The sequence below is a fragment of the Mya arenaria genome, chromosome 12 (genome assembly GCF_026914265.1).
Source record: "Mya arenaria isolate MELC-2E11 chromosome 12, ASM2691426v1".
Classification (NCBI taxonomy): domain Eukaryota; kingdom Metazoa; phylum Mollusca; class Bivalvia; order Myida; family Myidae; genus Mya; species Mya arenaria.
This window is the reverse complement of record NC_069133.1, coordinates 21,474,404-21,618,582: the sequence shown is the minus strand read 5'-3', so window position 1 is coordinate 21,618,582 and position 144,179 is coordinate 21,474,404. Positions and strand designations below refer to the sequence as shown.

Sequence of the window (144,179 nt, the reverse complement as noted above, 5' to 3'; positions counted from 1 at the left end):
AGTGAGTGAGTGAGTGAGTGAGGAGTGAGTGAGTGAGTGAGTGAGTGAGTGAGTGAGTGAGTGAGTGAGTGAGTGAGTGAGTGAGTGAGTGAGTGAGTGAGTGAGTGAGTGAGTGAGTGAGTGAGTGAGTGAGTGAGTGAGTGAGTGAGTGAGTGAGTGAGTGAGTGAGTGAGTGAGTGAGTGAGTGAGTGAGTGAGTGAGTGAGTGAGTGAGTGAGTGAGTGAGTGAGTGAGTGAGTGAGAGTGAGTGAGAGTGAGTGAGTGAGTGAGTGAGTGAGTGAGTGTGAGTGAGTGAGTGAGTGAGTGAGTGAGTGAGTGAGTGAGTGAGTGAGTGAGTGAGTGAGTGAGTGAGTGAGTGAGTGAGTGAGTGAGTGAGTGAGTGAGTGAGTGAGTGAGTGAGTGAGTGAGTGAGTGAGTGAGTGAGTGAGTGAGTGAGTGAGTGAGTGAGTGAGTGAGTGAGTGAGTGAGTGAGTGAGTGAGTGAGTGAGTGAGTGAGTGAGTGATAGTGAGTGAGTGAGTGAGTGAGTGAGTGAGTGAGTGAGTGAGTGAGTGAGTGAGTGAGTGAGTGAGTGAGTGAGTGAGTGAGTGAGTGAGTGAGTGAGTGAGTGAGTGAGTGAGTGAGTGAGTGAATTGATGAATGCATAAATTGATGTATGCATGAATTGATGTATGCATGAATTGATGTATGCATGAATTAATGTATGAATGAACAAATAATATATTCAAACAATATTATATAAATTGTAGCACCTGCTTTGATGAATGCTGATAAAATACAATCATATCTAAGATTAGAGACCGATTGCTAATTAAAAACAGATTATTGAAATCGAAATTAATTTCAAGTTTTCTAATTGGATGTTATTATTTTTAAGAAGCCAGATTTGTTTTTATCTTATATTTATCTTTATATTTTATTTTTACCAACGCTCTATCGATTGAGGTCACTCAATACTGAAGGTGGTGGTGGTGTTAGTAGTTTATACTCCGGGTCCCGGCGTGAGCACATTTAAGGGTCCCAGAGTGACAGTTCAACCATCGCACAACACTCCTGGGCAGAACCAGTACTTGGTGCCTTCACCTCTGCAAGGAACTGACAACTTCTGTACATGCCAGGGGCAGTGGTACAGTGCGAATGGTCGTAGAAAGGATTTCATAACAAATCACAACAGTAGTGACCTGGTCCGCCCGGGAATCGAACCCGGGTTGTCCGATTCAGAGTTTTACACTCTACCGATTGAGCTAACAGGGCGGACATACTCGTCGTCTCCGTGGCCTTGTGGTTAAGGCGTCCGCCTACAGAGCGGGAGGTCGAAGGTACGAGTCTCACAAGGGCCTTGTTCTGACATGGCCGATTGCCGACCCAGCAGCTAGTTAAATCGAGGGGTACCGATTGCCTTCCTGCCAGGCGCCTGGCATTTGGGATAAGGAATCGGGGTAAAGATGTTCACGAATGTAGGTGTCTCATAAGCCCAACGGGCTGGCCCTTAACTGAGAGGGGTGACACTATAATAAACAAACACTTTACTTTTACTTTACTTTACTTTACTCATTACTGTGTGGGTGTGTAAGCTTATTTATATTCGCACTCGAGCCTTGCCCATTCGGCGAGTGCTCCATTAAGATTGTTAGTCATTTTAGGTTTTTGGAGCATTGTGCAAAGACAGAATGTAACCCTGAATGTTAGAGCTACACTGGTTCTTTAACGTGCACCAGTGTATAGCACTGTCACACGGGACCCCCATTTTACGTCCCTTCCGGAAGACGATTAGTTTTTGTTAGTGATGCGACGGGGGATCGAACCTGTGACCCCTGGATTGATAGTCAAGTGTGTTATCTCAAGACCACGGATCCGCCACACTCACTAGAGCAGATAGTCGGAGGTCATTTGTTTATTTGAGTTTATCAAGGTCTGCCCGCGCCCATTGGCTGCATTATGGCTTGACCCCGCCGTGACGCCATCACGAGTTAAATTGTGTTTAAAGTGATATGAGATAGAATGACAGCAATTCGCAGTCAAATCCAGACTTTGGAAGACTTGAAGAAACAGAGTGAGATACAAAAGATCCAGGTGTGTTACCCTAGCTCTTTGCGAAGAGACCTCTTGGTTCTTTAACGTGCTCGTTGTAAAGCACCGATACACGGGATAAAACTTTCCTGGGTTGAACCAGTACTGAGTACACCACTTTGGTGGTGTTAGTAGTTTATACTCCGGGTCCCGGCGTGAGCACATTGAAGGGTCCCAGAGTGACAGTTCAACCACCGCACACCTATCCTGGGCAGAACCAGTACTGGGTGCCTTCACCTCTGCAAGGAACTGACAACTTCTGTACATGCCAGGGGCAGTGGTACAGTGCGAATGGCCGTAGAAAGGATTTCATAACCAATCACAACAGAAGTGACCTGGTCCGCCCGGGAATCGAACCCGGGTTGTCCGATTCAGAGTCCTACGCTCTACCGATTGAGCTAACCGGACGGACCGAGTACACCACTTTTCCAAGCACTACCCTTTAAATGCCAAGCGCCTTAACAATGGCGGATAACAAAGGGCAACTGATAAGCCACGCCTTATTTGGACGCTGATTGGTCAGTCTGGTATTGGCCGGCTAATTCGACTGACAGCCCGCGTTATGTCAATTAGTGACATGATCATTTGCTTATAAAAACACATGGCCAGTGGGTCATAAAACTATACGAAATACAACATAAACACACACATTTTAAATTTTATTAATTAATTCGACAGACTGTGGAAATTTTAATGACCGAATTATAAATCAATTGAAGTAATGACATATAAATAAATCTATAAAAAGGCAGCTTCCTTATCTCACTAATTCTTGTATTTAAACTACCTAATTTAAACAATTGTGACAACTGTTTTGAAGAATGATGATAAAATCCTTTCCGAGATCATATCTAAAATAAGAGGCTTCTGTTTTAAAAGAAAAGCGACTGATTATTTATTTAAATCAAGAACAAAAATATTAATTTCAAGTTAGCATGTTATTAAAAGTTCTAAATTTAAGCTTATTGATCATCTCATAAACTGCATATTGAAACCGGCCGATATGGCCGAAATAGAATAGATAGAGCCCAACGTTATTGTACTATTTGTAACTCTAATTTAGAGGATGAATATCATTTAATCATAACATGTCCTGTATATAATGACTTCAGAAAAAAAATGATAAAAATATATTACATTAGAAACTCAGGAATGTACAAGTTTATCGAAACTATTGTTATCAAAAAACGTAAGCATACTAAGTAGCTTAAGTAAATTAATAAATCAAGCATTTATGTTAAGAAATTCCTTACTAAATAACATCGTTTAGATCTTTCAAGTATTATGTCATTTGTAAATAGCCTCCCATAATACTTCATTAGTTAATATAATATATATATATCAGTTTGCATTTGAAATGAATCTTTTTTCCATTTATTGAAACTTTTTTTTTCTTTAATTTAACTTACTTATACTATTGTCTTTTATTTGTATATAGGCCTTGAATCGTTGTGACCCTATTGAATATTGTTATGTGTGTTTATATTTTTTATTTTTTGGCAAGAAACCGTTAAATTACATGTTTACGACAAAAACATGTCTGGTCGTCCGTCCATCCTTAAGACCGCCCGCCCGTCCGACCGCGCGCCCGCCCGCCCGTCATTCCGTCCGTGCGTCCGTCCAATTTAAGAAGCAGCAAACCAGATTTTTTTATTCCTAAATGTATTTAAAACGGCTCTAATTGTAAGCTTACTTTTCTCATAATTTGTTACCCATTACTTTATTTTCATTGATAGCGGTTGACCCTAACCCGCCCATATTGGTATGAGGGAGTTGCAATAAAGATGCCCTATCTTTCAAGTTGCATTCTTACATGTTTGACAAGTTTAACTTATTTAAGTCAGAATCAGAATCAGCTAAATTTGGCATCAATGTCTTCATTTCTGTCATTAAGATATCTCACAATAATGATCTCAACTATTTGGCAATCTGCCGAAAATTCTATTTTTCTTAAAGCATTAGTATTATAGTAACGCTTTAAGAAAAAAGAAGAAAATTTATTTAAGGAAATATAACACACAATCTAACTAAATCATTATTATTATTATTATCATGATTATTTATTTTTTATTATTAGTATTATTATTATTATTATATATTCATCCTGAACATGCGAGTGTACGGGCTCCGTACATACATATATATATTTTTGCAAAAATGCTATGCATAAAATATGTTTTTCTTCAAAAGTACGTAAAAGAAATTTAAAAAATGACATTTTTTTATATTCATTGATAACTCCGTATATCCACGGGTGTGGGAATGGATAACCGGAAGTCCGTACACGTGGTGTTCCGTATACGTATTCGTGTACGGGTCCCGTACACGTTGGGTGTACTGGGTCGAACACGCCCGTATATTAAAGATGTATGGGGTTGGGTTTAAAAGACTGGCCGGACCGGACCAAATCCGGATGAACGAAAATCTCCGAACTGTTACGGAATTCGTTCGTTTTTTTCTAATTTTGTGTTGGAGTGGCCGGACCGGACAAAATAAACATAATCATTGCTATGTTTTATAGATATTATATTTATTAAAGTTTTATTATGTCTGTCTGTGAGCCTGTACGTGCATCTGTCTGTGAGCCTGTACGTGCATCTGTATGTGCGGCTGTACGTGCGTCTGTAGGAATGTCTGTCTGTATGTATGTCTGTGTGGCTGTGCGACTGTCTGTGCGTCTATATGCATGAACGTCTGTTTCTTTGTGCGTCTGTATGTATGTATGTATGTATGTATGTCTGTATGACTGTGTGTCTGAATGAACGGCTGTATGTGCGTCTGTATGTGTGTATGTATGTATGTGTGTGTGTGTGTGTGTGTGCGTGCGTGCGTGCGTGCGTGCGTGCGTGCGTGCGTGCGTGCGTGCGTGCGTGCGTGCGTGCGTGCGTGCGTGCGTGCGTGCGTGCGTGCGTGCGTGCGTGCGTGCGTGCGTGCGTGCGTGCGTGCGTGCGTGCGTGCGTGCGTGCGTGCGTGCGTGCGTGCGTGCGTGCGTGCGTGCGTGCGTGCGTGCGTGCGTGCGTGCGTGCGTGCGTGCGTGCGTATGTATGTATGTATGTATGTGACTATATTGTTCACACGGAATCATTATTATTATTATTATTATTATTATTATTATTATTATTATTATTATTATTATTATTATTATTATCATTTTAACCTGACATAATAAAATATCTATGAAACATAGCAATGCGTATTTTAATTTGGTCGGGAAATTAGGTAAACTTCCGAACGATTTCCGTAACAGTTCGGAGATTTCAGTTGGTCCGCATTTGGTTCGGTCCGGCCACTCTTTTATACCTACCCATGTACGGGACCGTTCTTTCCCGTAAATTCAACCATTTTCCGCAGTGTTAGTACAAAGTGCGGTACACATGTTGTGAATTATCATTCATGAAGTATGATAAGCCGTCTCATGCCACGCTTGCTTTCAGGTGTTCTAATTTTATTTGTGTTATGTTAGGCTCTTTTTCATTGGCTATAGGCAATCGCCAAGGTTTACCGACTGCAAGATAATCTATTAATAGAATACAGTGAAACGCCTCTGATTGGCTGAAATTGTCTCTGTTTGCTCTCCGAATCTTGGCGATTGATCCAGAGTATAGTCACATATCATCAACATTCTGGTGGTCGAGAAAGGTTAACATGATGGGTTCTAAACTTATCATGTATGGCTTATAGAAAGCACATACTGTCAGTGAGGTCAAATTTAATTTTGAAACGAAGCTGATCTCTGCATCTTTTAAGGATTTCAGAAAGTTGTTTTTTTGGACACTTAAAAGTTGCAAATATAATTTCGAAATTTGGATCCAAGGCTCTGTCCCCTCCACCCTATAAATAACAAACTAAGCACAACATTTACTTTTTATTATTATTGAAAGCAACTGTTTGCTTTTTTCATATTTTAAATATTGAAGAGAAAGAATGACACATAAAAAACCTCAATCAAATCTTACAAACCCTACCTACCGATTGGTTTGAAAAATATTAAAACAATTGTATTAATACTTGTGGTACATCTTCTTTGGGAATAAGAGTGCATCTTTTTTAATATGTAGTTTAAACATTTCTACGTTTTATACAGGAATTCTTTAACGCTATTCGCCAATGGAAAATAACGTTCTTATATCAATATTCTTAAATCAAGCCTTATAAAAAATGCCTGTTTTAACCCTAACCAAATCTTTGTTTTGCCTTATAGTTCTTAACACAAATAAATTATTATAACAGTACAACAATTTAAATAAAATATTAAATGAGTCGCTTTGCTTTACAAATCTTTAATTTTAAATTACAATACCTGTTTCTCAAGTTATAAATGGTATGATGTCATTGCCAGTAAGTGTTACTGACCATCAAATGTTTGATCAAACAAACGCACTGAACGACCCCTGCTGAGAAAAGTTATTAATAGGTCAGATCTAAGTTGATTACATAAGAAACACCCGCTGCTGACAGTTTATAGTATATTAATTAAGCATCATCAAAGGAACTCCAGATAATGGGAGCAGAAATTAAATCACAACGGGTGGCTGCTAATAGCAACTAAAATGACTCAACAAAGGGCTACACTATAAGCACAGATCAAGAGAGGAAATGTTTCACTTTTCATTAATCTTTACCTATATATATATTAATATAATTGAAATGAACTAAGTCGATCATTTTCATGTACTAAATCGTTAAAAGGTTTTAGTATGTACGGAAATAAATGTAGAGAAATAAATTACTTGACATGACACAGCCGTACACAGCCATTTATTTTGTACAAGTACATACTGAGCCAATAGTTCAGAACTTCAGAATCTTTACTGCTCTAGAAGTTTAATGGAAACACTTGTGATCTGCAGTATTTCTTAACAATCAAAGTCACTGTTATCTTAACATTCCAATGACAGGATGATGAGGATTTAAAATCAGTGTTTCAATGTCTAATATGTTGTTTAAATAGTTCAGCGTATACTTTGTTGCAACCCCTTTAAAGGGACTGTCTCTCAGATAATAAAATAGCGGAAACAATAAAATTGTCGAATAATGACATACACTTGGCATCGATGTGTACAATGCATTGAAACTTACTAATTGAAGTACCACATAGTTTACAATTTATTTAAGTTTAGCAGTTATATTGTATTTTACCATTAAAAAAAAGATTACTGGGTATGTCTACCAGGTAGAATTCATTCCTTATGTGTGATTGGCTAGTCGGTGTTATCACGTGATACTACCGACATAGCTTTATAATTTAATTAAGTCTCCCATAGTCATGCTAGCTCAGTAAGGAAGACGCCGAATTTCAATTTTGGCGACGCGGGTTCGAACCCAGTCTCGGACACAATATTTTTTTTACATTTTGGTACTTTTTTACAATTATGACATCAAAGCGTAACAAATTCTATTAGATTAATGTCCTGAGATTCGTTACAGAAAAAAACTTTTTGGTGCAAATCTGTGACACAGAATTTGCTTAATGAAACCCCCTCTGTCCCCCTCTACTTAAACACTGTTTACACTCCGTACCTCTTATACCATCCAAAATGTTACCTCTGTGTACCCTCCGTTGATACGTATGTACGGTACTAGTCAATAGTTTGCTCGACATTAGAATGTTTGTCGTTAGATGCGAACTGGGGATTGCAAATTTCTTTATATAAAGCATTAAATGTAAATTTTTGGCAATATCTGTCTCTAAATATATAAAGCTATTGTTTTTGTTGAGCAGGTGTTATTCGCCTATTGTTTGTTTTATTTTCGGCAATTTTAATTCGAACCTGCGCTAGACGGACCCACTTAAATTGCAAATCAGCGCCTAGGATTCAACACTGTTGTCTTCTAGCCGGCGTTAATAAATCTCCATTGACATGCAGAATAGATCCCTGCCTGGAATTCAGTTACATATACTTTTTAATGAGTTTTAAATAACCATGATTGTTTCGAATGAACCTGAAAATGCCTAGCTGAACATGAGCCAAAAGAGCGTTAAGCGAAGAATGTTCAACATTACACTTTTTGCTAAAGTTCCCTCAGTCGAATTTTCGGGTTCTATTTTCGCCTACTCAGGACAAAAGCTCCAACTATCGAAATAGCACACATTGTAGGGCTCGTGGCCTAGTTCATCCCTGCACTTTTCGTTATGGTCCCCTTACTCGAATTTTCGGGTCAGTGCGTCCCCAAAATGGCTTTTACAGCAGCAAATTTCGATTTTCGAGCTCTATTTTCGCCTACTCAGGACAAAAGCTCCAACTATCGAAATAGCACACATTGTAGGGCTCGTGGCCTAGTTCATCCCTGCACTTTTCGTTATGGTCCCCTTACTCGAATTTTCGGGTCAGTGCGTCCCCAAAATGGCTTTTACAGCAGCAAATTTCGATTTTCGAGCTCTATTTTCGCCTACTCAGGACAAAAGCTCCAACTATCGAAATAGCACACATTGTAGGGCTCGTGGCCTAGTTCATCCCTGCACTTTTCGTTATGGTCCCCTTACTCGAATTTTCGGGTCAGTGCGTCCCCAAAATGGCTTTTACAGCAGCAAATTTCGATTTTCGAGCTCTATTTTCGCCTACTCAGGACAAAAGCTCCAACTATCGAAATAGCACACATTGTAGGGCTCGTGGCCTAGTTCATCCCTGCACTTTTCGTTATGGTCCCCTTACTCGAATTTTCGGGTCAGTGCGTCCCCAAAATGGCTTTTACAGCAGCAAATTTCGATTTTCGAGCTCTATTTTCGCCTACTCAGGACAAAAGCTCCAACTATCGAAATAGCACACATTGTAGGGCTCGTGGCCTAGTTCATCCCTGCACTTTTCGTTATGGTCCCCTTACTCGAATTTTCGGGTCAGTGCGTCCCCAAAATGGCTTTTACAGCAGCAAATTTCGATTTTCGAGCTCTATTTTCGCCTACTCAGGACAAAAGCTCCAACTATCGAAATAGCACACATTGTAGGGCTCGTGGCCTAGTTCATCCCTGCACTTTTCGTTATGGTCCCCTTACTCGAATTTTCGGGTCAGTGCGTCCCCAAAATGGCTTTTACAGCAGCAAATTTCGATTTTCGAGCTCTATTTTCGCCTACTCAGGACAAAAGCTCCAACTATCGAAATAGCACACATTGTAGGGCTCGTGGCCTAGTTCATCCCTGCACTTTTCGTTATGGTCCCCTTACTCGAATTTTCGGGTCAGTGCGTCCCCAAAATGGCTTTTACAGCAGCAAATTTCGATTTTCGAGCTCTATTTTCGCCTACTCAGGACAAAAGCTCCAACTATCGAAATAGCACACATTGTAGGGCTCGTGGCCTAGTTCATCCCTGCACTTTTCGTTATGGTCCCCTTACTCGAATTTTCGGGTCAGTGCGTCCCCAAAATGGCTTTTACAGCAGCAAATTTCGATTTTCGAGCTCTATTTTCGCCTACTCAGGACAAAAGCTCCAACTATCGAAATAGCACACATTGTAGGGCTCGTGGCCTAGTTCATCCCTGCACTTTTCGTTATGGTCCCCTTACTCGAATTTTCGGGTCAGTGCGTCCCCAAAATGGCTTTTACAGCAGCAAATTTCGATTTTCGAGCTCTATTTTCGCCTACTCAGGACAAAAGCTCCAACTATCGAAATAGCACACATTGTAGGGCTCGTGGCCTAGTTCATCCCTGCACTTTTCGTTATGGTCCCCTTACTCGAATTTTCGGGTCAGTGCGTCCCCAAAATGGCTTTTACAGCAGCAAATTTCGATTTTCGAGCTCTATTTTCGCCTACTCAGGACAAAAGCTCCAACTATCGAAATAGCACACATTGTAGGGCTCGTGGCCTAGTTCATCCCTGCACTTTTCGTTATGGTCCCCTTACTCGAATTTTCGGGTCAGTGCGTCCCCAAAATGGCTTTTACAGCAGCAAATTTCGATTTTCGAGCTCTATTTTCGCCTACTCAGGACAAAAGCTCCAACTATCGAAATAGCACACATTGTAGGGCTCGTGGCCTAGTTCATCCCTGCACTTTTCGTCCGCATGGAATTTGAACGTTTATCATACCTATTCGTAATGGTAGTCAAATCTTAGGCATTGTAGTTTCCTTACTATAAATAAAGATTACGTTTAGTTGGTATCGTCCCGTTGGTCCTAGCTGGTTTGTAAGATGAGAAATTGTTCTTTCGCAAGAAAATAACTGTGTTGGTGGACCGCTTATCAAAAAGACCCGAAGTAATCAAAATATACCAAACATTAAGCTAAAACAGTAAAATCTCATTTTTTCTTACCACAATTTATATTCCTATAAACAGCTGGAAAGCATACAATGATTAACTAAAGTAGTATATAGTTCATATAAATCATTATATTCATATTTATAAAATGTAGCAGCTTGCTGCCAGCAGCATAGCAGCTAGCTGCCAGCAGCATATCAACTTGCTGCTGGCAGCTTGCTGCTATGCTGCTGTGCTGCTAACTTCACGTACATAATTTAAGGTATGCTAGAAAAAATATCAATCATGTGTGTCCGGTCTGGATAGAAACATCCAACACTCGGGACACGCTGCGTAGACGGTAACTCGACAAGCCTCGTTATCTGGCAGCGCAGGTGCCCTCGGGTAAGATTTTTGCTATCCGGACCGGAAACACATGACATATATTATTAATCCTACATGTATATATGTCGGGTGCCTAGCAGGAAGGCGTTTTGAGCCCTTTCATTAAACACTGCTCGATCAGCAACCGGCAACAAGCTTAATGTGGGTCACGAAGAGTTAAACCACATGTTGTGTAGGCAGACGCTCTTACCACAAGTGCACGGATGTGCATATTTTAACTCTATTTTAAAGGGGACATAACTCTTGTATTTTGGGGTAGATTTATCTGTTAATCAATCTCTACCTGGACATTGACATGATTCTTCAATCAATACATACATTCTCGTCTTCATAATACATGATCCTACTATGTTTCATGTAAACGGGGCAAGACATTCGGAATATTATTAAGGCGATTTATCTCAAGGTCAAGATTGATCTCCCGACGATGATGGGGTTATATTTTATAAAGATGTCGTCTCATATGCACCGTTGAGCAACCGATGCCAAAATGAATACCTGTATATATCAGGTATGTATACCTATATATATAACAGGTATATGTACACTTTCGTAAGAGTTACTGTAAACAAGACATAAACAAACAACGGTGGTAAATCCGACCAACAAATAGGCCCTGATTTTTCGAAAATACTTAAGCCTAAAAGGCTTTTAAAAAAGTGGCTTATTTGATTTAGCAAAATTTCTAACTTTATCCTTATTTTGATAAATAAAAATTAGTTTTTAATGATTATCAGACAGATGACTTTAATAAACAGTCATAAAAAAACAAAAAAGTAAAATTTTCATAAATCGTAGAAAAACAACAACAAAAAAGTGAGCTTAGCTTAATCCTGTTATAACAGACTTTAAGAAGTTTCGAAAAGTTGCCCCCATGTCTCTGGTTCATCCATTAATCGTCACGTTATATATTGAAGCCTGGTGACAACATTTCATTGAAAGGGTAGTGCTTGCTGTTTACTACTGTAACACATCTGGCTCTCTTTTAGTATCTGTCAGGATGGCATCTAATTGACCGATGTGGAACAAGGAAAAACATGAGATCTCATTTCGATACGTTTCAATTTTTATCTCCAACATTTCAAGTTCAAACAAACCGTACAAACTTCAAGCAACTGTGGTTTCTTTATAACAATGCATCTGGGTTTTAATCACTACTTTATGGAAATAGTTGTTGGAATTGAAATTATTTTTAGGTAAAACCCTACTTCCATCAACGAAACCTATCATTTTTAACATTTATTTAGGCACAAAACAAATATTTAAACAAAAGCATTTCGGAAATAAAAAAAATGTATCGCGTAGAAATACAATTCAATGAAACTTGAGCATGTGACATTTTTGTGCATTCAAAAACAATTTCAACAGATGTAAATTAACAATGATGGACTTATTCAATTGTGCATTAGTAAAAGCAACGCAAGTATGTGTTAAGTATTTTTCGTAGTGTATATCTAGTCACTGTCGCTCTCAGACTCTGGATCTTACGGTATTTTTTTCGGGGTGAATTCATGCTCAGTGCAGCCGAAGGATGTTTTGTTGTTGAGACAGCGAATTAGTTTCATATCTATTAAAGTTGTATGTCAGGTTCCCGTGTGTGTACGAAGACCCCAGAGGAAATGTCGAGGATGTGCTCGAAGATGCTTTTGAGAGGGATGGACTGCAGACTTTGAAAGTTTTTAAAAAGAAAAATGAATTGTTAAACTGATGAATATACTGGAAAATGGTCAAATTCAAAATACTTGTGCATACATGTACGCAGTTAGAGTTTGTAGGAAGAAATGATCTTTCAACTCTATTACTAGCACATGTGGCCAATGATATTAAATATTCAACCGATACCTACCAAGCGGGTTAATTGTAACAGTATGTTCCATGAAATAGTTCATATATAACTTGGTAAGCTTGCTCTTTTTTAAAAGTTATAATCAATCGCAAACAATGTTTGTTTTATTAAAATTATTGCATATTTTGATTTTGACAATTCGATTCGGTCAATTTGTATATTACTGCACTACAGACGACAACAAACATGTACTTGTGATATACATTTTTTTTTCAAAGTCAAGGGGGGCAAATTTTATAAAAGATGGAAAAAATAGTCCCGAGTTGTCTGTACATAGTGGAATGAGCAAGGGTAATCCTTTCACTCGAGCCAGAGTGAAATTATCAAGTTATCAATTACTAATATTTTTCACTCTTTCACCGGTATGCATGATATGAATGCATATCAGATTGTTTACAATGTATTTTCATTTTAAAATAAACGTATAATTTCACAGTTCTCAAAATTACGTTGTTATCTTAACCACTTTTGGACACTCGCAGACACTCTTAGTTATAATGTGTTTTAACTTGTTGTATAAGCTGCGTTTGACGGATTCCAATTCTTTGGTTTTTTTTACATTTGTTTTGTTTACAATGGAGATGGCTACCTTTCAGAATATCGCCATAAATAGCGCTTTAATCTAACGTACACATCTGCTTCGAAACTAACACTTGCATGAAAAATACAGTTGAATAAAAATACGTTAAAAAGAAAACACATCGGTATACCTTTAAACGTTTATTTAATTAATTCAGATAAAAACGTGCAACATACAGAAACAAATACAATGTGTCGCAATCAATTGAATCTCGTTATGTCTATAATTTCATGCATGTGTCTGCCGACAAAATGAATATGTGCAAGCTAAATATTTGATTTGATACACAAGAATCAGTGCTTAGATCCAAAACGTATTCCATGAATTGAAAAGTTAATAAAACCGTTATGGTTTAAAATTTAAATGAGTACACATGAATAAAGTCACTATCACCACCAACTGCTAGTTCGCTCGTTTCTCTACAAAATGCTACGGCCTTTGGTTTGAAGCTGAGATTGTCTACGAGTTTCGATATACGTCCATCAAGTCGTACCGTGTAAAGCGCCTTCCCCTCTGTGCTGCAAACAACCAGTGTTTTCTGATCTACCATACATAGACCACGTGGTGCATTCAGAATGTCCGATTCCGCAATCATTGTAACTTGACCATCAACGTCCAGTTTATACACACAATTGTTGTCAAGGCAGGTAAATATGGTTGAACTGTCTTCGCAGTTTACGGTAGAGTACCAGGTTTTATGTTTTTGCATTTTTCCTTTAAATCCATCAGTAATGTCTTTCTCACTTGACAACTTGTTCGTGGTATAATCTAAATCCAGAACTCTTCTAGGATTGTCAAGGTATGTTCTCACTTTTCCGTTTATATATTCAATTGCCCTACATTCTCCCCCAATTTGAATTTCTTCTTTGAAGCTCAATTCACAGTCCGAAAACTTTGTTATTGCGCTTTTGAATGGAATGGTAACACAAATGTTTCCATTTGGTGTAACGGTGACCTGGAAGGGACTGCTGCTTGTCTTAGCTGACTTCAGTAAACAATCCGAAGTGGAATGATATGATGATATATTCAAAAGCTTTACTCTATCATTTCCAAAATCGCAGGCAAAAAGTTTGTTTTCACTTATAAAACGAATAGACGTACATCGAACTGCTCTCTTTTCGTCTGCCATTCGCATATCGATCTTTTTTCGCAAACATGGAGAACACGTCAAAAAACCAAACTCCGTGGCGACATCAAACGGCAATGTGTCATGTGGAACAAACTCATAGCTTGTGTTTAGGGTATTTTCCTGCAACTGTTGAGAATTATCTTTTATGATTTTCAAAGATGATTCTGAGCGTTTCATAAGAAGATGCAAGCCTCGGAAATTTTTGTTTCGGACTTTCTTTTCGATGTCTAATCGCCAAGTAGATATTTGATCTAGGGTCGCGTCACATACTTCCTTGGTTTTTATCAGTCGATCTTTGTCACCTTGTTTTATTTTGTCAATTGTAGCGATAAATTCCTCCAATGCCTTTCGGTAAACTTCGTCTATTCTCCATACTGGCAACAATTTCACTACGAATTGATTTGTATGATGCTTGATTTTTCCCTCTAACTGCTTACTGAAAAGTTTCCATTCTGCACTCATTTCGAAATCATCACCTTCCAATAAACTTACTCGTTGAGCACCAAAGCAAGATTTATGAAAGAAGTTTATGCAACTTTCACAACAAAGTTCTTGGTGTCGCTCACAAAAATGCGTGAGTAATTTATGTTTATGTAAAGAGCAATACTCCGAATGAGTACTAGAACGACTCTTGACATGTTCATCATCTGATCCCGTTGTCTCGATCTGCTCATTCTTCAAAAGGGTGTGACCTCTATAATATCGAGGAATGCAGTGCGCGTTGAAGCATGTCAAGCAGAGATATTCTTCACAATCGGTACATAATCCCTCCGCGCTGATTTCTTTCCCGTCCTCGCTACATGGTTGGCACCAGCGATTCTTGCCAGCTTTATAACCAACATTGTCACTTATTTCAGATCCAGTCTCGATGTTTTCTGTCATACTGCAGGTATTCCGTGTTTTACAAAAATCTAGTTTCGATTTCCAAATGAAGATAAAGGGGCATAACTTTAATTATTAATCACCAAAAAGAAAGGTAGCATTCAACAGTTGAATGTATGGAGAGGAAATAATCTACTGTTTAAACTTGTATTGTCGACCCTTGAGTACGTTTATTTATTGTTATTTTGTGTATGTTCAATTGATAAAAACGCTGTTGGAGTGTGCATTTGATTACGAATAAGGATGGTTTCAGGAATTGACGTTGAAGGAGCGGTAGGGGGGGGGGGGGGTAACGTAGAGGCGCCACGCCTCGTCGTACGCCTTTCCATCAGAACCAAAATAGTTGACAAGTTGTTTGCATTGGGGTCTGAGGCTACTCCCTCAAGAAATAATATCAATTTCTAGTTTGATTTATGATTTATTTTATTACCCCTCCCCCTCCGATATTAACATTCAAGACAATCTGGGACGTTTAATTTTTATACTACTGGATACAATTAATTTCAAATCGATGCTTAATTTACAGAAATGCCAGCAGTCGGTTGATTTTTAACACACTGACCGCAAAACGGTAGGCATGAAATGGGATGAATGTAAGACAATGACAGTAGCTATTCATCATTTGATAATTACGCGACACAGTTTTCGGACATACGTTTTTGTGCATCATGTGGGGATCGAACCCACGACTCCTCGTTCTGCAGGCGAACACTCTGATGCGTCGCTATAAAAGCTAGCTCCATAGTGCGACAGTATAAGCGCCACTATATATTCAATACCCGGTTACATTGATATATGAGAACTTTTATGGTTGTGCTGTTTGTTTTAAAACTTATCGAGCATCTGACTTTACTTATCTATTAATTTATTAAAAATCTGTTGTTTTTCTAGGTTAACAACAAGTGATCTCTGGTCAACGATAACATAGCTTCCTATGACTTTGAAAGCCTAAAATGTGATGTTACCGTACGTGTAGCATACCGGCCCACAGTTGTTATACGTTTTTTTTCTAAATCCACTTTTGCATTTTTAGTTCAATGCAGTTGTTGTCGCACTCGCTTCTCGTCAAGGCATCACGGGCTCGATTCGCTTGAGCGTTCATAAATTTGGTTGGTGGTCACCAAGCGGAACTAGTGGTTTTTCTTAGGGCACTCCGCCCCCCCCCCCCCCCCTCCCCCACGACACAAGACCACACTTGTAGTACCAATGAGAGTGTCGCATAAGGTATTTTATTTTCTTCAAGACGTTAACAATTAATTAAGTTTTAACAAACTAACCTGTCTGGATGAGCAGATTTTGTCTGGGACAACCATATTTAGGGTAATGCTCCCCAATATAAAATCGAATAAAAAATGCGACGCCAGATAACATTGCGACCAAGAGGCGAAAATACTTTCGGACACACACTATTTTTATGACAAACGCACAATTATGCATTTAATAAACACAACAATACTCTAAACGATAGCCAATTTTTGTTATTAAAACCATAAATTATCACGGAATTTTTATTATATAAAATGTTATATTGTATGTTTCAAAGGGTTCTAAAGGGTTTGCTTTTATAATGAATAAAGTTAATCATTGGCAAATTGCTATCGATTTTGATACTCTGAATGAACAATAAACTGTTATTTTGATGGTGGATCCGTGGTCCAGTGGTAAGACACGCGAGTGTCAACCCACGATCCACAGGTTTTATCCTAAGCCTCACCACTTCAATACAACCGTTCCAGGAGGGATGTAACACGGGGTTCACGTATGACAGTGATATACACTGGCGCATGTGAAAGAACCAGAGTAGCTCTAACCAGAGTTATATTCTGCCTGTGTTCTAAGCCGATCAACCTAACACGATGCTCCCGCTTCGGCCGACGCCCCTGTGTAGGCCAGTGGCATACATAAATGTACATTCCCGGTCTACATTATTTGATCAAGATAGTTATTTAAAAGTTTTCATTATTTTAAATACCTTGAGCTGGCGGGTGGAACCTTTCATTTGATAAATATGTAGGATCTGCCAGGAATTTTGGTACGTTTATTTTTTGTATTTCTTTGTATGTTTCAATAATGGAACGCTGTTTGTGCATTTTATTGTGAAAATAAAAATGTGTCAATGTCCGTACCTCAAAGGTCAAGGTCACACTTAGTGTTTATTCACAATGGAGTGCTGCATACAAGGACATAGGGTATAGGTTGTCGTGTCCGGGCTGTAACTTTCTCTTGTATGGACAGATTTTAAAATAACTTGCTACATGTGTTCCACATACGAAGACGACGTGTCGCGTGCAAGACCCATGTCCCTACCTCTAAGGTGAAAGATACACTTAGTGTTTATTCACAAGGGAATTCTGAATATAAGGACATAACAGTGTAGGTTGTCAAGTATGGGTGGTATTTTTTATGTTCAGAGGCAATTTAAAATAACTTGCCATATGTATTTGACACGTAAAGGCAAGATCAACTTTCCATGTACTGACCTTGTTCGTAGGTCAATGTCACATTCGGGGGCATTCGTCACATACTGTGACAGCTCTTGTTTAAATTGTATTTTCATTTAAAAAAAGAGTATAATCTCAGTTCTCAAAATTACGTTCATATCTTAATAATTTTTGGACACTTTCACAGACACTCTTAGTTCTAACATTTTTTAGTTGTTGTATAAGCTGAGTTTGACCGATTCAAATTCTTTGATTTTTATGACATTTTTGTCTATTTTTTTACAATGGAGATGGCTGCATTTCAGAATATCGCCGTAAGTAGCAATTTAATCGTACGTATACACAACTGCTTCGAAACTAACATTTGCATCAAAAATAGAGTTGAATGAATATACGTTGAAAAGAAAACACATTGGTATGTAACCTACGTTTATTTAGTTAATGAATGAATATGTGCAAGCTCAATGTTTGATTTGATACACAAGAATCAGTGCTTAGATCCAAAACGTATTCCATGAATTGAAAAGTTAATAAAACCGTTATGGTTTAAAATTTAAATGAGTACACATGGATAAAGTCACTATGACCACCAACTGCTAGTTCGCTCGTTTCTCTACAAAATGCTATTGCCTTTGGTTTAAAGCTGAGATTGTCTACGAGTTTCGATATACTCCCATCAAGCCGTACTCTGTAAAGCGCTTTCCCCTCTGTGCTGCAAACAACCAGGGTTCTCTTATCCACCATACACAGACCACGAGGTGCATTCAAAATGTCCGATTCCGCAATAATTGTAACCTTTCCATCAACGTTTACTTTATACACACAATTGTTGTCATGACAAGTAAAAATGGTTGACTCGTCTTCGCTGTTTACAGCTGAGTACCATGTGTTAAGTATTCGCGTTTTGCCTTTAGAAACGTAAGAAATATCTGTGCTCCTTATAATTTTATTTGTAGTACAATCCATATCCAAAACCTTCCCAGGAACACCATGGTAAGTCTTTACTTTTCCGTTGACATATTCAATTGCTTTACAGTCTTTTCCGACATCGATTTCTTCCAAGAGTTTTAATTCGCGGTCTGAAAACTTTGCTAAGATTCCTCTAGTGGGAAATGTAACAAAAATGTTTCCATTTGGTGAAAGTGTAGTTTGAAACGGATAGCCGTTGGTTTGAACTGACTTTAGTAATCTGTCCGATGTAGAATCACATGAGGATAAATCTAAAATCTTCAATGAATTATTCCTCAAATCGTTAGCAACAAGCTTTTCGCCAGGTACAAAATGTAGGGACGTGCATATGACAGCTTGGAGTTCACCTTTATTTCGTACAGTGATCTGTTTGCATAAGTACGGTGACATTGTTAGAAAGCCAATCTGTGTGGCGACTTCAAACGGCATTGCGTTATTGGAAACAAACTCATAGCCAGTGTTGAGGCTATTTTCCAACAACTGTTGAGAATTTTCTTTCATGATTTTCAAAGATGATTCTGTGCGTTTCATAAGAAGACGCAAGCCTCGGACATTTTTGTTTTGTGATTTTTTCTCGATGTCTAAGCGCCAAGAAGATATTTGATCTAGGGTCGCATCACACACTGCCTTGGTATTAATCAGCCGGTCTTTGTCACTTTGTTCTATTTTGTCAATTGCAGCGACAAATGCCTTCAATGCCGTTTGGTGAACCTCGTCCTTCCTCTCTACACTGGCAACAGTTTCACTACGAATTGATTTGTATGATGCTTGAACTTTTTCTAACTGCTTGTTAAAAAGTCCCCATTCTTCACTCATTTCTAAATCATCACCTTCCAATAAACTTACTCGTTGAGCATCGAAGCAAGATTTATGAAGGACGTTTATACAACTTTCACAACAAAGTTCTTGATGTCCCTCACAAAAATGCGTCAGTAATTTGTGTTTATGTAAAGAGCAATATTCCGAATGAGTACTAGAGCGACTCTGGACATGGTCAACATCTGACCCCGTTGTCTTTATCTGCTCATTCTTCAAAATAGTGTGACCTCTGTAACATCGAGGAATGCAGTGCGCGTTGAAGCATGTCAAGCAGAGATATTCTTCACAATCGGTACATAATCCCTCCGCGCTGATTTCTTTCCCGTCCTCGCTACATGGTTGGCACCAGCGATTCTTGCCAGCTTTATAACCAACACTGTCAATTATTTCAGAGCCATTCTCGATGTTTTCTGCCATACTTCGTTAAGCTCACTGTATTTCGTAAGCTCACTGTATTCCGTGTTTTCCGAAAATCTACTTTCGATTTCCAAATAAGAACAAGGGGGATAACTTGAACTATTAATTTCTAAAAAGAAAGGTAGCATTCAACAGTTACTTATATGGATAGTGTGGACATACGGAAGAAAACAATATACTTTATAAATCTGTATTGTTTGTTGAATGACGTTCGTGAACGTTCATTTATTTTATTTTATGTTAAACAGATAAAACCCTGTTATCGTGAAAAATAGAAATGTGTGAATGTGCGATAATATGTAAACGCGGCTACTTTAATGGTTGTTTACAGATGTTATAAACTCTACAACAGGGGAGGATTTAGGAATTGATGAAAAGGGGGTGGGGGAGGTGGTAACTTAGGGACGCAACCCTGACGTGCGCCCCTCCCTCAGAAAAAAATGTTTATGGCATAAAATGTTTGAACAGGGATTTGGGGCTACTCCCTTATGGAAATTTTAACAATTCCTAGTCCCAAATGGTCCATTTCGAGCGTATTTTATTACTTTTGTCTCCAATATTAACATAAAAAGTAATCTTGGACGTTTTTTTCTTCAATTGATGCTGATTTGACAGGAATGCCAGGAGTCGGTTGATTTAAATACACTGACCAAAAAACGGTGGTCATGAAATGGGATGAATGTAACACAATGACAGTAGCTATTCATCATTTGCTATGTACGCGACACAGTTTTAGACATACGAACATACTTCTAACTTTGATTGAGACGGGAGATTTACACAGTAGTACAAAAGTTTAACTTTCAATCGACTAACGCTGAACTGTTGGTGATCACTTCCTTTTAAGATTAATCAAATAGGGAAAACAATAACTAATTGGTAAGCTTAGAAATATATAAAAAAACAAATATGATGATGATGATGATGGTGGCTGTGGTGGTGGTGGTGATGGTGATGATGATGATGATGATGATGGTGGTGGTGGTGGTGGTGGTGGTGGTGATGATGATGATGATGATGATGATGATGATGGTGGTGGTGGTGGTGGTGGTGGTGGTGATGATGATGATGATGATGGTGGTGGTGGTGGTGGTGGTGGTGGTGATGATGATGATGATGATGATGATGATGATGATGATGATGATGATGATGATGAATTTTATTCCGTAGCATCAATTACAAATAAAAAGCGATTGGAATGTACTTTTTGATATGTATATACAGACTCGAAATGAACCTGAACTGTTAAACACATCTTGTTGCATCAGTGTAATGATCGTGAACATTATGTACGTAAATGTGTTCGAAAAACAGCACAGCAATGTGAGTTCATTAAAAGGGTTGATCAAACATTGGAACGGCAATGTATAGAGAATATTGCGAAACAAATTTATATCTATATACGGTATGCTTTAAAATTGACAAATTACACAAATATGCGCATTTGATGGGGATCGAACCCACGACTCCTCGTTCTGCAGCCGAACACTCTGGTGCGTCGCTATAAAAGCTAGCTCCATAGTGCGACAGTATAAGCGCCGCTATATATTCATTACCCAGTTAAATTTATATACGAGCACTTTTTTATGATTGTGCTGTCTGTTGTAGAACGTATCACAAAAAGAAAAAAGAGCATCTGACTTTTTCATTATCGATTAGTTCATTGAAATTTCGAACCAAGTCCGTAAAATTAGGTAGAGCATAACAGCCCACACTTATATGTTTTTGTTTTATTGTCTTGTTCCAACTTTGCATTTTCCATTAAGTGCAGTGGTTTGCGCATTCGCTTCTCGCATCACGGGCTCGATTCCAAGCTTGAGCGTACATGATTTTGGTTGGTGGTCACCAAGCCGAACAAGTGGGTTTTCTTCTCCCCACAACACACTTTCGCACACCATCGTGTCAATGAGAGTGACAAAGCTCATTGATACATAACTTTCTTCAAAAATATAAACAATAAATACAATGTAAACTAACTTATCTGTCTGGACGAGCAGTTTTACTGGTCAATGCTGTTTAATATTACAGGAACTTCACCGATTTAAATTCGCAAATACAGCGACGCCATATAACATTGTGGCCCCAAGGCGAAAAAAACCTTCGGAAACACTATTTTTAATGGCAGACGCACAAATACGCATTTAAAAAACACAACAATGCCTGATTAAATTAAAGCATAGCTAAATCGCCATATTCACAAGTCTGCTTATACAACATATAAACGGGGATAAAAAAGTTCTAGTTTTGAAATGACTATAAAATGTTTAATTTTGTATTCACAGCCATGACATTTCTGAAACATTATTTACAACTGATCATTGTAAATATTTTGAAGTGTTTTGCATTGTTGTCATTTATACTGCCTTAAAAAGTTTCTACGTTATTTTGGTCGATCCTCGTATTAATGTAGGATATAATTGTAATTTCATTAATGTTAATATTGCATTGGTTGTTTCCCAATATAGGATGCGGTTGAAGCTTTTCATTACGCAAGTTCTTTCCGACTCTACTTGAAATACTATTAAATGACTGATTTTTGATTTTATTTAAGACGAAATTCGTATCAACAAGTATGAATATTGTGTGGATTCATACAAGCTTAATTTTATTAGGTAAGATTTTATTAAATCGATTAGATGTTACAAATAATCGCATGTTTGGCAAACAAATAGAATACAATGAACAGTATTTTACATTCAGGTTTTAAAGCAAACGAGCTAGTTTTACAGCGTAATATAGGTTGCCTTAAAGGGACTGTGTCACAGAGTTGTTTTTCTGTAACGAATTTCAGGACAATTATCTTTTAGAATGTGTTACGCTTTGATATCATAATTGATAAAAAAAGTAACAAAATGTTTTTTTTGGGGTGTCAAACCGGGTTCGAACCCGCGTCGCCAAAATTGTAGTGAAGCGTCTTACTCACTGCGCTACAAAGGCTTATTTAAATAGGATGACATAATTAAGCTATACACCTACCTCGGTAATATCACGTGATAACACCGACTAGCCAATCACGCAAAAGGAATGAATTCTACCTGGTAGACATACCCAGTAATCTTTTTCAATGGAAAAATACGAAATAACTGCTAAACTTAAATAAATTGTAAACTATGTGATAGTTAATTGGGTAAGTTTCAACGCATTGTACACATCGATGCAAAGTTTATGTCAGTTTTGGACAATTTTCTTTTTTTGTCGCTATTTTAGCATACGTGAGACAGCCCCTTTATTAAAGTGACACTTTTATTCAAAATCAATACATACACATGCATAACATACATAACTTTTGAGTGATTGACTTTAAAATTCGTACTAAATAATACATATATGGAAAATATTAATTACTGACAACAAGATTGTAACCGTGTATTTAACAGCTGAAAACGCAAAAATATTAAATGATTGGTGAATGCTAAAATATTTACTGTGATCTACTATAGACTCATAACGTAGAAATACCGCATGTTATGCACATTTCTATCAAATTAAACTCGGTATCCATCATAAGAACCATTGTTTTCGACATTTATTAATCCTTTTTTGTATATTAAAACATTAGTATTAATTGTGATAAATCTTATGTGGGAAATGATTGCGTCTTTAAAAATTCAATGTACAAACTCAAAGTTTTCATCGATACTGTGCAACTATCAGACTGTAAGTTTAGGAAAACACGATATGTAATACAGATAACACAAATAATACACTAAAGCACAGCAAAAAACTAACGATTTATATCAAATATGAATTGTTTATACTCAATACTTCATGATCGTATTATTTTCAGGTTTGATGGGAGGGGTTGACGCATTTCGCCTGAAAAGGTCGCTAAATGACTCTTCAGCTACGTCAACTGCTTCCTCAACGGCGTCAACTATGTATGCAGCCACTTCTTCATCTATAACGTCTACGATATCGACAGGTTTCACAGACGTCTCGTCAAGCAGTTCGCCATCACAGACACAAACGGTTAGAGTCGTATCGTCAACTACACCATTAAGTGTGTCATCCTTTTCATCCTATGTGACTAAATCTGCGTTGTCGTCGACGTTTACTGCATCTGCGCCATCAACTGTGCCATTTTTTTTGTTTATTTTATCACCAACTGCGTTGTCAGCGACGAAAAACGGCTGTACAACTACGTCAATTACCTTTTCATCAACATCAACTGTTCAACGAACGACAAATTTAGCAGGGGTATCGTCAATGATTGCCCCATCACAGACACAAACGGTTGGAGTCGTATCGTCAACTACACCATTAAGTATGACAACCGTTCCATCAAGTTTGTCATTCACTGCGTTATCATCGACGTCAACTGCCTCTTCATCGATTTCAACTTACGCTTCAACAAAATCAACCGTGTCTTCATCTTTAACCTCTGCTACATCGATAGGTTCCACAGACGTTTCGTCAATTATTTCCTCATCACAACCACACACAGTCGAAGTCTTATCATCAACTACTCCATCAAGTGTGTCAACCTCTTCTTCCAGTGTGACTAAAACTCCGTTGTCGTCGACGTATACTGCATTATCAACAACAGCAACTGCCTCTTTAACTTCGTCAGCTATACCTACAACGACCGCAGATGTGTCTTTAACCGGGGTTTCGTCTGCAATCCCTACGATATCGACAGGTTCCTTAGGCGCGTCGGCAATGATTGCCCCATCACAGACACAAACGGTTGGAGTCGTATCATCAACTACACCATTAAGTGTGTCAACCTTTCCATCAAGTTTGTCATTCACTGCGTTATCATCGACGTCAACTGCCTCTTCATCGGTTTCAACTTACGCTTCAACAAAATCAACCGTGTCTTCATCTTTAACCTCTGCGACATCGATAGGTTCCACAGACGTTTCGTCAATTATTTCCTCATCACAACCACACACAGTCGAAGTCTTATCATCAACTACTCCATCAAGTGTGTCAACCTCTTCTTCCAGTGTGACTAAAACTCCGTTGTCGTCGACGTATACTGCATTATCAACAACAGCAACTGCCTCTTTAACTTCGTCAGCTATACCTACAACGACCGCAGATGTGTCTTTAACCGGGGTTTCGTCTGCAGTCCCTACGATATCGACAGGTTCCTTAGGCGCATCGGCAATGATTGTCCCATCACAGACACAAACGGTTGGAGTCGTATCATCAACTACACCATTAAGTGTGTCAACCTTTCCATCAAGTATGTCATTAACTGCGTTATCACCGACATCAACTGCCTCTTCAACTACGTCAAGTAGCTCTTCAACGACGTCAACTGTGTCTTCAACCGCGTCTTCATCTTTAACGTCAATGATAGCGACAGGTTCAATAAACAATCGTAAGTATGTCATTGGAGAGATCGTTGTTTTTTCTTTCCACGTTTACACATTTGTAACTTTTATATTTTAATTACCCTAAACGCGATTTTTTTTGTTTGTTATTCGGACTATCAAAGAAAGAGAAGGGAAAAGGTTTCTGATATATTAAAATCAATGAGAAACAAATCATTTTTCTATAATTATGTTTCGTAAAATTATTGTCAAATCTTTAAATCGTAATTGAAAAAATACCAATATTCAATTCACCTGGAACGATTTGCAGCGTTGTCGAGAATAAAGGAAGGTTACTTTTGTTTTAAAGTTGTTGTTTTTACAAAAATACAAGAATTGGCCAGTGGGTACGTGTAAAGATTTATTACAAAATATCTCTGCTAAAGCCTCATACGTCATTGGTAAGGTAATTGAAATGAAAAAGACCACTACGGATTGAGGAGGAATTGGCGGCGTTCACACCGGCGCAGGCCTCTCCTGACATTGTCAAAGTGGTTTTTTATACCATAAAGATAAAAATATGAAAGGCATATTCCAGAATGCACCATAGTCAATATTTGCTTGTCCCTTTTCCCAGTGTGTGTATACCACGTGATAAATTACGTCATATATGCTTCATCAGAGGGCAACATTTTGCTTGAATTCAAGACTTAAATCAAAGATAACTGTTCTTTTACAACACCATTTTAAATGAAACAAAGGGCAGTCTATGCCGCGTAAAGAGCCCCGTTATCGTTTTATTTCCGGAGTTTGATAAGGTGATTAGTTTCATCAAACACTTCGACAAACTTTTTTCAAAAATATTGTTTTGACAGTGCTCCGCCATAAGACCGTATTGTGAAAAGGTTTGTCAAAGTGTTTTAAAAAACCAAACCCTCAATAAAACTCTGGTAAAGACCGAAGGCAGGGCTCCGTAAGCGGCGTAGACTGTGCTATGTTTCATTTAAAATGGTGAAAAAAGGAAAGTTATCTTGATGTTCCGACTTGTGACGGTAAGTTGTTAACTTGATGAGATTTGGTAAACTGTGTATGTTATGATGGAACTTTAGTTAAAACGCCAAAAGGTTATTGACTGAAAACACCTCCTTACCATATTAAAACAATATTTTCTGTTGTAATGTGTGGACGCAAGTCTAAAGCTGCGCCCCTAAAGTAACGCCCCCTCTAACGCCCGGTCTAATAACCGTCCCTACGCATTGTTTCAGTAAAATGTCTTTGTCGTAAAACTAACGCTGCTTAAAAAAGATCTCAAGAACACCCGTAAAGTTGCGGGCATAATATATGCGATAAATATCCTTAAGTTACATTTATTGAGACGCAGTTACACCCAAAACGGAGTTGGTGGTATTCAATATTCAACTTAAATATATCTTATGGTCATACATCATTGACTTCATTCACTCTATTGATCAGTTGTTATTACCCAGTAATCCGATTAGCTACATCTTTCTTTGATCCAATTAAGATTAATATTGAATACCAGCCCTGGTAGTTAGGAACTTAAGCCCTACGACCTTTATTGAAACCGAGCATTAAAATCTGTCGCATTGCACAACTTCTATTATTTACCTATCTGGATAGGTTTTTAACAATACTAAATATATAACTGTCATAAATAGGGAGGATATTCAATATGAAACCGATGTATAATAGCTATATAATATTGCGTGTAATTGAAGGAATTATATCTGTTTTTGGCTATTTCTTTACAGATATGTCATCATCAAGTATTTCACCAAATGCGTTGTCATCGACGTCAACAGCCTCTTCAACTATATCAACTACCGCCTCAGAGACATCAACTGTGTCTTCAACCGAGACTTCATCTTTAACCTCCACGATATCGACCGGTTCCGTAGACGTATCTTCAATGATACCCCCATCACAAACACTAGTGGTTGGAGTAACACCATCAACCTCGTCATCGAGTGTGTCAACCTTATCATCAAGTTTATCACCAATTGCGTTGTCATCGACGTCAACTGCCTCTTCAACAACGTCAATACCCTCTTTCACGACGTCAACTGTGTCTTCAACTATGTCAATTACTTCTTCAACGGCGTCTTCATCTCTAACCACTGCGATATCGACAGGTTCCATAAACGTATCTTCAATGATACCCCCATCACAAACACAAGTGGTTAGAGTAACACCACCACCCTCGTCATCGAGTGTGTCAACCTATTTATCAGGTTCATCACCAAATGCGTTCTCATCGACGTCTACTGCCTCTTTAACAACGTCTTCAAATTGTGCACCTGGGTCGGGCGATTGTGTCACGCATACGGGTAACCTCGGGTCAAATGGTAAATATATCATTGCAGTTATAGCTGTTCTTCTTCCTACATTAAACCATTTGTAATAATGATCCTTTCAATGTCCTTTTATTCGAGATTTTTTATGTTTGTTATTCGGACTTTTAAAAAGTGTTGTGCACACGAATAGGAAAAACATAAACATACATGATATATAAATCAAATCATCTACTTTAAGGTTGAACACATTAAAAAATGTTACAAAATGAGAATAATTGCTATATATATATAAAAACGATTTTTTATTAAACCGCTATCTGTTTATATTATAAACAGATATATATTATATTATAAACAGATAGCGGTTTAATAAAAAAATCGTTTTTATATCGATTTTCAGCTTTGATGAGCACAAAGAGCTGAAGATTTTTATTTTTTTTACTTTTAAAGATAGAAACCAACCTGGTAGGCGAGGCCGAGTGACGAACAATACAAAATACGCGTTAAGTCATTGGTAAATAACGTAACAAAATAATATTTTTTTAGTCTCAGAAATAGAGACTTAATGATGGAAGCAGGTTAAGCAAGTTCACGTTAAACAAACTATACAATGTTTTCGTTAACCTTTTATGTGAACGGGTCAGAGGCCTTAGAATTGTGAAAATACATGTCTTCAAATACATTGTGAATTGACCATGGTATATCTTAAATAGAGAAACAAATCAGAGCCTTTATATTAGAACCTGGGTTTGTAGAGTTATTAAAGAATAATACTGCATTTAGACATATCTCTACCAGCTGACTTGTTAAAATTGTTTTAGGTTTGAGCATTTTGAGTATGCTTTTCGGGATTGATTGTCGATGGGGATGGATCATTTGGTAAAAACACACACTGCTAAATGATAAGCGTTTGTTTGAGTGAAATAAAAACAATTGCTGTCTATTTTAGGCGTTAGGCCGCAGCCATACATACTTAAGTGCAGCAAATCGAAATAAAGTATTTTAAGATTTACTTTTTGACAAGATATGTAAAAATGATTAATGCGCCGTGTGGTGTTTTGCGGTTTAAAAAGGTGCAAATTAAAAGACAACTTTCTAAAATACGTCATTAGCTTGGAACGTTGATATGCATTTGAAAGCAAGCCGAAAAATCTTGATGGAAATAGATAATATCGCAGAAAACTGAAATGTTTTGATAAAAAGACCCTGTCCGAATTTACCTACTACAAATGGTCAAAACGGGTATCATTTAATTAACTTTACACTAGCAATACACTTGCGAGATTAAATCAATGTTCATGTATCCTATTACATATAGGCTTATCAGTTACTGCTATGCAACCAGCTCATTGTTTATCAAAAATCGATTAACGTTACCTATTCTGAGGTATTGAAAAGTACTTATTGGCCACAGTTTTGGGCCACTCAAAAGATTATTGGATTCCATTAGTATTGCCTGTGAACTAAAAAAGAGAAATCAGTATAATTAAAGATAAACTCTTACGCCCAAATAAGACTTATCACATTTAAGAATACTGTATTAATATTCCAAAAAGAATGAAAAAATGTCGAAAACATGGTTTTATGAAGAACACCGATTTTAATTTGAAAGACAATGAGCATAAAACATGGTATTTCTACCTTATGAGACTATAGTAGATCACAGTAAATAATTTGGCATTCACCAATCGTTTAATATTTTTGCGCTTTCGGCTATTAAATACACGGTTACAATATTGTTATCAGGGATTAATATTTTCCATTAATGCATTATTCAGTAAGTAGTAAAAGGTTTATCAGTCAAAATTGATGTTTGTTATACATATGTATGCATTGATTTCGAATAAGAGTGTCACTTTTAGTAATCTTTAAGATTATTTCCGCTTCCGGTATTTCTGCTTGGTTTTCAAACACAAGTGCGCAATGATACGCACAATTCATTTTACGTAGAAAACAAAACAACAGGAAACGGATGCGAGCTGATGAGAAACCAATAATGAGTATACACATTTTTACGGGCCGTTATTCGTTCATAATGGACAATAAAGAATGTCAACGTTTCGATTTTAATGATGATAATAGGGATCAGATATAATAATACTTAAGTCTTAACCCGGAAAACTGTATAATATGAAGCGAAAACAATGTTATCAGCAGATGCAAAGTGCATGTACATACCTTCTTAGTTTCTTAGTTGTTTAATTGAAATGTTTGCATTTTAAATATTAAATTATGCATACAATCACGGACCTATTAGACCAAACGAAGAAATATCAGGCTACGAGTAAAAAAATAGTACTATTAAACAAAAAATACAACAAAAATATTTAAAAAATATATAAAGTACAAACCAAGGGCTAGGTAACAGCAGTAAATACGAAGATTGTATCGGATAAATGTAACACAATTTCGCCACCCGAAACAAGTTGGCGGACATCTTCAAAATAATCACACGGACAAGATTTGGGAATGAAATCGCGCTGCTAATGCTAGCTTTAGCTAATAGATATAGGCACAGAAGGCAGTTTCCAATACATGGTTTATAGGTCCGTGATATAATTATTTAAAGAAAATATTTCAATTTCTGACTGATAGTGCGACCTATAACTGGCAATTGCTGATGCATAGCAAAACAGAGAGATTTTTTAATTTTAAGTCTTGTGTCTGTGAATATGGACCGAGCCCCAGGGTCCGTATTCCCTTATATCACGCCTCAAACATAAATGACGCAACGCCATTGGTCCAGGACTGGTTACGCGGTGACCACATATTTTTCCATATTTGGTCACCACATTTATATCGCACCAAAATGGCGTCTATTTTCCGATTCCGATGAAAAAACAAAACATTTAAATATGTAAACAGATTGTCGACGTGATACATACGTTACAGGGTAAGTAGGTGACCTTCGCTCTCACCCAATATGGTTTCCTTTTCCCCGTATATCCCATATTGGGTCACCTACTAGCCCCGTAACTTTTAATGTTTTTATAGCCTGAATTTTAGACTCAAACTAAAAAAAAGCAGGATATAGATATTGTTGTAAAAATGCTATTATAGGAGCGAAAATGGTTGACATTGCTGTATCTGTTAGTACTAATCTGTGCAGTTCTACAATCAGAGACACATCTTTTGTCAAAATTAATTCCATTCCAGACATTTTGGATTATTTAAGAATTCAGTTTTCTGAGTCTCAAACTCAGGTTCAAGACGTTATTGAATACGGGCCCAGGGCTCATGGCTATTGTATCCGTTTGTATAATGTATTACATTACAGTCGAAACCTGTTGGCTCGAACTCACAGGGACCCGCGAAAATACCTCGAGCCTCGGAAAATTCGAGCCAAGCGGGAACGCTCACCTTCAGTTAAAGGAAATCGGTCCTTTAAATCTAGTTTGAGCCAACGTGGAATTCGAGCCAAGCGAGTTCGAGCCAACGGGGTTCGACTGTATATGCAATGACAAATTAAAGAAAATAGGACACTTGGTTGGTACACTTATAATTGACGGAATTTACTTTTGGTAAACGAGTTGAAAACCAATGATTCAAAGCGATACACGTTTTTGCTGCTTCATTCGGCCGAATAAAAAGTTACATGGAAACATGTCAACACCATTGTTTATATTTCAGCGCCAGTGAGCCGCCCGTCTATTGTGCTGGTGGTGTTAGCGGTCCTTCTTCCCCTTGTGCACGCGGCGCTGATCAGAGGGCGCCAAAATGTATTACAGCATAGAACGAAAATATTTTATCTATATTCCAGAGTCAGTAAGCCGCCCGTCCATTGTGCTGGTGGTGTTAGCGGTCCTTCTTCCCCTTGTGCACGCGGCGCTGATCAGAGGCTGACAAAAGGTTACATGGAAAATAATATGTAAACATGGTATTTCTATATTCCAGCGCCTGTAAGCCACCCGCCTATAGTGCTGCCCGTGCTAGCGGTCCTTCTTCCCATTGTGCACGTGGTGCTAATCAGAGGGCACTAAAATGTTATATTGCACATATAATATGTAATTACTATTGTCTGTCTTCCAGCGCCAGTAAGCCGCCAGTCTAACGTGCTAATGGTGTTAGCTGTTCTTCTTCCCCATGTGCACGTGGCGCTGATCAGAGAGTGACAAAAGGTCACTTCGAATATAAAATGGAAAATCATTGTTTATATCCTAGCGTCAGTAAGCCGCCCGTCTACTGTACTGCCAGTGTTGGCGGTGATTCTTCCCCTGATGCACGTGGCGCTGATCAGAGGGCACTTAAATGTAATATGGAAGATAGAACGTACATTTTATTGCCTGTTTTTCAGCACCGGTAAGCCCCCCGTCTAATGTGCTGCCCGTTTTAGCGGTCATTCTTCCCCTTGTGCACGCGACGCTGATCAGAGGGCGCCAAAATGTCATACAGCATAGAACGAAAATATAATATCTATAATACAGCGCCAGTAAGCCGTCAGTCTATTGTGCTGGTGTTGTAAACGGTCCTTCTTCCACTCGTGGACGCGGCGCTGATCAGAGGGCGCCAAAATTTAATACAACATAGAACGAAAATATTTTATCTATATTCCAGCTCCAGTAAGCCGCCAGTCTATGGTTCTGGTGGTGTTAGCAGTCCTTCTTCCCCTTGTGCAAGCGGCGCTGTTCAGGGGCGGCAAAATGATACATGGAACATAGAACGTAAATATCATGTTCTGTATTCCAGCGTTAATAAGCCGCCCGACTAATGTGCTGCTCATGGTAGCGGTCATTCTTCCCCTGGTGCACGTGGCGCTGATCAGAGGGTGACAATAGGTTTCATCGAAAATGGAAAATCATTGTTTATATTCCAGCGTAAGTAAGCCGCCCGTCTATTGTGCTGCCCGGGTGGTGCTGATCAGAGGGCGCCAAAATGTTTTATGGAACATAGAATGTAAATATTATTATCGGTTTTCCAGCGCCGGTAAGACGCCCGTCTAACGTGCTGTTGAGGTTAGCCGTCCTTCTACCCCTTGTGCACGTAGCGCCCATCAGAGGGGGCCAAAAGGATTTCAGACGACATAGAATATAACTATTATTGTCTATATTCCAGCGCAAGTAAGCCGCATCTATTGTGCTGCCCGTGTCAGCAGCCATTCTTTTTCTGGTGCACGTGGCGCTGATCAGAGGGCACTAAAATGTTATATTGAACATAGAACGTAGATATTGGTATCTATATTCCAGCGCCAGTAAACCGCTCGTATAACATGCTGGTGGGATTAGCGGTCCTTCTTCCCTGTTGCACGTGGCGCTGATCAGAGGGCGCCAAAAAGGCTACACAGACCATTACATATAACTATTGTTGTATGTATTCCAGCGCTAGTAAGCCGCCCGTCTAACGTGCTGGTGGTGCAAGCGTCCCCCCGGTGCACGTAGCGATGATGAAAAGGCGCCAAAAAGGTTACACAGATCATAACATGTCAACACAATTGTCTTTATTCCAGCTTCAGTAAGCCGCTGGTATAACGTGCTGGTGGTATAAACAGTCCCTGATGCACGTGGCGCTTATCAGAGGGCGCCAAAAAGGTTACAAGAGACATAAAATGTAAACATGTTTTTCTATATTCCAGCGCCGGTAAGCCGACCGTCTATTGTGCTGTTGGGGTTAGCGATCCTTCTTTCCCTGCTGCACTTGGCGCTTATCGGAGGGCGCCAAATCTGAAGACCAACACCAATCGGATAAAGATCGGCTTTTTTTTAAATGTTGTTTTCCAATGTTTTGCCGGAGATAGCCAACTTACGATATAATTAATACCTGCCTGGCTCGGATCATTATCAATATGACAGGCAATTTCATGGAAAGTTTCTATTAGCATGTAATGTAAAACACCCCAAAAGTCAGTTTTGTGTTTGTTTGTTTCCGGTGATTTTTATTGTAACGAACATAAACATCATGTATTACTTACTTTTTTGTATTGTGTATTACTAGAAACTAGCTCCGACTATTGAAACTGTTTACCAAGTATCTGATCAACCAGTTAAACGATTGTTTAGCAATTCTAAGATGTTTTTTTTCATACAAATGATTAATTGTGTTCAAAAATGAGTAATTTATCAGCAATATTGAAAAAGCACCATGTTATGAATATTTCATCCAGCGGGGAATTATTTATTTTTATCACTCAATAAAATGGCCGTGTTTCACACACAAAAAGAACCGTTTGAACAGAGCAATATTTGTAAATTTACAGAAAAAAAGAAATACATAAAATAATTTGAATTTAGTCGTAAACCTTATATGAGAATTTTTTTTCAATATTCACAATTTCCAAATGTATGTGTGGTTATGGTTAAGTACACTCGTTACAGTGTTACCCTCGGCACCCCAGCGTATCATTATCATATAGGCTATGATACGCTGGGGTGCCTAGGATGTTTTAGTGGATGCTACTAAGAAAGTTTGTCACATGAGTTCGTTCTTAAAATAAACATTCGTCATAAATCTTATCATACTTAATTTTTGATCAGCGGCCACATTCGTTAAGCATGTTATTAAACATTGTCAACTGTAAAGTGAACTGTTTCGATGTTTAACAATGAATATTTGACACACCCTCTATTTTCCCACGAGTTCATTCATATGCCCTAATTATATGGATATTGTTTTTGCTTTTTTTCATATTTTTTCACAGAGTTTCCTTAAATAGACCTTAAAAAGCCATACACAGTTTTTACTAAATTAAATATCTTTACTAAGATGCTTTCTGAATATGGCCCCAGAGACTTCTTTTTTATTCCTGCGAAAATGCATTTGGAAATATTCAGTACTTCTCGTGTTATACGAGAAAAAGCCTCCATTTCCCGGCGGAAAGTAGTCCCTAACGAGTATGCTTTCATTGAGAATTTACGGCTGCTTTAGCCACATGTGTTATGGTATGCTTGTGTTAGGGTATGCTTGTGTTATGGTATGCTTGTGTTAGGGTATGCTTGTGTTATGGTATGCTTGTACTGTTTTAGTTTCACTGGTGTAGACTATTTATTCGACAATATTAAATATATATATATATATATAATGTGTGAACAATATTTCTTATGAAGGATATTGAGTTTGATTGGACAGAAATGAGCATAAAACACGGTATTTCTACCTTATGAGACTATAGTAGACCACAGTAAATCTTTTAGCATTCACCAACCATTTAATATTTGTCCGCTTTCCGCTTTTAAATACACATTAACAATCTTCTTATCAGTAATTAATAATTTCCATAAATGCATTATTTAGTAAGTAGTTAAAGGTTTATAAGTCATTTTTTTTTCAAATTAAACTGAGCATTGCCAACTTTTGAAAAATCCGTTGAAGCGAAAGTGCCTATAGATTTATATAGGGAAAATTTGGTTAAACAGTTCCCACGACTTAGTCTTTCAACCGATCAACTTACTTCCTACATATATGTTAGGATAATTCTTGCCCTTGAAGATGATGGCTTTCTATTAATTGTATGATTTTTACATTTTGGTCCTTTTTAAGGGTTTTGTTGGTCATTAAAAGTTACGTTGAAATAAGAAGCTAAAAATTGTTTTGCTATTTAAAGTTATTATAGACATCCGATCCCTTAGCTTCCAGCGGATTACGATGCAGAATTTTTTCTCTTTCAAATGCACTTTTCGAAAAAACGATTTTTTAAATATCTTTTGGTCCTTTTTGAACATTTATGTAAAATTTCTAGAAAATCGATGCTCATAAATTGTGTATTCAACTGTACGATGATGGTTTTATGGCCCACCCCGCGGCGTATTCACAGCAGGATAGAAATAATCCATCGGCAAGGTTGGGTATGACATGTGCAACGAAGTTTGTCATGTATAGCAATAAAATTATTCCATAACTATTTCGGATTTTTTTTCCTTTTATCGTTATTATATCATTAAAATTATATATGACACTCGATTATTCATTTACATTAGTAGTTAAGAAATGTCATATACTGTGTTTGTGTAAAAAAAGAATGTCATATATTTACCAAAATTATTCCCATTTTTAATCGCAATCACTATTACAGACAGTTAAAGCTGCACTCTCACAGATTTACAATTTTTAACTTTTTTATTTTTTTTGTCTTAGAAAGAGCAAATATTTGCGTAAATATCTGCAAACCAATGATATAAGAATGCTGACAAAAAATCAGATCGTAGATTTTCATATTTCCGTTCGAAAATTAATGTTTCATGGCTTAAACCGTTACTAACGGTTTAAGTAAAATGCAAAAAAAACATTATGTTTTGAACTTAAATATAAAAATCTGCAATCTGATCTTGTGTCAGCAGTCTTATATAACTGGTTTCCATGGATTTTCGCAAAAATTGGCTCGTTCCAAGACAAAAATTAAAAAAAGTTGTCAAAGCGTTCAATCTGTGAGAGTGCAGCTTTAAAACGTAACACTTTCCTCATAAAATAGTATTGTCAATACAACATTAATGACATTTTAACTTGTATCGTTACGGACCGGTACTAAATGATAGCAACTGTAGTTAATATTTCATTTTAGCTGTTCCTTTCCGAAATTTCACACCTGATTTTGTGTTACACTGCTATTAGAAAAAAATACCAAACTGTTAAAATAAAGGTGTGGAAATGGCCCCAATTAAATGTCTTGATAAACGATAGACTTCAACAAAAAGACACGGAATATTATATGTAAAAGAAGTAAGTTTATCAGAGACGATTTGATATTTCAGTACTTTATCAACTAACGTTTCCCCTATAGAACAGCTCTTCCTAATTATGGCCAAATCTAAAATATTCCAAAACTGAAATTTTCTATCGCAACTTATAATAAAAGGACGGGTCACTTTACAACTTATAATAAAAGGACGGGTCAACTTTATGACCCTCATAAATTCTGTATTTCTTATCTGCCTTAATCTTACACTGCGTCCAGTAGATAAATAAGTGCTAAACTAGCGTATCTTAACGCTACTATTGCACTGAGAGGAGAAATCGATAGAGACCGTCGTTACCCTGATAAGCTCCAAAGTTGGCAATGGTATCCTCAATAAGAACCATTGTTTCAGACATTAATTAATCCTTTTTTGAATATCAAAACACTATTGTTTTATTATTTTATTTCATTTTTTTTAAATTAATTAATTTTTTTAAGTCTTATTTTGGAGTAAAAGTGCCTCTTTAAATGGCTAACACCTCAGTCATCTGTAAAAAGTTTGCGTCGGAAATAAAAGCTCAACTGTAGACATAATACATATACCAAAACAAATATATACTTAATTATACGGTCACTTTTGTCAAAGACCATATTCGGCTTTTTAAATGTACTTTGTTTAAAAGTCAATAAGTTTATAAGTACTTAAATACTGTTATATGACGTTACATGTATACTGCAAAAAAAATCCTTTAAGGAGGTAATAAAAATATTGAATTGACAAGTTTGGTAGAAAATTTTACTTAAAGATGCACTCTTACTCCCAAATAAGATTTACCACAAGTAATACTATTGTTTTAATATTCAAAAAATGATGAATGAATGTCGAAAATAATGGTTCTTATGAAGGATAACGAGTTTAATTTGCAAAAATCCATGGAAATAAGTTAAATAAGACTGCTGACATAATATTAGATCGCATATTTTTATATTTCAGTTCAAAAATAGATCTTTTATGCATTTTTCTTAAACCTTTAGTAACGGTTTAGGCGATAAAACATTAATTTTCGAACGGAAATATGAAAATCTGCGATCTGATTTTTTGCCAGCAATCTAATATTATTGGTTTGCAGATATTTACGCCAAAAATGCTCTGTCCAAGACAAAAAAAAATAAAAAAAGGTGTAAAAATGGTAAAGCTATGAGAGTGCAGCTTTAAGTCATTAAATATAACTGCTAAATTAAATTACTACACGGTCTGCTTGCAATGAACTTAATGACCCGATTTCTGACATTATATAACGTCCATATACATCCGAGATGTTTTAGACACAAATGGCCGAGGAGTTCCGAATGTGACAGCTTAAAAGACCCACGTCACCAGTAAGAAGGTAAGTCAACAAGCGCTTTTATTTTTAACGTGACCGACACTATTGGAACGGGTTAAATTCATTGTTGCTTTAAATAATAACACGTAACAATCGGTGCAGAAACTAAAACTATTTATCTCCTTTAAACTAAAATACCTTTTTTCTTAGCGGAAACTAACTATGTTTGTACACCAAATTTATGAAAATAAGCAAGATAATAATCCACCAAATAAATACGTTTGAATGTATTTGATGAAAAATAGTGGGGTTCAAAATAGTCTTTGTTCATAATTTTACAAATGTCAAATTCTTTAACAGCTATATGTGTGTGACGATATCAAATGTAATATACTACTTCTACTACTACTACAACAACAACAACACCCTCTTCAACTACTGCTGCCGCTGCTGCTAGTGTTGCATGCTACTACTACTACTACTGCTGCTGCTGCTGCTGCTACTGCTGATGTTGCTGCTGCTACTGCTACTGCTACTGCTACTGCTACTGCTGCTACTACTACTACTACTACTACTACTACTACTACTACCACCGCCACTTCCCTACTTCTATTTGTAATATAATTATTCCTTCAAAATATGGGGGCATATCTTTTTCAATACTGGGAGCATTCGAGCGGCCATGCTGAACTAATGTATTTTTGCTCTGCTAGGTCATGTATGTTGGTTTATTATATGTTGTCCGTTGATAAATTTGATTAAAATTGCATTTCCTGCTTAAAACGTGAAGTAATATTTTGTACGTTGAATAGCGATTTATGGAGATTTTTTTTTATTTTGTAAGCTTGTTAGACGAAAATTCCACGTTTGTTAAAGCGGAAATTTAACTTTCCGCGACCGTCGTCACGGCATCAGAAATTCGACAGAAAATCATTAAAGTGACACTCTTATTCTAAATAAATAAATACACATGTAAAACAAACATAAATTTTGAGTGATACACCCTCAACCTCTTACTAGATAATGCATTTATGGAAAATATTAATTACTTTTACTTTAACAAGATTATAACCATGTATTTAATAGCTGAAAACGCCAAAATATTAAATGATTGGTGAATGCTAAAAGATTTACTGCGATCTACTATGGTCTCATAAGGTAGAAATACTGTTTTTTCTGCACCTTTCTTTTAAATTAAGATCGGTATCCTTCATAAGCACCATTGTTTACGACATTTATTCATCCTTTTTTGAATATTAAAACAATATTATTAATTGTGGTAAGTCTTATTTGGGAGTAATAGTGCATCTTTTAACATAATGTTTCTCACTCGCTCTGAATTTAACTCATACTGAACTCGCACTCTAGTGAATTACAAAAAATAGAATTGCCCCTTTTAAGGTGTTATTACTTACTTTTTCTTAATATTTATATGTTTACGCATTATATTTTAATTGATTGATTCGATTAAATATTGTAAATGTAAATGTGAACACAAAAAGCCGGCGTCGATTGTGAGGCGAACAAGATATTTTTAGTGCGTTTATGTTTTTTTGTTAAGATCTGAAAATAAGTACATTGTAAATTGTAAATCCAATCCAGATTGTTTATGACTTCTATTCTTGTAAATTTAAATAATAAAAAATGATATACTTATGTACTGTTTCAAGTTGAGATCGACCAACTTTAAAGATTCCATTTTACACCCAAATAAGATTTACCACAATTATTACAATTGTTTTAATATACCAAAAATAATTGGTTAATTCGAAAACAATGATTCTTATAAAGAATAACGAGATTAATTTGAAAGAAATGTGCAGAAAACATGGTATTTCTACCTTATGAGACTATGGTATTAAATTCACAGCAATTTTTGAACACTCAACATCTATTTAATATTTGTGCGTGTTCAGCTATAAAATACACGGTTACAATCTTGTTGTCAGTAATTCATATTTTCCATAAATGCATTATTTAGTAAAGGTGTATCACTCAAAACTTATGTTTGTTATACATGTATATGTATTGATTTTGAATAAGGGTGTCATTTTAAACTTTATATTGGACACATTTAAATAGAAAAGGTCAACTAAGCTTATATTAAAACAAATTCCAGATATAAAGTTGAACACTTATTCACTAAGGAACAAGTAAACAAACAAAATTAAGAATTTGATTTTAGCGATTTTGCGAAATGCCTACAAAAATATTTTACATTTTATATAAGCGAATGATAATAGTTGTTTTGATAAACTATTAAAATCCAGTACTCGAACAATAAATAGTACGATACCTCAGTTGGAGCTGGACAGTTAAAGTGAACAAAAGTGATCGGACATACTGCAATAAAAAATGTAGTTTTTATTTAACATTTATTCCATAGTGTATCATCATTTTAACCATCGTCCGTCAGCCCGGATTTCCCGACCCCCGGACCGCATTCGCCTACTTAAGATACTTATTTATCTTTATGAATACGATGAGTTTTTTTAAAAGCTGATGCAAACCTAGTGAAACTAATTATTGCGGATATAATTGTGTTAGTGATTACGCTGATGTCGCCGTTTATGGCATTGGCGAACGACTTCTGATTTAATCGTTTTATAATTAGAAGGCTTTTAACGAAAAGACCGCCAAAGTTGCAATTTGTCATTAAATGGTTGTATGAAGATGTTTATTTAACGGTTCGCACATGCGCGCTCCCTAGTATAGAGACATTTCGCGCCAACACAAACAAAGTTTTTGTTTGTTTTTGCTTGATTTATTAACTTAGTCTGTAGACGGGCTGCGCCAAGCTGATGCCGGTAATACTGGTCATATCTCTTCGCTCGCTCCTCCATTTTTAATCAATAAGATTGTGGACAATTTGTTCTACAGAACCGATTCAATGGCGGATGAAAATATCAGCGAGAACAGAATTCGGACTCCTATGCGCCGGGTTTGGTGCTATATATTTTTTATATTACGGATGTATCGAATATTCGTTATCTCGGGGTATATCCTGGGGTTCAAAGACTTCGACATAACAGGTCTCGACTGTATATTTCGTAACGTGAACTAATCCCTTATCTTTGTGAATTTTCCTATGCAAACTGTAAGATATGTGGTTTTCGATATATACTACCGTAGAAACCTCATGTTGTTGCATGACTAGAAGATCATTTCAATCCTCAGTACGGTGTCCTAGTTGTTTATACTATTTTTTGTCAAAATAATCGACACTCGCCAAAAACTTTCTTTCGCGAACATAATTAGTTAAACCTGCGGTTTGCGTAATTCGGAATGTAAAATCCAGTTTGATTGTGACATTTATTCACTATGAAACAGCAAATCTTCCTCTCTTGTCAGTGTGTCGTTTAGTCGTTAATAAAATGGAACTTTTATGCACCGGTCAATTGTAATCACGCCCTCAACCGAGGATAGCGGGGAAAATGGGTCGTGTTTTTACCTTCTAGGTGGCCCCGCAGTGCCGAGTGAATGCGATGTTTTGTTTCCGCGCTGAAAAAAGCGGGGAATGGGCCTCACCTTGGATGTCCCTTGGTGCGGGGGCATTTGGCGGCGATTTTACAAGCAGTTTGTCCCCGAAGGACGGGGATTTTACCTGGGATTGGCTGGACCGAAAGCCAATGTCCCCGGCCTGAGTAGGGGGGGGGGGGGGGGGGGGGGTGGGGGGGGGTTACAATTGACTGGTGCATAAGTCGGGAGTTGAAATTGCCATTGTTTTTTTGGTTTGTTATTATTTTTTTTTTGAGTTTAAGCGTGTTTATAATGCTGAGACAAAGATTTTAAGACTAAGATTTTCCCCTCAAAGCTGCACTCTAACAGATTAACCGTTTGACAACATTTTTTAAATATTTGTTTGGTCTTGGAATTAGCCAATGTTTGCGTTAATATCTGAAGCTAAATAGAAAGCAAGGACGAGTCTACAGCGTGCTAACTAATTAAATTTATTGAAGCAATCGGAACATTTCGCCATCTTCGACGAATCTCTGATATGTGCCAGTGCCATTCGGAACTCATCGGCCATTTTATATCGAAAACAACCTCGGATGTATGCCGGTACATCAGTAGAAGTAGTTCGTAAATGTTTTATTTATATTAATAATTAATGGAAGTGTTTAAGCTTGTATTTGTATATCTAAGTTTAAATTGATTATCAGTGGAGTGTATTATTGCAAACTTAAATCAGATTCCAAAGATTAAAATCATTAAGTTAAACTGCTTAATTGAAATTACTACGCGATCTATTTGCAACGTAGTTACAGATTTCTGACATTGTAAACCGTCCAAATACATCCGAGGTTGTTTTCGATAGAAAATGGCCGAGGAGCTCCAAATGATGCCGGTGTATTAGTAAAAGAAGTTCGTAAAATTACTACTAATAATATTAAACAATTAATTAATTGTTGTGTTATTACGTGTTATTACGTGCGATTTTCATTACGAAGTTCATATTAATTGCCAATGAAGTGTATTGCGTAAATCAATAAGATTTCCGAAGAGTGAAGTCTTTAGGCTTTCACTGCTAAATTGAAATTACTACGCGATCTACTCTCTCTCTCTCTCTCTCTCTCTCTCTCTCTCTCTCTCTCTCTCTCTCTCTCTCTCTCTATATATATATATATATATATATATATATAGCCGAGGTCGTGTTCAACGGAAATGAACCTTTTAATCACGAAAAAAACCCTGACAGGATGTGTACCACTCAATCAGGGGCACTGCTAGCCCTTTATTCATGTGGATTCATGATTTTGCTAGGGAGCTACGGGTGCATGTCCCCTCGGAAAAAAATTAAACCATCGTGCAGTCTACTGCATTCTCGGCGAACTGAGGCTCAATACTAGAAATGATGTAGTCACGTACAGATACTGCAACTTTGGCTGACATTTTTATTGTTTTGTTAGAATCAGGTGGAATCCGCCATGTACTCGCGTATAGGCAGCTACGCGCCTGGTTTTATTATGTTCTGATTTATATATCATATATATATAATGTATATTTTTTTTCAAAAAGTGAAGGTGTGCCGGTTCAGGAAAATAAAGTACAAACGACACCATTTTGTATATTATTGTGATTTGCCCTGATGAGCAACAAGTCTATCTGGTTGGCAAATAAAATAGAATTTCCTCATGCAATGTCTTATATTGTTTCTTTTAGTTTAATGCATATGTATTTTCCAGGACTAGAGGGTCCGATACGTCGGCTGTTGGAAGCCAGGCTAGGACAATGTTGTTTCTCGTCTGCTTCGTGTTTGGTAAGAAGTAGAGGATATCTAAAACTTTTCACATACAACTTTAAGGTGTTTTTATTATGCGCGTGTTTTTTTAACAAGTTTAAGCATTTGTTGTTTGTTTTTAAAGCTGCACTCTCACAGATATACCGTTTTTAAACTTTTTTTTTGTCTTGGAAAGAGCAAATTTTTGCGTAAATATCTGCAAACCAATGCTAAAAAATTGCTGATAAAAGATCAGATCGCAGATTTTCATATTTCCGTTTGAAAATTATTGTTTTAAGGCTTAAACCGTTACTACGGTTTAAGAAAAATGCATAAAACATTTTTGAACTTAAATATAAAACTTTGCGATCTAATTAAATTGTCAGCAGTCTTATATAACTTGTTTCCATGCATTTTCACAAAATTGGCTCGTTTCAAGACAAAAAATAAAAAAAAGTTGTTAAAACATTTAATCTGTGAGAGTGCAGCTTCAAAGGGCAAAATGGTGGTTGTTCTCGAACGACCAAGCGTAGATTATTAAAAAAAGCGAACACTTTTCCGCCTTATTCAGTACAATGCAAAATATTACAGAAAAGATGACTTAACTATGCATAAATGAGTTATTCATAAAAATGCTGTTGCAATCAATATGGTTAGCGATTAAGAATACCAGGCATTTCCAGGGGAGGATCCAGGATTTGACGTCATAGGGGGCGTAACTTAGGAGCGTAACCTTTTGACTTGCGTCCCTCCCTAAGAACCTAAATTTATTGCGTTTAAAGGCATGAGAGGGGGAAGGTGATTAGGTTTACTCCTTAAAGATTTTTTTTATCAATTTCAAGTCCGAAAAGGTACATTTTTTGGCGTATTTTATTACTTCTTTTTTTCTATATTGAAATAAAAAGTAAACTTGGACGACCTTAGGGGAGAGGGACGGGAGGGCGGTTATACTTTTATGTATATATAATTATATATTCATAATCTCAATAAAATGGTATTAAAATGGTTGTTTGTGTCAGTGTTAGATCGCGATATATTTAACCGAGTGAGCACCAAAAGCTATATTCATTTCATGCGCACCCGGCACCCCCCCCCCCCCCCCCCCCCCAAATTTTTTTTTTTTAAAAATAAATCAATAAAAAAAATCGTCCAAGTATACTTTTTATTTCAATATGAGCGAAACAAGAAATGAAATACACCCAAAATGCACCATTTCCGACTAGAAATTGTAAAAAAAGTATTGGGGAGCACCCCCTAACCCCCTGCCAAGGCTGTAAACCAAATTTCGGTTCAAGCGGGGGTGGGGGTCAAAACGTTACGCCCCTAAGTTACACCCCTTCTAACATCGAATCTGGGATATGCCCATGAATATTATTGCCATATGCTTAGAGATTGACACATCAACATATTCAAAATGTTTTAATTTTATTTCCGGAAATGTTTACTTTTACTTTGAACACAGGTCAATTTAGCACTTGTAAAGGTTTCACTTGAACGTCGCTTTTAAATAAGACAAGATATATTAACAATTTCTTGTTAGTCATTCAACATTTTCATTCTGTATCTTTTCAGGAATTGCACGTGTTGCATCAAACCCGTTATGGTCAAGCGACTCGTCTTATTCAAGCTACTCGTCACCGTCATTATGGTCAAGCGACTCGTCTTATTCAAGCTACTCGTCACCGTCATTATGGTCAAGCGACTCGTCTTATTCAAGCTACTCGTCACCGTCATTATGGTCAAGCGACTCGTCTTATTCAAGCTACTCGTCACAGACATGGTCAAGCGACTCGTCTTATTCTAGCTACTCGTCACCGTCATTATGGTCAAGCGACTCGTCTTATTCTAGCTACTCGTCACCGTCATTATGGTCAAGCGACTCGTCTTATTCAAGCTACTCGTCACAGACATGGTCAAGCGACTCGTCTTATTCTAGCTACTCGTCACCGTCATTATGGTCAAGCGACTCGTCTTATTCAAGCTACTCGTCACCGTCATATTGGTCAAGCGACTCGTCTTATTCAAGCTACTCGTCTTATTCAAGCTACTCGTCACCGTCATTATGGTCAAGCGACTCGTCTTATTCTAGCTACTCGTCACAGACATGGTCAAGCGACTCGTCTTATTCTAGCTACTCGTCACCGTCATTATGGTCAAGCGACTCGTCTTATTCTAGCTACTCGTCACCGTCATTATGGTCAAGCGACTCGTCTTATTCAAGCTACTCGTCACAGACATGGTCAAGCGACTCGTCTTATTCTAGCTACTCGTCACCGTCATTATGGTCAAGCGACTCGTCTTATTCAAGCTACTCGTCACCGTCATATTGGTCAAGCGACTCGTCTTATTCAAGCTACTCGTCTTATTCAAGCTACTCGTCACCGTCATTATGGTCAAGCGACTCGTCTTATTCTAGCTACTCGTCACAGACATGGTCAAGCGACTCGTCTTATTCTAGCTACTCGTCACCGTCATTTTGGTCAAGCGACTCGTCTTATTCTAGCTACTCGTCACCGTCATTATGGTCAAGCGACTCGTCTTATTCAAGCTACTCGTCACCGTCATTTTGGTCCAGCGACTCTTCTTATTCAAGCTATCTGTCTTATTCCAGCTATTCGTCACCGTCATTATGGTCAAGCGACTCGTCTTATTCAAGCTACTCGACACAAACATGGTCAAGCGACTCGTCTTATTCCAGCTACTCGTCACCGTCATTATGGTCAAGCGACTCGTCTTATTCTAGCTACTCGTCACCGTCATTATGGTCAAGCGACTCGTCTTATTCAAGCTACTCGTCACCGTCATTCTGGTCAAGCGACTCGTCTTATTCAAGCTACTCGTCTTATTCCAGCTATTCGTCACCGTCATTATGGTCAAGCGACTCGTCTTATTCTAGCTACTCGTCACGTACATGGTCAAGCGACTCGTCTTATTCTAGCTACTCGTCACCGTCATTATGGTCAAGCGACTCGTCTTATTCAAGCTACTCGTCACCGTCATTTTGGTCAAGCGACTCGTCTTATTCCAGCTACTCGTCTTATTCCAGCTACTCGTCACCGTCATTATGGTCAAGCGACACGTTTTATTCTAGCTACTCGTCACAGACATGGTCAATCGACTCGTCTTATTCTAGCTACTCGTCACCGTCATTATGGTCAAGCGACTCGTCTTATTCTAGCTACTCGTCACCGTCATTATGGTCAAGCGACTCGTCTTATTCAAGCTACTCGTCACCGTCATTTTGGTCAAGCGACTCGTCTTATTCAAGCTACTCGTCTTATTCCAGCTACTCGTCACCGTCATTATGGTCAAGCGACTCGTCTTATTCAAGCTACTCGTCACCGTCATTATGGTCAAGCGACTCGTCTTATTCTAGCTACTCGTCACCGTCATTATGGTCAAGCGACTCGTCTTATTCAAGCTACTCGTCACCGTCATTATGGTCAAGCGACTCGTCTTATTCAAGCTACTCGTCACCGTCATTATGGTCAAGCGACTCGTCTTATTCTAGCTACTCGTCACAGACATGGTCAAGCGGCTCGTCTTATTCAAGCTACTCGTCACCGTCATTATGGTCAAGCGACTCGTCTTATTCTAGCTACTCGTCACCTTCATTATGGTCAAGCGACTCCTCGTATTCAAGTTACTCGTCACCTGCATTTTCGTCAAGCGACTCCTCTTATTCAAGTTACTCGTACTCGTCACCTGCATTTTCGTTAAGCGACTCGTCTTATTCAAGCTACTCGTCACAGACATGGTCAAGCGACTCGTCTTATTCAAGCTACTCGTCACCGTCATTTTGGTCAAGCGACTCGTCTTATTCTAGCTACTCGTCACCGTCATTATGGTCAAGCGACTCGTCTTATTCAAGCTACTCGTCTTATTCCAGCTATTCGTCACCATCATTATGGTCAAGCGACTCGTCTTATTCAAGCTACTCGACACAAACATGGTCAAGCGACTCGTCTTATTCAAGCTACTCGTCACCGTCATTATGGTCAAGCGACTCGTCTTATTCTAGCTACTCGTCACCGTCATTATGGTCAAGCGACTCGTCTTATTCAAGCTACTCGTCACCGTCATTTTGGTCAAGCGACTCGTCTTATTCAAGCTACTCGTCTTATTCCAGCTACTCGTCACCGTCATTATGGTCAAGCGACTCGTCTTATTCAAGCTACTCGTCACAGACATGGTCAAGCGACTCGTCTTATTCAAGCTACTCGTCACCGTCATTTTGGTCAAGCGACTCGTCTTATTCAAGCTACTCGTCTTATTCTAGCTACTCGTCACCGTCATTATGGTCAAGCGACTCGTCTTATTCTAGCTACTCGTCACCGTCATTTTGGTCAAGCGACTCGTCTTATTCAAGCTACTCGTCACAGACATGGTCAAGCGTATCCTCTTATTCAAGCTACTCGTCACAGATATGGTCAAGCGACTCGTCTTATTCAAGTTACTCGTCACCTGCATTTTCGTCAAGCGACTCCTCTTATTCAAGTTACTCGTCACCTGCATTTTCGTCAACCGACTCCTCGTATTCAAGTTACTCGTCACCTGCATTTTCGTCAACCGACTCCTCGTATTCAAGTTACTCGTCACCTGCATTTTCGTCAAGCGACTCCTCTTATTCAAGTTACTCGTCACCTGCATTTTCGTCAAGCGACTCCTCTTATTCAAGTTACTCGTCACCTGCATTTTCGTCAAGCGACTCCTCGTATTCAAGTTACTCGTCACCTGCATTTTCGTCAAGCGACTCCTCGTATTCAAGTTACTCGTCACCTGCATTTTCGTCAAGCGACTCCTCGTATTCAAGTTACTCGTCACCTGCATTTTCGTCAAGCGACTCCTCGTATTCAAGTTACTCGTCACCTGCATTTTCGTCAAGCGACTCATTGTATTCAAGTTACTCGTCACCTGCATTTTCGTCAAGCGACTCCTCGTATTCAAGTTTTTCGTCACCTGCATTTTCGTCAAGCGACTCCTCGTATTCAAGTTACTCGTCACCTGCATTTTCGTCAAGCGACTCCTCGTATTCAAGTTACTCGTCACCTGCATTTTCGTCAAGCGACTCCTCGTATTCAAGTTTCTCGTCACCTGCATTTTCGTCAAGCGACTCATTGTATTCAAGTTTCTCGTCACCTGCATTTTCGTCAAGCGATTCCTCGTATTCAAGTTACTCGTCACCTTCCTTTTCGTCAAGCGATTCCTCGTATTCAACGTTTTCGTCACCTTCTTTTTCGTCAAGCGACTCCTCTTATTCAACGTTCTCGTCACCAATATATTCGTCAAGCGAAACTTCCTATTCAACATATTCTTCATCAGTGTCATCAACAAGCGATGCATCGTCTTCAAGCCTCTCAACACCTTCGTTTTCCAGTTATTCCGCGTCTTCGGCCTTCTCCTCAATGACCCCTTCTCTATCAGATTCTGCTTCGATAACACCTTCATCGGTATTCACTTCAACCTCATCAGCTGTCGACGGAATCATAGAAGGTTGTGTCGACGGGGCTGGAGTTTGCATTTTGGAGTCGGATGATCTCGGTTCCAAAGGTAAGTAAAATATTCCATTATGTTTTGTACTACACGTTTAAGTGATGAACTGAGTGGTCACCAAGTCGGACAAGTGGGGTTTTTCCGGGTACTCCGGTTTCCCCCTCAACACAAGACCACACTCTCGCGCAACACTGTGCCAACAGAAGTGACTTAGTTTAAGCTATCACAGCTTTCATTACAATCGTTGTAAAATATATAACGTTAAAACTAACGTTCGTTCGCCTAAAGTTTCCGAGTGTGGTCGTCCGCCTAAATGTTCTAAATGTGGTCGTTCACACAGTTCATTATTTTACAATTTCCTTAAAAAACATGATTTCGACTTGCAACAGAAATCTTATAATATATTTTATGTTAACGTTTTAGATACATGCTTTCGTAAAAACCCTGTTGGAAAAATCCGGTTATCATTGCTTGTGCAAGTTATACAAAATGTGAGGTCGTCTGCATCGCCGATTCCATTGCAACATCAAAAATGACAGATATTATACCGCATAGAAAAAATAAATCAAGTGGAGAACAGTAGATATTTTTTCCTTTTATTTAAATTAACGCTATGAAAGAAAATAACAAAGGGTCTGTCAATTAAGTAGTGGTAGTTCACATTTGCGCTGACGTCCTATTTTTTGCTTTCTCACATTAAACCCGATTTCCGGTATTTTTACAGCTGCCGCTCGACTTCCGTCCCTAGTTTTGGTGATGTTGATGGCCTTCCTTCCGATTGCCTACGCGTTCCTTGTACAGATGGGATAGACAAGGGAACAATTTCGCCTTCGCTTTACTTGTCCATAGCGATTAGCATGTACCATGAACTATGACATGTTTTTTTTCGGTCTATATAACGTGTTTTCGCATCCAGTTGAGTTCCCTACAGATTCGATAGCAACGTCGCATTCGCCTAATGTATCTTGATTACTAAATGTACCATGTTCGAGTGTTTCCTTTGTTTTCGTCTCATATTGGAACGGTTACAAGGAGGCGGAGCTTAAGCGTGCAATAACTAGCGTGCGGATAAATTACAATGCTAATTCTTCTATACCGCTCGCTAGTTATTGAACGTTGTCCATGACAATATGGTAAAAGCAGATACAACAACAACTACCCTCATCACACAGGGTACACACTCGTGCTAAAATAGCTCGGGTTGGTGGTAGATTAACATATACAGCCAAAATCCGATATGTCGAAGATGTCGGGACCTAGAGAAATATTTCGAGATAACGAGCAGTCGATATAACCGGATATTAAATGATCTTTCACGTCCTGCATGCGATTCAAATCTTAAAACCCTTTACAAGTTTTACTTCAGATGTGTGTTTTTCAATTGTTTACTTATCAATTGGGAACACAGTTATGTGTATTAATAAAACATGTTGTATACATGAATGCATTCGTAAATGGTCTAGATTAAGTATAAGAAATAATTAATACTTGCTGTTTATCTCAATAACATATTTCTTTAGATAATAGACAATTCAACATTTAAAAAATTGTGTTTTATTTTTAATTTTATATGTGAAACATTAACATGTTAAATCAATGGTGAGGTTATTTTGTTGAAATTGTGTCTTTAAATAGATAAATGACGCATGCAGTGCAGTGCTGATATCTTTTCAAAAAGGTGATGTTTAATGACAACTCCTAAAAGGCACAAATGAATGGGGATGTAACACCGGCCGTTGAGTACCGAATACTTCTTCATGTTTTACCCAAACCATGCGTTTTTTCGAATTTGCTTTGAGGACAAGTACTCCTTAAAGAAAGCCACACACAGTACCGCGTACAAAATAGGGGTGTTTCAGCCTCATGTGTAGTCTGAGTCTGAATGAAGTAACCTCAACATATAACTGAACATACGTCAGCATAATGTGATTAGAATATGGACCATAGGAAATACAGATATATTACTATGGAAACTGTCCGCGGTCCTTACATAGTTGTAAAATACATTAAAACAGACATTAACAGTTTTGAAAGATAGTAAATAGCTTTGACAACTGTCCGCGGTCCTTACATAGATTGAAATTAAACACAATTGATGATGTAAAAAACAGCAAGACCCAAGTTTTTTGTCCTATGAAATGATTTACACTGCTAATGGTTTCTATGCATATTTTAATAGTTATTTAATGTTTGTTGTCTTAAAGGGTTGTGTATCATGTTTGTTGATTGTCTAGCCCTGATTATTATTCCTTAAAACTGGAGCTGGTCTGTAGTTTTCATTGTTTTGTTATGTTAAAAATGTATGATTGTTTATTGTTAATTGTATATACGGTCAAAACTCGCTGTTTCGAAGTCGTTGAGACCTCAGAAAATACTTCGAGGAAACGAATATTCGATATAACTGAATCACAAAAAATGTATAACTTAACCCATCACTTTCGAACAGAAGTTCGACATAACCAGAGCATCGAGATAACAGAGTTCGACATAGCGAGTTTCGACTAGAGTATCATTTTGAAGTGTACTGTAATTGTATTTTGATTCGTGATACCAGAGAAGTGAGGCAAAACTCGAACATGTGGCAAAACACGACATGTCAAACACGTGACGTGGCAAAACATGACATATGGCATATTACGTCATGTGGCAAAATTTGAAAAAAACGACATGTGGCAAATTACGTCATGTGGAAAAAAAAAAAAAAAAAAAGACATGTGGCAAATTACGTCGTGTGGAAAAAATAAAAAAACGACATGTGACTAATTACGTCATGTGGCAAACTTTGAAAAAAACAACATGACATGGGGTAAAACACGATTTGCGGAAAACTCGGTATGAAGAAAAATTTGCAAAACACGAGATGTGGCAAATCACGTAATGTGACAAAATTTGCTAAACACGAAATGTTGCGAAACACTACATGTGGCAATACACTACATGTGGCAATACACGACATGTACGTGTACATGTACGAGAAGCTACATGTGCAAATGCAGTTGTGTTTTAAAAACGGGTGCGATTTGTCGCCTTAAACATGTATAACTGACATTAATTTCTCGTGCTGGTACACATGCCATTCTAAACGTGTACAGTGTGCAAGTACCTGAATGCACGAAAGAAGCCCGCTCTTACACGTGCTATCACAAGTAGAGTTTTGCAACCTCTCTGGTATACACGCAAATGATAAATTCATTTCTTCTTTGTTTCTAATCATCAAAGTGATAAAGTTGTTATAAAGGACTTGCTCACAGATTCATTGTTGGCAAAAGTATTTTTTTTTCAAACATTGTTCAAATTGCGTTGTTTTGCTTACTTTTTTGAAAAGAACACGCTTAAAGCCACTCACAAATTATCATATTAACATAATTTTGTACTTCAAATGCTCAAGAATAAATTTTAATTTTTAATAGCGTTACTAACGCTTTTCGGCACCGAAATGAGCATCTCCTGTCATGTTTAAATTCATAATTAACATTAGAGCTCTCTATGGAACTTCTGATGATGTTCTCTCATTGATACAAGCATTATATATCATGTTGTATATGTGACTATATGAAATGTGATCGAATCGCTTTAAGACTTTGTATTGTGAGTATGAATGTCAACTGTATAAATAGCTAATAAAGTTTCTGTTCTTTGATAATTGTAATTGTCATCTGCTGCTGCTAGTCAGTAGCAACCTACCACTGAAGTTGCATACTCCTAGGTCAAATGTTCTGAACTGTTGAATGGACAAAGTTTTCCTAGACTGTTGATCGTGACCTTTGACCTAAAAAAAGGGGTTTACTGCTGGTCAATGCCAACCTTCCACTGAAGTTTCATAGTCCCAGATCAAACTGTTCAAAACGTGGACCAAGTTTTCCTAGACGTTTGATCGTGAACTTTGACCTCATAAACACCAGTCATCTACTGACCAAGACCAGCCTACCATGGACGTTTCATGGTCCTAGTTAAAACCATTCAGAAGTTAATTTGGGGATATAGTTTTGCTCAGGCTCTTGACCATGACCTTTTGATCTAAAAAATGTTTCACCGACTGGTCAAGGGGAACCTACCACTGAAGTTTCGAGGTCTTCTGACAAACAGTTAGTAAGTTATTGCTGGAGTTTTGAGTGAACTTCCCATCAACACTTGCAAACCTACTGTATATCCCAATTTTTCAAGCAGACATCAGTATTGATGTGAAACGAAAGCATGATGCCGAAAACAGTGAGGGGGAAAACGTTGACGACAGACAAATTGATTCCTCAGTCTTAAATCCATTGCAGGTAACAATTAAATAAAAGGGCACATAACTCATGAACAACATGACTTCAATACATTTGTTATTTTTTTATTTTCCATTTCTACGATGAATTTGATCAACACTATGCACATTAACATATATATACAGAAATAAAGAGCGCTGTAATCGAAAATCCTTTCAGAGAAATTGTTATCAAACTTATCTGAGATATTTATTTACTTTATCAAATAAGTGAGTGTAATTTAGATTAATACAGAAAAAAAGATTATTAATTTATTTAATCAATTTATCAAGAAATGAGCTCTCAGGAAAGTGACTAAAATATAAAGATTCTTTGCCATCATAAAGTGTTGAATAATCAGACAAATTTCATTAATCATAATCATATCGATATGAAAAACCATCATAGAAAATCAAATCCAAAGTACTCGAAAGCATATTTCTATACTAAATTAAGGATGAAAATGTTTATTTCAACAACTTTTATGTTTCATATATCTTAAAAACTAGGCAAACATATTGAATGACAGAAGAAAAAAAGAAAACAAGAGCGCCAACTATCCCAAATTAGCCCATACTCTTTTTGGACAAAAGCTTCTAAAGTTATTGATCAGACAAGACCAATTTTACGTAATTTCTATAGCTCAAGAGCGATAACTGTTGAATGAAAATACCGTCATGGCTGGTTATCAAACTTGTCTGAGATATTATGCCAATACACATTCTGCACAAATTTGATTATGGTTAGACAAAGGCTTCTTAAGTTATTGATCAGACAAGTCCAATTTAAGGAGATTTCTATAATTAAAGGGCAATTACTCTTGAGTGACTTGAGCAATATAAGTGGTTATTGAACTTGTCCAAGATATTATGCCCATACATGTGTACTTATTCTGTCCAAGTGTCTGAAATGCTAGCTTTGTAAGTCAGTTAAAGTTTATTTCATTATGAAAGTAAAATACCAATATAATTGGAGCCACTCAGTTCATACTAATATAAAATTCTTAACCTTACAAACTTTGTCATACGCTCATTGACATGATGGCCGAACAGATTAAAATAACATTAAAGATGCACTCTTACTCCCAAATAAGATCTACAACAATTAATACAATTGTTATCGAAAAAGGTGAATAAATATTGAAAATAATGGTTCTTATGAAAGATTCCTTGCCTTATTTCAAAGAAAGGTGCAGAAATATTTCTACCTTAAGAGACGATAGTTCAACATTGTAAATCTTTTAGCACTCACCAATCATTTAATATTTGCAATTTTTCAGCCTTTAAATAGATGGTTACAATCTTGTTACAAGATAAATGCATTATTTAGTAAGTGGTTGAAGGTTTATCACTCAAAATTTATCTTTATCACACATGTGAATGTTTTGATTTTAAATATGAGGGTCACTTTAACAATAGAGCATCCATCATTCTTAGGACAAGCACAACATCATGTTCAGCTTGCATTTAAGTTCCTGAAGTCAAGAAATCTACCGCCTCCATGTATGCAAGTGGAAACCAGTCCAGATTCTGTTTCACACAGTCATCCAAATAAAGACTTTATAAGAAGCCTTAATTCTTATACTAGTGCTTGGAATCAAAATTGTCAACACATACTGCTATATTAAATCTGAAATTTAAGCAAGCTTGCAGACTTGTGCTTATTTAAACTACTGGTGATTCACAGAATCTTTAACCAGCTTTGACAGAAACATCATCAAAATGAACACAATCGGGGCATACAAATTCATGTCAACAACCATGCCTTTAGGTATTGAACCACGCAGCCTTGCTCCTCAGCGCCTGTCTGGGAGGCCAATATTAGACGTTGTTTGTTCCAGATAGGCAAGAGGGCCTTGTGGGTAGGAGGGAGGGGGCTGGGGGCGGGGGCCCATGCCCATTGAGTGTGACTGCATACCTGGTCCTGGCATTCCACCTGGCCCCTGCCCATGCATGGTGGTCGGATACCCCTGATATGGGCCGGAACCCGGGGCCATTGATCCACCTTGCTGCCCACCCATTCCCGGTAGGTGGTGAGGCTGGCTGGAATTGATAACAATCATAACTTTTTACATGTTCCAAATTTAGTGAGTTTAAATATTGATTTATGGTTTCAAATATATCAAGACACTTGAGCTGAATACAACCACTCAGATAAAAACGCAGTACTGATGACTCTATTATATTGTTTAAAACATACAGGGAATATTCATGCACATGGTCAACCAGCTCATTAACAAGAGCTGTTTGTCAAACATTATGTCCCACTGAGCGCCATGTTGTCATAAATATTTGAACAATTGAATGAAATATGCATAGACTGAAATGACAGCTGATTTGTCATTGACATTGGATGCCTTTGAAGCATTTTTAAGATAATGACCATTCAAAGTGTGAGGAGAGTAGGTATGTAGTTTTTAATCATGTTCAGATGGTGACTGATATTTGCAGATAAACATGTATCCTCTAAGCAGCAGAGAATAAGTAAATATGATGTAATTTTAATGACCAATATCAGGTAATTTAATGACCAATATGAGTTGTGACCTTGACCTTTGACTTTATGACCTCAAAATCCATAGGAATCATCTACTGGTCACCCCAAACCTAAATGTTAAGTTTGAGGGCCATGGGTGCAGGCATTGTCAACTCATCACACAGACAAGCTTTCTGCATTCATGGTCACTGTGACCTTGACTTTTGACCCAATGGCCCCTAAAATTAATACGGGTCATCTACTATTCAGGACAGCATCCATGTAATGTTTGATGACCAAAGGTTCAGGCATTGTTGAGCTATCACTCAGAGAGGCTTTGTCAACCTTTTTCGCGTTTAACCCATAAAATCAATAGGGGTCATCTACTGGTCAGGCCAAACCTTCATGTCAAGTTTGATGACCATAGGTTCAGATATTGTTGAGTTTGCATTCAAGGACACTTTGACCTTGACCTTTGACCCAGTAACCCCTCAATCAAAAGAGGTCATCTACTTGTAAGGCCTAACCTTCATGTCAAGTTTGAGGACCATATATCTAGGAATTGTTGAGTTATCACTCGGACAAGCTTTGGAATACGACCGACCCGAACGATCGACCATGTGCAAAGCAATAAAGCTCCTCTTCTTCGAAGGGGGACATAATAATTTTTTTGAACAGCAGATACCCTACACTAAGAAGCCAGGGTTCATGTTCAGTAATTTCTTGAATCTGAGTTTGAGATTCAAGGGGCCATGATTATGATTAGTCTCTGGTCCAATATCTAGACTCAGACTCAAAATCACTTTTATTAAATTACAAAGAATCATTTTCATACTATTTGAAACATTTTATAATTTTGCTTGTTATAAAATTTCGCTTGTTATAAAATTCAGCAATTTCATCATCAAAAGTCAACTCGAAGGAAAGTCACAATGAAATGAAGGTACATGTATGTAGTTTGGCCAAAACTGCAAAATTTAATCTTAATTTCATTGTAAAATTGTAAAATAGCTGTTAGAAGAGCAATAAATTGCTGAATGTGCTTAATATAACATTTTTTATCATAATTTACCCACCATTATTTCAAAAATAATAATATCTAAGGTACTTTGTCAAATTTTAAAATTCACTTTTGTGGAACTGAGTCGCAAACTTTGACCCAAAATGTTACTAAATATAGACCTTGTAGGATCATGTCTCACCTATAGGGTGGCAGGTGGCCTACAGGCATGGCACCAGTTGCCCCAAGGCCCTGAGGCTGAGGGGGTGGGGTCTGGTGGGAGTTGACACTCTGCATGGCCGACTGGTGCCCTGATCCAGCATGCACAGATGGACTGGTTCCCTCTCGCTCTTTCATAAGGAGTTGACAGCGCTTAAACTTCTCCGCATGACGCTCTAGCAACTGCTCCTTACGAACTAACTCCGCCTTTAGATCTAATATTTCCTGTAAAATAGTGAGAGGTTGTTAGAATGCTACAATGAAGAAGATACACATACATGATAATTGTTTGTTTCAGTGTAAGATCGCAATATATTTCACTGAGTGGGCACCAAAAACTATATTTCACAACTGGTGAGCCAAAAGTGAAACATTTACTTTTCTTTACTTTACTTATTTTGCGATCGTACACTGTAAAAAAACATTTATTTTTATTATTACATGCTTTACAGGATATAAAATGACATTTTATCGTTCTTTTTTTAGAAAAACGAGCCAAATTGCATGTGAAAAGAATGTCATTTCAGAAATGATGTCATGGAAATTGTGACCCAGCCCTGTGTGTGCTGATGTTTGATAAGACTTGACAGCGGGCTTTTAAGTTTCAAAACAGTGAAAAATTGATATTTTCACTATTTGAAACAGTGAAATATCATATCTATTCCAATGAAAACTCACCTGAAAGCATACAACAAAGTGTGCATATCATTTTTTTTATCAATCGGGGCCAAAGTTTGGCCGCATTCCAGATGCTTAAAATATATGTATATACTTTTTGCTCAAAAGTGAAAATAAATTTCCCTAATTTCTGTGTTGGATTTTTGTTTCAGTAATTCTAAAAATTAGACCCCAAACAATTTTTGAATGGAAAAATTGATATTTTCTTAAAGAAACAAATTTAATCACATTCTCTTATTTTATCAAAGCATTTTGTGGTATAAGTGGAATTCCCAATTTGAGTGAAAATGATGCACTTTTCCCTGACAGACAGCCCAAGACCCATTCCTAAAAATGGTGGGAAAAACATGGAACACTTCCATTGAAAAGACTTCATTGAATACTTACATCTTTGACAAGCAGGTCTGGTTTCTGATATGTAATGAGCATTCTCTTCCTCAAGAAAAATGCCTCTGTTTGCCTGGAAAGCTCCAAAAACCTCTGCATGGCATTTTCTATACCTGATACAAATTATATTATGAAATTAGTTAAAGGCCCATAAATTTATCTGAGTTTAGGGCAATGATCTCAAAAATGCTAGGTGTCAAAACAGCAAAGCAAGTCACAAATGCTTACTATGACGTCTTGGTTGACTGTCACTTGTGTATTAAATAATTAATAATTAACGTTTTTAATTGTTACCAACACAAATGGATTTCATGATCAACAACATAAAATTGGAAAAAATCAAAATCAAATTATTTTTTATTTAGGGTTGAAAGCAAAATGTGTGTCAAGGGGTTTTGCAAAGGTGGGTTGGGCTGCCCCAAACACAGGTATTTACTTTTAGGCTTTAGCTGCAGTTTTGATGTGATGAAATATTTAACATAACTGATATTTTTTTAAAAGCAAAACAAGCTAAGAAGTAAACAAATAAAATTAGTTACAATAATTTAAAAAAAAAAAGGGGAAAAAAATGAGTGCCCTATGCAGACAGACCTTTTCAGGGAGTTTAATGTAACACATAATTATTTAAACACAATTTTGAGATGAATTTGTCAACAGTGAGGGTGTCAACATTTGAATGTTCATGTTCAGTAACCTGGTACTTTTAAACACAGCTATCATTTTTATCGACACGGTTAAAGCTTCGAAGTTTCCACAAACAAATGGTCAAAAAGAGTATTAATTTTGAGTATATTCAACCTACTGATTGATAAAAAAATTCCCAGATTCAAAATCTCCAAAACTACCAAAAACACAAATAGTATTATAGGCATGATAATATTATGCTTAATATGTTACCAACTTGTTTTTGTTTCTTCTGAATCCTGCACATTATACTGCTCCTGACTGGTCATCAATGACATGCAGTTCTGAAAAACAGATTACCGGTAGCATGTTTAAAACGCAACATATAAACCGCTTGGTTGTCCAGTTGATGCACTCGATTTTCACCTTCACCACACATGTTGAATTCTTTGCCTGGGCACATGTGACTTTGTTTGTGGTACCCAAGCTCAACAAGTGGGTTTCCTCTGTGCACTCCATTATAATGAAATGAAGTATTTTTTTAACAATTCTTGAATGAAATAATGAACTTTTGGTGTAAATAATTATTATTATTGCATAAAATGTGTGTTTTCGGTCCGTTATCATGGTGTATTAAAATGCAAAAACCCGAGCGCTATCGGTAGAAAACGTGCATTAATCAGTAAATTCACGTGCTGTTATTGACCGGCTTTGGCTTTGGCTGAGCGACCTGGTTTCTGACCAAAAGTGGGTCAACGATGCCAACTTTTGCACAAAAACAAATTTAAGCATTATATAGCTGTATACAAATATCAACAAATTAAATAAACCACATTTAACTTACATATTTTCTTCTGAGTTGTCTTTTCCTGGCAAGCTGATGTGTGTTTACTAGATAGTACTTTCTGCAGTTGTTTTAACTATTTATTGGCTTTAAAAGCACTAAATAAAGTCTAAAACGTTCAACTCCTCCAAACATTAGTTAATTCTGTCGATTTTATTCAGAACAAACAACTTAAATGGACATGATTCCATTACGTTTTATGTAATGAATAAAGAAATTTCAATTTTTTTTTCTCTGATGCTGAAGATGCTGTACATTTTATCAAGAACATGTTAACAAATTTTTCAGGCTTAAATTAGTTGTCAAAACAAATAAAGGTTAAAGTAGGACTATATCGGTAATTAATCGATTACCCAATAGGGCCAAATAAAAAAATAGGTCTGTTTCAGGTTACCCGACCAACCCTATTTTTTCCCGCCGACCCTAACCTATTTTTCCCTGAAAAAAATATGATTTGGGTACGAAAAGCATTTGTTACGAAATGTATGTACATAAAGTTGACAATATTAGAGTTGGATTTCTGAACGTATTTACCGTACTTCACCTTAGAGTACGGACACCTTAAAATAATCAATTTTTCGCTCTCCGAATTCATAGAAAATAACCATTTTTGCATATTATCTACATGTATGTTAAACCTACATTTTTTCTTCATGTCTGCATTTTACCACTTATTAATTTATCCGTAGTTATCAATGGTTATTACGCCTATAAGTGTAACTCCTTCATCAAGTTAATCAAAATCCCATTCAACACCATTTTATACATGCATTGAAATGAATAAACACCTTTTATCAGCTTCAGATCAAACAGTCACATATTGTGACGTCACATAACTCTCAGTTATACCCACGAGGATCTCATGGAGAGCATGGATATTGCTATGCAGGATTAATTTTTCTGAGTGGTGTTTTCGATTGTAACTTAAGTATTGCATTTAACTTTAATTTAAAAGTGTGGTACAAGTTTCAAAGTTTATTGGCGGATCGTTTTACAAACATGTCATGTCTGTGTTTTCTTAATCTCTTAATTGCCCTTGTTGTTTCTTTAATCCTCCATTAAATATATCACACATCCTTTTCAACTGGCAATAAATCGTTTAGGATGGGTAGTAACTTACTAACTTATCACAGTGATGTATACGGTTAGGTAATCTAGCCAGGCATTGTAACGATAAAGATCAATAATTTTTGTCTGTGAGACTTAGAAACTGTAAAAGTTACAATCGATGTCCTTGGGGTGTCCGAAAATTAGGTACCTAGAATAAATTATTTTTGAAAATAATAATGGATGTCCGAATTTTTAGATTGTCCGAACTCTAAGGTGAATTACGGGTAGTTTGTGCTTGTGTGGCAGGTATATTACAATTCTTGAACTATATTTTCTTGTCAGATACAAATGTGGCAGATACTGACTTTCGGATTAATATGTCACACTTTTAAAAGTGTGCAATTTTGGCAATAAAACCTGCATGTTACTTGTTCTTCAAACCTGAACACCCAGGTCCTCTTAACCGCATTGAGGTTTCCTTGGCTAATGGCTTATATGGTAAATTTGCTGTCCCATTCTTCATGTAATTATGTAACAGGGAGGTTAGCATTCTACAGAGAGTGATTGAAAGCAAAAGGGTGCATAAAGAAAAGTAAAACCGTTCCTGGAAAGTCTCAAATAATAGCAGAGTGGTGTACCATAACTTAGTTGAAATCCAACCATCATTGTCAAAGTATTTAACCAGACAAATAAAGAATGTTTCCTTTGAAGCATGGAACATGTTTAAAAACTACTGATAAACCTGAAAATTGATGACTTTTATTTTTTTTACTTTCCGAGTCAACAGTTACTGAAATCAATATATCAAAAAAAAATATAAAAAAAATAAAAAAATATTCCGACCTACCTACCCTATTTTTTTTGGCAGCGTTACCTGAAACGCACCTATTTTTTTATTTGGCCTAGGTATTTTGTGTAAATAATCCCAGTAATCCAGTCAATTAAAAAAAACCCCAACACTTTCCCAACGAATGAACACTGCAAAAAATGGCGTCGAAAGAAAAATGCAACTGCTGAGTTATGTTGTGGCCCTAGTCTAAAATAATAGACTTGTTATACGGAATTCTTCCAATCCCTAACGTCTAAACGGGAATGTGCAAAAAACGGGGGTGTTTTAAAAATATTGAAATTGTTTTAAGTGAAGTATTTTAGTGTTGAAATTGATCATAAAGAGTTATATTCATATTTTAGCATGTAAGTGAAATGTTATTTTACACTAAACAAGCATTTAATGCATTAAAACAAGTTGTTTACCTTCCAATAAAACGAAAGTTGACTGACACAGAAAACAATTATGCGAAGGGAAACAACTCGATACAATCGTAATAACTCGGCCATGGCCGAAATGTTCCGAGCGATTTAAAACTGTGCCCTGAAGCATTGCAGGTGCCCTTCATGTATATATCGTTATGTTTTGACAGAATGAAATGAAGAAAAGCCGTCAAACTCATAATTATAAGTTGGATATTTATTTTTTGTGTACAGAACTAATATAAAATAACATTATCTGGTAATATTTCTTGTTTTTATGATGTTTTATAGACGCTATATGCTTTAACCCGGAATCCTGATCGGAACAACTACCCACTTTTGATACTAAAGAATTTGTACGTAAAGGATCTGCCATATAAAAAATCCGTCAACCTACAATTATTTGGACTAGTTGTGGCCCTAGTCGAGCTTAATGTAAAACTTTTTCAATGACATCACTGATGACGTCACACAAGCACCTGTTATGGAGGTTATTTTGAACTAACTGTTTTTGCATTTTTGTGACATTTAACAGCTTTTTTAAACACAAACGTTTCTCATGGTGTGTATTTTATGCAATAATAGCGACAATACACCTTTTTTCGGTCGTTACCATCTGCAAAAGCCCTTAAAATAGTTTACAACCATAGTGTTACGCACATGGGCAGTAAACCATTTTGCAGGCCTTTGCAGATGGTAACAATCTTAAAAAGGTGTATAAACTCTATATTATAAGGAATGAATTAAATGACATCAATACATTTAACATATTATAAATAAAAACTGTCTAAATGTTGTTTTATATTTTACGAGACTTGCTGAGACAATACAAACAATAACAAGATGAATAATTTTCTTGAAATATTGTTATGCAATGAATTGCGATCGAAACATATCCGAAGAGATTGCGTTCATCGGATGATAACGGCAATTGCTGAAAGGCAGTTCATTTAAGGAATGGAAGTTGATGTGTAAATAAAGAATGTTTAAATCTTAAAGGCATCTATACCTGAACTTGAAGACAATTGGTAAAGTACGCAAACTGTAACAAGTGAATTTAGTATTAAAGAACCAATTTTGAACACTCGGTTAAATATACATAATGTCCGATAAAAAACTATCCGAAAAATACACAGTATATCTAGACATCAATTTACATTAGAAGAGATGCTTTTTTATCTTGAAGACTATCGAAGAAGAAACGGAATATAAAAATAACAAAATTTACCAAAAATGATGATTCTAACTCATCAATTAGATTTATATTTTGTGAAGACATCGTTAAATCCGACGAAGCCGCCATATTTTGGTAGCAGTCAACCATTTCTGATTCAGTCATAAGCCTGGCACAGGCATATATTGTAGTCTGGAGTTCCTTCCCCATACTCTATCGTTATTATACGGAATATATCAGTAAGCAAGGGTAAGGGTACCTGACAAGCAAATGTGTGTTATTGTTTGTGGCTTAAATCTGGAATAGTATCAATTGGGTACATACATCTGTATAATGAGATAAACAACACGCAGATAGTTCATGCTTATGTTATATAAAACAAACGTGTTAATGTTAATTACATTTCGGAAGAGGTATGGAAGTACCAAAATCTATAAAGAAAAACAAATGATTGCAAGCATACATCTGTGAGTAGGAATAAATGTGTTATTGGTCAAAGCATTCATGTACATGTACAATCATGAAGTTACAATCAACTGAATATCTTTCGCCAACACACACAGGGCATGATTGCCAAGAAGGAGCTAGGACTCTCGAGACGCCAAGAAAATCAAACCAGAAGAAGGTGAGGTTTAAGAAGAGGCATTTCTTGAGAGAGATTATCATTTAAGTTGTGTTCTGTGTTCACGGAATAATTTTATTCTGCATCCGATTCATAGAAGCATAAGTTTAGGGGCATTATGGGCACACTCCGACCCGGTGTTATTGCACGCCAAGAGTGTAAGATCAGGTCAGCATTTTCTATGTGATGGACTGACGGCACAGTATTGGAACAAAGACAAATTATAATTGACAAATTATAATTGAGGTGGGAATCAGTGAATACGGCTTTTCAAGGCCGACTTTGAATTTCCTTGAGGCAAGGCATGGTATAGGAGCGGCCGTCGACACCTATGTGAATGTAAAAGGAAAATACATACAGCCTTCATTTTCAGCCAATGAATTGCTAATATGTTATCATTAAGAAAGTAAACTTTTGCGGGTCTTTAGAAGACCGCCCATTCTCACTCTTCCGATACACACTCCTTGCGTCAGATTTAGCGTTGGTAATGTGTCAGCCAATGAGGTTGTATTCTAAGTCAGTTAGATGACCTAAAATAATATCTTACACACTTCGCCCATTCTTAATCATTTAGATTGTCATCTAACTATTGCTCGTAGAATACATCGCTGTGTAAATAATAATTTGTTGCTATAAAAGTGGTTAATAATGCATACTTTATAATAATTATATATGTATGAATAAGATATGTTAATAAAATTATAATTAAAGTAATGTTATACTTGGAGATTGGTTGGGCAAGGGGTGTACAGAGACGAAGGTTATCAAGGGAGATAAACAAGAGACAAAGGAGGGAGAGAAAAATGTGGGTACACAACAATGGGAGTTGGAACAGTTCAGATATTCAAAATCGTTTCGTATCCTTCATGAAAGTCTTTCGTATCCTTCATGAAAGTCTAAACTAAAGTAAATATTCTGCAATTGATCTTGTGGTCTAGGGCAATATTTCCATTAATAACGATTTCAATGAATTTACGACATTGCTAGCCATACATAGTCAACTCAGGAAGTACTTGCTTTTCTAGAAAACAGAATGGACATGGTTTCGCTTGATGTAAGGTCACCTTATAACTTGTAACATGTTAGCCCTGGCGCTCATACTGATGATTCATTTGAAGTATTTCAGCAGCCGTTTAGGGATCTTCCACAAGAAAAAAGAGACTTGTTTTATCTGCAAATCTGATGTAACTAAACACGTTTATAAAAGCAAATATAGTAAGAGATATAAAAAAGGATCATGGCGGAACTCCAGCCTAAAGAGAGACATATGATTTAGAGCCAAAGAGAACTACACGTTGCATCCGTATAGTGAGATTATCACGAAACCATGACATAAAGTTGCCGCGAACACCAGATTCTTATAACTTGACAAGCAGACCATTATGCCAAACTTTATCTAAGGTCAAGGTTTTTAAGATGCAATGTCGTTATTAAAATGTAAATTTATGATATTATGAAAGATAAAACACTACACATGAAAAACAAACTAACCCAAGCCATAAAAAAATTATTGCAGAAATGAAAACAAGATAACAAATATATCTTAATCCATCTCAGTTTTTTCAAAACCCGAACATTGAGTGATACTCGTATTTAAAATCAATACATAAACATGAATAACAAACATAGATTTTGAGTGGTAAACCTTTAACTTTTTACTAAATAATGCTTCAATGGAAAATATTAATTATTGTCAACAAGATTGTAACCCTGTATTTAATAGCTGAAAACGCACAAGTATTAAATGACTAGTGGTCCTGAAAAGTTTTAAGTGGTTAAATTTCGTCTCGTAAGGTACGTAGAAACACTGTTTTCTGCACCTTTCTTTCAAATTATGTTGTGGTACATCTTATTTGGGAGTAAGAGTGAATCTTTAAGATCGTTCTTGTGCGTAACATGCGTAATTTAAAAGGCAGGCAAACTCAGCCCTACACGCAATATATTTTGTATGAAACAAAGGAGAGTTCACCGAACTGATTTCAATATTATTTGAATTTACATGCTATGCACCATCTCTATGTTCATAGTCTGTTCACGCCTCGTATTTGTGTGGACTTGTAATTAAATATGCTTGTTTAACTTTTACAAATTTCTTTCTATGAGTGCTGTTTTTATGCTTAAATGATGGACCACTTTTACGTTCAATATTTATATTAAAAACTACAGAAACAAGCTCAGTAGACAAGTTTAAACACAAACCCCGTTTAATGGCACAGGGTAAACACCAAAGACTTAGAACCAGGCAGCTCTTACCTTTTATTTTAGAAAAAATAAAAGTATAACATATTTATAAAGTACAATATTACCAGAACCACATGAATAAACATCAAACATTCGTTATATAATATAAAAATGTAGATATATACAATAGGTCTGTTGTTATTTTTTATGAAATATCCACGATTGCTATGAAGATAAAATCATGAATCTAAAGCTATCAATCAAGCAACAAATTGTTGACGAGAATGTTGTTCAACCTACACACACGTTTATCATATCATATCGTATTTGATATTGAGGTTGACTGTAAATGCATTCATAAATTTCTGTAAATATGTGAACATTACAATACATGCGTGTATTAAGATCGTTCAAAGCATTCTTATGTTTCCGATGTAAATGGAATTTAATTCTGCTGCGCTTTGAAGGGCATTTGGTAACACAGATGTGAATGTTCATCTACGTAAATCCGGTCAAAATAAAGTAAATACAACATTAACATCAAACACACTAAATACTTTACAAACTGATGCAACGGTAATGGATGGTCTCTTGTCTTAAATGAAACTCACTTGAATCATCACATTTCATAAACATTATCATATACACGTTTTTAAAAGTTCAGAGTTAACACAAGTGAATGTTATTGGTCGACAATACACTTTACACATTACAGAATTTAATAGGGTAAGGGTGTATTTTGTTGATCAGAGGATAAAAAAGAATGTCCTTAATAACAATTAATGTGAATAAAGGGATAAAATACAATTTGATTTACATCTAACGTCTTGCATAAAATCGCATATAATACTATGTATTTGTATTATTGTATGCACAATATACCGCGCTGAATATACATATGTACAATGTATGTTTTCAAAGGTATCTCCAGTTTTACAGTCGACTGACAACACATTAAGGTCTCCGTGTTTCTTCATTGAAGTTGGCGTATACGTCGAACGAACTAATATACTCCGAAACGCATTCATGGCAGAACACAAACTGTTCCTGAAAACACAAAAGAAAGCAAGCTGGTCAATATTAGGCGATAAATACTAGTTCATGCACGCTTCTAAAATACAATGAATGAATGCATTGGCTGCTGGTTTTCGCCGTTACTATGAAAGGTAACGACGAATTCAACAAAAAAATATTTCCATAAGTCCGTTTTACATCTAGCCTTTTTCAAACGTATAACATATGGATACGATGTATTGTATTTATGATATGTATGTTTGGCGTTATTGCTTTTTCGTTGAGAGGAATTATTCACCTGATTGGGAATCGCAAGCCTCCGCGTGGTTCTGACCTTCCTAATAGCGTTAAGTACACTGACTTCATGTTCCACCGCCATCTTGTGGAGGAGCAGCGAAACCACACAGAACAGACCACTCTTTCCCGCTCCATCACTGTGTTAATGAAATGCAATCATAATAGTGTCGTTTTCCCTGAATACTTCTTTAAATAAGCAATAATATAAACAGATTACATTTATCATGAACAAATTTGTGTACAACTCTAGGTCTTTTTTTGACATAGATTTTCACAAATTATTCATGAATTTCAAACCTACGCTAATGTTTTGCACTTCTTAACCAAATTTTTACCTTTTTTGGTACTGATTTTTGTCAAGTTGAAAGCAATAAGTAAAAAAGTCGATCAATTAAAGTTGAAGTTTCTGTACTCACAAGCAATGGACCAATATTGGACCGTCATCTTGCTTGTTCGTGACATTTTCTATCACATTCAGAAATGACAGAAAGTTTGAAGTTGATCTTGGAATGTTCATCATTTCGTCCCAGTCGGTAAACTGAAGATGTTGAATGGTTCTATCAGTGGGCGTCTGAAAAGTAATCATAAACACGTTAAAATTCATGAACGTGTTATGTTTTTGACATTGTATGCCTAAGCAATTGGACACATTTATTTGCAAGTATTAAATGAATGTATTGAATTTTCTTATAATGTGCGTAAATCTTTATTGAAAAATCAAGCAGCCATTGTCAAAACTATTAAGACCTCTACAAATTCTACTATATTTTTAATAGCAAGTGAACAGGAATGTAGAGAGCTATCAATGTTTCTGTTAATGAAACTACTGAGAGTACTTACTCCGGACCCTTTGTGCTGTATTTGCAATGTTCTTTCTGCGTAGAAATTTTTCTTGTCTTCTCTTGAGCAGCTGACATCAAATACTCCCTTCTTCAAAACGTCTTGGTTTGCCGCTGGGTAATATATACCGATATTCTGCAACAAGTCTAATCGAGTTAGGGATCGCAAACGAATTGAACTTGCATGATACTGTATTGGGTTATAAAACATCACCGTTTGAACCGAACATTCCATCAATTAACAGCATATAACTGTGTCATATTTGGTATATAAGAATAGTATTACCAAGTTCTTAAGCTGATTGTTTTGACCATTTGCTTTGAATGTGAGAAGTGAAATTCGATTAAAACATCACATCTATTTGTGTTATTTTTCTATATTAATCCCTTAGGTTTATGTTTGGCTAGTAGTAATGAAATGAAATAGAAAACAAAAATAATATTAATTCCTTGATTGGCTAGCTTAATGAATGATTGATAACTGGTGCCTATGAATTTACTGTTCCTGACGTTAATACGATCGTGGCAATAAAAGAGTGCAGCTTACCTTTTGTTTGTCCATATCAGCTTCGAAGCTGACGATACATGAGCACCTCTCTTGGACAACGAGCGTCAAAAAGTCGAGAACTGTCTCTGGAAGTGGAGTCTGGGCTACAAGGTAGCGTTTCTTGATTCTGAAGCTCTGTACAAATTAAACAGACATAATGAAAATGACAGTGCAACGTATTAAAAAACAACAACAACATTTTATTGATGACAAAGTACTTGTATGAAAGGTGAAACAACGACTTGTCTGAAATGTTTCAAATCATTATGCTTGTGAAATATTGAGGCGATGCTCAAATGAATATCATTACAAATTGCCTGTTTTATGCAATTCTAATTAATACGTTCTTATAAACTCGTACATTTAACAAATAACATTAAAAAACTGGGAATGCTTACATGGATATACACAGCATTGATGTAGTCTGACGCTCCTGGTTTTAGATTTAGATAAAGTCTTGGTCTGTTTTCGTTACCTACACAAAAGCGAATTCTTTAATAAAAGCATGAGAATGACAGAATGTCGGTTCAAAGTTTTCAATTATGGTTACATTTACATAGTAGCGAATTTTGTATATGTATAAGTACAAATGTCCTTATTGGTGATTAGACAGTTATTCTCTTGTGGATAATATATTAAGTTTGTCTTATGTTAAATTGGGACTAGATTTTGTCTTGAAAATAAATAACGGTTGTGGCACATATTAGCAATTTACCCGGGATATCGGCGTTTGCTCTGTTTTTATTCAGGTGCTGTCTGTTTCGCTCTACCGCTTCTATTTCATCTTTAGATCGTGTCTCGACCGTATGCTGAAGTTTCTGAAACAAAATAACAATCTTAAAATGGAATAATAAAAAGCAACATTATCTTAGTTATACAAACATGGTGCAATTTCTACCCTATGTATGCAACGTCATACTATATTTATTATAGAAAAGTGCCAATTTTCTCGAAACTTCTTAAGTCCCTAATAACAAGATTAAGCTAAACCCACTATCATTGTTTCCATTTTTTGTGATTTATTTGTAAGTATATATATAATTTGAATGTCTTTATGTTAACACAAGAAACCAGTAATTATAATTAAACTGTAAGTTGAACTTTAATAAACTTTACTTTGAACTGAGTAATAAGTTCTTGTGTTGTGTGTTTGTTCATGTACTGGTTGAAGTTTTCTCCCTTGATTTGTTTGCAGTCGAAGGTAAGTGAATAAACCAAGGCTGTGTGCAGAAACTGATACTGATTCTGAAACGAGAACATGACACTCATAAACAATCATTCATATCTGATGTTACGCATGCTTACATAGCTACCGGGCTATTCAATACTTCCTTTATGGTATTTATTTTAATAAACATGATAATGAAATCATGAATTTATAGATGACAGTTTAACAAATCAGTTTAATATCGTGTATAAACTTGTTTGAAACAATATCGCATCATAGAGTGAAGGCTCCAGAAAAACAACAACACATAATTTGTTCACAAAGGCAGTAAACGAAATGTCTACGTGCTGTCCTTAACACAGTCCTAAATCAAGTTTACGATATCTGAACAATATCGGAATTAATGCTATTATCTAGTTATGGTAGAATATACATTAAGTACGCATTCTGCAAAGATGCAATTTGTCTCAAAAATCGGGATTCCTTCAAATCCGCTTTATTGTGGTTTTTTAGTGTATACTTAGACAAGCTATTATCTTACCAGTGTCTGAACCATATTCGGCCTATTCTGACGCATTTTGTGGACACACCCGGAGATGTCAATAGCTTTCTCAGTTTCACCTTCTGTCGTAAGGATATCCAGAGCAATGTAGGTGCCTGTTCTTCCGACACCAGCGCTGTGAGGTAAGAGTAGAACAATGTTTATGGAAGCGCATTTAAACTAAGCGAACCAATTTATTCAGATGAATTTTCTATTAATCTCTTGTTCTCTTTACACAGTTTAAATTCTTCATGAAAAAGGCAGCTCCTATTGTACAGTTCCAGGTGTGAAAATAATAGTACTCTCAATCCTTTTACGTTAATGAAAAACATGTAAAAACAACATGGTTAACCAGGCTTAATTCTTACCTTCTTTACTGTTTGCATTATAATAATGCAATGAAAACTACAGGGCCAAGACAAGAAGTCGAGAATTCAACATTTAACAGTGCGTAGTGGCACAAGGCAAGGGCTAAACTGACAATGAACTAACGACTCAAATGTATAAACACTACGCACACAATTACAAACACAACACACATACCCCACACACCAAATAGAATCACCGATAAATCATTGGATTATATTAGCGCCTTGGAACGGTAAATGAAACACGAGTTCACTGGAGTACGAGTCACCTTGGGCTTAAAGTGGATAATATTGCAATAAACTCACACTTGTCCCAACATTAATCAGGAAGTTATTTAAAGTACGAGTTCATGACCACAAACGAAGAACTGAGGACAGAAGAACATGCAACATTCAAATGAAACAAAGGTCTTTCGATTAATATTGGGGTTCCGCCTTTGAAAACATTGTCATTAAAAACACTTGAAGGATTTCAATATAACTTTTATAATATAAGGCTTTAAGTTGTACATAATCGCTTTTTTTTCGTACCAATTTAAGGTATTTATATACCGTTTATAATATCGAAAAGATTGAGAAGAATGCTTTAAGTATATAATTGTTCATCCTCCTTAAGTAAACTGTTGATATTTTATAATTGTACAAACCTGCAATGCACAACCGTTGGACCATTCAGTGTACTCGGCGTACTCAGAACCCGCTGTCTGAACTCTATCATTGCAGTAACATCGTCAGGTACCGCTTTGTCAGGCCAACACGTGAAGTGCAGATGGTGCAGCGCTCTTTCTTCGGTCCCCTGTTGATATAATGATGTGAGAGCTGATTACTTTTTTAAATAAGTTTATGATATGCATGCTATGGTTATTTGTATTAATTTTGCTTTTTCAATATCAAAAATTCATGTGAGTAATCGATTACTTGTAAGTACATAGTGAACTCTGCCGTTCCTTCACGAACCGTTCTAAGCGAGTAACCAAAGCACATATATTTTTAAACGTTATTTTCTTCAATGTTAGACGCAAGCTCAACTGATGTTATGGTTATCTTTCCTGTTTTTTTATCTAGTATTCTAGCTTTGAAGATATATGTACCTCTTAACATTATTTGCGTAATAGGTTGGCTTGTCCCTGTGCATATTCTGCGTTTTTTACACAACTTCCGCCTGTATGCCCGTGTTTGTATATAAAAACTTAACAAGCCAAAGTGACCATTCATATCCCCACCGTAGGAGTTTCTTTCCCAAAGAATTAAACATTTCAAGACTCCAATTAATAAAATAAGCAAAACTACTCAAAAGTAATTCTATATATGAAATGGCTTGAAAATAAAGTCTGGGATTCGCATTTTTGTATTCAATTAGATTGATATTTGCTTCATACACTGAATAATTGAGACGAAATATAGTTATAGCTTAAAAGGGACAAATTAACGGATAAAATTCCATAGATTCAAAAACAATAACTGTGATGTTACATATCCAATCTAGATTAAACTTGCACCACTGCACTACGGTTGTACATAAATCATACGCTTTTCACAAATTCCAGTCAATTAGTTTTTTCTGAAGAGATCCCAACGGCCAAATTACAGTATTTTACTTCATTAATTAAATGGCAATAAATATTGTGTTTTTGACACTATTCATACGAATCTTGCGCATTTAAAAGCACACAATAGTATTGTTATACTAATTCTATTTTTGTTTCATTATTAGTTGTATTTAAGTAACAAATCAATGGCTCCAGGTGGATATATAAAAGCATCTGCCATCAAATAAAGGGCAATTACTGACCTGATCAAAATAAATCTGGCTCATGCACCACCACACTATGGTTTGACAAACTTAACAAATGTTTTATGAATTTCTGTTGATTAGTAATGGCTCCGAACTGGCAAATCTGAGCTTTTGTCATTCATTAAAGAACATTAAATCTTATGTTAAAAAGATCGAGATTTGTCTTTGCGTGCATCACGGCAATACTTAATTGACATACATTTCATAATTTTCTGTTGATAATTAACATATTAATGGCCCCTGGCGGACGGACGAGGTAAACGCCAAACCTTTATCCTTCCACCAAAAATGTTCGCAAGTAGTAATGTGCAGAATGTAGTTTTAAATTCAAATACATATTGATTGTGTTTTCCCCCATATTTTTAGATTGTAGCATCATAATAATGGCGTTACTATATATCAGCCACTATCATATTGTGATTGTCATATTGATAATTGTTTACTTTGCATGATGTTTTGTGGTAAAACTGCTGTTATTTTAAAAGGAAAATATATATAAACATAAGGAATGATATGTTTTCCTTAAGTACGTGTTAAATAGTCACAATGAATATGATTTCAAATAGTTACAGCAAAACTTTCAAAAGAAGTTGTAACTTAATGTGGTAGAGCAATATCATGTGTCTTATTATTATGCGATGGACCTGTCATAAAAAGATATTGAATGAACATTGGTAGTTTGTCAATTTAAACCCGGAAAAAACAATTTGTTTTCCTCTCAAGTTTCTTAAGGGTAATCCCGTATTCAATCAGTTTACTGAAGCTTTGCGGATAATGTTTACAATGAATCTTTATAACTAGAATGTATGGTTTGATTTACTACTAAAGAAATGAATTGCCACAAAGACCATCTGTCCTCTGTTTATTCTTTATATTCATTTAACGTGTCTTAAACCTTTAACATTTATACAGAAAAGGTAGAATTGTGCATAAGATGGAGTTTTGAAAGACCATGTCTTATTCATCTTAAATGCAGACTTTCCATCCGGAGCCATTACTATGTATCTCACATTAGTGAACATACTAAAATAGTTCGAAACGTTAAACTGTTAACGCATCGGCTAAAGCGTTCCTCTGTTTTCAAAATTTGTTACGACATTTGCAACAATCGTTACGACATTTTCAATGCTATTAATCTTATTCCCTGCCAGCTTACCGTCGTCACCGTGAAAGTCCTTCTGGTAAACTCAGCATATTCATCCTCCGAGCGGCTCTTGACCTGTATTTCACCATACGCCTTAGATGTCCCAGGGTCTGGCCAATATTGCTCGCATTTATGGGACTGATATAATACATATAATTGTTACCAGCATACACCATTTGCTAAATGTTAAAACGATAAGCAATATAATTATGGTAGTTTTATCTACAATAACAAATCATAATTGTATAAATATTTATAATACACGTCTACAAAGTTCCAGCCCATTCTCGTATTTAAAGGCTGACATTTATATAATATTCAGGTGAAGTCGAGTTAGTCAGCTTCTGAAGATACTGATCAATTATGTTGTTCTTCGCGTTTTAACAAAGATTATGTAAAACATACATGTGCTAGACTCATTCATTTTCAATAAATTTAATTCATCACTTATTTTTTTATTTTGATAAACAAGGCATTAGTTTGCCCTGGATTTCATCAGGTTGACTTGTATTTTATACGGCTATAGCCTTTTCCTTTATGATATTTAACTTTGTGAATATTTCACTTCACGGTGGATTTTGTTTTTTTACTTACTCCCTGTTCAATGAGGTTGGTAACCATGACAATCTTCTCAACCCTTTGTTGCCAAATCATTTTCCAAAACAAGCTGAAATCTCCTAATTGCTGGGACATTGGACCTGGAATTAAATTATGTCATATCGCCAATACTTTAACAATATTTATATAAACTATATGTTGCCAGCACCAATAATTCTTGCATAGGTAATTGTCAAAGTATTACTCTTTAACAACTGATACTACGGACGATGGTTGTATTTTGTGTTTTTCCTGTTTCGATTTATGCCACTGCACTCAAATAACAACGAAAATGGTTTAAAATTGTGTCTGGTAAAATATACCAAGGCGGAAAAGAATTCCCCCATATTAATTACGTATTCATGTTTCGATATCACTGTCATGATTTAACTGAAATAAATACCTAGTTGTATGGACATTTTGAATTAAATTGTCAGATTTAACATCTGTTGTAATATAAAATTTAGCTTCTGCATTTCAACGAAACGATTAAATTTCATGAATTTAAACGAGAAATCGCAAACTCCTGCCATATGTTAACAAAAGTACTTATACTGACACTTTATTCCATGACATGGGTATCACTTACAATCAATCATCCAGTCTTACCTAATGTGGCTATATACTGCTTCGGCCTTTTATAGCCCTGAAAAGGTATAGTATCAAACGAGTTTATTACGAAGTATTTAGTTCTCTATGTCTATTTAAAGGAGTTGCTAAGGTTTTCTCAAATTTTGCACTATAGTATTACCAAAGCTCGCAAAGATGAACTGATGTGAATTAGCCCTTAAAATGAAAAGTTTTATTTTTACCAACCCGATAATCATATAAAAGTTGGATGGGCGAAAACATAATAGTTGCTTAGTGTATTTTGTAGATTGTAGACAGCGCGTCTCATTAAATAAAGCTCTGATCAAGATACAAAATGCATCGTACAAATTCATTATTGAGTCATTTGGTCACTTGTAACTGTAACTTTCGATGTGGCCGAAACATTTATTATATAGGAGATACTGGTACATACGTCAATAAAGCTGGAGTTTATGTAGTCTGAGCCGCCACTGACCGTGATCTTTACTCTGGAGTCATCGTCTAAATTGTCAAAAAGCAAAAACACAGTATCTCATTCGTTTATATCTTACCCATGCTTTTTTTATAACAAAGCCCATAACTTTCATAGATAAATTCGATTTTTAGGAATCTTACCCATGCGTTTTTACAATAAAGCCCATAACCTTCATGGATAAATTCATTTGAACCGATTCTTAACAGTGATATCCGTTTATTAATTACAAAACCTACAACACAATATGGGTACAACCTACATGGATAAATTCCTTTGTACTTTTTCATGCTCTCCTTACAACAATGCCCATCATTGTACCGACTCTTACCCATGTTATCATTTTTACTACATGCCCACAATAATATACATTAATCAATACGGTTATAACCTACATGGATGAATTCATCTGTACCGATTTCATGCTGTCTTTATATCAAAGCCCATTATTGTACCGACTCTTACCCATGTTATCATTTTAACTACATGCCCACAACTTCATTAAGCAATACAGTTATCACTTACATGGATAAATTCCTTTGTACCGATTCTTACTGATGTTCTCCCTCTTTTGGGATTCCACATATGGCTTAACAAGACCACGAGAAAACTTCTATAAAGAAGGGAAAAATGAATTATACATGTTTATAAAACGTTATAACAAAGCATAGCATTGCTTAATTTATGCCATTTTTCATTAGATAGATACTTTAATAACCAATTAACGTGTACTTGTGCAACGTAATTAAGAATATTAAATATCTTTTCAGTACTAATGATAACGACTTGGTTGGACCAGTCGTCCTTCACCTTCATTAACATCGTAAGACTGGATTCAAAAATATGCCTGTTATCGATATTATTATTAAACAAATACGAAAAGGATTATAACTTCATAAAATATATAGGTACGATTATGATAATTTATCCTTCTATTACGCCTTCCGAAGGTCGGATAAAGACCTGTCGGATAAACATGTTGATATCTCCGGAAGTAGCTACACAATGTTATATATCTAGAACGGTTTTGCCAGACATTTTCATCATTAAAAGTGACAGATAAGTTACATTATTAATATACTCTTTTTCGGTAAAGTATATCTATACTTTGGTTTGCAAATACACAACAACGGATTTAAAAAGCTGCGTGAATATTTCAAAAGGATTATTGATACTAGGACTGGGTCGAGAATGATAACTTTAATCGTTCAAAGATAATTTAACTGTCTTTGAGCGGTTGAGGACAGCTTGTGGAAGGGTTGATATATTCGAGGTGTGTGACAATTGAATATATATATATATAATTGTATACTTTATATAATTTTTATTTGGGTATTGATTTCGGTCATGCTGAATTCCCTGATGTAGTTAAAAAAAGTAGTTCATTTGACGTCTCTCGATAAGACATGATGAACCAAATTGTTATTATGTGCAAACTATAATATGATATATGATATGGCAAAAAGCAGGATAAATTCAATACATGTTTAGTGTCGAGATGGGGGAAGTTTATCCGGCTCGATACGAAAACAATGTTGGCTCGCTATCCTCGCATGATAAACTTCGCCTATCTCGTCACCAACCATGTATTCTCTGATTACTAGCATTTACCTCAAATTCTTCGCTAAATGCGTCATGTGTTTTTTCATCCACATACTTGACGAGTTGACCAATTAGTATTTTTGACATTTTAGCTGATGATTCAGGTTCGTTGTAGTACGTCTGATCTTTTCTGGAAGAACCCTCAAGAACTCCGAAGTTTTCTTCATCTAAACAACCCAATGCAAGTGTTATTACCTATCACATAGTGGAACTTTTCTATATCACTAACATTCGCATGATCTATTTATTGAAGTTCTTAAGTAAAAACCACAAATCGTTATTACGTCTTGTGTTTTAGTACTGCATTCTGTTTGGATTAGCGGGAAGGGTGATGACCCCTATATGTTTTCTTACTTACAGAAAATGCAGTTTTACCAATACGCATTCAAACATCATCAATGACATAGATTTAATTCTTTGCAAGTACAAACAAAAGAGAGGCTCCGCAAGTACTTTATCGTATATATAACGTTATACATGTACATGTTAAAACACTGAAAATGACCACTTATATACATGCGCACGCTATGTTTGCTTTGATTTGTATCTAAACAAGAGCTTTTATTAAAGATGCACTCTTGCTTCCAAATATGAATTACCACAATGGATAATTTTGTTCTTATATTCCAAAAAGAATGAAAAATGTCGAAAACAATGGTTCTTATGAAGGATACCGAGTTTTATTTGAAAGAAATGAGCGTAAAACACGATATCTCTCCCTTATGATACTAGAGTAAACCACAGTAAATCTTTTAGCATTCATCAATCATTTAATATTTTTGCGCTTTCTGCTATTAAATACACGCCTACAATCTTGTTATCAGTAATTAATGTTTTCCATAGATGCATTATTTAGTAAGTAGTTTAAAGATTATAATTTAAAATTGATGTTTATTATACATGTGTATGTATTGATTTTAAATAAGAGTGTCACTTTAAGGTTTTGTGTACTTGTTTGCAAAAATACTGCCCGGACAATAGCCTTTGAAGTATGAAGATTATGTATGTGTTACCCTTTTATACATCAATGCATAAACTATAGAGTTTTAATGTACTTTCGCCGGGGTGCATTTTCTGTAATACTGTCTGTCAATGTATAGCAATTTCACATTTTTAATACTGAAATAGTTGAGCAATCTGGAACTCTGATATTCGTATTTACTATGTGTTTTATGAACCACCTTAAAACAAAGGTTACATTCAAACACATAATTTACTTTTTTCTTTGACCATAGGTCGAGCACAACCTCACTTCTAACAGAAAAGCTTACCTATCTTAAGATTTATGTCTTTTTCTGATGTAGTCACCCCATGTGCAGATGCATGCTTTTTGTCGGACGTGGGTTTGTTTGCTAGCGGCTGGGTACCAGTTGTATTTGGCTTTGTGGATTCCCTCATGATCTGTCCCTCGTTGTAGTATGTCCGTTCATTTGTTGTTGCTAACAAATAAATTAAAATAAACTAATTTTCCACTTATGTTTACGGAAAATAAAATGATAAATGTACGTTGTTTTCGGAGGAGAAGATGAAACACTTTTTGTATTTAGCTAAGATATTAAAATTATTATATTTATATATAGAGTATATATTCATATTAAAGATTTCGTTAACAAAAAAAAAACAAAACAAAAAAACAACAACAATGATTAAAGATGGCTTACACTCTTTTGCTTTTTCGTCGTTAATGTTTTCCAGGAGTGTTGTATTAGCATTTATTTTGTTTTCGTTCGAAGCAGGCCGCCTTATAGATCTAAAAAGGATAGAAGCTGATAATTTCGAAAGTCTGCGTAAAATTATGGTGGTGGATTTCAATTTGTAATCACAGGTTCATTCACGAACTCAGGCGAGAAACACATTTGTTATATTAGTACCTTTGTCGAAGAAAGAAGAATGCAACCACGACGCTAATGATAATAACAACGCCACCACTAACACCTCCAGCAATAGCTCCCACTGGAGGCCCGGCTGATGCCGCTTCCGTTTTTACTTGTATTACTAAAATATTTAAAATACAAAATTTTGAGAGAGGCATTTAAGCTACCATTCATCATACACGTGTCCTAAGTCTGAGCCGTAAGTCATGTTTTGTGTGATGGTATAACTGAAGTAGTGTGTTCCTTGTATGCACACTAAGACATCTAAATACCAAAATTCGTGGACTACTTATATAACAGGATTCACACCACATAGTAATATGAGCCAAATGCTTAAATAACGATTGTATTTTGAAAGATGGACACTATGTAAATAGCGATTCAGTTAACTACGCCATATAAAAATCATTCGCATACTTAACATAATGAGACTATAAATTATTAAAAAAACAACACAGATATGATTCCTTTATTTTCATATTAGATCACATTTAACTTAAGTGTCATGGATGTTTAAACTTGGGTAACACATTTTGAGAATGACTTACTTATGAAACTAGTCGGTCTTCTATTGTTATATATCTTATATTTGTTCAAAATAATTAAAAGTATGTTGTAACAATCTGATATGTTTGATTATCCAGTATAATAGGTGTCATGCAAATATTCGATTATTTAGGAGTTTCCGAGTGAAATAAAAACGAAAACTAGTGGTATTACGACGTTCACTTTCAGGTTGATACGAAAAAGTTATTCGTTTTATGTAATTATGTTGTTCTAGTTACAGGGAAACTATAATCACATTTTATTTTAAAAGTTAGACCTTAGGTTATTACTATTTTAATTAAGCACCGGAACGTCAGGTTTATATCGTCAATGACATGTATCCTTTCACTTTTTTCTTGGGGGGGGGTGTTAGGGGGGTAGCTTTACCCAAGTTTACTGTCCTATGAAATATCAGTGAACCTAGCTATATGTACATATAAAGAGCAGAATATCTGACATATCACAATATGAAATTTGGTTTAAATTTATCAAAAGGATAAGAAAATTGCACAAACCAGAAATCTAAACGCAAAAAGTATACAAATCATTGTAACCTTTAAATACAATAATTTATACCATATCATACCTTTACTTGTGCAGTTATCGCCTTCGTAGCCATCAACGCAGTTAAATTTACAAATGCCGTTGTCATCACAACTTGATTCTGTTCCACTTAATCGACAGTTTCCAGGGCATTTCGTCTCGCATAAATCCCCATAAAAATGTCCCGTGCAACCATTGGAACAATAGCTAGTATTTCGTTCACATTTGTTTTCCAAACACGATTTGCTACATGATTCGTTGCAATACAAACCGTGGACAGTTGAGTCCTTACATGAATCACAGATTCCCGATTCTTGTTGACATGTGTTGCAATTATAATGGCATGGAAGGTTACACATGTCTCCCCAAAAGTGTCCGCCACAACCATTGCTACATTTTCCAGATTCAGAGCTGCACTCTTTATCTTTGCAATTAAATTGGCAGGAAATGCATTTGCTTTCATTATTTTCTGGATAAAAACCTTTTTCGCATTTTGAACATCTACCAGTAGTCTGGTTACATTTTAGACACTTATTATCAATGTATGTGCATTTCATTGAACATGATTGGCTATAAAATCCGTCAATGCACCCCTCTTTGCATAGCGGTCCCGTTGAGCATAATCCGTCCTTGCAAGTTTCAGGGCATTCACAGCATGAATCATTATCGACGTAAAAGGATTCGTTCATACATCGATCACAAGTATCGGATATGCTTGTTGTGTCAGAAGAGCAATATGAATTATGACATTTGCATTTATTTGCGGGTTTTTTGTATCCGTTTAAACAATAATTGCATTTGTCACTGCCATAATTACACTCGCAATTTGAAAGGCACTTGCAGGTCGATCCACTGTTTCCATTGTTACATAGAATACAATTATTCTCATTATTTTGTTCACAACTCAGGCAGGTTGAATTGCAAGGGACTGAGCAACTATTATCCGAATAGCCATTGTTACAACCGTTTGTGCAACTACCATTAGACATTGAACATATCCCACCAATACATGTACGTGAGCAATTGAAGCTACATGATTGTCCGTAAAATCCGTCTACACATTGATCACATTTAACGCCGGTAAAGTTAGGAAAGCAATCACAAGATCCGTCGCTTCTGTTGCATGAGGACAAAGAACATCCAATACTGCATTGTTGTTGACAATCATTCCCGTACTTCCCATCTTTACACATGTCACATTTAGTACCATTAAAGTTAACCTTGCACGTGCATTCTCCGTTTCTCATACAAACTCCATTACCGCACCCTACAGAACACATATCGTTGCATTGTTCCCCATAAGATCCGGCTTTACATTGATAGCACGTCCCATTTCTCGTACAATTTCTAACAGTGCATCCGTCTGAACAATTCATGTTACAGTCCTCTCCATAATTGCCAGCAATACATTCCGTGCAAGACGAACCAGTGAACTCTTGGCGACACTTACAAGTTCCGTTGCCATTACAAACACCATTCAGACATCCTTTGGAACATGTTGTTTGACAAGAGGTGTTTTTTCCGTAGAATCCCGTTTTACACGACTCACAACCATCATGATAAGTACATCGGCAGTTTTGATGCAGGCATGTTTCTGCACAGTCTACACCATATTGTCCTTGTATGCATGTTTCGCATGTATTTCCTTCGAAATTTGCTTTACACTGACTACAAGTTCCGTTGTCATTACAAACATCAACCAGACATCCTTTGGAACATGTTGTTTGGCAGAGGGTGTTTCTTCCGTAGAATCCCGTTTTACACGACTCACAACCATCATGATATGTACATCGGCAGTTTTGATGCAGGCATGTTTTTGCACAGTCAACACCATATTGTCCTTGTATGCATGTTTCGCATGCATTTCCTTCAAAATTTGCTTTACATTGACTACAAGTTCCATCATTATTACATTTATCATCCTCACAGCCTACTGAACATTTCTTGTTACAATTATTGTCTGTATCATAGAATGTGTCCTTGCATGAGTTACATGGTCTGCCTTCAGCTTGTCCACACGTAAAGCAGTTACCAGGACAGGGATTATGACATCTATGGCCGAATATGGTGTCAACACAGCCATCAAAACAATAGTTGTCTCCAATTGTTTGTTTATGTCCACATTGACCTTTACAACACACACAGTTAAGACTGCAGTCAACATCTGTTCCATTTATTTTTACCGTTACTGTAAAGAATATGCTTGAAACATAGCAATAACCAGTATTACATGTTGCCATGTTAATCTCGCGTTTGGATAAAAGAGAAACCAACGGAAAATATACATACACACTAAAACGATAAACACTAATATACGTTTACATACCTGCCATACATGATCGCGCCAGGCAGAGTACAGCAACTATCCGAAATATCACCATGTCTTAGTTATGTCCTCAACCAGTTTTATGTTGTTAGATTAAGTGTTTTCTGTAACAAACGTAACGGTCATGAAAATATATGTTAACGTTCTTTCGTTTACCTTTATATACTCGGTTGAAAAAAGGTAAGCTTCCTTTCATATAATTTTGATTATTTTACTTATAACTATTCAGAGTACATTTAGCAAAATTTAAAAGTTAATTAAAACCATCATAAATATAACACACAATAAATATCGTTAAATAAGGTAGTCCGTATTCCACTCCAGTGCAATACGGTCGTATCCCACTTTGTTGACTTCACGTAACAAGTATCATGGTGCATGTTGGAATAACGTCATAAAACAATATAGCCAGTCATTCATTAAAATGACATTTATTATGAAAGCATGTGTCGTTTAAATGATTTTAACCAGTAATGTAAAAAACTGGGTTATTAGTACTGCGTTTTGAGTATTTTTTTAATTTGAAATTTCACATTTCTTACTCTGGGTTTAACCACGACTCCAGACGCTAGTGAATATGGGCCCATACATACCCTTAATGTATTCAGACTAATTTCCGTTCGAGTTTTTATGTAAAGGTATAAGGACAATAATTTAATTTACAATGTTCAATTTAACACCTTTTCGATTTTCATTTTAATCGAATACTGTCTATGAGCTTACTTAAATACAATTACAGAATGTTTCAAAGAATTACTGATTTTAAACGAACTATTTTACTACTGTATCTTCTAAATTTCACTTGGCAAGAGCTTATTTTATGCTTAACTTACTTTTGTTAAACGGGCAACACTAATCCATACACTTATAGAAGTCAGCTAGCTTAAGTCCAAATGAAGAGGAGGACACTTCACAAATGTAGAACTAAAACGAATCATAGATCAGCGACAGTAAGACAAGTCAGTGGGTTGTCACTATAACTGAATTATGACGATCTGCAGTCCTAACTCTCAAGCAGGAAGAAAATATCGCATCAAAAGTAAGGCATACACGTCTTTCTCTAGTTGGACGGAGATTTTCGCCCGGTTGAAATGTGATTAAACATATCATTTTAACTGAATATATCAGATTACACATTTTCAAAATAGTACTAAAGGTTTACTTTAAAGGTATACTAGAGGTTTATGAATGTTCGTCTTCTCTTTGTCAGTTGAGTTTCTTCGAATAAAAATAGCGCATAATGGTTTCCAGTTTAGAAAGCGCGGAACACCTTTCAAGTTACAATTTTCACACACTAAACTGTCGGTTAGAGTTTTAGCAACGCTTTCATTTCAGCAGAGTTAACCTCTTTTAAATGCTTCCATCGATCAATTGACAGTTATCCGGTGTCTAGTCCCTTTAAATTTGAATATCGAAAAGCGTAAAATGACGTATTGACCCATGTTAACTTCAAATTACTTACCGCCATATAGCATGGACTCTTTACGAAGCAATTTGATAAGATCTCTGCATAGCTGGATTTCAGCTAATTTAAAAAAATGAAAATTATTTTTTTACACGTATTAATTCTTTTGTTTATTTGAGCTCATCAAAGTCTGCCTCGCCTACTGGCTGTATTATGGCTTGACCCACCGTAATGCCATCATACTATAAATCCAGACATTAGAAAACTTGGAGAACCGTAATGAGATACAAGAGATCCGGGTGCGATACCCTAGATATTTGCGTAGAGACCTCTTTGTTCTTTAACGTTCTCAATGTGGGGTAGCACCAGGCGTGCCTCCCCTACCCCCGAACTCGTCCAAGTTTATCTTTTATTTCAATTTTGGAGATGAAAAGTAATAAAATACGCCCAAAATGCATAATCCCGGACAAGATATTATTAACATTTTTGGGGCGAGAACCCTCAAACCCACGGCCAACATTTTAAAACAACTAAATTCGGTTCAATCTGAGGGAGAGGCGCAAGTCAAAAGGTTACCCACCTTAGTTAACACCCCCTCTGACATCAACTTATGGAACTGCCCGCGTCGATACACGGTTTACAACTTTCCTGGGTTGAACCAGTACTTAGTACACCATTTTCTCAATACTACTGACGAGCGCTAGGCAAGGGAGCTACTGGTACCATATTTTAACGTCTTTCGGTTTGACACGACCGGGGTTTGAACACGTTTAATTTCATTGAATAATGTGGTTTTCAAAGTCACGTCGCTTCGATCATCATCACATGATATGCGAGGTTGCAGTGATTACCGTACGTCAAAGGGAAATAACCACTGTGTTGATTTTAATAACATGCGTTTTTATAAGATGGGTATCGACGCATGTTTATTACACTTTCATCATTGTGTATACAATATAAAACCGTTTTTCATTCGTACCATGAATGGTCAGTGTTTGTCAGTGTTTGTTCGTGTTTCTGTAGATACATTTACAATATTTGTAACCTGTTAACCTATAAATACTGCTTAAAAATGCAATACACATATGTGAAACGGTGTTTGCAAATGCAGATGTTTATCAAATATCAATATTATATGTAGCGGATTGTGAACATACACTTAACCAGCGGTACTCGAAAAAACTCCATTGAAATCAAGACTCTCCTTATGTTCGATACAACAGCTTGGCATTTAAATCTTAGTTATTGCTTTTTTCTAAAAAAATCAATTCCAGAATTTCGATCTATGCTTTATACTTTGTGTAATGGTAAACCAGATAGAATTCTAGGTAGTGGGCTTTTAATGTTTTGAATATGTCTTGAAATTCTGGTTATTTACCGTTGATATTTTTCAAAAGAAAATATATTGCCTTTGGATCTAAGACACATATGAAACAAGATAGATCGACCAGACTTTAAAAATATTAGCTAGTTAAATATATTAGCTAGTTATTAAAGTTATGCTCTGCTTTAACTTTGGACTAAGTTTAACTTTCGGTTTTCATCCGGTTACATGATAACTAAAGCATACTTTGTAACGAAACATGCTCGTGTGTACATGTATTTTGGTAGTAAAAAATAATGGCAATTTACTTTTCAAAAGTCATATAAAGCCTCCTGTTTCGGATACATATCAAGTGCAGGGGGTAACTTATCTGCAGACAAAAGAGACAATAGTTCAAAGCAGAATGATCTCCCATTTAAAAACCATAGCAACAATAAGCGATGCTATTAAATATTTGACAGAAAACTGACAATGAATCGATTATCAATGCGCTGCACAAAGTGCAAACTCCCCAAGGTTCCGAACTCAAGTCCTATATAGGTGACGCACTAAAGTACTAACAAGCCGTATGCCAGCGAACGTTCACAGCAATATTTGTGAGCCATAATTAATCGAAAACTATGCGGAAAATGTAAAAACCAAGCCTAAATTTAAACCCACGGCAGACATGTATGACACCAATATGAGGGAAAATGTCAAACGAAAGTAAAGCTAAAACCGGCTTTGTAGGTAAGGTATCGGGGACGAGCACCAAACTACGCAAACAACAGGTACGCGCTCCCTAAGCACGACCAGCGCCGTCACCAAAAGCAAGGTGCAGAATCCCTGCTAAAATGTCAACAATTCCAGTTCACAACAAGGCCAAATCAAAACAACTGAAAGTAACGCAGGATGTTGAAACACACTGATTAACACAAATATACTTTCAAGCTAGAAAAATAATATGTGATAGGTGGATTGTGGAAACAATGTGTGTCTATGTGCCTATTAGATTAGTTTAAACATGTTGTATTCATCAGCGTAAACAACATAACATAAAGACAAACAGAAAACACATGTACAATCTTGAAAAGGATTATAACGAAAGATAAATATATCTTAAAAGTTCTTCTCCAAACCTTAGCAGAAGTACATATTTAATGACGGACATTTGTAGAACTTACAATGTAGATGACACAATGATATTGATATTGTTGAATTAAATCAAGTGGTAGTGTTAAATGTGATTTGGCTTTATCTAAAATTATTAAATATTGAAAGATTCTTTTTACAGACGACGTACACAGACAAGATAGTATCTAAAAGTTAAACATTTTGTGTGATTAACAATGCTATAGTAAGCTTAGTTTATTTTCATTTATCAAATACAAAAGTTATTTATTCTGTTTGAGAACCGAATAAGAAGGTAAAGAGGATAAGAGAGAAGAAATAGGGTAGGGTGGTTGGTTTAAATGAATTACTTCCAGTGCCTATTCTTCACTGAGCCCTCATTGGTAGTGCTGAATATCACATGTTTACAGAAAGGAGACAATCCTGGGTGGGATTGATTATTAGTAGTAGGAAGTGACTATCACTGGCTGTCAACTCTTTTTATCATTTGAATAAAGAAGTGAACTGCATCGAACAGTGTCTAATTTTGTTCTTCTGTAAGGGCAGTGTCACCGTATAGTAAATTGCGAAGCGTAACGTCAGTCAAAGCCTCCACAGAGTTGAGAAGAAGTCTCCTTTGTTCAGTATAAAGGGGACACATAAGAAGATAATGATACGTTGTTTCCTGACCTTCACACGCACAGAGGGATGAGGGCACAATATTTTTAACAAAAAGGTGATGGTTCAATGAACTGCATTCGTTCCGTAAGCGAGTGTAAATGACCTGTAATCGACGTTTTCCATTATAAAACAGAGTATTTGGTATGGAATTATCCGAAGTAAGGTACGCTTTAAAACCAGAAACAGTGTCAATGTTTTTTGCTTCAGCTGGGAGACTATTCCATACTGAGATTGAAGAAGGAAGGAATGAATTCATATAAAGTGACGTTTAAAGTACCAAAGCTAGAGATAGTGGATGCGTTTCGAAGTGATGTTGTTGATGCTTGATCGACTGTCTGAGGAACCAAACTTGAAGGATAATCAGGAGAGATACCATTTTTCATTTTGTAAAAGAGTAAAAGCTTGTGTTTTTCACGCCTTGTTTCCAAGCCAGATTCAATGTGAAGCAGACGCAGAGAAACAAGGCGAGTGCAACCAGTAACAATGCGTTCGCAGTTGTTTTAAATTTTGTCAAGATCATTTTTTTCATACTGTGTACAATTATTCCAGATGACATCCGCATACTCCAGGATTGGCCTAATAAAAGAAAGATAAATAACCTTCAGAGACCTCCTATCCAATTGATAGCGTAGACGTTTCATGATGTTTACTCTAGACCAAGCTTTTTCTTTAATATAGTTAATGTGAGTATGCCATTTGCATTCATTAGAAAGAAAAATACCCAGGTGTTTGTGTGATTCAACAAACGGGAAATCAGTGTCAAACATGTACACAAGCGGATGAATGGGTTTGTTTCGTTTTCGGGATATGACCATTGATTCAGATTTGTTGGGATTGAACTTAATAAGCCACTTATAAGCCCAGATAGATATTTTGTTTATATCTGTCTGTAGTTTTAAAGCTGCAGTCTGGGGGTGTCCACTATAACAAATAGACTTGTATCATCAGCAAATAGTTTGACATTTGAATCTATCGCGTTTACTATTTCATTAATATATATAAGAAACAAAAGAGGACCCAAAATTGAGCCCTGGGGAACTCGAGCTTCAATTGATTTTAGTGCAGAAGTGGCTCAGGGAATAACCACACTCTGGCGCCTATTCTCTAAGTAGTTGGAAAACCAGGACAGAAAGTGACCACAAATGCCTGCTTTCTCGAGTAAAATAAATTCTAAATTCAAATTTTTATTTGTAAAGAAAGGCCTCCGGCCCATAATACAACACATACAATACAAAGCATAAGATCTTTAGAGTTGTGATTCCTTAATGACATTCATTTTCCTTATCTTTTTGTTTCATTATTACATTTACAAAGAATGCTATATTTTTTATTCGGTCATCGTTTCGACTTTGCATAAGATTTATGAAGTTTTGGAAGTCTTGCCTACCCGTGTACCATTTATAGATATAAAATTGCCTTTCTTGCCTGAATTTGTTACATTGAAAGAATACATGAAATTCATCTTCTACACATCTGATATCAAAATTAATTAAGCAATATCTACACAGTCTATTTTCCCTTTCGATACTCAAATGTCGACCAGTCTTAATAAACAATTTATGGCTAGAACATCGGAATCTCGCTAACGATTTTCTCACATAAAATGGTAGATTAATACATAAATATTTTTCTGGATTTAACAAAGTTTTAAAATGCTTATATGTGTCACATCGTGTTGAGTCTCCCACATTTTCGAACCAGTTTTGTCTTTTACAATCAACTAACCTATGCTTAAATGATCGCCAACATTTCCAACTTCCTGACTTAGCCAAACAAAACCAAAACCATATTTGAATAATAGATTCTTTACAGATGTAACCCAATTTTTTCTTCCAATATCATCATGTCGTTTAAGCATTATATAGCAGTTTCTTGGATAACGTTCATTGGACATGCATAGCAGTTTACACCAGTACTTAATACATTTTACATGATGATCAATACACAGCGGAAACCTCCCGCATTCCCCCAATGCAACACAATCGTTAACATAATTATTTACCCCAAGGAATTCCTTACAATATTGAATTTGTACCTGTTCAAGAATATCAGATATTTCCGTACCATATATTTCAGCACCGTAAATAAGTATAGGCTTAACCATTGAATCAAATATTTTAAAGTATTCAGTGTGAGAAAAGTTTCCAAAAGCCATCTGGTAGGCCTTTATAGCATAAATTGACTTCCGGGCTTGCGCAGCTAATTTTGATTTTGCCTTTGTCCAGGATAATTTAGGCGTGAATATGAGTCCCATGTACTTGTATACCGATGTAACATTTACCGGGGTGCCATTAAAATACCAATGCTCGTATGACCGCAGAGGCCCGCCATTTCTAAACACGATTATTTCTGTTTTCCTCTGATTAATAGTCATACCAGTATTTTCGCAGAATTCCGAAATTGAATTTAGTTGTAATTGTAATTCAATGGCAGTGTCAGCGCAGTTCGCAACGTCATCTGCAAAAAGTATGCATATTATATCCGCGATTTGCTCAGTAATAAAGATACCAGTATGTCCCTTTGATCGTAGGAAGGAAGATAACTCATTAATATACAGATTTAAAATTATTGTACTGGTTACGTCCCCTTGTCGCGTGCCAACGTTACAAATAAAGGGTTGCGTAACTGTGCCGCCGCCAACTCGTACACAACCGCGTAGATTTGAATACCTAGACGTTAATATACGGAAGAGCTTTCCCTGAACTCCTATTTTATGCAAACTGGTGAACAAGTTACGGTGTATCAATCCATCAAACGCCTTTTTAAAATCGACGTATAATACATAGAATCTCCCCCCGGGCTTACTGGTATATTTCTGAACCATACTTTGCAAAGTAAATATATTATCTGTTGTCGAATAACCAGTCCGAAATCCAGCTTGTGCCTCATCAATTTTGTTAAACTGTTCCGACCATGTACATAATCTGTCATGTATTATATTTGAAAATATTTTATACATAACGTTTATAAGAGAAATACCCCTGTAATTTGATGGGTCTTCTTTAGAGCCCGACTTGTGCACTGGGACAATAATACTATCTCTCCAAATATCCGGAAATACACCCGTATTTAAAACCCTATTAAATAATTGACGCAACACTGGAGTTATGGTTTGTTTTGTACTTTGGTAAAATTCAGCCCCAAATCCATCAGGTCCCTGAGATTTCCCCTTTTTCAATTTTGAAATGCTTGCAATAACCTCCCCGTCAGTAATATCAGAATTTAAAATGGAATCATATTCTTCATTAAATATATTCGTGCCAAAAGCTATATCGTTCAGGTTTGGTTGATCTTCATTAAACAATAATCCTCGAAAATAGTTCCGCCATGTAACAGGGTCTACGCGCAGAAGCTCTTGTTTTCTATTACGTTGGGACATTTTTAACAATTTCCAAAAGGATTTTGGATTACAACTAGATAACACTAGCTCATTCCTTTTAGCTTGCTGATACAATTGCCTTTTAGTGAAACACGTAATTTTGAAATGTCTACGCAGTGAAATATAGTTTTGAAAATCTAACAACCCACTTGTCCATCTAAATCTTCGTAATGCAGCGTACTTTAATTGTTTAGCTAAAGCACAGTCTCTATCCCACCAGGGTTGATTATTTGAAATTACATCGCGATTTGTTGGATCACGGTTATTTAAGCGCATCATATAAGCAGAATCCCGATAAAGTCCAAGTATTTTCTCAACCGCGTCATTTATATTTATATTAATTTCAAGTGCGATTTGAGCGACGAGCGTATTACATTTATTTGCAAATAACGTTAAAAATTCATCTTTACATGCGAGTTTCCATTTAAACTTTTCTACACGTACAAAACCATCGCCGTTTGGTGGCCCCGCTAAGTTTTCATCAGTATGCTCTATTCTATCTAGGAAGAATGACAATTTAGAACAAACTGGTAAATGATCCGACTCATCGCGCATTGTGACACTGAAAGAACTTATATGAGAAAAAAGCTCAGTAGACATAATATGATAATCAACAACACTTGCACCATTATATGTTATACATGTAAAATTGCCAACAATGTCGTCATAAATACGTCCATTTAAAATATGTATGTTATGAGTACAACATAGCTCAATAAGAGATTTCCCAAAGTTATTATATCCTATTTTATCTTTGTTATTGCGTGTTAACTCAAAATTGTCTGAATTATATTCAACATCAGTATTAAAAATGTTTTGCAGATTATCATCTGGAATGTAATCTAACATTTCTTTCGTGCGGGCATTAAAGTCCCCAGCTAGATAAAAATATGAACCGGGATACTTATTTCGTAAAATTGAAATATTATTATCAATATATTTAATTCAATTTTTCTCATCTCTATTGCTATAAATGTTCGAGCCCTCGGGTGAGACATAAGCAACATATAATATTATATCGTGCATAGAACGAAATTTAGTACTGTTGATACAGAATACTACGCAATCTGTATATTCATGGCATATTCTAGTAATAAAATCATTTTTCAACAAATTATTCTTAATGTAAACAGCTATTCCACCACTATTACGCAAGGCATTTAAGGATTTTGATCTAACACAATCAAAACATGTAAAATTATCAAGCAAATTCTCAAATTCATTACTAAAATCACTCCACGTTTCCAAGAGACCAATAATGTCAAACGATTGCAAATAGCTTGTAAAATGTTTATCATCAGTCAACTTTCTTAAACCGCACACATTCCACGTGATAGTGTTTATGTTTACGGGGCCTTGACCTGCATCCTAGTCAGTCCCGCCTACTGCCTCGCTTTCATATCCGCCCTCCGATCCCGATTGGTCTGCATCGCTGACGTCATGGTCACGTGGGCCCGTTGACTGGTCATTGTTGTGGTCACGTGGTCTGTTAACGTTACCCCGTGGTCCGCTACCACGTGGTCTTTGACCCGGCCGTGTACTACCGATCCTCTTGACTTGCTTTGACAGGTCATCGTACTTATAAACTCCGTCATCAATGATAAGCTTGTCGTAGCGCATTGAAGCATACTGGTCCCTACTTCTGGCCTCAACTAATCTCTTACCTAGTTCTCGCTTATGTAATTGTACACGTTCAGTGAAATCCTCGCGCACTGAAAACTGTGATTGCCTGTCAAATAATTGTTTTGATTTTTTGATAATTGTCTCGCGATCTTTATAGCGTGAGAATTTAGCAATAATAGGGCATGTGTCTGAATTCCTACTACCCACGCGATGTGCCCTTTCTATTTCTACGCGATCTAACTCGGAAAGCCCAAGCTTGTCCGAAATAAATTGCCTTACTTTCAACTCGGTCTCCTCCCATTTCTCGCCAAGCATTCCTTGAATACCATAAAAACGCAGATTGTTCCTACGAGAATGCCCCTCGAGACTATCAACTTTTGACACAAGCTTACCAAGTTCTTGCTTAATTTCCAGATTTTCTTGCCTGAGAGATTCGTTCTCAGCCTTTAGAATATTAACAGAATTGTGTATGTCGTCCACTTTCGAATTAATGGCGGCTAGGTCCGTGCGCACTTCCGCTTTCATATCCCTGAGAAAAGCCATAACTTCACTATCTTTACTTCCTCTGGTCGCCCGCTTAGTGGCTTCCTGAGAAGGCGGTGGAGAAGACGCTGACGCCAACCCTACACCTGCTGGTTCAGCAAACGATAAAGTTCTTTGCTTCTGGGAACGCGGCGGTCCCGGATTAGTTTCCACATCCCCACCCAGTGTGATTAACACAGACAAGCACAAAACTAGTCGAAAAATCAAACTCACAGCCCGTTTATTGAGTGAAAGTTTATCCGTTTTCATTTTACACTTCCTCTGCACTGTAAATAATCCTATTCGTGCTCTATACAGCACGGTATCGATCCCCATTTTTCAATTTCTTTCGCACACCAATTTACACTTTCTCGAGTTTATAAAGTAGACCACGATGCCAAACTTTGTCAAATGCTTTACTATATAAAAAAAGACAACTCGTATTTCAAGACCATTGTCGAGAGCTTGACAGAAACTATTATAGAGGTAGGTAAGCTGGTAGAATCCTGTAAGAAAGCCGGATTGGATGAAAGCTGAATACATGTTTAAATATAAATCTTTTAAAGACCTTCTGCATTGTATTCAAAAGAGAGATTGGGCGATAATTTGATCGGTTGGAAGCATCTCACAGCGCAAACATTCGAATATTTTCAATAAGACGGAACAGCACAAGATGTTTACGAAGCACTGAACAATTCACACAAAGGTTGGCTAAGTTCTGAAGAAGCTTCAAGTAAAATACGATTATCAATGCTAGATTATCAGGCCCAGATGCTTTACCAACCGCGAGAGACTACTTATAGCATCTTTGACTTCGAAAAGTACGATAAAAATCGTATCAAGTTTAGCATCATCATTAGTTAAATCAAGTGCAGGTAATACTTGAGTTGAATCATCAACATAGGTCTGAAGGACAAAGAAATCATTAAGGATTTCGGCTCTGACTTGGTAGTCTGCAAAGCACTGACCAACTAATGGGTTGAATAGTGAAGGAATGTCTCGTGATTTAACCGGAGTGATAAATGACCTAAGTGTTTTCCACCAGTCCCTAGAACTAAGTTCATTGGATTTAAGTTTTAAAGCAAGAGAGTCAAAGTATTTCAATGTTGAACTCCGAATCAGAGCGACAACTTCGTTACGCAATTTGTGAAACTTAGTCAAATAGTTAATGCGTTTAACATTCTATAAGCTCTTTTACGCTGGGGAATTTTAATTTTAATGTCATTATTCATCCAAGGAGGTTCAAGAGGATTGATATTTATAACCTTGTTAGAAATTCAGCTGTTGGAAATACCAACAATTGATTTAGTAAAATTAGAGGTGAACAAATTAATATTTGTATGCCTAACTAGTGACAAATCAGTGTCCGAAAGCTTCTGGCAAAGTTGCGTATAGTTTCAATTGTCATATTTTCATATTCTACGCCGAGTAACCTTCTTAACGGGTTAATGGTATCTAAATATTCCAAAAATAGGGCAATGCAAACGAGAAATGGCTCTCCAACCCCACTATGGACTAAGGAGTTTGAGCTGGAAATAAATAAGAGATCGATAATTGAGGAATAATTTTCTATCAAGTGTGTTGGATCTGAAATGCATTCTTTAATGGCAAACTGTTGTGATAAAGAGTTGATTTTGCGCCCCGAACTATCGACTAAAGTTTTCAGATTGAAATCACATGTAATGATAATATCCGCAATACCGCTTGCTCTCGCCAAAACTATATACTGGTTAATAAGGCTATAATTATCAGAGTAAGGAGGATGAAAAAACACATCGATTAGTACACGTTTAGATGTGCGTATCTTTATTTCTAACCAGAGACACTCTAGCGCAATTAACTCCAAATCATTCCTTCTTTTAAAATTGATACCGTCTTTGATATAAGCGGCAATACCACCATATGAATCTCCTTGCCGATCACGCCGAACTAGTCCTGAGAAGCCAGATATTAGAATTTGGTCGTCTGTGATTGCATTAGCTATGCGAGTTTCAGAAAAGGTAAGGATATCGAAAGAACTTAGTTCGGTTGACAATAAATCTAGTTTCGGTAGAAGACTTTGAATATTATAGTGCATAATAGAAAGGTAGTTGGGACAACACAGAAAGGTTGAAAGATTAGTGGACATATCGCTAAATGAACTACCAGGGTAAGTGTCGTGTCTTGAACTGGGACCTGGATTTGGGTGAATATCGCCTGACACTAAAAGAAAAATATGCAACCAAGTTAAAACTTCCATGGAAAACATAAAGCACAAGCAATGTTTTGTGAAGCTTGCATTCGTACCAAACGTTTCACTTGCCATGTGACTTAATGTGCAATTGCACTTCGATCGCATACATTGATCAAATTTAACCTGGAATATTTGACGTGCAAGAATACCTAAGTTAGATGTAGCCGTGGGATTTAACCTTAAAGAGTAAACATTATTTGCGTCGCTTGCTAAGGTAGGAAGATAAGATTCACAGTAAGATGGAAACGGCCGTTGTACCTATATTTAGCATTTTGGACGAAGTTTATTTTTGTTTGCCTATTCATGTAATTGAACTAACAAAAATGAGATATGCTAGTATTATCGGCGACATAGTGTTAAAAACAAGATACGACCATGAAGTATCCAGAACCACACCACCACTTCACTGAAAGTGAAAGAAAGAGAGAGTATTAGATTGAATGGTCCTCACACCCTCACCAGTCGTTTGTTGAAACGATTCATAATTTAAGAAACATGACAGATCATAGAAAAAGTGTTAAGATTCATGTATACAGGCATGACAGTATAAGCACAGAATCCGTTATATGGAGGCGAATAGTAGAAGAGGTGAAGGATTAAAACTAGGACAGTTACAGAGACTTTGACATATTGGTGGGTAATCCATATTCAGTTGGACTTTAATTACTACTACTACTACTACTACTACTACTACTACTACTACTACTACTACTACTACTACTACTACTACTACTACTACTACTACTACTTCTACTACTAGTACTACTACTACTAGTACTAGTACTACTACTACTACTACTACTACTACTACTACTACTACTACTACTACTACTACTACTACTACTACTACTACTACTACTACTACTACTACTACTACTACTACTATTATTATTTCCACCACCACCACCACCACCACCACAATAATCCAACAACAAGGCTAATAATTGTTTTGTTCTGTTTTGTTTGTTTTTATTTAGCTTTTTTCATAATTATCTTTTGAGTCGTTCAGACTGAAGCTGTTAGTATAAAAGCGCTCTGATGTTTACGACCATTTTACGCCAATCACAAATTCTGCTTTCGTATAATGTTCTGCATGTTTTTGTTGAAACAAATTTGATTGAACATAAATGTCATTCATTGCTATATATTATGTCACACTATTATACACATGCTATAATGAAACGGATTATTACGAAAGCAGAGCTCATGATGTTTTTCTCAGGATGGTTTTACTTACAGTAATAGGTGGTTAAATACATGATTTATAAGATTATTGAGTAAAACGTGTTTGTATGTTTACAAAATTTAGTTTAAAAAATGTACTTATGCAAGGCATCATATTTAGAACGGGAGGAGACTGGTTGAGCAAAGTGTGAAAAGAGACAGATTCAGGTAACCAAGGGATATTAACACGAGACATAGCAGGGAGAGACAAAATGGGGGTACAAAACAACAGAAGAGGCAGTTTAGATAATCAAAAGCGAGCGTTTCGAATCCTTCGTCATATTCTGAACAATAGTTACGATTCAGCAGCTGTTTTTATGGTCGATGGTGATATTTCCTTTGTTAACGAATTGAACGAATTTGCTTGCCATACATACACATCTCAGGATAGATACGAGTGTTCTAGAGAACAGAATGTACATTGTATCGCTTGATCTAAGGTAACTAGCCTTAGCATTTGAAGTATCCCAGCAGACCTGAAGGGTTCTGCCACAAGAATAAAGATACTTGAATCATCTGCAATAACCCGATATTACTATCAATGTCGTTTACAAAATCACAAGTAAGAAATCTAAAATAGATCCTGGCAAAACTGCAGCTTAAAAGAGCGACCCAACTTGATTAAGAGCCGGAAAGAATTACACGTGGCATCCCTTTGGTAAGATAAACTCGGAACCACGCGATAACCAAATTTTTGCTTGACAAGCAGACTATTATATGCAACTTTATCTTAGGATTTGCCGACATTAAAGAAAACAAAACAAACAACGTTCTGATTGCTTCTAAGGCCTTACAAAAAGTGTTGTAAGGAAAAATAAGTGGATTGATGGTGGAGTCGCCTGTAAGAAAACCTGACTGAAAGGGTGTTAACAAGTTTGCATCACGAATAGGATTGAAGATGTGTTTGAATACATCCCGCTTAGTTATAAACGTGAAACTAAATGGAAAATTGATATATTATTGATGTTTGCATAACAAACATAAACGACAACCAACAATTAAACTATTATTTGAAAATAAGAAAACACACACTCAAGTCTTTTTTTTATTTTTTTGAGGTTCATTGTCGTTATGATAATGTAATTTAATAATATTTTGAAAGATAAAACACTACGCATGATAAATAAAATAACCCAAGCCATGTATGAATTAAGTTGCAGAAATGAAAAACAAACAAACAAACATATATTATAAAGAATCTCAGTTTTTTAATACCCAAAACATTTTGCTTAGCAGATTCAATTTAAATGAAATAGTTAAGATCGTTCTTGTGAGCGTAATTAAAAAAAGCAGACAATCACAGCCCGTCACGCTAAATTGTCTGTTTAAAACAAAGGAGAGTTTATTTTATTTAAATTCAACATTACTAAATTGTTTTAAGGCAAACTAGATTTTCTTTTCATTTTTAGCATTAAGTAAGTTGTTATTAGCCGTTTTCCATTGTGCCTTTGTTGTTTATTTGATCTGCTTATATATGACGTATTGCATGCCGGACATATTGTTTTTAATAAAGTTTTAAATTTACATTCTGTACATCATCTGTTTGTTCATAGTCTGTTCAGGCCTTGTATTCGTGTAAACCTGCAATTTAAAATGCTTGTTTGCCTTTAACGAATTTCTTTCTATGGATTGCTGTTTTTATGCTTGAAGACTTGTATATTCAACACTTACTTATTTTGTTAGAACAAAAATTAAAGGCATTACATACATGAAACAACTCATTCATATAGGACAATATTACCAGAATCACACGGATTAACATTACTCATTCGTTACATAATGTAAACACGTAAATATATAGGAATGTTGTTATTATTCATTAAATATACATGGAGCTTTCTATGGAGATAAAATCTCTCAAAAAGACAACAAATTGTTGACGAGAATATTGTTCAACCTACAAACAAGTTAGCAAATTATCATGCCATGTCGTATTTGATAATGATATTCACTATATATTCACATATAATTTTCTGTAAATATTTAAACATTTCAATAAGTATGTGTCTGGAGAACTTTCTTAGCATTCTTGTGTTACCGACGTAAATGGAATTCAATTCTGTTGTGTTTTGAAAGGCATTTTGTAACACAGATGTGTATGTTCATGTAAGTAAAACATGTCAAAATAATAACAATATGAACTACAATCAAATACCTCTGAAATATCTCTCTTACAATATGCTGCAATGGATAAAGATCGTCTTACATGATACTCACTTGAATCATCCCGTTTCATAAACATTATCAAACACACGTTTTTAAAAGTTCAGAGTTGGAACAAGTGAATATTATTGGTTGTCAATACACTTTAAACACAAATTTAGCTGAATATAATAGGGTAAGGGTGTATTTTGTTGATCTGATAAAAAAGAAAGTCACTAATAACAAATAATGGAAATAAAAATATTATATACAGTTAAATAACACGGACTTTTTGCACAAATTTGCATGATATTATATATTTGTATTATTGTATGCACAATACAGCGCGCTAAATATACGTGTATACAATGAATGTATTCTAAGGTATCTCCAGTTTTACAGTCGACTGACGGTCGGGCAACACATTAAGGTATCCCTGTTTCCTCGTTAATGTTTGTGTATACGCCGAACGAACTAATATACTCCGAAACGCATCCATGGCAAAACACAAATTGTTCCTTTAACAAAAAAGAAAACAAGCTGGTCAATATTATGCGATACATACTAGTTTATAAACGCTTCTCAGATACGATTCGTACAATGAATGAATGTATTTTACATATAAAGTTTGAACGTTTAACATATGGATGCGATGTATTGTTTTATAACGCATTATTTTTGTTATTGATCGTTTAAGGAGAGGAAGTATTCACCTGATTTGGAATCGCAAGCCTCCGCGTCGTTTTGACCTTCCTTATAGCGTTAAGTACACTGACTTCATGTTCAACGCTCATCTTGTGGAGAAGCAGCGAAACCACACAGAACAGACCACTCTTTCCCGCTCCATCACTGTGTTAATAGAATGTACATTGCAAGCACTAATTGAAGTTTTTTAGATCCCAATTAAGCAATTATATAAACAGATTACATTTAACATGGACATGACATGTAAAACAGATTTTAATGACCTAGATCTTCATACTTGTCAGACTAACTATTTAAGTGTATTAATTCTACGCTAATGTTTAGTACTTCTTGACAAGAGGTATTTGACATAAATTGTTATCGCAACCGAATTTTCACCTTTTTTGGTAGTGTTTTTTGTTACGTTGAAAGCGATAAGTTTAAAGGTGACCAATAAAAAATGGAATTAATATACTCACAAGCAATGGACCAATATTGGACCGTCATCTTGCTTGTTCGTGACATGTTCTATCACATTCAGAAATGACAGAAAGTTTGTAGTTGATCTTGGAATGTTCTTCATTACGTCCCAGTCGGTAAATTGAAGATGTTGAATGGTTATATCAGCGGTCGTCTGAAAAGGTAAGTATTTACACATTGACCATTATGGACGTTTTTTGTTATTGGCATTGTATAAGAAAATAATTATTGATAAAAACAAATGTACATGTCGTCTTGCAAATATTCAATTAATTTAATGAATGCTCATATAATGTTGGTAGATCGTTTTTCGAAAATTGTCAAAAGATGAGCGGCCATTGTCACATGAGAAATTCTACAAATTCTGCTGTAATTTGATAGTGAGTGAACAGGATTGTATGAAGATATCCAGTGCTCCTTTTAATAAAGCTAGTTAAATTACTTACTCCTGCCCCTTTATGCTGTATTTGCAATAATCGTTCTGCGTAGAATGTTTTCTTGTCTTCTGTTGTGCAGCTTACTTCAAACAATCCCTTCTTCAAAACGCCTTTGTTTTCCGCAGGGTAATATGTTCCGACATTCTGCAAGAAGTGTAATCAAGTATGGGATAGTAAACACATTTAAATCGCATGATACCGAATTGAATTATCAAAGCCACATTGTGATACGAACATTCATTCCATAAGTTAACAACATTTGATTGTGTGATAGGCGGTTTTATTTTGGATCATTTGTATTGAATTGGTCATTCGACGCTCAGACGGGATAGACGCAACGTTGATTTCAAAATTGTCAAATATTCTTTGTCTCTGGATGTCTGTACAAGGACTATTTGTTGTATATATCATTTTCGAACCCTGTCCCGTGCATACTTCTCTTTTCATTTTGGTATGTTTCTATTACTTATTAGACAGTTGAACTGATGTTAGATCTGAGAGAGGGTCCAGCAGTGGTTCCAGGTGTTTTACGGTGTGTCTTTCTTAATTGGGATTTATATACGAATAGTCTGACATATTTATTTTAACCATCTGCTTTGTATTCGATTAAAGTATCACGTCTATTTGTATTCCTTATCTATTTTTATTCTTATGATAAATAATAAATGATTTATGTTTGTCATGTAATGGAATGAAACAGAAAACATATATAATATTAATTCATTGATTACCCAGCTTAACGAATGATTAATAACTGGTACCTATGTATCCATTGTTTCTGACCTTATTACGATCGTGGCTATAACATAGTGCAGCTTACCTTTTGTTTGTCCATATCATCTGGGAAGCTGACGATACATGAACACTTCTCTTGGACAACGAGCGTCAAAAATTCGAGAACTGTCTCTGGAAGTGGAGTCTTCGCTACAAGATAACGTTTCTTGATTCCGAAGCTCTGTACAAATTAAACAAACGCAATCAGACTAACAGTGCAAGGTATTGGACGATAATTGGATTGATGACAAAGTTCATGTATTTTAGGTGAAACAATGACTTGTCTGAATAGTTTAAATCATTATGCTTGTGACATATTTAGGCAATGGTCAATTTATTTTGTAACTTTTTCAATGCAATTGTATTTGATATATATTTAATAGATAGATCTAACAAATAGTAGTTAGAGCATTAGAAATGCTTACATCTATATACACAGCATCGATGTTGACTGAAGCTCCTAGTTTTAGATTTTGATAAAGGCTGTGTCTGTTTCCTTTACCTTCATCAAAGCAAATTCATAAATATATCAGCATGAGAAAGACAAACTCTGGGTTTAAAATTTACAATTTTGGTTACATTTACGTTATAGCGATTTTTGTATTGCTATTAATTCAAATTCCCATTTTGGTGAAAAGGCAGTTCTTCTCTTCTCGATAATATATAACATATATCAAAAGTTAACTAAAGTGGGATTAAAATGTGTTTTAAAAATGTACAACAACAGTTTTAGCACATTTAAGGAATTTACCAGGGATATCGGCGTTTGCTCTATTTTTACTCAGGAGCTGTTTATAAAGTTCAACCGCTTCTGTTTCATCCTTAGATCGTTTATCGACCATATGCTGCAGTTGCTGAAAAAGATTAACTTCTTTTTAAATGGAATAAAAAAACTACATTATTTAAGTACAAATAATATCATTTTGATGAAACGTAATAATGTATAGATTATGAAACAGATCGTTTATTATTATTTCAATAGATACACATAAACAATGATCTTCCACATAACTTTCACTAAGCTTTATTAAGCTGATAAGAATGACGTTCCGGTCCCGTTTCAGGGGACTAGCAGCTTTAATCATGAAAAAAGTAACCTAAAATTTGGTTTGAAACGTCGGCCCCCTACACGTCAAAGTCCTATAATATTAGTTAACATACAGTTGTTATGCTACATTTACAGTACGTTTAAATAAAGTAGGAAATGAGGGATGATAATATTCCTGTGACACAGATGAATACAACCAAGGTTATCATGCAGTCAACATATGTTAACTGTTTTGAAATGGACTCATTAGCAGTTATCATTTCGATTTTGACAAACTGTACCATGAACGTATTATTCAGTTGTTGTGTAGTGTTGTTTTTCATGTATTGGTTGAAGTTCTCTCCCCTGACTTGTTTGCAGTCAAAAGTTAGTGAATACAGCACGGCGGTGTGCAGAAACATATACTGCTCCTGAAACGAGAATATGACATTTATATACAATTATTTGTGTGTGATGAGTGTCATATTCGTACAGCAGCAAGGTTATTTAATACTTACTTAATGGTATTTATACTTAATAAACGTAATGCAACACTTTGGGTTTCAAGTTTGAAGTCAATTGTATTACAGTGTACCATATGTATTTGTTCTGTAGACTATTATCTAATAAATAAATAAGTTCAGTTAAATATCGTGTACACATTTGAGAAACAACAATTGAAACAAAACTGCATTATAGAGTAAGGACTCCGGAAGGAAAGTGTGTACACACATTTCTACATATTGTCCTTTGAACAGTCCATCAATATGACGATACCTGAACAATATCAAAAGTAATGTCTAGTTTTGTTTAGATATACATTTAGCCCGCCTATTGCGAAGATGCATTTTGATTGGAAATCGATATTCATTCGAATTCGCTTTTTATTGGTGTTATGCATTATCAGGATATGCTTCTTACTTGGACAAACTATTATCTTACCAGTGTCTGAACCATATTCGGCCTATTCTGACGCATTTTGTGGACACACCCAGATATATCAATAGCTTTCTCAGTTTCACCTTCTTCCGTAAGGACGTCCAGAGCAATATAGGTGCCTGTTCTTCCGACACCAGAGCTGTGAAGTAAAACACTGTAATATTATACGGAAGCGCATCAGAATCATGCAAACCGGTTTATTCAGAACTAACTAACATATTAATTATTATTCTATTTACTTTTTTTTCTCTCTACACAGTTCTCCTTCACAAGACTGTTGATATTTTATTATTTAACATACCTACAGTGCACAACCGTTGGTCCATTTAGTGTACTCGGCGTACTCAGAACCCGCTGTCTGAACTCTATGATCGCAGTAACATCGTCGGGTATGGCTTTGTCAGGCCAACACGTGAAGTGCAGATGATGCAACGTTCTCTCTTCGGTCCCCTGTAGATATTAATGCGAGATCTGATTACTTTTTAAGTTTATGATTACTTTTTAAGTTTATGATTTGCATGTACTGTTTATTATTTGTATTCATTTTGCTAATTAATGTTTGTATTTGAGTAACATATGAATGGCTCCAGGTGGATATATAAAAGCTTCTTTCATCAATTAAAGGGCAAAGACTCTTGTGTTACTGACCGGATGAAAAAAAATCTTACTCATGCACCACCACACTTTGGTTTAACAAACTTCACATATGTTTTAACCATTCCCGATGATTAGTAATTGCTCCGAACTGGCATATTTTAGCTTTTGTCATTCATTAAAGAACATTAACTCTTGTTATATTGTTATAGAAGATCCAAATATATCTTCGCGTGCATCATGGCAATACTATATTGACATACATTTCATAATTTCCTGTCCATTAGTAACACAATTATGGCCACTGGCCCCTGACGAGGCAAACGCCAAACCTTTATCCTTCCACCGTAAGTGTTCGCTGGTAATAATGAGCAGAATGTATTTTTTCATGTTTTTAGATTGTAGCATCATAATAATGGTGTTATTATATATAAGCCACTATCAAATTGTGATTGTCATATTGATAATTGTTCACATTGCATGATGTTTTTGTGGTAAAACTGCTACTTATTTTTGAAAGGAAAATATATACACAAAAGGAATGATCTGTTTTCCTTATTATTTGAAGTAGTTAATGCAAAACTCTCAAAATAGGTTGTAACTAAATCTCGTAGAGCAATATCATATGGCTTATTACTATGCGATGGACCTGTCATAAAAAGCTTTTGTTACAATGAGCATTTATTTTTTGTCCATTTAAACCCGGAAAACCCCCCAAAGTGTTTACTCTTAAGTTTCTTTAGGGTGTTTTCGTATTTAATCAGTTGACTGAAGCTTTGCGGATAATGTTTGCAATAAATCTTTACAATTTCTTATAGCATGAATCGTTCGAAATTTATTACTTAATAACTGCATTGCTGCAAAGAAAATATGTCCTCTGTTTATTCTTTATATTCATTTAAGAAAAACGTGTCTTAATCTTCAAACAAATATACAGAAAAGGCAGCATTTTGCAAAAGATGGTGTTTTCAAAGACCATGTCTTATTTCATCTCAAATGTAAACTTGCCATCCGGAGTCATTTCTATGTATCTCATAAACCAAATATTGAAATAGTTCATAACGTTAAACTGTTACACAAGCTTTAACGCTCCTCTGTTTTCAAGATTCGTTACGACATTTTCAATGCTATTAAATGACATTCCCTGCCAGCTTACCGTCGTCACCGTGAAAGTCCTTCTGGTAAACTCAGCATATTCATCCTCTGAGCGGCTTTCGACCTGTATTTCACCATACGCCTTAGTTGTCCCAGGGTCTGGCCAATATTGCTCGCATTTATGGGACTGATATAATACATATAATCTTTAAACACATACACGATTTGCTTAATGATGGAACGATAACCAATAAAATTATGGTAGTTTTATTTACAATAACAAATCATATTTGTATAAAAAAATGATAATATACGTTTATAAATTTCCAACTTATTCTGATATTTCAAGGCGAACATTTTCAGGTGCAAGCGAGTAAGTCAGCTTCTGAAGATACATTTTTAACACTGATTTATGATGTTGCTATAGTATTCGCGTTTTTAACAATTAATATATAAAACATACATTGACTAGACAGGGCATTAATTTGCCCAAAATTACATCGGGTTGAGTTGTATTTATACGGCTATAGTTATTTCCTTTATGATATTGAACTTTGCGAAAGAATGTTTCACCTAACGGTGGATTTTGTTTAAATACGTACTCCCTGTTCAATAAGGTTGGTAACCATGACAATCTTCTCAACCCTTTGTTGCCAAATCATTTTCCAAAACAAGCTGAAATCACCTAATTGTTGGGACATTGGAGCTGGAATTGAATCATGTCAGATCGCCAATAATTTAAAAATATTCATATAAAAATAAATGTTGCAAGCAGCAATAATTGTTGCAAAGGCAATTGTCAAATTATTACTCTTTATCAACTGATATAACGGACAATGGTTGAATTATGTGTTTGTCCTGATTTGATTTGTTATGTCACTGCACTCAAATTACAAGGAAAACGGTTTTAAATTGTGTTTATTAAAATAGGCTGAGGCGGAAAAGAATTCCCCCATATTTCTTACGTATACATGTTTCGTTATCACTGTAATTATTTTAACCTAAAAAACCCAGTTGTATTGACATTTTGAATTAAAATTGTCAATTTTTACATCTGTTTATTGAAATATGAAATTTAGCTTCTGCATTTCAACATAAACGATTAAATGATATGAATTTAAACGAGAAATTGCAAACTTCTGTCATACGGCAACAGAAGTACTAATACTGACACTTTATTCCGTGATATGGGTATCACTTGTAATCAATCATCCAGCCTTACCTAATGTGGCTATATACTGCTTCGGCCTTTTATAGCCCTGAAAAAGATTTTGAAAATACCATGTTGATTAAATGCACTATTAGCCTGTCCATTGAACTATGGAGATTTCACCAACATACAACTTATTATAGAGCTTCTTTAACTTGCCATGTTCATTTAAATGAGTTGCTAAGACTCTTATAAAATTGTCAGTATAGTATATTACCAAAGTTACTAAGATCCTAGAAATGAAGTGACTGATGTGTATTAGGCATTAAAATGAACAGTATAAATTTTATCAACCCTTCAATTGTATACAAGTCGGATGGACGAAAACATAATTGTGGCTTCGTGTATTATGTAGATTGCAGACAGAGCGTCTCTTTAAATAAAGTGTTTAGCGAGATACAAAATGCATCGCATAGAAACCTCATTGAGTCATTCGGTCACGCATGTTACTTTAGATGTAGCCAAACCATTTCTTATTTTGATTCAATTAAGACGATACTGGTACATACGTCAATAAAGCTGGCGTTTATGTAGTCTGAGCCCCCACTGACCATGACTTTTACTCTGGAGTCATCATCTAAAATGTCATAAAGAAAAAAATAACGATAAAATTCGTATTTCCAATAAATCATAATGAATAGTCTAATAATATATAATTGATTTGTAATTTAAACATCAACAGAAATGGGATTCAAAACTTAGAGTTAAATACATACCAAGGTTCTCCTCCTAATTACGAATCGAATTACTTACATTGAAAAAATGCTTGGCAGATTCTTAACCATGCTTCCTTATTTATTACAAAGTCCATAAACAAAAAAATTGGTTATAATTTACATAAAATAACAATTTCCTCACTTACATCAGTTCATTCCTTTGTACTCCTTATTACAAAGACCTATCACTTACATGGATACATTGCTTTGTACCGATTCCATACTCTCCTTATTAAAGACCTATCACTTACATGGATACATTGCTTTGTACCGATTCCACGGTACCCATATTACAAAGCCCCTTGTCTTACATAAATACATTGTTTTGTACCGATTCCATGCTCTTCTTTTTTTAAAAAGCCCTCACCTCCATGGATACATTCCTTTGTACCAAATACATGATTTTTTTGCAAAGCCCGTCACTTACATGGATAAATTGCCTTGTACCTATTCTCAACCATGCTTTCCTTCTTTGTACAATGCCAACAATTGACACCACGCTGATAGCGATAAGGCTGCGCCTACAAGTCACGTGGCACCTTGGTAAGGGCCCTCCGACAAGTACGCAGAAACAGACGATAATGATACAAAAGTTATACTTGACAATCAGATAAAAAATGCATGGAATAGGCTCAAATATAGCAATAAAAGCAACTATAACATTAATTTAGTTAATTATTATTCATTGAATGCATGAATGTATGATTCAGGTAGAAATAATTTAATGTCTAAACTTAAAAATAATTTATTTCTAAATTACATCGGAATTTTGTTACAGTAGAAAGGCAGTCTCTATCTTAAAACTTTAATTTAGGGAAACAAAACATATATTAATTTCCTTTACGAAAGTGAACAAAAAAGTTTGTTTAGATGACATGTCAAAACTCAATGGATTTTGCTGTTTTTCTTCCTTTCTCCATTAAGAAACACCTGTCTGATACAAGTTTTATCTAAATTTGATTAAAAAAATGTAATTCAAATCAACTAAGTTGTCATTTTCACTAACCATTTGTCCAAACAAGCTTAACATCAAACGTATAAGCTTCGGATTTAAAACTTTAAGCACAAGAAAGATAAAAAGATACCGCCGATAATATACACTAACACTCATTATGATATTTCTTGTATTAAAACCAACGGAAAATATACGTATACTATGTACGGTTATATTAAGACATTTGGAGGGTTGAAATAGTATTCTGAAACGTCACTTTGTTATCGAACTAATGCAAAAAAATGCATTATTGAACAGCATTAAGGGAAAACGTCAGTATTTTGTTTTTCTTTAATTGTCTTTACTATGTCTCAGTTATAAGAAACATATTTTGTGCTAAATATATAGAAAATATATAAATACACTTCTGTTGATAAGTGCAGTTTTTCGACGGTCATGGCTGATAGCAACGGGCAACTGATAAACCCCTCCTAATCTGGACGTGGATTGGTCAGTCGGATATCGTCCGGCCAGTTTGACTGACAGGCCGCGTCATGTTAATTCAATTAAACAATATGGTTCTTACTTACATGGATATATTCCTTTGTATCGATTCTTACTGGTATTCTCCCTCTTTTGTGATTCCACATAGGACTTAACAAGTCCGCGGGGAAATATCTGAAAAGAAAAGTATTGATAAATTTTACATTTTTTTTATTGGTATAACCAATAAATCCAATAAGGCGTATCCTTGCAATGCAATTAAAAACGATATCTTTAAACACTTCATTTCCAGAACTCATTATAAACGTTTTAAATCAAATTTGGTTGAGCTAGTCGTCCTTTACTTATTTACATCGTTTGGGTTGATCCAAAAATATGCCTGTTATTGACAATAATTATGACACGAATACAAAAAGAATTAAACTGAATCATACAAATATGTGCTATATTTTACTAGCAATTACCTTAAATTCTTCACTAAGATCATCATGAGTTTTTTTATCCACATACTTGACGAGACGACTAATTGATATCTTTGTGTTATTAGCTGACGATTCAGGTTCGTTGTAATACGTCTGATCTTCACTGAAAGAACTCTCATGAACCGCGTTGCATTCTTCATCTAAATAGCACGATGAAAGTGTTAATATAAAGCACTTATTACACAACAGTCATTGCAAAGTTTAGTAATGCATTCTGATTGGATAAGAGCGACGCCATTTGAACCATTGGTATACGAAGTTAGAATAACCGCCAAATCTTTTATAAAGACGTCTGTTGTTGTCGACGACCTTACTTAAGCTTTGAATAAATTAATAAACACACATTCACATTGCAAGTACCAAAAATAAGGCCTAAACTATGAAGCAATGTTGTATATTTTCAGCATCATGAAATATATTGCCAGAGTTGTTGAACATTCTCTTCGTTTTCTATGTATTTTTCTAGGTGTTTTATAAACAATCTTAAGCAAACGTAACATTCTAATACATAACCAAGTCTTTACTTTGATCTTAAGATCGACCTCAACCTCATTTCTAACAGAAACTGCCCCTCGTTGTAGTATGTCCGTTCATTTGTTGATGCTAACAAACAAGTTACAATTAACTAATTTTCAATTAACGTATATTTAGGGTAAAAACATGCTTTATCTTTGCAAGCTGTTTTCAGAGAAGGAAATGCAACACGTTTGGTTTTTTGTTGATATATTATTATTATATATTTAGAATATTAAAATTAAACATTTTGTTAACAAAATGGCGAAAGCAATGGTTTAAGTTACTTACACTCTTTTGCGCTTCCGTCGTTAATGATATGTTCGAGCGTTGTATATTCATTTATCATGTTTTCGTTAAAAGCAGACAGGCGAATAGATCTAACAAAAGAAGAACAAAAACTAAATATAACATTGTTTGTAGAGTCAACTTATTTTAAGTCAGTATTGAAGCTGACCATTTTGCACTTCGACTGTTAACTGAACCTGCATAAAGTTAATGTCGGTAGGTTTCAATTTGTAAACACAGGTTCATTCATGTATACAGTTATAGGTTTAACTAACATGGGAAAATTGTTATATTATTACCTTCGTCGAAGAAAAAAGAATGCAACCACGACGCCAATGGTGATTAAAACACCACCACTAATACCCCCAGCAATCGCGCCTACTAGAGGTCCGGCTGCTTCCGCTTCCTTTTTGACTTGTATTACTTTAAATATATAAGACTTGGAATGAAGTATTTAAACTATGCCTTTTTATAATTCGTCATACATGCATCACAAGCTACGGCTCAGAGCTCTGCATTATGGCATAACTGAAGTAGTGTGTTCCATTGTATGAACTGTAATATACACCCATAACCAAGTTCGTGGACTTCTTCAATAATTTCTGAATGATTGGCGTATTCAGGATTTTGAACTGGAAACTCATCATAGTTATATGAGCCAGATATTAAAATGATTAAATCACACCGATATTTTTAAAGATAGACACTATTTAAGTTCATATAGCGATTCTGTTGATCACGCCGAATAATATATATTTCATACTATACATAATTAGGCTAAAACTAATGATGATACATAGATAATTCCTTTATTTCCGTAGTTGGTCATCTTTAACCTTACTGACTTACGTCATGGATATTTAAACTTTGTTTTAAATATTTTAAAAATGACACACTAAAGAAAACTAATTGGGTATTTTTGTTTTTATAGCTCATGTTTGTTAAGACTAATTCAAAACCATTTTATAACAATATGATATGTGAGATAAGCCCACATAATAGGTGTCATGCGATGCATTTAAATATTCGGACATTGAGCTGTTTTCAGTTGTAACGAATACAAAAAACTAGTGGTAATACGACGTTCACTTTCAGTTAGATGCGGAAAAGTAATCAAAGCGCTTAAAGCGTTGAATGGCTTTCGGCCTGCAACGTTTTGTGAGTATAGTCATGTAATTGTAAAACATAATTATTAAATAAACATCTAAAGATAGTATGTGCTCGCTCATAATTTCCTTCGAAAATTTTTAGAGTTTAATATTGATTTTAATGAGATCATGAAGTATAAGTCACTTGAAATGTGGAATACGCCAAATAGTTACTTATAAGGTATGGAGTAATTCTCAATATCATATAAAACATATCTGGAGCTTTGGTTTCATAAACAATGCACTGCCACGGATAAATCATTAAGGAATGTTTAGTTAAATCTTCTCAACACTCCAAACTTGACTTAGGCGTATTTAATTTACTACTAGGCAATGCCAGCCAAATCAAATGCACCACAACAAAATGCATATTAATTAGGTTATGTTAAAGTCTTTCTTCTACAACGCCAGTACCTCTGGATCGAATCACCCACATACTATTTATTTCCTGTATGTTTGGTGTACATGAATCTTAATAATGCCCTCACCATATGTCACTCGTGTTCAAAATGAACAGATTTATATCAGTTGTTTTTAAATATGCATAAACATTATGCTATATGCTCAAGATAATTAACTGAAATTACTGAGACAAACCGAGAAGTATTCACATACTTTCCGTTTCATTCGGCATTACATGACTATGACACAAATTGTAGCAGGTCGATAGCTTGTCAACGCTTTACGCGATTTGATTTGAATGGTAAAAGTGTATAAGATTCATTTAGTAATGGTTAAAAGGTTGCTAGTATGTACTTACACAAGATAATGGTTTTATGCGACACACATTTTACAAACACAAGTACAAACTCAATAAAAATGTCAAGTTAAAGCCGATTTATGCAATTTAAAACATAGAAAATATACTTATGAATTAACTACAATCACCAAAAAAACTGACTGTAGGATAAAAAGAAGTATTATTATTTCATTTACAACATTATGAATTGATATTTTACGCCTAATTAGCATTTGATAGCATCATAATACGATCCATATTTTTTCCGGGTTTTAACGACTTCTCAGAGCTTATTTCCAGGGAATAAACCTTTCCGAGTGCGATGACCCACATTCTATTCTTAACTATAATGTATAAGTAGAAATTATCGGTCCTCGGCCGAAGCAAAATCTAAACACTGGTATATAGTACGTGTATTTTTTTGATTCAGTACGCGTTCATTTTGAAAATATTTGCGGATTCTGCTTTTAAATTGCGTCCTGTAACTGGCTGATATTAAAATTATTGCTGTTTGTACAATTTCAATTGGGTTATATAGCGCAAAATGCAGCTTATTCGAACAATATTTACCTCATAACATATATTGAAAACTTATTACAGCGCTATTTATAGCAAGCTAATTAATATGCAGAACGCAGTCCGTAGCTATTAGAGCAGATTGCTTGCTAGGTGTTTTCGATGTAAATGTTAACGTAAATTAGGTCGGTGACCAACGCAGTTCTAACCGCGCTGGGGTTGATACGCCCGTGCGTGCATTAATTCGCCAAAATTTAAAAGTGTTATGTCGATCTGCCGATGCGATTACCAAGATACGGTTATAAAGTTATAAAAGTCAACAGGCAAAGCGGCCTACAGCCTAAAACTATTTAAATAAGAAAATATTGTTTGTTTATTTACTGTCACTATTTATTCATTTTTGTAATCATGTTGTTTTAGTTACAATGGTACTATTGTCACGTTTCATTTAAAAATATGACTATAGTTTATTACTGTTTTAATTAAAAACCGGAACGTTACATTTGCATCGTCAATAGCATGTATCCTTTCACTTTATGGGGGCTAAGCTTTACCCAATGTCAATTAACCTATGAAATAATATTGCACCTAATTGAAATGAACATATAAAGAGCAGAATATCAGACCAATCACAATATCAAATTTTGTTTAAATTCCGCCTAGAAGAATTGTATTGTTAGACGTCTTGAACATCCAGCGTATCAACAGGAAAAAAGTATTGTACAAACATGAAATTTAAACTACGCAAAAAATATACAAATCATTTTATCGTAAGGACAATAATTTATACCATATCATACCCTTATTTGTGCAGTCATCGCCTTCGTAGCCATCAACGCAGTTAAATTTGCAAAAGCCATCGTCATCACAACTTGATTCTGTTCCACTTAATCGACAGTTTCCAGGGCATTTCGTCTCGCATAAATCCCCATAAAAATGTCCCGTGCAACCAATGGAACAATAGCTAGTATTTCGTTCACATTTGTTTTCCAAACACGATTTGCTACATGATTCGTTGCAATACAAACCGTGGACAGTTGAGTCTTTACATGAATCACAGATTCCCGATTCTTGTTGACATGTGTTGCAATTTGAATGGCATGGAAGGTTACACATGTCTCCCCAAAAGTGTCCGCCACAACCATTGCTACATTTTCCAGATTCAGAGCTGCACTCTTTATCTTTGCAATTAAATTGGCAGGAAATGCATTTGCTTTCATTATTTTCTGGATAAAAACCTTTTTCGCATTTTAAACATCTACCCGTTGTCTGGTTACATTTTAAACACTTTGCGTTAATGTCTGTGCATTTCTTTGAGCATGATTCGCTATAAAAACCGTCAATGCACCCCTCTTTGCATAGCGGTCCCGTTGAGCATAATCCGTTCTTGCAAGTTTCAGGACATTCACAGCATGTATCGTTGTTGACGTAAAAGGATTCGTTCATACATCGATCACAAGTATTGGATATGTTTGATTTGTCAGAAGAACAATAATCATTATGACATTTGCATTTATTTGCAGGGTTTTTGAATCCGTTGGAACAAGAATTGCATTTGTCACTCCCATATGTACACACGCAATGTGAAAGACACTTGCAGGTCGATCCACTGTTTCCATTGTTACATAGAATACAATTATTCTCATTATTTTGTTCACAACTCAGGCAGGTTGAATTGCAAGGGATTGAGCAATTATTATCCGAATAGCCATTGTTACAGCCGTTTGTGCAACTACCATTAGACATTGAACATATCCCACCAATACATGTACGTGAGCAATTGAAGCTACATGATTGTCCGTAAAATCCGTCTACACATTGATCACATTTAACGCCGGTAAAGTTAGGAAAGCAATCACAAGATCCGTCGCTTCTGTTGCATGAGGACAAAGAACACCCAATACTGCATTGTTGTTGACAATAATTCCCGAACATTCCGTCTTTACACATGTCACATTTAGTACCATTAAAGTTAACCTTGCACGTGCATTCTCCGTTTCTCATACAAACTCCATTACCGCACCCTACAGAACACATATCGTTGCATTGTTCCCCATGATATCCGGGTTTACATTGATTGCATGTCCCATTCCTCATACAAACGCTATTACTACATCCAGCAGAACACACATCGTTGCATTGTTCCCCATAAGATCCAGGATTACATTGATAACATGTCCCATTTCTCATACAGTTTCCACCAGTGCATCCATCTGAACAAGTCATGTTACAGTCCTCTCCATAATTGCCACCAATACATTCCGTGCAGGACAAACCAGTGAATAATTGTGTACAATTACAAGTTCCGTCGTCATTACAAACATCATCCAGGCATCCCTTGGAACAAGTTGTTTGACAGAAGGTGTTTTTTCCGTAGAATCCCGTTTTGCATGACTCACAACCAGTATAATATGCACATCGGCAGTTCTGGTATTTACAATGACTTGCACAGTCTACACCAAATCGTCCTTGTATGCATGGTTCGCATGTAGTTCCTTCGTAATTTGATTTACACTGACCACAAGTTCCATCATCATAACATGATCCGCCATGACAGCCTACTGGGCAGCTTTTGCTACAACTACTACCTTTATCATAGAATTTGGCCTTGCATGTGATACATGGGGTGCCTTGAGCTTGTCCGCACTTATAGCAGTTACCGGGACAGGAATTATGACATTTATAGCCGAATATGGTGTCAACACAGCCATCAAAACAATGGTTGTCTCCAAAACCTCTCTTAAATCCACATAGACGCGTTCCTCCTTGACAACACACACAGTTCTTACTGCAGTCAACTTCTGTTCCGTTTATTTGTACCGTCACTGTAAGGAATATGCTTGAAATAAAGCAATGACCCGTATTGAATGTTCCCATGTGAACCTTGCGTTTGGATTAAAGAGAAACTAACGAAATAATATACACAATAAAACGAAAAGAATTCCATAAAAATATTGTATAATATTTCATGTATAATCCTTTATTTGTGTTGGTATTTATTTGTTTATTTGTGGTATGTTCTATGCCATCCTTAAAGTTGTAAATACAGTATTACAAACCGTCCATAATACATTTATTTCACAAATGTTTGCTGTCTTTGTTATTCCTAGCATGTATGCCCCAATTCCTCAAAAGTCCTTAAGCATTACACGCTTAAGGCTAATTTGATGAAGCCATTTTTCTTACTTGGATTTCCGTCTTGAATTTAAAAATTAATTGTTGTGATTATAATAATACACGTATCTATCATGTGTTTCCGGTACGGATAGAAAAATCCGACCCGAGGGCACATGTGCGTTTTCATACCTGTCATACATGATTGCACCAGGCAGAGTACAGCAACTATTCGAAATATCACCATGTCTTGGTAATGGTCACATCCGATTGTTGCAAGTAGTGTTTTCTGTAACAAACTTAATAATTATAGAAATATATGTTAACGGACAATCGTTAACCTTTATTTACTCAGTTGAAAAAACAACAACAATATAAGCTTCCTTTCATATTATTTTGATTATTGTGCGTTTAACTATAAAAAACAACATTTTTTATTTTATAACCATCAATCCACACGAAATTCATAAACAAAATAGTGCTTCATTATATTGAGATTTATTATGAAAGCATGTGTCTTTTAAGCGATTTTAATCAGTAATGTAAAAAGTAAATAGGTTATTAGTATTGCATTTTGATCCAAAATGTCGTATTCGACTCTCAGGGATTTTTTGCAGATTTTGATTTCCGAATCTGAAATATTCCACTCGAAAAAACAACCTCCCGGAACAAAAACTTCCTATAAATCACCAGTTTAACAAGATTTACACAGACACGCAACGTAAATAGTATTGCTAACTGTATATTGGAATTAATTTAGAAAAAAAGATTTTATTAAAATGATAATAAGGCACTTTCATTATAACTAAACAGATAATTTAATATTTATACATACTCCTAGGCCATTATTCACTAACGCATTTTTTCTGAGTTCAAGAATCAAAACACAAACAACGAATCATGATATTCCTGTAAAAAAAGAATCACTAAAGCATTGATGTTCTGAATAGTTGTATTTTCTTAGTATGATTAAATATATATTTTAAATATTCTTTTGCTGGACGGATATTAAGGATTGTTTTTTTTTATTTAAAATTTCACATTTCTTACATTGAGTTTAACCCAAACTCCAGACGCTAGTGAATATGGGCCCATACATACCCTTAATGTATTCAGACTGAAAGGTATTCAGGTTTATATGTAACGGTAAAAGGACAATAATATAATTTACAATGTTCAATGTTTATACTTTTTCGATTTTCAATTTAATCAAATACTGTCTATGAGCTTACTAAAATTTACTGTTTTTATACGAACTATTTGACTACTCTTTCTTCTAAATTTTACTTGTCAATAGCTTATTTTATGCTAAACTTACTTTTGTTAAACGGGCAACACAAATCCATACACATATAGAAGTCAACTAGCTTAAGTCCAAATGAAGAGGAAAACACTTCAGAAATGTAAAACTAAAACAAATCTTAGATCAGCGACAGTAAGACAAGTCAGTGGGTTGTCACTATAACTGAATTATGACGATCTGCAGTCCTTAATCTCAAGCAGGAAGAAAATATCGCATCAAAAGTAAGTACACGTCTTTCTCTAATTAGACGGGGATTTTCGCCCGGTTGAAATGTGATTAAATATATCGTTTTAACTGAATATATCAGATTACACATTTTCAAAATAGTACTTAAGGTTTACCTTAAAGGTGTACTAGAGGTTTATGAATGTTCGTCTTCCCTTTGTCGTTTTACGTTATTTAATGCGCTATAGAGTAAATAATGAACTTGCAATAGTTAATAATCGAGCCTTCTGTCGACGCCATTTTGAACTGGAACCAACCATTTGGTTACGTGGATTCCCCGCCGTGGATGATTAAAACGCATGATCCCTGTAAATAAAATTATATACTAGGTTTTATTAATTTACTAAAACAACAAAATATTATTCACGCAATTAACATGCAAACGTTATTTGTTTCGACGTTAATAAAGAAATAGTCATTTTCACACTTGCATTACCAGAATATATCGTCATGAATTGGATATCAATCATACTACTCTCAGACATGGTATTAGCGTTAAAGAAGTCTTCTAAGATTACAATTATTTTAAATAACGTTGAGTTCTATTGGTCCTTGACACGTACTTTGCCATAAAAAATGTCATATTTAAGGTTGGGGTTGTCAAATTATTTCTGAGCGATAAGTAGTTTTAAGTAGTCGGGTATACTTAATACGAATCGAAGGTCATGTTAGAGTATACCGGTAATTTAAGAATCACGCCTGAATCAAAACGTTTTACCAAAAATAGAATTCATTCTTAAGCTTAAAAGTAAAACTGAAGGTAAGAGATAGGTCAGTTTTCTCCTTGGCTAGAATGCTTTGGTCTCAGAATCGTCTGCTATTCATTTTTTTCACCACACCTTTTTACCAAAATCCGTAATTAACTTTAAAGGGGCTAGACACTAGATGGTCCCGCAATCGGTATATACAGTATTTTTTCAATTTAAGCCTAGATTTGTCGGTGCGAGCTAAAATAAGGCCGATAATACATAAAGTTACATGATTAAAAGAATAACGCAAACAATTATTTCGCTGTCTCAGTTGAGTTTCTTCGAATAAAAATAGCGCATAATGGTTTCCAGTTTAAAAACTGTGGAACACCTTTCAAGTCACAATTTTCACACACCTAAACTGTCGGTTAGAGTTTTAACAACTCGCTTTCATTTCAGCAGAGTTAACCTCTTTTAAATGTTTCCATCGATCAATTTAATCCTCAATGTTGATCTATCGGGCTCTGAGTCTACGTTGTTTCGAAGCAGTATCCCACTTTCTTGCAATAAACTTTCGTCCGGAGGCCATGAAATGTGTATATTATGAATGTTAAACTACGTGATGAGTACAGATAAATATACCGACGCTATTTTCAAACTTACTGGGTATACAATGGTAAACAACCCAAGTAAATTTCGATTTGGAATAATGCGCATAAACTGCGCATTTATGGAAGTAGTTCAAAGTTATTCGGTGTCTAGTCCCTTTAAATTTGAGGGTAAAATCAACAGTAATAAATTTTACGAAAATCCGATCAGATTTTGACGAACTTTTTGGCACCTATTTTGGTTCCATATAAAAGGGTTTTGTGTGCAGAAGAAGTACATCAAAACACTTAATACCAAAAATGGTAAAATGACACATTGACCCATGTTTACTTCAAATTACTTACCACCATTTAGCAAGAAATTTTTACGAAACAATTTGATAAGATCTAAGATTTCAGCAAAATTAAAGAAAAATGAAAAATAGTTTTTTTACACGTAGTAATACTTTTGTTTATTTGAGCTTATCAAAGTCTGCCCCGCCTACCGGCTTTATTATGGATTGACCCCGCCGTAACGCCATCATGGTTTAAAACCAGATATTAGAAAACTTGCAGGACCATAATGAGATACAAGAGATCCGGGTGCGATACCCTAGATATTTTCTTAGAGACCTCTTGGTTCTTTTAACGTTTTCAGTTTGAGTTGTTCACCCGGCGTGCCCACCCCTCCCCCAAATCGTCAAAGTTGATCTTTTATTTCAATATAGGAGATAAAAAGTAATAAGATACGCCCAAAATGAACCAACTCGTACAAGAAATTATTAACATATTTGAGGCGAGAACCCTCAAATCCCCTGCCAACATTTTAAAACAAATGAAATTCGGCTCTGAGGGAGGGGCGCAAGTCAATAGGTTACGCCCCTAAGTTTAAGCCCCCTTTGGCGGCAGCTTCTGGAACTGCCCCTATCGATACACGGTTTAAAACTATACTCGGTTGAACCAGTACTGAGTACACAATTTCCCCAGTACTGCTGTCGAGCGCTTAGCATGGGAGCTTCTGGTACAACATTTTAACGCCTTCCGGTTTGACACAGACGGGGTTTGAGCATGTTAGTTTAAGTCTATTGAATAACGTGGTTTAGTTACAAACATTCTTAAAGGAAAGATGATTATAAGTTTTACATAACGCCACGTTGTTTCGATCATCATCACATGATATGCGCGGTTGCAGTGATTACTGAACGTCAAAGGGAAGTAACCACTTTGTCGAGGTTAATAATATAGATGGGTATCGACGCATGATTATTAAACTTTCATCGTTGTGTAGAACATAAAATACCAGCAAAAATAACACCGTTTTGCATTAGTACCATGATTGGTCAGTGTTTTTCAAGGTTTGTCCATGTCTGTGTAGATACATTTACAATATTTGTAACCTAATGTAAACCTATAACTACTGCTTAAAAATGCAAGACTCATATGTGAAACTGTGCGTGTAAATGCAGACGCTTATCGTATATAAATATTATCTGTAGCGAATTGTGTACATACGCTTGACCATCGATACTCATGGAAAAATCATAGAAATCAGGATCTGCCTTATGTTCGATACAACAGGTTGGGATTTAAATCTTAGTAATTAACTTTTTTTCTAAATAAATCAAATCCAGAAATTTTACAATCGATCTTTGCTTTATACTCTTAGTAATTGTTAACCAGATACAACTCTAGGTAGTGGGCTTTAAATGTTTTGAGTATGTCTTGAAATTATGCTTCTTTACCGTTGATTTCTATTTCCAGAAAAAATATTTTACCTTTGTATTTCAGCGACATATGCATCAAGATAGATCGACCAGACTTTAAGGATATTAGGTCGTCATTAAAAAGACGCTCTACTTTAACTTTCAACTGTTTCTCTTTCGGTTGACAATCAGGTAAAACGATAACTTAAGCATACTTTTTAAGGAAACATGCTCGTGCGTATGTTTTTTAGTAGTAAAAATAATGCCAATCTACTTTTCAAAAGTCATATAAAGCCTCCTGTTACGGATACTTATCAAGTGCAGGCGGTAACTTATCTGCAGAAAAAAGAGACAGCTAGAGAGATAGCTCAAAGCAGAATGATCTTCCCTTTAAGAACGAACCATAGTAACTATAAGCGATGCTATTAAATATTTGGCAGAAAACTGATAATGGAGCAACCACTTCCAACTATGCTTACGATCAATGCGCTGCGCAAAGTGCAAAATCCCCAAGATTCCGAACTCAAGCCCTACATAGGTGACGCCCTAAAAGTACTAACAAGCCGTATATCAGCCAAAGGTTCACAGCAGAATTGGTGAGCCATAATTAATCGAAAACTATACGGAAAATGTAAAAACCAAGCCTAAATTTTAACCTTTGGCAGACATGTCATACTAATATGAGAGAAAATATCTAACGAAATTAAAACTAAATCCGACTTTGTAGGCAAGGTATCGGGGACGAGCACCAAAATATGTAAACAACAGGTACGAGTTCCCGAAGCACAACCAGCGCCGTCACCAAAAGCAAGGTGCAAAATCCCCGCTAAAATATCAACAATTCATGAAGAAGTTCACAACAAGGCCAAATCAAAACAACTTAAAGTAACGCAGGATGTCCAAACACACTGATTAAAAAAAATACAATTTCAAGCTAGAAAAAAATATGTGATAGATGGATTATGGAAACAATGTGTGGCTATGTGGCTATTAGATTGAATTATCCTCACATCCTTACCAATTGTTTGTTGATAAACAATTCAAAGTTTAAGTAGGTTGACGGATTTTAGAAAAAGTACAAAGATTCATGTATACAGGCATGGCACAAGAAACACAGAACCCCATTTTTGGAGGTGAACATTAAACCAGTAGAAGTGGTGAAGGATTATAGGACAGTTAAATACACTTTGACATATTGTTAGGTTATCCATATTCAGCTACTACTACTGCTGCTGCTGCTGCTACTGCTGCTGCTGCTGCTGCTGCTGCTCCTGCTGCTGCTGCTGCTACTGCTACTGCTACTGCTACTACTACTACTACTACTACTACTACTACTACTTCTACTACTACTACTACTACTACTAGTTTGCTTGCCATACATAGATAACTCAAGTTTTCTAAAAAAACAGAACGTACATTGCTTCGCTTGGTCTGAGGTAACTATCCATTTGTTAGCATTTGAAGTATCCCAGCAGCCCTGAAGGGATCTTTCACAAGGATAAAGAGACTTGCATCATCTGCAATAATCCGATGTTACAAAGCGTTTATAAAATCAAAAGAAAGAAATCTAAAATAGATCCTGGCGGAACTTCGGCCTAAATAAAGATCCAACTTGATTTAGAGCCGGAAAGAATTACACGTTGCATCCGTTTGGTAAGATAATCACGGAACAACGCGAACACCAGATTCTTGTTTGACAAGCAGACTGTAATCTGCAACTTTATCGTAGGCTTTGCCGACATTAAAACAAACAAACAACGTTCTGACCGTCTTCTAAGGCCTTACAGAATATGTTGTAAGGAAAAATAAGTCGTAACAAGTTTGCATCACGAAGAGGATTGAAGATGTGCTTTTACACAGCTCGCTTGGCTATAAACGTGAAACAATATGTAAAACTCATATATTATTGATGTTTGCATATAACAAACATAAATGACAACCAACAATTTAAATTTATTATTTGAAAATATAAAAAAAACACACTCAAGTCTTTCAGTTTTTTTATATGAATTGTCGTTATTATAATGTAATTAAATAATATTATGAACGATAAAACACTACGCATATGAATTTATTAAATTGCAGAAATAAAACTAACAAACAAACAAATACATTATAAATAAGCTCAGTTATTTAATACCCCAAACATTGTGCTTAGTAGATCCAATATAAATGAAACAGTTAAAATCGTTCTTGTGAGAGTGATTTAAAAGGCAGGCAATCGGAGCCCTTCACGCTAAATATTAAGTTTAACAAAGGAGAGTTAACTGACTTATTAAATATAACTTAAATTCAACATTACTTAATTGTTTTAAGCCAAACTAGAGTTTTCTCTTCTTTTTTTAGCATTAATTAAGTTATTGTTAGCCGTTTTTCAATTGTGCTTTTGTTGTTTATTTGATCTGATTATGTATCATGTACATATATATTGCATGCTAGACTTTGCATACTTTTTAATAAAATTTCAAATTTACATGCATCTACATGTTCGTAGTCTGTTCACGCCTTGAATTCATATGAACCTGTAATAAAAATGATTGTTTGATTTTAACAAATTTCTTTATATGAGTTGCTGTTTTAACCTTATATGATAGACTACTGTGTAGTCAACTCTTACTTATTATTTTAGAACAATGAATAGAAGAATAACACATATGAAAAAAAATATTCAGAACGAACAATTTTACCAGAATCACACGAATAAACATCACACATTCGTTATGAAAGGTAAAAACGTAAATATATACGGTAGCAATGTTGTTATTATTCATGAAATATCCGTGAAGTTTACAATAGAGATAAAATTAGAATTCTAAAGATATTATATATTAATAAAACACCAAATTGTTGACGAGAACGTTGTTCAACTTACAAGCATTTTACAGCAAATTATCGTATTTGATAGTTATGACAGACTATGTATGTAAAATAAATATGTGAACGTTTCAATAAATATGTGTATTAAGAAATTTCTAAGCATTTTTTTGTTTCCGATCTAAATATAATTCGTTTCTGTTGCGTTTTAAGAGGCTTTAGTAACACAGATATGTTTGTTAATGTACGTAAATCCTGTAAAAAAATAATTACAATATGAACTACAACAAGATCAAATAACTCTGAAATATCTTTCTTACAAACTGCTGCAATGGATAAAGATCGTCTTTGGTCTAACATGAAACAAATGTGAATCATCCCATTTCATAAACATTACCATAAACACGTTTCTAAAAGTACAGAGTTGACACAAGTGAATATGATTGGTTGTCAATACACTTTAAACACTTTTAAACTTTACTGAATATTATAGGGTAAGGGTGTATTTTGTTGATTTGATGATACAAAAAACATTAATAACAATTAATGTAATTAAAGGGATAAGATATAGTTAAAAAACATCTGACTTCTTGCACAAATTTGCATGATATAATGTATTTGTATTTTAATATGCACAATGCAGCGCGCTAAATATACGTATATACAATTAAAGTATTCTAAGGTTTCATCAGTCGACTGACGGTCGGGCAACACATTACGGTCTCCCCGTTTCTTCCTTAAAGTTGGCGTATACGCCGGACGAACTAATATACTCCGAAACACATTCATGGCAGAACACAAATTGTTCCTAAAAACACAAAAGAAAACAAGGTGGTCAATTTTATACGATACATACTATTTTATAAACGCTTCTAAAATACAATGAATTAATGTTTTTTTACATATAACGTTTGCCGAACGTAAAGCATACGGATACGACGTATTGTGTTTATTATACATTAGTTTTGTTATTGAACGTTTGATAAGAGGAAGCATTCACTTGATTGGGAATCGCAAGCCTCCGCGTAGTTTTGACCTTCCTAATAGCGTTGAGTACACTAACTGCATGTTCTGCGGCCATCTTCTGGAGAAGCAGCGAAACCACACAGAACAGACCATTCTTTCCCGCTCCATCACTGTGAAATGTGCATTGCAAGCAATAGTCGTAGTTTTTTATATTTCAATTAAGCAATTATATAAACAGAAACATTTATTATGGACATGACATGTAAAACCGATTATAATGACTTAGATTTTCAAACTTGCCACGCTTATTATTTAAGTTTATTAATCCTACGCTAATGTTCAAGCACTTCAAGAGGTAAAGGTTAGATTTTGACATTGTTATCGCCACCCAATTTTCACCTTTTTTGGTACTGATTTTTGTTACGTTGAAAGCGATAAGTTAAAAAAGTGATCAATTAAAATTGAAATTTATATTCTCACAAGCAATGGACCATTATTGGACCGCCATCTTCCATTTTCGTGACATTTTCTATCACATTCAGAAATGACAGAAAGTTTGATGTTGATCTTGGAATGTTCTTCATTTCGTCCCAATCGGTAAACTGAAGATATTGAATGGTTCTATCAGTGGTCCTCTAAAAAGGTAAGCATTTACGCATTGACCTTTTTGTACGTTTTTGTTATTTACAATGTATAAAAAAATAATTACTTATAAAAACAAATGTACATGTTGCCTTGCATATTATCTATTAAATTAATGAATGCTCATATAATGTCGGCAGATCGTTTTTCGAAAATTGTCAAAAGTTGAGGGGCCATTGTCACATCTAATGAGGAATTCTAAAAAATCTGTCGTAATTTAATAGTAAGTGAACAGGATTGTAGGAGGATATCCAGTGCTTTTTTTAATAAAGCTATTTAAATCACTTACTCCTGCCCCTTTATGCTGTATTTGCAATGTTCGTTCTGCGTAGAATGTGTTCTTGTCTTCTTTTGTGCAGCTTACTTCAAACAATCCCTTTTTCAAAACATCTTTGTTTTCCGCAGGGTAATATGTTCCGATAATCTGCAAGAAGTGTAATCAAGTATGGGATAGTAAACACATTTAAATCGCATGATACCGAAATGAACTGTTTGTCCAATGCTGTCTGGAATGCGCCTTAATTGATTAAATAACCATTGGGTTTAGTTCGTGTACATGTATAAGTTATATCCGTGGTTTATGATTTTAAGGGTAATATTATGCATTGACTTGGATATGCTTGGTAAAATTAGGAGGTTTTAATCATGGATCTTTTGTCGAATTGGTCGTTTGACGCTCGGACGGGATAAACGCAACGTATATTTCAAAATTGTCTAGTTTTGTTTGTCGTTGGATGTCTTTACATGGATTATTTGTTGTATATATCATTTTCGAACCCTGTCTCATGCATACTTCTCTTTTCATTTTGGTATGTTTCTATTATCTATTAGACAGTACAACTGATTTTGAATCTGAGAGAAGGCGCTGCAGTGGTTCCAGACACCTTACTGCTGCCTTTTAGCAATGTGTCTTTTTTAATTGGGATATGTATAAGAATAGTATAACCAAATTCTTCAGCTGACAATTATTTTTACCATTTACTTTGTATGTGAGTGATTTCAATTTAAGTATTACATATATTTGTGTTCTGTTTGTATTTTTATCCTTAAGGTAAATAATAAATTATTTATGATAAACTAGTAGTAATGGAATGGAAAAAAACAACAACAAAACTTATATTAATTTCTTGATTGGCCAGCTTCATGAATAATTGATAACTGGTGCATAGTTTTCTATTGTATCTGAAAAAATACGATCGTAGCTATAAAAGAGTGCAGTTTACTTTTTGCTTGTCTATATCCGCTTCGAAGCTTACGATACATGAACACCTTTCTTGGACAACGAGCTTCAAAAAGTCGACAACTGTCTCTGGAAGTGGAGTCCTTGCTACTAGGTAGCGTTTCATGACTCGGAAGCTCTGCACAAATTAAACAGATATAAAGAAAATGACTTTGCGAAGTCTTGAACTAACTTATGTGCTTGATGACAAAATACATGCATTTAAGGTGAAACAACCACTTCTCTCAATAATTTCAAATCACTATGATTGCGAAATATTTAGGCAAGGCTCAATTAATATCGTTACAAATTGTCTGTTTTGTTCAGTTATATTTAATATGTATTTATTCATAGATATAAAACACAACATTTAGATAATTGAAGAATGCTTACATGAATAAACATAGCATCCATGTAGTCTGAAGCTTCTAGTTTTAGATTTTGATAAAGGCTGTGTCTGTTTCCGTTACCTACACCAACGCAAATTCATCAATAAATCAGCATGAGAAAGATAAAATATCGATTTAAAATTTACAATTTGGGTTACATTTACGTTGTAGAAATTTTTGTAAATCTATAAATTCAAATTTTCATTTTGGTGAATGGCTATTATTATCATCTGGATAGTATATTATAATAACTAAACTGGGACTAAGTTATGTTTAATAATATAAAGCTACAGTTTTAGCACATTTTAGCAATTTAACCGGGATACCGACATTTGCTCTGTTTTTACTCAGTTGCTGTTTACCAAGTTCAACAGCTTCTGTTTCATCTTTAGATCGTTTATCGACCATATGCTGCAGTTGCTGAAATATAATAATCATTTTGAAATGGAATGATATCTTTTTTTTATTTAAGCTATACGACCACGGCGTCTAATTATTATGCTATGTATGAAAGTAGTCATGAATGGGTTTTGGAACAGATTATTTATCATTGCCTAAATTTCAACTTAATAGTTAATATTTACAATTAATATCTCCACACAGAACTTTAACTAAGCTTTATTAATCTGATAAGCATGACGTTTCGGTTCCGTTTCGTGGGACTTGATGCATTGGTTATGAAAAAGTAACCTATAATTTGGTTTGAAACGTCGCCTCCCTACACGTAAATGGTGGAGTCATATATTATAAGTTAACATACAGTTGTTATGCTACATTAACAGAACGTATAATTAAAGTAGGCAATGAGGGATAATAATATTCCAGTGACACAATTGAATACGACCAAGGTTATCATGCAGTCAAGATATGTTAGTTGTTGTGAAAAGAGACTCATTAGCAGTTATTACTATGATTATGATCAACTTTACCTTGAACGTATTGTGTAGTTGTTGTGTAGTGTGTTTTTTCATGTATTGGTTGAAGTTCTCTCCCCTGACTTGTTTGCAATCAAAAGTTAGTGAATACACCACGGCTGTGTGCAGAAACTGATACTGCTCCTGAAACGAGAATAGGCCACTCATATACAATCATTTGTGTGTGATGATACGTCTGTTTGTACAGCTGCAATGCTATTTAATACTTACTTAATGGTATTTATGTTTAATAAATGTGATGCAACACTTCAAGTTTGAAGTCATTTGTATTACAGTGTACCATATGTATTTGTTTTGTAGAATATTATTTAATTAATAAATTAGTTCAGTTTAATATCATATACACAATTGAGAATCAATATTTGAAGCAAAACTGCATTATAGAGTAGGGACTCTGAACGAAAAAAGCTACAAAGTATGTTAATAAAGCCTGCACACGAAATTGTAGATACATTTGTATTGTCCTTTGAACAGTTCTTGATCAATATTACGATACCTGAACAATATCAAAAGAAATGCTATTGTCCAGTTTTGTTAGGATAATCATTTACCCGCCTTTTGCGAAGAAGCATTTTGATTGGAAAATCGGGATTCCATCAAATTCGCTTTCTTGTGGTGTTTTGCATGATCAGAATATGCTTCTAACCTTACTTGGACAAACTATTAGCTCACCAGTGTCTGAACCATATTCGGCCTATTCTGACACATTTTGTGGACACACCCAGGTATATCAATAGCTTTCACAGTTTCACCTTCTTCCGTAAGGATGTCTAGAGCGATATAGGTGCCTGTTCTTCCGACACCAGAGCTGTGAAATAAAACACTGTTATATTATACGGACGCGCATCAGACTCATGTAGACCGGGTTTATTCAGAATTAATTAACACATCAATTATGTTTCTATTTATTTTTTGTTCTCTTTACACAGTTGAACATGTTCGAAGACATAGCACTGACTAAAAATCTAGTTCCAGGTAAGAAAATGATAATTTACTCACGAATCTCACTTTAATGAAATATAAGTAATTTTCATTAACACGTTAATGGCTTACTCCTCAAACCTATTTATTGATTTTTGTTCCAATACAAATTCCAAAATACATCAGTTTAGTAATGGTTGTTCATTGTTTAGAATATCATTAAAAACTCATTTACAACTTAAGGTTTATCAATACATAAAAAACATAATATCATAAGAATTGAGTAGAAAGCTAAGAGCTGATATAATTCCATATCTCCTTCAAAAGACTGTTGATATTTTATTATTTAACATACCTGCAATGCACAACCGTTGATCCATTTAGTGTACTCGGCTTACACAGAACCCGCTGTCTGAACTCTATCATCGCAGTAAAATCGTCGGGTATGGCTTTGTCAGGCCAACACGTGAAGTGCATATGGTGCAACGTTCTCTCTTCGGTCCCCTGTAGATATTAATGCGAGAGCTGATTAAGTTTATGATTTGCATGTACTGTTAATCATTTGTATCAATTTTGCTCTTACTAAAACTAAAAATAGTTTTGTTTCATTAATGTTTGTATTTAAGTAACATATGATGGCTCCAGGTGGATATATAAAAGCTTCTTTCATCGATTGAAGTGCAAAGACTCTTGTGTTACTGACCATATGTGTCTTCGCGTACATCATGGCAATACTAAATTGACAAATATTTCATAATTTCCTGTCCATTAGTAACCCAGTTAAGGCCACTGGTCACTGACGGGGTAAACGTCAAACCTATATCCTTACACCGTAAGTGTTCGCTGATAATAATGAGCAGAATGTATTTTTTCATGTTTTTAGATTGTAACATCATAATAATGGCGTTACTATATATCAGCCACTATCATATTGGGATTGTCATGTTGATAATTGTTCACATTTCATGGTGTTTTTGTGGTAAAACTGCAACCTTTTTTGAAAGGAAAATATATCCCCAAAAGTAATGATCTGATATCCATATTATTTTAAGTAGTTAATGCAAAACTCTCAAAATAAGTTGTAACTAAATGTCGAAGAGCAATATCATATGGCTTATTATTATGCGATGGACATGTCATAAAAAGCTATTGTTACAATGAGCATTCATTATTTGTCCATTTAATTCCGGAAAAAACAAAGTGTTTACTCTCAAGTTTCTTAAGGATGTTCTCGTATTTAATCAGTTGACGGAAACTTTGCGGATAATGTTTACAATGAATCTTCACAATTTGTTATAGCATGAACCGTTCGAAATTGATTACTTAATAATCTTTCTTCTGTTTATTCTCTATATTCATTTGAAAAAACGTGTCTTAATCTTCAAACATATATACGGAAAAGGCAGCATTTTGCAAAAGATGGACTTTTCAAAGATCATGTCTTATTTCATCTCAAATATAAACTTGCCATCCGGAGCCATTTCTATGTATCTCACATAAACCAAATATTGAAATAGTTCAAAACGTTAAACTGTTAACACAAAAGTTTAAACGTCCTCTGTTTTCAAGAGTTGTTACGACATTTTCAATGCTATTAAACGACATTCCCTGCCAACCAACCGTCATCACCGTGAAAATCCTTCTGGTAAACTCAGCATATTCATCCTCCGAGCGGCTCTCGACCTGTATTTCACCATACGCCTTAGTTGTCTTAGGGTCTGGCCAATATTGCTCGCATTTATGGGACTGATGTAATACATATAATCTTCAAACACATACACGATTTGCTTAATGTTGAAACGATAACCAATATAATTATTTTAGTTTTATTGACAATAATAATTCATTTTTGTATAAAAAATGATAATATTCGTTTATAAATTTCCAACTTCCATTCTGATATTTAAAGGCTGACATTGATTACATTTTCATGTGTAAGTCAGCCTTTGAAGATTCATTTTTAACACTGATTTATGATGTTGCTATAATATTCGCATTTTTAACAATTATTATATAAACCATACATTGACTAGACAGGTTATTAGTTTGTGTTTGTCCTGTTTTGATTTGTCATGTTATTGCACTTAAATTACAAGGAAAACGGTTTTAGATTGTTTCTTGTATAATTGGCCAAGGCGGAAAAGAATTCCACCCATATAAATTACGTATACATGCTTCGTTATCTCTGTCATGATTTAACACTAATAAATACCTAGTTGTATGTACAATTTGAATAAGAATTGTCAGAGTTTACTTATGCAAATTGCAATATAAAATTAGCTGGTGCATTTACAACGCAAATGATTGAATTCCATGAATGTAAAAAGGAAATCGCGTACTCCTGCCATATGTTAACAAAAGTACATCATATGACACTTTATTCCGTGATATGAGTATAAAATATAATCAATCATCCAGCCTTACCTAATGTGGCTATATACTGATTCGGCCTTTTATACCCCTGAAAAGATATAGTATTAAACGAGTTTATCATAAACTATTTAGTTCTTGTCTTTTTTTCTCAAGTTTCAAAACATGAGTACATTTTAAGAAGTTTAAGATTAATACAAGTTACTAGGAATCTTTTTGAAAATACTATGTTGATTAAATGCATACATTCGACTATGGAGATTTTACCAACATAAAACTAATTACAGAGTTTCTTTAACTTGCCATGTTCATTTAAATGAGTTGTTAAGATTCTTATCAAATTTTGCAGTATAATATATTATCAAAGTTACTACGATCCTTAAGATGAAGTGACTGATGTGTATTAGCCATCAAAATGACCAGTATACTTTTTATCAACCCTTCAATCGTATACAAGTCGGATGGACGAAAACATAATATTGGCTTCGTGTATTATGTAGATTGTAGATATAGCGTCTCTTTAAATAAAGAGTTTAGCGAGATACAAAATGCATCGCACAGACACCTTGTTGCGTCATTCGGTCACGCATTTTACTTTAGATGTAACCGAAAAATTTCTTATTTCGATTCAATTAACAAGATACTGGTACATACGTCAATAAAGCTGGCGTTTATGTAGTCTGAGCCCCCACTGACCGTGACCTTTACTTTGGAGTCATCATCTAAAATGTCATAAAGAAAAAAGTAACGATAATATTCGTATTTCCAATAAATATATAATGAATAGTTTAGAAATATATAGTTGATTTGTAATTTAAACAAAAATGGGATTCAAAACTAAGAGTAAAACACTTACCCAGGTCCTCGCCCGCATCCCATTACTTACATGGAAAAATGTTTGTCAGATTCTTAACCATGCTTCCTAATATATTACAAAGTTCACCACCAGATACAAATATGGTTATTACTTACATTAATACATTGCTTTGAACCGATCCTGACCTTGTTCTCCCTATTACAATCCCCCATCACTTACATGGATACATTGCTTTGTACCGATTCCATGCTCTCCTTTTTACAAAGCCCCATCATTTCCATGGATACATTCCTTTGCACCAAATACATGAGTTCCTTATTGCAAAGTCCATCACTTAGTACATAGATAAATTCCCATGTACCAATTCTTATCCATGCATTCCTTCTTCTTACAATGCCCACAAGTGACACAACGCCGATAACAATAAGGCTACGCATACAGTCAGTTACCCCGTAGTAAGGGCCCTCCAACAAGTACGCAGAAGCAGACGGTAATAATACAGATGTTATACATGACAATCAGATAAAAATGCAGGGAACATGGTAAAACATAGCAATAAAGGCAAGTATAACATTGAATGAGTTAATTATTTTTAATTGAATGCAATCTATGATTCAGGTTGAAAAACTTCTATGACTAAACTTATTATATTATTTATTTCTAAATAATATCTGAATATTAAAACAGTGGAAAGGGAGTCTCTTTTTTAAATCTCAAATTCAAGGAAACAACATATATATAAATGTCCTTCGCGAAAGTCAACAATAAACGACGTTTGTTTAAATGAAATGTCAAAACGAAATGTATTTTACGTTTTTTCTGCCTTTATCTAACTGTAAAATAAACGAATGTAACTCAAATCAACGGTGTTGTCATTTTCACTTGCAGTATGTCCAAACAAGCTTTACAGAAAAAGTATATTCTTCGGATTTTACGCACAAGAATTCTATTAAACAATATGGTTTTAACTTACATGGATAAATTCCTTTGTATGGATTCTTACTGGTATTCTCCATCTTAAGTGCTTCCACATACGGCTTAACAAATACGCGGGAAATTTTCTGAAAATAATATGCTAAATGTATACCTTTTTATGTGATAAGTTTAACCAATTAATCCAATAAGGCGTATCATTGAAACGCAACCTAAAAGAAATTCTTTAAACACTTCATTTCCAGAACTCATTATAACCGTTTTGAATCAAATTTGGTTATGCCATACACGAATACAAAAGGAATGAAAACTAGATTCTACAAATACGTGCGATAATTTACTAGCATTTACCTCAAATTCTTCACTTAGAGCATCATGTGTTTTTTTCATCCACATACTTGACGAGTTAAGCAATTAGTATTTTTGACATTTTAGCCGATGATTCAGGTTCGTTGTAGTACGTCTGATCTTCTCTTGAAGAACTCTCATGAATCGTGTTGCAATCTCCATCTAAACAACACGATGACAGTGTTAATATAAAACACTTATAACACAACAGTCTAATTGCTAATTTTATCAGTGCATTCTATCATTTTAGTATTTTTAGGTGTTTCATGAACTTTCTTGAACAAACTTAACATTCTAATATATAACCAACTCTTTACTTTGACCTTTAGATCGACCTCAACCTCATTTCTAACAGAAACAACAATTAACGTATGTTTAGGAAAACAACATACTTTATCTTTGCTTGCTGTTTTCGGAGTAGGCGACCAAATACTTTTGTTTTTGTTGAAATATTGTTATTATATATTTGAAATATTGATATTAGAGATTGCGTTAGGAAAATGGCAAAACAATTGTTTATTATTTCTATAAAAACTTAAACAGTGCTAAGTTGACTTACACTCATTTGCGCTTACGTTGTTATTGATATATACGAGCGTTGTATTTTCGTTAGAAGCAGACTGGCGAAAATATCTAACAAAAAGAAAAACAAAAACTAAATATTATATTGTTTCTTGAGGCAACTTATTCTATTTTAAATATAGAAGCTGGCCATTTTGAAATTCGACTGTTAACTGAACTTGCATAAAAGTAATGGTAGTAGGTTTTAATTTGTAAACACAGGTTCATTCATGTATACAGTTATATGTTTAACTAACATGGGAAATTTGTAATATTGTTACCTTCGTCGCAGAAAGAAGAATACAACCACGATGCCAATGATGATAACAGCACCAGCACTAACACCTCCAGCAATAGCTCCTACTGGAGGCCCGGCTGTTTCCGCTTCCCTTTTGACTTGTATTACTAAACGATTTAAAATATAAGACTTGGAATGAGGCATTTAAACTATGCATTTTTATAATTCGGCATACATATATAACATGTCTGAGTCGAATGTCATGCTCTTCATTATGGCAAAACTGCAGAAGTGTGTTCCATTGTATGAACTCTAATACACACCAATACCAAAGTTCGTGGATATTTAAACTTTGGTTTAACTATTTTGAAAATGATACATTAAAAAAAATAGTTGGGTGTCTTTTTTATATAGCTTATGTTTGTTAAAGATGCACTCTTACTCCCCAAATACGATTTACCACAATTAACACAATTGTTTTAATACATCAAAAAGGATGATTAAATGTCGAAATCAATGGTTCTTATGAAGGATATAGACTTTAATTTGAAAGAAATGTGTATTTTTACTTTATGAGACAATAGTAGATCGCAGTTAATCATTTAGCACTCACCAATCATTTGATATTTTTACGTATTCAGCTATTAAATACACGGTTACAATCTTGTTATCCATAATTAATATTTACCATAAATACATTATTTAGGTAGTAGTTAAAGGTTTCTCACTCAAAATTTATGTTTGTTATACATGTGTATTATTGATTTTGAATAAGAGTGTCACTTTAAGATTATTCAAATTTCTTTTTATAACAATCTGATATGTGAAATAATCCCTTTAAAGTAGGTGTTATGCGATACATTCAAATATTCGAATATTAAGCAGGTGTAATGAATACAAAACACTTTTAGTTAGATGCAAAAAAGAAAGACTTTTTGAAAAGGATAAGATTGAAGATTATTTATTTTCGATAACTATTTATTCCATTTTGTAATTATTGGTTTAGTTACAATGAAACTATAGACACGTTTTAATAAAAAAGATGTTTGATAATTACTATTTTAATTATACACCGATACGTTAGAATTACATCGTCAATAGCATGTATTCTTTCACTTTGATTTGGCGGTTAGCTTTTCCTCAGGTTAATTATCCTATGAAATATTAATGAACCTAATTGAAATGTACGTACAAAAGGTCAGAATATCTGACAGATCACAATATCAAGTTTTGTTTAAACTCCGCCCAAAAGATTTTTTTGTTAGACGTCTTGAACATCCAGCGTATCAACAGGAAAATAGTATTGTACAAACATGAAATTTAAACTACGCAAAAAATATACAAATCATTTCAACGTTTAATAACAATAGTTTATACCATACCATACCCTTATGTGTGCAGTCATTGCCTTCGTAGCCATCAACGCAGTTAAATTTGCAAAAGCCATCTTCATCACAACTTGATTCTGTTCCACTTATTCGACAGTTTCCAGGGTATTTCGACTCGCATAAATCCCCATAAAAATGGCCCGTGCAACCAATGGAACAATAACTAGTATTTCGTTCACATTTGTTTTCCAAACATGTATGGGAGCAATTGAAGCTACATGATTGTCCGTAAAATCCGTCTGCACATTGATCACATTTAGCGCCGGTAAAATTGGGAAAGCGATCACAATATCCGTCGCTTCTGTTGCAAGACGACAAAGAACATCCAATACTGCATTGGTGTTGACAATCATTCCCGTTATTGCCATCTATACACATTTAGTACCATTAAAGATAACCTTGCAGGTGCATTCTCCTTCACTCATGCAAAAGTCATGACTGCATCCAACAGAACACGCATTGTTGCATTGTTCCCCATAAGATCCGGGATTAAATTGATAGCATGTCTCATTTCTCGTACAATTTCTATCAGTGCATCCATCTGAACAATTCATGTTACAGTCCTCTCCATAATTGCCAGCAATACATTCTGTGTAAGTTCCTTTGTCATTACAAACATCATTCAGACATCTTTTGGAACAGGTTGTTTGGCAGGAGGTGTTTCTTCCGTAGAATCCGATTTTACATGACTCACAACCATCAAAATATGTACATCGGCAGTTCTGGTACAGACAATCTTTTGCACCGTCTACACCATATTGTCCTTGTTTGCATTTTTCGCACATGTTTCCTTCGAAATTGTCTATACATTGACCGCAAGTTCCATCGTTATTACATGTACCACCGTCACAGCCTATTGAACATTTCTTGTTACAATAACTGCCTTTATCATAGACTCTGTCCTTGCATGAGTAACATCCTTATAAAAAAATAAATAACTACTGTTTTGAAATAACTAATAGCATGAACTAAATCGAGTTATTGTTAGTTTCAGTGTAAGACTTTGAGTACCAAAAGTCTATATTTCTCCATCTCGTGCCACCTGTGAACCATAATTTTGAATTCGCACTTGGTAAAATACTATGCTTTGTTACACTGAAACAAACAATTATCCTCTTTTGGCTGATATGTTCTTTAATTTTAACTAAACTGCCTTTATAGTTTATTGAATTTATGAAACACAACCTGAGAATTTTAAGTAATTTCTGCCATCCTTGAGTTGCTTCAGTTCAATGTCACCCCACAGGAGTCGAACGTGGTCTTGGCGTCCTCTCAATATTTATGCGAAAAGCTACAGAAACCAGCTCAGTAGCAAAACGTTTAAACATAGACCCGGTTTCATGGCACTGGGCAAACGCCAAGGACATAGAACATGAAAACAAAAATTCACAAACAAGAAACATTGAAGAACAGCACAAAACAACACAAACAGCACAGTGCATACATACGTTATATAAACAAGAGCTGTAACAGTATGTGACGAATGCCCCCGAATGTGACATTGACCTACGAACAAGGTCAGTACACGAAAAGTTGATCTTGCCTTTATGTGTCAAATACATATGGCAAGTTATTTTAAATTTCCTCTGAACATGAAAAAATACCACCCATACTTGACAACCTACACTGTTAGGTCCTTATATTCAGAATTTCCTTGTGAATAAACACTTAGTGTATCTTTCACCTTAGAGGTAGGGGCATGGGTCTTGCACAGGACACGTCGTCTTCGTATGTGAAACACATGTAGCAAGTTATTTTAAAATCTGTCCATACAAGAGAAAGTTACAGCCCGGACACGACAACCTATACTCTATGTCCTTATATGCAGCACTCCATTGTAAATAAACACTAAGTGTGACCTTGACCTTTGAGGTAAGGACAAGGGTCTTGCACGCGACACGTCGTCTTGGTATGTGGAACACATGTGGCAAGTTATTTTAAAATCTGTCCATACAAGAGAAAGTAACAGCCCGGACACGACAACCTATACTCTATGTCCTTATATGCAGCACTCCATTGTAAATAAACACTAAGTGTGACCTTGACCTTTGAGGTAGGGACACGGGCTTTGCACGCGACACGTCGTCTTGGTATGTGGAACACATGTGGCAAGTTATTTTAAAATCTGTCCATACAAGGGAAAGATACAGCCCGGACACGACAACCTATACTCTATGTCCTTATATGCAGCACTCCATTGTGAATAAACACTAAGTGTGACCTTGATCTTTAAGGTAGGGACACGGATCTTGCAGGCGACACGTCGTCTTGGTATGTGGAACACATGTGGCAAGTTATTTTAAAAACTGACCATTCAAGAGAAAGTTACAGCCCGGACACGACAACCTATACTCTATGTCCTTATATGCAGAACTCCATTGTGAATAAACACTAAGTGTGACCTTGACCTTTGAGGTAAGGAAATGGGTCTTGCACGCGACACGTTGTCTTAGTATGTGGAACACATGTGGCAAGTTATTTTAAAATCTGTCCATACAAGGGAAAGATACAGCCCGGACACGACAACCTATACTCTATGCTTATATGCAGCACTCTATGGTGAATAAACACTAAGTGTGACCTTGACCTTTGAGGTAGGGACACGGGTCTTGCACGCGACACGTCATCTTGGTATGTGGTACACATGTGGCAAGTTATTTTAAAATCTGTCCATACAAGGGAAAGTTACAGCCCGGACACGACAACCTATACTCTATGCTTATATGCAGCACTCTATGGTGAATAAACACTAAGTGTGACCTTGACCTTTGAGGTAGGGACACGGGTCTTGCACGCAACACGTCGTCTTGGTATGTGGTACACATGTGGCAAGTTATTTTAAAATCTGTCCATACAAGGGAAAGTTACAGAGCCGGACGGACGGACGGACGGGACGGACGGACGGACGGTGCGATTTTAATATGCACACCTTCGGGGGCATAAAAACTAGGTATGTTTATCAAGGATTGTAAGGTACCGCCTTGGAACTATCAGTAAAATGTAAATTCACTGGGGGTTTAAACAAGCCAAAGTGAAGGCCATTTAACATCCACATGGTGTGAAGAAGTTGATTACAATCCTTTGAAAATTTAATAAAAATATAATTATTATGTTTTATTGTCACTCAAACTTTTTCAGCAGTTTAAAATTTAGCTATTTTGCAAGCTCTGTAATAGATACCTTAAAGACGAATTTTATCTAGACCTTGATCATTGCACAATTACCACAGGTACCCAGTCAGGAGTTACTGTTCTCATGTACAATGTAACTAGGGTATTGCATAATGAAAACAAAGATGAAATCTCTCCGAGTATTTTACAAAAAAACATATTGCAAACACACGAAGAAACTTAAATAACTATTAAAGACATATTTTGGCACAATGTCAAAATGTATCCTTTATAAAAAAAATACAACCACTCATTAAAATAATTGCAGCTCTCAATTTAAGCGCTCCCAGGTTAAGGGTCCATTTTCTTTAAATGATCGAATTGTTAAATGAAATTGTGGAGTAAGGGTATGCAGAATTTGAGAAATAGCACAATCATTTTAACATTTGTATCTTTTAAAAAACATTTTACCACTTCCAAGCAGGCCTCGGCTTTTGAGCTTGGATATTTCTTCTTTGCTCAGTGATTCCGTTCGATTTTCATTCTGTCCTTTACCCAACGATTTCAAGCTTTTTCTTTTTGCTTCAAGGACACGGTTTGAGTTGGAAATTTGACATTAATTTGATACTGAATTTGGCATTATTATCTTTAAGATGCCTGTCTAGACTGTTTTGGATACAACTGATAGTGCCTGGTTCATACTCTGTGCCATCTTTTTTCCTTACAGCTAAAAAATGAAATGAAATGAAATTTTAAATGTCAATAAATTAATCTTGTGCCAGACACTATTAAACTTGAAATCATATATGTTGGATTTGATTACTCAAATTGGGACAAGTAAATCAAATGTAATGCTTATTGATTTAGAAAAAAAACAATGATGTAGAGACACTCACAACATGTTAAAACCATTTAAGAAGACATAAAGTCAAAAGTAGGGTTTAACTTTAAAGCTGCACTTTCGAAGATACACCGTTTTTTTGCGTAAATATCTGCAATCCAGTGATAAAAGACTGCTGACAAAAGATCAGCTAGCAGATTTTCATATATCCATTCCAAAATTAATGTTTTACGGCTAAATCCGTTACTAATGGTTAAGAACAAGAGATGTCAAAGAGATAACATGCTCGACTATTCCGCCGCTTTTCAGTGTAAGGATTGAAAAGTTTTGACTGTAAAATAATATTAGAATGATGCCTGCGAAGATTTGTGTAAAATTCAAAAACATTCAGCCTTGAATGAATTACAGACTTGATGGAAAAAGCATGCAATACATTAAAGGATTATAGGTCGTATACAATAATATTCTAAGTCCAATAATAAAGAGCCATTTTTTGCAAAATACAGTTTTCTAACTTGGTTATTCAGTTAGGTTGGGAAGTTAATTACCATTGTATAAAGTCTCAATGTTATACATGAAATAGTTGCTGAGATATTAACATATGTGTGCAAACATGCAAAACCTTAATCAGAATTTCTAAGTCGCATAATAAAGGGGCAAAAAATATAATATATGCAAGATACAGTTATCTTACTTTATTAATTAAGAAGGTCGAATAGTTGGGAGCATGTGTTTAAAGTTTCAATGCAATACATGATGTATTCTCTGAGGTATTGACTTAAGAGTGGTTACATGCAAAACCTTAACCAGAATTTCTATGTCGAATGAAAAAGGCAATTATTCGAATCTAATGCAAAGAAGAGTTATCTTACTTGGTTATTTAAATCGATTGGATGGTTGACTCAATGCAATGTATCAAGTAGTTGCTGAGATATTAACCTATCTGTTCTTACATGTAAAACCCTTCTAAGTCAAATAATAAATGCTCATAATTTGCATTAAATTCAAAATAGTGTTATCTAACTTCATTTATTTAGTAGATTAAATAGTTGGAATACATATCTCAAGTTTCAATGCAAGACATGATGTATTAGCTGATATATTGACTTAAATGTGGTAACATGCAAAACCTTAACCAGAATTTTAAGTACAATAATAAAGGGCAATTATTTTACATTTAATGCAAGCAAGAGTTATCAAACTTGGTTAATAGAGTAGGTTGGATAGTTGAGTGCCATGTATAAAGTTTCTATGCAAAACATCAAGTATTTGCTGTGATATTAACCTATGTGTGCTTACATGCAAACCTTAACCAGAAATTTTAAGTCAAATTATAAAGGCCCATTTTTTTTGCATTATATTCAAATAATTGTTAACAAACTTCATTAATTTAGTCGGTTTGATAGTTGGGAATACATATCCAAAGTTTCATTGCAACAAATTATGTATTTACTGAGATAATGCCTTAAAGGTGCTAACATACAAAACCTTAACCAAGGTTTGACGCCGACGCCGACGCCGACGCTAAGGTGAGTAATATAGCTCTCCTTATTGTCGAGCTAAAAATGCATAAAACATACATTTTTGAACTTCAAAATCAAAATCTGCGATCTTATTGTTGTAGGCCGTCTTATGTGACAGGTGTACATGTATTATCGTATAAATAGGCTTATTCCAAGACAAAAAATAAAAACAAAGTTGTCAAACCGTTCAATCAGTGAGAGTGCAGCTTCAAGTAAAAGGAGTTTAATGTGTTAAGAATGTATTTAGAGTGGAAAAACAAGCAATCGTACTATCAAATTGAATCTAGCAATGTGTTCAGTAAAGATGTTTGCGGCGAACATTTGCTGCTTGGTTTCCCGCTTGCAGTTTATGGAATACGAAACAAAAAGTCTGCGAGTGTTTTGTAGACGCTCGCCTTAGTAAACGCAATTCATTATCTCGGATTGAGATTAAAATTTGATAAACCAACTTCTGACAGATACACCACAAAATCAGTTATGTAGGAAAAACATGACCAAGGAAGTTGACATAACAATAATTTTACAATTTTAGAACATAGAATGCAAGCAAGAAGTCCAGGTCCCCTGGTGGGATATCAAGTAAGTCCCTTGTTTCATCCACACTTTTTGCCCAATCGTTGAATATTTTAATGTCATTTACAGTTTTATACACTGTTTTTTTCGCTGTATAAACGAGGATGACCTTGAATGTATCCCTTTCCTCCACTTTCAAAAATCTGTTATCAGACACGGAATCAGTGTTGAAATGATTTTGGGTTTCTACACCAGAAAAGGTTGTTTTTTCCAGGCTTATGCCTTTGTCAATAAGTTGTTTTTCTATTCTAAAGTCATCTTGCTTTTCACTCAATGTCTCAAGTGTGAGTAAATCATTAGCTAACAGTACCAAATGTTTTCACATTCGTCTTCTTCCATTGTCGTCTGCTTCCGAACATAAAAAGTCGTAAAATATACTTACAGGTTAAACACAACTATAATAATAATAAGCCGTAAAAAGTGGTTGTAGCTATCAATTCCAAATATATTATTTTTAAAGCATAGATTTTTTAAGTAGTCGTTAACTTGGAAAACAAAATGGCTGCCTAAATTATATCCAGCATATTTCTCATGTTAGGCGAATTTTGACAGCCAATAAAAATGGTCCATTTTTCTAACCTATATTGGGCGAGTTTTGTAACCAATCGAAACGCAGGAAACTCATATTGGCCTAGTTTGGTTGATATTGGGTGAGTTTGGCTGATATTTGCCGAGTTTTGGAGTATATTATCGTCAATTGTCTGGTATAGGCACCACGATAATCCCCGTATCGCGTCAAATACGTAATAGTTGCTTAATAATATAATGTTATTAACTAGGGCGAAGGCAAATACAGCTGACCGAGGATAAATTACTTGGCCAATATAAAATCACCTAATTAATAACATTATAGTATTAAATGATAATACATTCATCAACGGAATAAAACTCTTGTTTATGTGAACAATAAACTCATAATAGTTCGATGGCTCGTTACCAATCCTCACTATCGTATATTTGCTTTATTTCTTTAACCAGCCGGTTATCGTGCTTTTGCATTGTACCTCCGATATGGCATTGAATCATTGATTGATAAATAAATCTCAAATCACACCCGCACTTAAATGCAGGGTTAACCAATTCTTAAATCTGAAAATGATTGAAGGAATTTATATAATAAGTGATTGATATGTTCATAGAAATAGAAATAGGAACTACGTGTGAACATATAATGACAATTTGGAATTATTCAGTAAGGTATTGTAAACACTTTTTTTCTTAAAAGTTTTATTTAATGATACTCATCGATGTTTTCCCGGCTGTGTTCAGTTATCTTATTTTGATAGAATTAGGTAACCAGATTCGTCAACAAACCGAGTAATAAATGTTTTACATGAGCGCTTCAACGCGAGTGTATCCCCAATACCAAGGAAGAAGTAACCTTTACTTTAACTTATCATGTTCTTACATCAAATATAGCGGATCTTACTTGAAGAGAATCTTTATAAACCTGACATAGTTTAATAAACTCACTTCTTTTATTTGATTGCAACATTGCAACGCGAACGTATAATCGTTACCACAACGGTATTAAGTGACGTTAATGTTGTGTACCATGTTGTCAGGAACACACTACAATATCAAGCAGCGGTGTCAATAAAACGCGTTTTATTTTATCCACATGCTAGTCATTTGACGGTTAAGCTCCGCCTACCTTTCACGGTTACAATATGGGAGTTTATTTTTGGACATAATAACAACATGCTACCAAACATGGTACATTCTTGTTAAAATATGTAATAAATGATTTCCTTTACTAGAGTTATCCTTTTTAGCCATGTCTGCAAGCATATACCCTAAAGAGGAACTTCTAGAGTTGAGGTTGCAATTTTGGAGAAAGGAAATTGTACGATGTCTTGACAGTCCTACTATTGTATCACAACTGGCTGACGTTTTCGACGAAGGTACATATACATGTAAACTTGTAGCATGAATTGAAATATGTCTCTCTTGTTACAAATGTCTCATTATTGGTGAATTTTTGTGAAATTGATCTCAAGTTTTGTATTTTTATACTTTGAAATGATTTAAATTACCTTTTTGTAAAAAGGGATCACCTCTCGACGAAAATGGGTTTTAAGAACGGTAGAAAAATTTAAAAATGAATTCCTTTTCAGGCTTACTCTTCATTTATGTTTGTATTTTGATGTATTCGTGGGTTCAGCAAACGTTACATGGGAATAAAAAGTCGATTCAGTTCAAAAAGCAATTTCATCCAAACAGAGACTTTCATATTTCATGTGTAAAATATATTTAAGTGATCATGAAACTGATGTTATAAAGCAATCTGTCACAAACCATCTTCAATATAAAGAAGAAATCAAAGGTCTGTTCTTGTTGATCCTAACGGAACAACATTCTGAGACAATCTTTGTACAATTAGCTTTTGCTGAACTCCCTAACATACCAAATCGTCGCAAAGGAAATATCAAAAACAAACAAAAAAGCCATGTTGCCATTTGTTACATTTAAACAGATTAAAATTTATTGAAGTGGGCCCCTAAGTATAAAGTATCTTGCTAATTCAAGTCCGTGTCAAGGTATATATCATGAACCACTTTTGCTGCCATATTTTAACATAAATAAAGTATTTTAAACGCACTATGGAACGGCAGAATGGCACGTGACCGCAAAGCTGGTCGTATTTCCACCATCAAGCGGCTGATGTAAAAATTAAAGCTTTTTTGTACAGTCACGTGATATTTATATCCATACAGTATATAGTATTTTCAAACGAGTAAACGTAAAGTCATTAACATTTCCCAATGTTGAAATGTTTTGCTTTTCCCATCCACTTTTGTATTGTTGAACCGTTACACATTTCATCGGCAGATGAGAAGGCAAGATTACAAGAGATATATCGGAGTAAAACATCAACAGAAGCGGGCGAGGCTAATTTGGACTCATTTCTTAAAAGCTCTGCTCCAAATAAGTGGGTGTCCTTCCTAGATGCACTTGAAGAAGAAGGTTCGTTTATATGCGTTCTGCGTTCCATGTTTGCCTATTATTATTATTATTAGGTTAATGCATACTAAATTGTGTTGTTATATTATTTGAATGCATACCTGTGTACATGTATACTATAACCCTTCCACTTGTTAGACTATTACATATGCACCTGTTATAGACACTATTGCTAACACACGCATTTTACTACGATCCATTGTGCACTTTTTATGCCATTGCATTTGTACTTTTAATATGTTTATCACCTTAATCATGTATATGCGGAAAAAACCCCGTTTAAATCAATTTTAAATATGATAAACGACGTTTAGCTATAGACACTGATTGGTTGAAATAAACGAGAACCAGTCTTGAAAGGAATTAAATATGTCAGAAACCGATTTGACTAATCGGCGAGGTTAAATAGAAGAAATAAACGTCAATCGTTACTTTCTTGTTTGTATCATTTTCTAGGGTTCGAATACATGAAGTCATTGCTGGAAGATGACAATGTAGATTCGGATGAGGACAGGGTCAGAGGTCGAAAACTGATACGACTTTTTGGTCCAGAACTAGAGAAAAATATTAATCCAATAGAAATATTAAGCACCCTTGTTTCGAAAAGGGCTATAACAGAAGGCGACCGCGATGAAGTGCTTAATCTATGTCATACCAAAAATCGGTTGCATGGTATGATGTGCCTTCTGCACAAAATGCAATCTAAATTACGACCAAAGGAATGGTATTACGCGTTCCTTTGTGCACTGCGGGATAACGACTACCAATCGGAGTGTGATCGTTTAGAACCAGACTTTTTGACACACCCCAATGTGTTTGATCCGAAATATGTTTGTAAGAACTTAGACATTATATTAATAATATTCGTTTTGTGAAATACATAACTATACTTGACTCTTGAAATACTTTCAATCCACGCAAAACTAGAAGAGATTTTATGCGCAAAATATATAACTCTGGGTGAAATATAAAGTTTATTTTTGTACAAAATAAAAGCATGCTCCCAAACATGGTACATTCTTATTGAAATATATAATAAATGATTTTCTTCACTAGAGTTATCCTTTTTAGCCATGTCTGCAAGCATATACCCTAATGAGGAACTTCTAGAGTTGAGGTTACAATTTTGGAGAAAGGAAATTGTACGATGTCTCGACAGTCCTACTATTGTATCACAACTGGCTGCTAAGGACGTTTTCGACGAAGGTACATATACATGTAAACTTGTAGCATGAATTGAAATATGTCTCTCTTGTTACAAATGTCTCATTATCGGTGCATTTTTTTGAAATTGATTTATTATTTCAAGCTTTGTATTTTTATACTTTGAAATGATTTAAATTACCTTTTTGTAAAAAGGGATCACCTCTCGACGAAAATGGGTTTTAAGAACGGTAGAAAAATTTAAAAATGAATTCCTTTTCAGGCTTACTCTTCATTTATGTTTGTATTTTGATGTATTCGTGGGTTCAGCAAACGTTACATGGGAATAAAAAGTCGATTCAGTTCAAAAAGCAATTTCATCCAAACAGAGACTTTCATATTTCATGTGTAAAATATATTCAAGTGATCATGAAACTGATGTTATAAAGCAATCTGACACAAAACATCTTTAATATAAAGAAGAAATCAAAGGTCTGTTCTTGTTGATCCTAACGGAACAACATTCTGAGACAATCTTTGTACAATTAGTTTTTGCTGAACTCCCTAACATACCAAATCGTCGCAAAGGAAATATCAAAAACAGACAAAAAAGCCATGTTGCCATTTGTTACATTTAAACAGATTAAATTTTTTTGAAGTGGGCCCCTAAGTATAAAGTATCTTGCTAATTCAAGTCCGTGTCAAGGTATATATCATGAAACACTTTTGCTGCCATATTTTAACATAAATAAAGTATTTTAAACGCACTATGGAACGGCAGAATGTCAAGTGACCGCAAAGCTGGTCGTATTTCCACCATCAAGCGGCTGATGTAAAAATTAAAGCTTTTTTGTACAGTCACGTGATATTTATATCCATACAGTATATAGTATTTTCAAACGAGTAAACGTAAAGTCACTAACATTTCCCAATGTTGAAATGTTTTGCTTTTCCCATCCACTTTTGTATTGTTGAACCGTTATACTTTTCATCTACAGATGACAAGGCAAGGTTACAAGAGATATATCGGAGTAAAACATCAACAGAAGCGGGCGAGGTTAATTTGGACTTATTTCTTAAAAGCTCTGCTCCAAATAAGTGGGTGTCCCTGCTAAATGCACTTGAAGAAGAAGGTTCGTTTATATGTGTTTTGCGTTCAATGTTAGCCTTTCATTATTAGGTTATATGCATACTAAATTGTGTTGTTATTTTATTTGAATATGTACTTGTGTATATGTGTACTATAACCCTTCCACTTGTTAGATTATTACAGTCATATGAATTTGTTATAGATATTGTTTATGCACGCATTTTACTATGATCCATTGTGCACTTTTTATGCCATTGCATTTGTACTTTTAATATGTTTATCACCTTAATCATGTATATGCGGAAAAAACCCCGTTTAAATCAATTTTAAATATGATAAACGACGTTTAGCTATAGACACTGATTGGTTGAAATAAACGAGAACCAGTCTTGAAAGGAATTAAATATGTCAGAAACCGATTTGACTAATCGGCGAGGTTAAATAGAAGAAATAAACGTCAATCGTTACTTTCTTGTTTGTATCATTTTCTAGGGTTCGAATACATGAAGTCATTGCTGGAAGATGACAATGTAGATTCGGATGAGGACAGGGTCAGAGGTCGAAAACTGATACGACTTTTTGGTCCAGAACTAGAGAAAAATATTAATCCAATAGAAATATTAAGCACCCTTGTTTCGAAAAGGGCTATAACAGAAGGCGACCGCGATGAAGTGCTTAATCTATGTCATACCAAAAATCGGTTGCATGGTATGATGTGCCTTCTGCACAAAATGCAATCTAAATTACGACCAAAGGAATGGTATTACGCGTTCCTTTGTGCACTGCGGGATAACGACTACCAATCGGAGTGTGATCGTTTAGAACCAGACTTTTTGACACACCCCAATGTGTTTGATCCGAAATATGTTTGTAAGAACTTAGACATTATATTAATAATATTCGTTTTGTGAAATACATAACAAACTTGACTCTTGAAATACTTTCAATCCACGCAAAACTAGAAGAGATTTTATGCGCAAAATATATAACTCTGGGTGAAATATAAAGTTTATTTTTGTACAAAATAAAAGCATGCTCCCAAACATGGTAGATTCTTATTGAAATATATAATAAATGATTTTCTTCACTAGAGTTATCCTTTTTAGCCATGTCTG

At 35.4% G+C, this 144,179-nt stretch overlaps 6 protein-coding genes across 8 annotated transcripts; all 6 read right to left on the bottom strand.

The window, feature by feature from the left end:
• Positions 1 to 18,064: 18,064 nt before the first annotated feature.
• On the bottom strand, positions 18,065 to 19,723 carry LOC128210546 (uncharacterized). The gene has a single exon (XM_052914894.1). The coding sequence runs from the start codon at positions 19,721 to 19,723 to the stop codon at positions 18,065 to 18,067; it is 1,659 nt and encodes a 552-aa protein (XP_052770854.1).
• Positions 19,724 to 23,481: 3,758 nt separating this feature from the next.
• Positions 23,482 to 25,065, bottom strand: LOC128210545 (coiled-coil domain-containing protein 1-like). Its single transcript, XM_052914893.1, has 3 exons — positions 24,538 to 25,065; positions 24,085 to 24,450; positions 23,482 to 23,742 (listed from the first exon to the last, which is right to left on the bottom strand). Exons 1-3 carry the CDS (start codon positions 25,063 to 25,065, stop codon positions 23,482 to 23,484), a joined length of 1,155 nt encoding a protein of 384 aa, XP_052770853.1.
• Positions 25,066 to 52,257: 27,192 nt separating this feature from the next.
• On the bottom strand, positions 52,258 to 62,025 carry LOC128210968 (mediator of RNA polymerase II transcription subunit 28-like). Its single transcript, XM_052915320.1, has 5 exons — positions 61,944 to 62,025; positions 57,848 to 57,914; positions 56,947 to 57,059; positions 55,865 to 56,106; positions 52,258 to 54,229 (listed from the first exon to the last, which is right to left on the bottom strand). The coding sequence occupies exons 1-5, from the start codon at positions 62,016 to 62,018 to the stop codon at positions 53,983 to 53,985; spliced, it is 744 nt and encodes a 247-aa protein (XP_052771280.1). The 5' UTR covers positions 62,019 to 62,025; the 3' UTR covers positions 52,258 to 53,982.
• Positions 62,026 to 64,754: 2,729 nt separating this feature from the next.
• Positions 64,755 to 82,018, bottom strand: LOC128211790 (receptor-type tyrosine-protein phosphatase alpha-like). Of its 3 annotated transcripts, none has more exons than XM_052916856.1 (22): positions 81,790 to 82,018; positions 80,957 to 81,060; positions 78,674 to 80,818; positions 77,539 to 77,662; positions 77,329 to 77,417; positions 76,939 to 77,106; positions 75,677 to 75,834; positions 74,591 to 74,678; positions 74,027 to 74,094; positions 73,612 to 73,648; positions 73,000 to 73,103; positions 72,418 to 72,543; positions 70,114 to 70,262; positions 69,099 to 69,234; positions 68,506 to 68,634; positions 68,105 to 68,207; positions 67,788 to 67,864; positions 67,390 to 67,524; positions 66,844 to 66,978; positions 66,420 to 66,574; positions 66,005 to 66,140; positions 64,755 to 65,739 (listed from the first exon to the last, which is right to left on the bottom strand). In XM_052916856.1, exons 2-22 carry the CDS (start codon positions 81,009 to 81,011, stop codon positions 65,647 to 65,649), a joined length of 4,410 nt encoding a protein of 1,469 aa, XP_052772816.1. In that variant the 5' UTR covers positions 81,012 to 81,060; positions 81,790 to 82,018; the 3' UTR covers positions 64,755 to 65,646. The 3 variants fall into 3 exon arrangements, with proteins under 3 accessions (XP_052772816.1, XP_052772817.1, XP_052772818.1); XM_052916857.1 differs by having other exon boundaries at positions 78,674 to 80,758; XM_052916858.1 differs by lacking the exons at positions 74,591 to 74,678; positions 75,677 to 75,834; positions 76,939 to 77,106; ... (3 more) ...; positions 80,957 to 81,060; positions 81,790 to 82,018 and adding an exon at positions 74,328 to 74,584.
• A 13,456-nt stretch (positions 82,019 to 95,474) lies between these two features.
• Positions 95,475 to 114,295, bottom strand: LOC128210544 (multiple epidermal growth factor-like domains protein 10). The gene is made up of 21 exons (XM_052914892.1): positions 114,091 to 114,295; positions 112,965 to 113,061; positions 110,465 to 112,483; positions 107,555 to 107,678; positions 107,259 to 107,347; positions 106,437 to 106,594; positions 106,059 to 106,146; positions 104,328 to 104,395; positions 103,831 to 103,867; positions 103,211 to 103,314; positions 102,670 to 102,795; positions 101,221 to 101,369; positions 100,923 to 101,058; positions 100,283 to 100,411; positions 99,705 to 99,807; positions 99,379 to 99,455; positions 99,000 to 99,134; positions 98,189 to 98,323; positions 97,742 to 97,896; positions 97,292 to 97,427; positions 95,475 to 97,096 (listed from the first exon to the last, which is right to left on the bottom strand). Exons 2-21 carry the CDS (start codon positions 113,017 to 113,019, stop codon positions 97,004 to 97,006), a joined length of 4,116 nt encoding a protein of 1,371 aa, XP_052770852.1. The 5' UTR covers positions 113,020 to 113,061; positions 114,091 to 114,295; the 3' UTR covers positions 95,475 to 97,003.
• A 5,464-nt stretch (positions 114,296 to 119,759) lies between these two features.
• LOC128210543 (receptor-type tyrosine-protein phosphatase S-like) lies at positions 119,760 to 129,368 on the bottom strand. The gene is made up of 12 exons (XM_052914890.1): positions 129,326 to 129,368; positions 128,190 to 128,257; positions 126,786 to 126,911; positions 125,521 to 125,669; positions 124,917 to 125,052; positions 124,239 to 124,367; positions 123,628 to 123,729; positions 122,925 to 123,059; positions 121,991 to 122,125; positions 121,540 to 121,661; positions 121,094 to 121,229; positions 119,760 to 119,801 (listed from the first exon to the last, which is right to left on the bottom strand). The coding sequence occupies exons 1-12, from the start codon at positions 129,366 to 129,368 to the stop codon at positions 119,760 to 119,762; spliced, it is 1,323 nt and encodes a 440-aa protein (XP_052770850.1).
• Positions 129,369 to 144,179: the final 14,811 nt, after the last annotated feature.

Excerpts from the sequence above, each read along its gene's own strand:
- LOC128210546 (XM_052914894.1), bottom strand. The coding sequence starts at position 19,723 with ATGGCAGAAAACATCGAGAATGGCTCTGAAATAATTGACAGTGTTGGT.
- LOC128210545 (XM_052914893.1), bottom strand. The coding sequence starts at position 25,065 with ATGACATACTTACGATTGTTTATTGAACCTGTCGCTATCATTGACGTT. Across the intron at positions 24,451-24,537 it reads AGGTTAAAGATGAAGACACG|GTTGACACACTTAATGGTGT; the intron begins GTTGATTTTGTT and ends CTTGATGGAAAG. Across the intron at positions 23,743-24,084 it reads AGGTTAAAGATGAAGACACG|GATGAAAAGGATGACACACT; the intron begins GTTGATTTTGTT and ends TTAGTCACATAG.
- LOC128210968 (XM_052915320.1), bottom strand. The coding sequence starts at position 62,018 with ATGGCGGCTTCGTCGGATTTAACGATGTCTTCACAAAATATAAATCTA. Across the intron at positions 56,107-56,946 it reads CAGACCTGCTTGTCAAAGAT|GAAATATTAGATCTAAAGGC; the intron begins GTAAGTATTCAA and ends ACTATTTTACAG. Across the intron at positions 54,230-55,864 it reads GGCCACCTGCCACCCTATAG|CCAGCCTCACCACCTACCGG; the intron begins GTGAGACATGAT and ends TATCAATTCCAG.
- LOC128211790 (XM_052916856.1), bottom strand. The coding sequence starts at position 81,011 with ATGGTGATATTTCGGATAGTTGCTGTACTCTGCCTGGCGCGATCATGT. Across the intron at positions 74,095-74,590 it reads GTACAAAGGAATTTATCCAT|ACGATGACTCCAGAGTAAAG; the intron begins GTAAGTGATAAC and ends TTGACAATTTAG. Across the intron at positions 69,235-70,113 it reads CCAACGGTTGTGCATTGCAG|CGCTGGTGTCGGAAGAACAG; the intron begins GTTTGTACAATT and ends CTTACCTCACAG.
- LOC128210544 (XM_052914892.1), bottom strand. The coding sequence starts at position 113,019 with ATGGTGATATTTCGAATAGTTGCTGTACTCTGCCTGGTGCAATCATGT. Across the intron at positions 107,348-107,554 it reads TTCTTTTTTCTTCGACGAAG|ATCTATTCGCCTGTCTGCTT; the intron begins GTAATAATATAA and ends TTCTTTTGTTAG. Across the intron at positions 99,456-99,704 it reads AGCAAACGCCGATATCCCTG|GTAAAGGAAACAGACACAGC; the intron begins GTAAATTCCTTA and ends GCTTTGATGAAG.
- LOC128210543 (XM_052914890.1), bottom strand. The coding sequence starts at position 129,368 with ATGGAGAATACCAGTAAGAATCCATACAAAGGAATTTATCCAT. Across the intron at positions 125,670-126,785 it reads GGATTTTCACGGTGATGACG|GGGACCGAAGAGAGAACGTT; the intron begins GTTGGTTGGCAG and ends TAATATCTACAG. Across the intron at positions 121,662-121,990 it reads TACAGCATAAAGGGGCAGGA|TTTACCGATTGGGACGAAAT; the intron begins GTAAGTGATTTA and ends CAATATCTTCAG.